The 105,051-nt window shown below is 44.7% G+C and overlaps 1 protein-coding gene across 1 annotated transcript; it reads left to right on the top strand.

Annotated features, from left to right (window-relative positions):
• The first annotated feature begins 8,746 nt into the window (after positions 1-8,746).
• Positions 8,747-79,500, top strand: LOC115140274 (NMDA receptor synaptonuclear signaling and neuronal migration factor-like). Its single transcript, XM_029678558.2, has 16 exons — positions 8,747-9,092; positions 31,293-31,354; positions 34,875-35,654; positions 40,102-40,174; positions 49,318-49,323; positions 52,120-52,197; positions 58,165-58,217; positions 60,179-60,268; positions 61,929-62,056; positions 63,101-63,184; positions 63,412-63,445; positions 63,594-63,664; positions 65,201-65,280; positions 65,414-65,516; positions 71,506-71,581; positions 73,483-79,500. The coding sequence occupies exons 1-16, from the start codon at positions 9,022-9,024 to the stop codon at positions 73,578-73,580; spliced, it is 1,887 nt and encodes a 628-aa protein (XP_029534418.1). The 5' UTR covers positions 8,747-9,021; the 3' UTR covers positions 73,581-79,500.
• The last annotated feature ends 25,551 nt before the right edge of the window (positions 79,501-105,051 follow it).

Genomic DNA, 105,051 nt, shown 5'->3' with positions numbered 1-105,051 from the left:
CAGGGGGGTGTTGAGGACAGCCAGTGATGGTCCGACCAGAAGAGAAGAAACAATCCACCAACTTGTGTTGCAGGTCTGCGAGCAGGGGGGTGTTGAGGACAGCCAGTGATGGTCCGACCAGAAGAGAAGAAACAATCCACCAGCTTGTGTTGCAGGTCTACGAGCAGGGGGGTGTTGAGGACAGCCAGTGATGGCCCGACCAGAAGAGAAAAAACAATCCACCAGCTTGTGTTGCAGGTCTGCGAGCAGGGGGGTGTTGAGGACAGCCAGTGTATGCCACAGGGAAGGTGCCACCAGGTGGTTGATTATCAGCACCCTACATGACACTTGGAACAGGAGCCACCTCCACCTGGCCAGTCTTCACATCACTGCCTGTGACAGCCCCTCCCAGTTCTTCCTGACCCACCTCTCCGAGCCCAGGCATACACCCAACATTTTAAGCCATTCACAACCCAACTGCAAACCCCCTGGAAGCAGAGGGACCCTATCCCCCCATAACAGAGCTTTGCTCTTGCCCCAGTTTACCTTAGCTGACGAAGCTCCCCCAAACGCCTTCAGACTAGTCTCTAGTGCCTGCATATCCTGACCATCCCTAACCATCACAGAAATGTCATCTGCATACGCTGACACTGCTATGCCTGCCCACACACCCCATGCCTGTCCAGCACACTCCTGCATAGCAGGCCCCCCAAAAAGTATCCATGGCTAGTATAACTGCCCCGATAGAAGGCATCCTTGTCTAATGCCCAGTCTCACCCAGACTGGCCTACTGAGCCCCCCTCCCACCTTGAGCATACATGACGCCCCAGCATACAACAGCTTCACACAGGTCAAAAACCTTTCCCCAAACCCAAAAACAGACATCACATTAAAAAAAAATACTCATAGTCCACTCTATCAAAAGCCTTCTCTTGATCTGAAGAGACCAAAGTTCACACTAGAACCTCTCGACAAGTCTAACATGTCCCTGATTAAGAACATGTCGTCCGTGATTGAGCATCCCGGTACACAATAGGTTTGGTTATTGTGTATTATAGAGTTCAGATGGGACTTCAGTCTGTTAGAGAGGACCTTGGCAAATATATTGTGGTCTGCACAGAGCAATTCCACAGGCATCCAGTTCTTAAGTTCACACAAGTCTCCTTTTTTGGGCAGGAGAGTCAGAGCCATCCGACGACAGCTCATCGGCAACTCACCTACCCCGATGCATTCACACAACATGCAAAAAAAGTCCAGTCCAATTATTCCCCCAATTTTTTTATACAACTCCACTGGGAGTCCGACCCCCGGTGCACGGCCATGGGACATCTGGGTTACAGCCACTGCCAGTTCATGGGACACGGATGAATGTCCATTTCATCCCTCTGTGCCAGAGAGAGCTTAGGGAGTTCTGCAAAAAAGACCTGAGCACACATAGGATCACACTGTTCTGCCCTATACAACTCAGTATAAAATTCCACAGTCCGCATCTCCCCTACCACAGAGGTCACCCGCCCATCAGACAGCCGTAGACAACGCATACCCTTGGCTTCACTGCTCTGTCTTTCCAAACCAAAGAAGAAGGAGCTGGGAGCATCCATCTCCTTGAGCATGGAGAACCTAGCTCTTACAAGTGCTCCCTTTGCTTTAACCTAGAGAAAAAACTGCCCAGGTCCCTACATAATTCAGCTAAATTAGCCTGGAGGCCTACATTGCCTTGCCCCACCATCTCTACCTCCATCTCACTAATACTACACTTGAGTACCTCCAATACTCTCCTAGCCTCTGAGGATGAGAGAGCTGTATACTGTTGACTGAAAATATGAATTTTGACTTTCCCCACATCCCACCATTGACTCATACTCCTCTTTGCTGCCCTCACCTTTCCCAAAAAAATCTAGAAATCTGAGCAAAAAGTAGCATACTGTAAGAGCTTTACATTAAACCTCCAATTGGATGCATGCCGAGGCCCTGGTGAAATAGACAGCCGAGCCACGGTTATGTGGTGATCCGAAAAACCCACAGGGAGAATGGTAGCGTCTAACAGACTATTGCTCCGATTCCTGGACATGTAAAAATGATGAAGTCGGGCTGCACTCACCCTAGTCCCAAAGACCTTCACCCATGTATACTGTCTTGTGTCAGGATGTTTAGTTCTTCAAACATCCACTATGTCAAACTGATTAATCATGTCCCTTAACACTCCCACTGACCCTGAATGAGGCTCTTCCCCATTTCTGTCTTTCGTGAAATCCATTGTGCAGTTCCAGTCCCCACCGACCACCAGCGTCTCCTCAGGCGCCTCCTGTTAGAGTTCCTGTCTAAGACACCCAGAAGGAACCCCCCCCCTCTCCCTGTGTTAGGCACATACACATTTATAAAGACAAAACCCCATGTTGTTAATTTCTGCTTTTACAACAAGCAGCCTAACCCTACACACCTCCTTTTAGGAGTGCATCTTTACAGATAGATCCCATACAAAAAGGACTGCCACCCCTGCACTAAAATTTGGCACAACACACTTGCCCCCCCTTCCACCAGAGCCCAATAGACTTCATTCACCACATCACTATGCGTCTCCTGCAGAAACAACACCTGTACTTTTTTTTGTTTTACACACTCCTCTTTCCCGGATCTCTGGCACCATGTATATTAAGCGAGCCTACCTAAAGAGTCTCCATAAGAGAAAGAGACCAATAGCAATGCTCAAAAAGCCCCAGTGCCAGAAAGAAACTATTCATCTGAACAGCGTCTGAAGGTAGAACTTTACACAATATTGTTACCCACTTCCTCAACCATTTCCTGGGTGAGAGAACACCATGTCCCTCGTTTTTCATAGGATGTTGTGCTGATCTTACAAACTTTCTCAGACAAGAAAAAAAACACTTTAATCCACTTTTCAGGAACCTTGTCAGTTCCCTCACCGTGTACTTCGACCCCTCTGCTTGACTGGCTGTCAGCTCTGGACCCATTGAGGAGTCTGGAAAAAAAGCCCCCCTCATCATCCTCAGACTCACTTTCCACCTCCTCATCTCTATCTCCCATCCTGACCACCTGCCCTTTCTCTCTAGTTGGGGCCTCCCCCCAGCACCAGGAAATGGTTCCTTGGTGCCTTTGACCACCCCAGCCTCTCCTTTCCAACCTCCTTTCTTCTCCGCCCTTTTTCCTTGACACCCTCCTCCTCCCCCCCAGTCTCTTATACTTCCCCACTATACTCTCCTCATCCACTAGCATAACCTGACTAGACCAGCCTCATCTACCCCACCATCTCTAGCCTGACTAAGCTCAGCCTCATCTGCACCACTGGTATGACTAGGCCCAGCCTCTGCTGCCTGCATCTCATTGCCCCCTGCACGTTGACCTCGATTTCCCCCACTGGCTCTTGTACCCTCACCTTGTCTACGGCCTATGTGGGCACGCAAAGCTCTTATGCCCCAAATCCCCACACTCAAACTGTAGACTATCTGTGCTGGCAAACCCTGCGTAGAGCCCCTCCCCATGCCTCACTTTAAAATGCACATTTAGCTGTTGCTCATTGTTATTCAGAAACATGAACACTTGCCTTCGCGACGAAACAGCATCTGCCTGAAAGCCTGCTGACAGTACACGAAAACCGCTAGCAAACTTACCAAAACAACTCCGCTCTTTCCTGATTTGATCATCCGTATTAAACAGAGGCACATTTGCAAATACCACCCTGGTCAAATGGGTAGAAAGAGGTGAAATTGGCACCAACACACCCAACACACCCACCCGACGGCGTCTCCTCCACGCTAGGCTGAGAAGCCACACCTTCCAAACCCCAGGAAACGAAAACTCTGTCCTCTTCCACCATAACACCACCATAAAAAAATGGATACCGCTAAAACAAAAATTGAAAGAAAAGACCAAGGACAGAATCAAGAAAAGTTAGGACAGAGCCCTCCACACCAAACACTCAACTCCCAGCATCTCACTGCGAGAGAGAGAGAGAACGTCAAGCTTCCCTGTACACAGGGGAGTGTACGTGAGGTGCTGTTGAACTGGATTCTCTGGGAGGGAAGACACACCCATGTTGGCGGTCATCTTAGTGACCATGTGATGGACATTTTTAGATACTCAATACTGGCTGACGCTCATGTAAACAAAAACCCTGGAGACCCAACAGGAAAAACTATTTGCACAAAAAGTACATTTAAATTGCCTGTAAATATAATTGTTAGTATAATATAATTATGAGACAGGCTTTGTTTGTATCCAGACACTCAAAGCCAAGCCTTTTAATCAGACTAGAATGTTATTTGGTGGTTGGGTGCGCATTACTACTGCTTGTCTGTGTGTGTATGCTGCCTGCACCTCATGCCTATTCATTTGGGTTTGTCCTAGTTAAATCCTATATTTCATCCACCTCTAAGACTGGGCAGGGCCAACCATAGGTCTGGCCAGGCAGACAAGTACCCACCATGCTTGCCAGAAGGCACCTTTAAGTAGAGAAATAGGCAGGTACTCTTCTGACTGTCTCGCAATCATTTTGATTATTTAACATGGTCCAAAAGCTCAACAAAAAAAACCACGAGACTTCTCTCCTAAAGCCAACCCCATCCCTCGCTAATGCTGTGGTCTGAATTTCTCTCCCACTATCTGCCCATTGTACTAATAAACACACCCCCAGGAAACTGTCTTAACTCTTCCTCTTTTGTCTGCAAATCTGAAGAGGACTCGCTAGTAAGTACATCTGCATGGTCAGATGTCCAAATGTGCTCTAGCATTAGTGTTCTCTATGATGTCCACATGGAACTCTGTTTCTAATCTATCAGGCTGTAATCTCTTCTACAAATATGAGAAAAACATTCACGCTACTTTCTTCCTCTACAATCTTTCAAAAACTGAAGGGTGGTTCGCACACAAAAATAGACAAAACAGAAATGAATCTCATTTTCACTAAATTAATTTCCTTCTTGCTTTTCAGCAGGCATGGGAAAAATTCACACTGATGTCCCAGTGTCAAGTGTGTGTAACTGAACCATACTTTCTCCACTTCTCTACCCATCCATTTAAGTCATTTAGCAGACGCTCTTATCCAGAGCGACTTACAAATTGGTGCGTTCACCTTAAGACATCCAGTCGAACAGCCACTTTACAATAGTGCATCTAAATCTTTTAAGGGGGGGGAGGGTGAGAAGGATTACTTTATCCTATCCTAGGTATTCCTGAAAGAGGTGGGGTTTCAGGTGTCTCCGGAAGGTGGTGATTGACTCCGCTGTCCTGGCGTCGTGAGGGAGTTTGTTCCACCATTGGGGGGCCAGAGCAGCGAACAGTTTTGACTGGGCTGCACGGGAACTGTACTTCCTCAGTGGTAGGGAGGCGAGCAGGCCAGAGGTGGATGAACGCAGTGCCCTTGTTTGGGTGTAGGGCCTGATCAGAGCCTGGAGGTACTGAGGTGCCGTTCCCCTCACAGCTCCGTAGGCAAGCACCATGGTCTTGTAGCGGATGCGAGCTTCAACTGGAAGCCAGTGGAGAGAGCGGAGGAGCGGGGTGACGTGAGAGAACTTGGGAAGGTTGAACACCAGACGGGCTGCGGCGTTCTGGATGAGTTGTAGGGGTTTTATGGCACAGGCAGGGAGCCCAGCCAACAGCGAGTTGCAGTAATCCAGACGGGAGATGACAAGTGCCTGGATTAGGACCTGCGCTGCTTCCTGTGTGAGGCAGGGTCGTACTCTGCGGATGTTGTAGAGCATGAACCTACAAGAACGGGCCACCGCCTTGATGTTAGTTGAGAACGACAGGGTGTTGTCCAGGATCACGCCAAGGTTCTTAGCGCTCTGGGAGGAGGACACAATGGAGTTGTCAACCGTGATGGCGAGATCATGGAACGGGCAGTCCTTCCCGGGAGGAAGAGCAGCTCCGTCTTGCCGAGGTTCAGCTTGAGGTGGTGATCCGTCATCCACACTGATATGTCTGCCAGACATGCAGAGATGCGATTCGCCACCTGGTCATCAGAAGGGGGAAAGGAGAAGATTAATTGTGTGTCGTCTGCATAGCAATGATAGGAGAGACCATGTGAGGTTATGACAGAGCCAAGTGACTTGGTGTATAGCGAGAATAGGAGAGGGCCTAGAACAGAGCCCTGGGGGACGCCAGTGGTGAGAGCGCGTGGTGAGGAGACAGATTCTCGCCACGCCACCTGGTAGGAGCGACCTGTCAGGTAGGACGCAATCCAAGCGTGGGCCGCGCCGGAGATGCCCAACTCGGAGAGGGTGGAGAGGAGGATCTGATGGTTCACAGTATCGAAGGCAGCCGATAGGTCTAGAAGGATGAGAGCAGAGGAGAGAGAGTTAGCTTTAGCAGTGCGGAGGGCCTCCGTGATACAGAGAAGAGCAGTCTCAGTTGAATGACTAGTCTTGAAACCTGACTGATTTGGATCAAGAAGGTCATTCTGAGAGAGATAGCGGGAGAGCTGGCCAAGGACGGCACGTTCAAGAGTTTTGGAGAGAAAAGAAAGAAGGGATACTGGTCTGTAGTTGTTGACATCGGAGGGATCGAGTGTAGGTTTTTTCAGAAGGGTGCAACTCTCGCTCTCTTGAAGACAGAAGGGACGTAGCCAGCGGTCAGGGATGAGTTGATGAGCGAGGTGAGGTAAGGGAGAAGGTCTCCGGAAATGGTCTGGAGAAGAGAGGAGGGAATAGGGTCAAGCGGGCAGGTTGTTGGGCGGCCGGCCGTCACAAGACGCGAGATTTCATCTGGAGAGAGAGGGGAGAAAGAGGTCAGAGCACAGGGTAGGGCAGTGTGAGCAGAACCAGCGGTGTCGTTTGACTTAGCAAACGAGGATCGGATGTCGTCGACCTTCTTTTCAAAATGGTTGACGAAGTCATCTGCAGAGAGGGAGGAGGGGGGGAGGAGGATTCAGGAGGGAGGAGAAGGTGGCAAAGAGCTTCCTAGGGTTAGAGGCAGATGCTTGGACTTTAGAGTGGTAGAAAGTGGCTTTAGCAGCAGAGACAGAAGAGGAAAATGTAGAGAGGAGGGAGTGAAAGGATGCCAGGTCCGCAGGGAGGCGAGTTTTCCTCCATTTCCGCTCGGCTGCCCGGAGCCCTGTTCTGTGAGCTCGCAATGAGTCGTCGAGCCACGGAGCAGGAGGGGAGGACCGAGCCGGCCTGGAGGATAGGGGACATAGAGAATCAAGGGATGCAGAAAGGGAGGAAAGGAGGGTTGAGGAGGCAGAATCAGGAGATAGGTTGGAGAAGGTTTGAGCAGAGGGAAGAGATGATAGGATGGAAGAGGAGAGAGTAGCGGGGGAGAGAGAGCGAAGATTGGGACGGCGCGATACCATCCGAGTAGGGGCAGTGTGGGAAGTGTTGGATGAGAGCAAGAGGGAAAAGGATACAAGGTAGTGGTCGGAGACTTGGAGGGGAGTTGCAAGTGAGGTTAGTGGAAGAACAGCATCTAGTAAAGATGAGGTCGAGCGTATTGCCTGCCTTGTGAGTAGAGGGGGAAGGTGAGAGGACCATCCCTTGGTCTCTGTCTGGAAGTCTCTGCTGTCCTCAGTAGCAACCCGTCAGTCGTGTGGATCCAAAGACACATGACACATCCCAAATGGCACATCCTCCTATATAGTGCATTACTTTTGACGGGCTCTGGTCAAAAGTAGTACACTATATTGGGAATAGGGTGCCATTTGGGATGCACTAACTTTAAAAAAAGCTTCTTTTTTTTTTTTTTTTTACATTGCTGTCACATGCTGCCTTTCCATCATAGATACTGTCCATGGTGCTGAAAGAGCTGTTGGTATGGTTGGTCGATGATGTCATCTCGGTATATAATGTGTTGATGTCAGTGACAAAGTTACCAAGATAGATGATGATTCAGGCTTTGCTTTGAGGCAAGGGCTGACTTACTTCCTCTTCATAAATAATAATTGTGCCATAGGATGCACAATTCAATGGGATATGAGTCATGCCTATTGAGTACCTCTTAGCAAAAGTGGAAATGAAAGTAGGCTACTCAATCTAGAGTATATAATGTGATAATGTTTTCTTCCAGTCAGTTGTTATTCTCACTGTCCTTGCAACTAGTTTCATAATAAATGAACAGTTCCTGGTAATCAGTTAGCTAACCAAAATGCCACTATTCCAAATCATATCAAATCAAAGTTGAGTTGTCACCTGCAACGAATACAACCTTACAGTGAAATGTTTACTTACAGGCTCTATCCAATAGTGCAAAAAAGATTAGGTGAACAATAGGTCAGTAAAGAAAAACAGCACAAAAACAGGTTATATACAGTAGCGAGGCTATAAAAGTAGCGAGGCCACATACATACCGGTTAGTCAGGCTGATTGAGGTAGTATGCACATGTAGATATGGTTAAATTGACTATGTATATATGATGAACATGGAGTAGCAGTAGCGTAAAAGAGGGGTTTGCGGGTGGTGGGTGGGACACAACTCAGATAGCCCGGTTAGCCCAGTACCGCTTGCCATGCGGTAGTAGAGAGAACAGTCTATGACTGGGGTGGCTGGGGTCTTTGACAATATTTAGAGCTGTTCTATTCAAACAGCACACTTATGTATGTTCCATAGAAGGCTCTGAATGACCCAGCCCTCACCTGCTACAGTCATATCATTATGTTACTTGACTGTGTGTGTGTGTGTGTGTGTGTGTTTTATTTATTTATTTTTTGGGGGGGTGGGTGTAGTCCTTTTATGGCTGTCGTTTCCTTCCTGTCCGCCCATTCCTCTCCGCTTCAGTTGAATCAATGAGGAATTGAGCGCAACAGAGGCAGGGAGTCAACCGCGCGCAACGAGCCACCAGTGCATCTGCTGTTGAAGCGCTCGCAGTCACACACTACAGGCTTTCCATGTTTAACGTGAGCTTTATAGATTGACATTTAATGAGTATGAAATAACTAAACTGGTTAAAATACTCAGGGGAAAAGGGGTGTTTTTCCTCCAGGTGCGATTGTCCGGCTTTTCCTCCGTTTTTTTCTACGGACGTTTCTTCCTTCATATCTGATCGCCCATCAGTGGAATGATCTGGCTTTTATCTTGTGTCGTTTCCACTTCAGCATGGGAACTGCCGGGTCCAAAAGGAAGACTTTAAGGACCGATGCAATATCTTCTGTGGCCGCAAAAGTTAGGTGAGTGCCCGGGGGCCGGAGCTGCTCGGTAGCTCTCTGGTATAATAACTGGAGGGATGCATGGTGCATGTCACGGTGCTGATGTAGACGCGTTTACCGGGCGAAGTAGCGACTCCGCTGAATTGTTCGAGCAGTAATCGCAAACTAACTGAAACTGAAGTTATAATTATAAACAAATGCTAGCCTATAATATATTTGTTTCCCAGTTTACTGCTGTGGCGTTGTGATCAAATATATGCTTTACAAAAGTATTTACATTGCAATTATTTATTTAAATGTAATTGATAGGCTACATCTGCTGTCATAGCTACCTTCCTGTAACTTATATATATATATATATATACTGTATTTTATTTGTATTAGGCAACAATGATAATGCATCTTTCCAAGTCCTTGGACAGCATTGGGAATTTGTAACAGCTTTTTTTGGCAACAGAACATGCTGTTATGGATTTTTTGGCATCATGGTTTGAGCAATAAGAGTTAGTAAAATAAGTGGTTTAATCGTACACTCCTTATGTACTGTAGACTACTGTATTTTTCTTCGAGCGTTACACTTCCTACTACCAAGCTTCTTGAAGTCCAGTAGCCTAAAGGGGGTTATTAGTATTTTATACTTTTTAGATAAGTTACTTAGGAGTGTTTGATCTGACATGAAAAGGCATATGAAATGCCACCAATCAACTGCACACAACATTGAATCCTAAACCCTTGATTGTAAATGGCATGTAGCATGGTTGGCAACACCACATTTTTTTTATGTTTCAACTTTCCAACGAACAGGCTCTGGGATCTACAGTGCCAGAAAATGTATTCTACACTATTATTTAAACACCAAAACAGCAAGAAATGTGCCTGAGTTTGGTCAAATTGTAGTTTTGAAATACATATAATTGGGCATGACACACCGTGGAGCTAGGAACACAAGCATTTTGCTACACCCGCAATAACATCTGCTAAATATGTGTATGTGACCAATAAACACCAAAACAGCATGAAGCGTGCCTGAATTAGGTCTATTTTTGTTGTTGTTGTAAGATCTATAATTAGGGATGACACACCGTTTATGACTCATCTCTAACACATCAGGTTTGGTGATTATATTCCTTGAAGAACCATGAGTCATGCCCTCACACCTGTCACACAGTGCCAGATGTGTCAGAGTGCTGTCACTTAATCCTGTGTGCTGAATATTGTAATATGTAACATTGCAAGATTGAGCTTTTCAGAAGAACTTTGCCGCACGTCATGTCACCCACAGACTGATCTCACTGTGCAGGCATTGAGCGCTCTCTTACACCTCAACCTCAGACAGACTAGATTTCTTTTTGTTTCTCATTCTCTCCTCTCCCCACTCTTTCCCTTTTCAGTCATATGGTCTCTTTAAACACACAGCATAAATCAAACTGATCAGTGTCAAGTACATATTATTGGACTGAGGCCCAAGAGCCATGTTTTCTACTCTATGACAGATGTCGAGACATTAATGGCTCTTCAGGAAGCAATCCCCCAGAGCTTTAGTGTACCGTTTTACCCGTAGATAGCCTAGACAACCCACTGATGTAATGGTGGTGTGGCATCACATCACTTTTGCCTCAGAATCACAATCACTGACTGATTGGTTGTCAGATGAGTTTGGACCTCGAGTGTAAAACCATTTCATCCCTCTGACTGACAAACAGCCCCAATCTCTTCTGCGTTGTGTATTTGTCTCTGAGTCTGAATGGCTGGCTTAACTGTTGAGTCCTACTTTTGACAACTGAATCTAGCCAATGAATGGACAAGTCACATCTGCTTAGAAGAATGGATTCCCTTAACGCTGCCCAAACTTTATTAAACTGATATTTCTTAATTTCTTTGTTTTTACTTTTGAGATTGTGTGTGTGTGTATTGTGTTGTATTACTAAGTATTATCACTGCACTGTTGGAGCTAGAAACACAAGCTTCTCGCTGCACCTGCAATAACATCTGCAAATGTGTGTAGCGACCAATAAACTTTGACTGGATTTGACTACCGTAAATTGACCCTGGTAAATCTTTCCTAATTGACCTGACTAGCCTACTGTATGTGCTTCTGGACAGGGATTAGACATTTGGAACATCTACATAAGTCACAAAGCTGACCAAGCAAAAGTAAATGACTGGTAACGCTGTTCTAATTTAGCCAAGTACTATATGTACTTTAGCCACCTATGGAGAGAAATGCCAGGGACCCTATTGCAGCTCTGAATATCTGCAGAGACTGAATGCTGAAGGTTACCGTTTCCCTGTAACATTTTGATTTTGTATTTTTTATTTCACCTTTATTTAACCAGGAAGGCTAGTTGAGAACAAGTTCTCATTTGCAACTGTGACCTGGCCAAGATAAAGCAAAGCAGTTCGACACAAAACAGAGTTACACATAGAATAAACAAACATACAGTCAATATTACAGTAGAAAAAGTATATATACAGCATGTGCAAATGAGGTAGGATAAGGGAGGTAAAGGCAATAAATAGGCCATGGTGGCGAAGTAATTACAATATAGCAATTAAACACTGGAATGGTAGATGTGCAGAAGATGAATGTGCAAGTAGAGATACTGGGATGCAAAAGGAGAAAGATAAATAAATACAATATGGGGATGAGGTAGTTGTAACGATCATCTATGGTGGAAGGTGAGGACCAAAGTGCAGCGTGGTAAATGTTCAGATTTTTTATAAAATAACTGAACAACACAATAAAGGACAAACGAACAGTCCCGTAAGGTGAATGAAAAAACACTAAACAGGAAATAATCACCCACAAAACCCAGGTGGGAAAAGGCTACTTAAGTAGGATTCTTAATCAGAGACAACGAACGACACCTGCCTCTGATTGAGAACCATACCAGGCCAAACACAAAACCACAACAGACTACCCACCCCAACTCACGCCCTGACCAAACTAAAACAAAGACATAATAAAAGGAACTAAGGTCGGAACGTGACAGTAGTTGGATGGGCTAGTTACAGATGGGCTATGTACAGGTGCAGTGATCTGTGAGCTGCTTTGACAAAGGTGCTTAAAGCTAGTGAGGGAAATATGAGTCTCCAGCTTCAGTGATTTTTAAAGTTCATTCCAGTCATTGGCAGCAGAGAACTGGAAGGAAACGGGCCCAAAGGAAGAATTGGTTTTGGGGGTGACCAGTGAGATATAACTGCTGGAGAGCGTGCTACAGGTGGGTGCTGCTATGGTGACCAGTAAGCTGAGATAAGGCGGGGCTTTACCTAGCAGAGACTTGTAGATGACCTGGAGCCAGTGGGTTTGGTGACGAGTATGAAGCGAGGGCCAGCCAACGAGAGTGTACAGGTCGCAGTGGTGGGTAACGGAGGGGACTGTGATAGACTGCATCCAATTGGTTGAGTAGAGTGTTGGAGGCTAATTTGTAAATGACATCGCCAAAGTCGAGGATCGGTAGGATGGTCAGTTTTGAGTGTGTTTGGCAGCATGAGTGAAGGATGCTTTGTTGTGAAATTGGAAGCCAATTCTAGATTTAATTTTGGATTGGAGATGCCTAATGAGAGTCTGGAAGGAGAGTTTACAGTAACCAGACACCTAGGTATGTGTAGTTGTCCACATATTCTAAGTCAGAACCGTCCAGAGTAGTGATGCTGGACGAGCGGGCAGTGATTGGTTGAAGAGCATGCATTTAGTTTTACTTGCATATATGAGCAGTTGGAGGCCACGGAAGGAGAGTTGTATGGCATCGAAGCTCATCTGGAGGTTAGTTATTACACTATCCAAAGAAGGGCCAGGGGTATACAGAATGGTGTCGTCTGAATAGAGGTGGATCAGAGACTCACCAGCAGCAAGAGCGACATCATTGATGTATACAGAGAAGTAGTTCTGACAACTAACCCATGTTACTCAGGACATATCTTACCACACATATTATGTACAGTGGGGAGAACAAGTATTTGATAACCTGCAAAATCGGCAGTGTTTCCTACTTACAAAGCATGTAGAGGTCTGTAATTTTTATCATAGGTACACTTCAACTGTGAGAGACGGAATCTAAAACAAAAATCCAGAAAATCACATTGTACGATTTGTTATGGAGCATGTGAATTTTCGCAGTCTTTAAAAAAAAATCGCGCAACATTTCAGCGCCCTGCTATTCATGCCAGGAATATAGTACGTTCATTTGGTTAGTGTGTGTGGCTAGGAAACAGTCAGACCTTTCCAAAACTGTTTAAATCACGCCTGTGCCATTTACAGAACGTGCGTTTCGGTCGAATAGTGCATGAAAATCTGTTCACTGAAAATGTAAAAATATATTCTTCCGCGCCTGCAGGCAATTGTTTACAGAGAACAGAATTAAATAGAGCCGAGTTCTCATTGGCTACAGCTTCCCCATGCTGTCTAGAGTTACGTCATTAGTTTCGCAATTGATTCTTGGTCTAACCCAAACAAGGGAACTACTTTCCTACTGGCACCGCCCAGATTTTGGGGCGACCGTTTCGAAACATATTTTTCTCCACGGACAAGGTAACGATTTCACACCGCCTCCTGAGGTATTTTATCGCTTATTAACGTGTACTAATACCTAAAGTTGCATTACAAAAGTATTTCGAAGTGTTTTGTGAAAGTTTATCGTCGACTTTTGGCATTTTAAAAAATGACGTTACGTTATGAAATGCTAATTTTTTCCTCCAATTCCAAGGTATTCCTAGCTCGATATCTAGGCTATATATGGACCGATTTAATCGAAAAAAGACCCTAAATGATGTTTATGGGACATCTAGGAGTGCCAAGAATGAAGCTCGTCAAAGGTAAGGAATGTTTTATATTTTATTTCAGCCTTTTCGTTTGCGAGCGCTAACGAAAAATCTGTCGTTTTTGTGACGTTGCAGTATGTGAGGCTGCATGGTACAGATAATAGCGTCTCATGCTTTCCCCGAAAAGCATTTTACAAATCTGACTTGGTGGATAGATTCACAACGAGTGTAGCTTTAATTTGGTATATTGGATGTCAATTGTTATGAAATTTAGATTTTTATCATAAACTATGCGTGGTGCACTTGAAATTTCAGAAAATTCGATTCCCACTGGGGAAGCGCTTCCATAACAAGTTAGTAATTAATTTGCTTTTTATTGCATGACATAAGTATTTGATCACCTACCAACCAGTAAGAATTCAGTCTCTCACAGACCTTTTACTTTTTCTTTTAAAAGCCCTCCAGTTCTCCACTCATTACCTGTATTAACTGCACCTGTTTCAACTCGTTACCTGTATAAAAGTCACCTGTCCACACACTCAGACTCCAACCTCTCCACAATGGCCAAGACCAGAGAGCTGTGTGAGGACAGTGTAAGGACATCAGGGATAAAATTGTAGACTTGGACAAGGCTGGGATGGGCTACAGGACAATAGGCAAGCAGCTTGTTGAGAAGGCAACAACTGTTGGCGCAATTATAATAAAATGGAAGAAGTTCAAGATGACGGTCAATCACCCTCCGTCTGGGGCTCCAGTCAAGTTCTCACCTCGTGGGGCATCAATGATCATGAGGAAGGTGAGGGATCAGCCCAGAACTACACGGCAGGACCTGGTCAATGACCTGAAGAGAGCTGGGACCACAGTCTCAAAGAAAACCATTAGTAACACACTACACCATCATGGATTAAAATCCTGCAGCGCACGCAAGGTCCCCCTGCTCAAGCCAGCGCATGTCCAGGCCCGTCTGAAGTTTGCCAATGACCATCTGGATGATCCAGAGGAGTAATGGGAGAAGGTCATGTGGTCTGATGAGACAAAAGAGCTTTTTGGTCTAAACTCCACTCGCCGTGTTTGGAGGAAGAAGAAGGATGAGTACAAACCAAAGAACACCATCCCAAACGTGACGCATGGAGGTGGAAACATCATTCTTTGGGGATGCTTTTCTGCAAAGGGGACAGGACGACTGCACCGTATTGAGGGGAGGATGGATGGGGCCATGTACCGCGAGATCTTGGCCAACAACTTCCTTCCCTCAGTAAGATTATTGAAGATGGGTCGTGGCTGGGTCTTCCAGCATGACAACGACCCAAAAACACACAGCCAGGGCAACTAAGGAGTGGCTAGCCAGTCTCCAGCCCTGAACCCAATAGAACATCTTTGGAGGGAGCTGAAAGTCCATATTGCCCAGCGACCGCCCCAAAAACTGAAGGATCTGGAGAAGGTCTGTATGGAGGAGTGGGCCAAAATCCCTGCTGCAGTGTGTGCAAACCTGGTCAAGAACTACAGGAAACGTATGAGCTCTGTAATTGCAAACAAAGGTTTCTGTACCAAATATTAGGTTCTGCTTTTCTGATGTATCAAATACTTATGTCATGCAATAAAATGCAAATTAATTACTTTTGAAAAATCACAATGTGATTTTCTGGATTTTTGTTTTAGATTCAGTCTCTCACAGTTGAAGTGTACCTATGATAAAAATGACAGACCTCTACATGCTTTGTACGTAGGAAAACCTGCAAAATTGGTAGTGTTTCAAATACTTGTTCACCCCACTGTATGTACTGCTAGAATGACGGTAAAACATTAAGGACACAGACAGGACACAGTCTCCTCTATTCTGTTATTTTCTATTGTTAATCTTCCTGGGCTAGACTAAGGCAGGTTTCATCAGTAAAATGGGTTCGACGGGAGTGTTGCAGCGCAGAGCAGACACAGGGTGGTTTCAGCCCAGAGGCCCATCCATACACCCAAGGTAATGGACTGATCTGTGCAACAAAATATTGATGCGTGCGGCCCGGTAACATTGGAATACGTGTACACTTGACTACACTAGGTCTTTTAGTAGAATTCGGAGGAATATTATTGCAAAAGGTGAATTGATTTATCTTTTCTCCCAAAATGTATTTAACCTGCTGTGTATTCTGAATCCTCCCGGCTTGTTTCTCATAAGACCCAATTTGTTTGTTTAATATCTCCCAGTGCAGTGTGAGTTTAGGGTACATAGGGTAGAGATGAGTTTTTCTGAATGCCCGCCTAAATCACTCCTTGATGGGACCACTGCTCTGCTGCCTCTTCATCAAGTTGACATCAGCAGCATCATTTCTTAAAAAATCAGTCTGTTTTGATTTGTGCACATACTTATTAAGCATTCATTCAAGTTTACATCCCATATTAAACATTAATTGTCATGACAAATGTTTAGAGATTTGATTTGTAAGGAAACTTTGACACCATCTGACATTCACTTTAATGTTTTCAGTGGCCTTCTACTTTTGGAATCCTGTGTCTTAAACAGTTGGGTATAGCACTCAATAGAATGCCTGAAGTGTTGACGTAACGGTTGAATCTGTGGTACAATGTCATTTCATGGCTTCATACCAGGCAGTGTGCAGTACTAACCACAGCAGGAACAGCACAGTGGAGTTCACGCCATCACAGTCACCATTAGCCCAGTTTGGTCGTTAATGCACTTCTAGGATTCTACATCCACATTGTAAGCCTGACATGCTTCTGCTGCCATGGTATAAATGAGGAATAGCTGGTTCAACACTCTATAGTTGTATTCCCATAGGATACAGTACATTGGTCTTCGGATGGGTGCGTCCGAACTTGCACCCTATATAGTGGAATAGGGTGCCATTTGGCCCGCCACATTGGTATTATTCAGTCACAGTGCCCTAGGGCTGAACCTACAACCACGTCTGACAGAGGGGTAATTGTCTGCCTGACACCTAGTGTTTATTGTCTGAATCTCAGGCCATCTCAGTACTAATGTTTCTTAATTAAGCCACCAGCCTTTTCACCAAAACCTCTCTCTCTCTGTATGGCAGGGATTACAGTGCAGAGGAGAGGTATCTGCGTTCTGGCTGCTGTAATTAGTCTGATTACAGCCTGTAGAGCGAGGCTGGACTGTAATAATACAGGGATGCAGTGATACAAGGGAGGCTGCCTGACCTCATAGATCTGAGTAATTACACCCATGTCACCGTTGATCCGACGGCAGGAAAAAGCTGGATGGAACGCAGGATACAGCGGGTCAGGAACTAACACTGAATACTCATTGTCTGGGCAGCTACGGCGCTCATGATTCTCATGTTATTAATTAAGCTTAGCTGGGCTGAGTCTGCGTCCCAATGGCACCCTTTTCCCTATACAGGCCTTGATCAAAAGTAGTACAGTATGTAGGGAGTCGGGAGCCATCTGGGATGCAGACTGACACTATCTGGACATGGTCAAAATACACATTAACTCTACTAGGCTTTAACTACCCAGTGATTTCCTACATCTGGTGTCTGTGGTTTAATCCAATTACAAAGCAATATTTCTTACGGACTCTGACAAACATTCATTTAATCACCTAACAACCACAGTGTAGAGAGTGAGACCTGGAAAGCAGCCAGCAGGGACTTGGGAGGCCTGCCAAATCTGAGATTTCCATTTGACTCAGAGACAGTGAACAAGCGAGGACAAGAAACTAAGGCGCTAAGTGGTCAACTTGATGTTTGTTGTTTCAACTTCATTTCACTCGATTTGGTGTACTTGTATTGGAGAGAGAACAGTTCAGAGGAGGAGACGAGAGAGAGGGACTGAGGAAGATGGAGAGAGGAAGGTAAGAGTGGGAATGAGGAAGATGGGCTGTCTCAGAAAGAGACAGTGAGGGAGATGGATACGGGAGATATTTGTGGTGTCTCAGAAATAGGTCATCCTCTCAGAGAGATGATCTGAGTGGTGAGATTCAGTGAGTGAGGAGGAATACACGGTGCCCCTCTTTTTCCAAATGACTCTAAGAGCCTCATTGGGTGTCCCTGAGACACTTGTTTTTCACTGAGACACCCAGGGCCAGAACACAGAAGGCTTGCTCCTTGACTCAGATAGGAGAGAGGCTTCATTACATTACATTTAAGTCATTTAGCAGACGCTCTTATCCAGAGCGACTTACAAATTGGTGCATTCACCTTATGACATCCAGTGGAGCAGCCACTTTACAATAGTGCATCTAAATCATTTAAGGGGGGGGGGGGGTGAGAAGGATTACTTTATCCTATCCTAGGTATTCCTTAAAAAGGTGGGGTTTCAGGTGTCTCCGGAAGGTGGTGATTGACTCCGCTGTCCTGGCGTCGTGAGGGAGTTTGTTCCACCATTGGGGGGCCAGAGCAGCGAACAGTTTTGACTGGGCTGAGCGGGAACTGTACTTCCTCAGTGGTAGGGAGGCGAGCAGGCCAGGGGTGGATGAACGCAGTGCCCTTGTTTGGGTGTAGGGCCTGATCAGAGCCTGGAGGTACTGAGGTGCCGTTCCCCTCACAGCTCCGTAGGCAAGCACCATGGTCTTGTAGCGGATGCGAGCTTCAACTGGAAGCCAGTGGAGAGAGCGGAGGAGCGGGGTGACGTGAGAGAACTTGGGAAGGTTGAACACCAGACGGGCTGCGGCGTTCTGGATGAGTTGTAGGGGTTTAATGGCACAGGCAGGGAGCCCAGCCAACAGCGAGTTGCAGTAATCCAGACGGGAGATGACAAGTGCCTGGATTAGGACCTGCGCCGCTTCCTGTGTGAGGCAGGGTCGTACTCTGCGGATGTTGTAGAGCATGAACCTACAGGAACGGGCCACCGCCTTGATGTTAGTTGAGAACGACAGGGTGTTGTCCAGGATCACGCCAAGGTTCTTAGCGCTCTGGGAGGAGGACACAGTGGAGTTGTCAACCGTGATGGCGAGATCATGGAACGGGCAGTCCTTCCCGGGAGGAAGAGCAGCTCCGTCTTGCCGAGGTTCAGCTTGAGGTGGTGATCCGTCATCCACACTGATATGTCTGCCAGACATGCAGAGATGCGATTCGCCACCTGGTCATCAGAAGGGGGAAAGGAGAAGATTAATTGTGTGTCGTCTGCATAGCAATGATAGGAGAGACCATGTGAGGTTATGACAGAGCCAAGTGACTTGGTGTATAGCGAGAATAGGAGAGGGCCTAGAACAGAGCCCTGGGGGACACCAGTGGTGAGAGCACGTGGTGAGGAGACGGATTCTCGCCACGCCACCTGGTAGGAGCGACCTGTCAGATAGGACGCAATCCAAGCGTGGGCCGCGCCGGAGATGCCCAACTCGGAGAGGGTGGAGAGGAGGATCTGATGGTTCACAGTATCGAAGGCAGCCGATAGGTCTAGAAGGATGAGAGCAGAGGAGAGAGAGTTAGCTTTAGCAGTGCGGAGCGCCTCCGTGATACAGGGAAGAGCAGTCTCAGTTGAATGACTAGTCTTGAAACCTGACTGATTTGGATCAAGAAGGTCATTCTGAGAGAGATAGCGGGAGAGCTGGCCAAGGACGGCACGTTCAAGAGTTTTGGAGAGAAAAGAAAGAAGGGATACTGGTCTGTAGTTGTTGACATCGGAGGGATCGAGTGTAGGTTTTTTTCAGAAGGGGTGCAACTCTCGCTCTCTTGAAGACGGAAGGGACGTAGCCAGCGGTCAGGGATGAGTTGATGAGCGAGGTGAGGTAAGGGAGAAGGTCTCCGGAAATGGTCTGGAGAAGAGAGGAGGGGATAGGGTCAGCGGGCAGGTTGTTGGGCGGCCGGCCGTCACAAGACGCGAGATTTCATCTGGAGAGAGAGGGGAGAAAGAGGTCAGAGCACAGGGTATGGCAGTGTGAGCAGAACCAGCGGTGTCGTTTGACTTAGCAAACGAGGATCGGATGTCGTCGACCTTCTTTTCAAAATGGTTGACGAAGTCATCTGCAGAGAGGGAGGAGGGGGGAGGGGGAGGAGGATTCAGGAGGGAGGAGAAGGTGGCAAAGAGCTTCCTAGGGTTAGAGGCAGATGCTTGGAATTTAGAGTGGTAGAAAGTGGCTTTAGCAGCAGCGACAGAAGAGGAAAATGTAGAGAGGAGGGAGTGAAAGGATGCCAGGTCCGCAGGGGAGGCGAGTTTTCCTCCATTTCCGCTCGGCTGCCCGGAGCCCTGTTCTGTGAGCTCGCAATGAGTCGTCGAGCCACGGAGCGGGAGGGGAGGACCGAGCCGGCCTGGAGGATAGGGGACATAGAGAGTCAAAGGATGCAGAAAGGGAGGAGAGGAGGGTTGAGGAGGCAGAATCAGGAGATAGGTTGGAGAAGGTTTGAGCAGAGGGAAGAGATGATAGGATGGAAGAGGAGAGAGTAGCGGGGGAGAGAGAGCGAAGGTTGGGACGGCGCGATACCATCCGAGTAGGGGGCAGTGTGGGAAGTGTTGGATGAGAGCGAGAGGGAAAAGGATACAAGGTAGTGGTCGGAGACTTGGAGGGGAGTTGCAATGAGGTTAGTGGAAGAACAGCATCTAGTAAAGATGAGGTTGAGCGTATTGCCTGCCTTGTGAGTAGGGGGGGAAGGTGAGAGGGAGAGGTCAAAAGAGGAGAGGAGTGGAAAGAAGGAGGCAGAGAGGAATGAGTCAAAGGTAGACGTGGGGAGGTTAAAGTCGCCCAGAACTGTGAGAGGTGAGCCGTCCTCAGGAAAGGAGCTTATCAAGGCATCAAGCTCATTGATGAACTCTCAGAGGGAACCTGGAGGGCGATACATGATAAGGATGTTAAGCTTGAAAGGGCTGGTAACTGTGACAGCATGGAATTCAAAGGAGGCGATAGACAGATGGGTAAGGGGAGAAAGAGAGAATGACCACTTGGGAGAGATGAGGATCCCGGTGCCACCACCCCGCTGACCAGAAGCTTTCGACAGACAGACACATCCAGGCACTATCTCATGGATCTGTTTATTCCCTTATACCCTACAGAACCAAAATGAAAAGCCAAGGTTGCTTTTGGATTGCAAAAGCATACACCCTCCTTGTAATTTTCCTGTTTTGTTGCCTTACAAATTAGAATTAAAATTGATTTCTTGGGGGGTTTGTATAATTTGATTTACACAACATGTCTACCACTTTGAAGATGCAAAACATGTTTTCTTGTGAAACAAACAAGAAACACACAAAAAAACAGAACTTGAGCGTGCATAACTATTCACCCCGCAAAGTCAATACTTTGTAGAGCCACCTTTTGCATTAATTACAGCTGCAAGTCTCTTGGACTATGTCTCTATAAGCTTGGCACATCTAGCTACTAGGATTTTTGCCCATTCTTCAAGGCAAAACTGCTCTAGCTCCTTCAGAGTTGGATGGGTTCTGCTGGTGTACAGCAATCTTTAAGTCATACCACAATTCTCAATTGGATTGAGGTCTGGGTTTTGACTAGACCATTCCAAGACATTTAAATGTTTCCCCTTAAACCACTTGAGTGTTGCTTTAGCAGTATGCTTAGGGTCATTGTCCTGCTGGAAGGTGAACCTCCGTCCGAGTCTAAAATCTTTGCAAGACTGAAACAGGATTCCCTACAAGAATGTCAATTTTAGTTGGGTGGGCTATTTACAGATGGGCTGTGTACAGGTGCAATGATCGGTAAGCTGCTCTGACAGTTGATGCTTAGAGTTGGTGAGGGAGATAAGTCTCCAGCTTTAGTGATTTTTGCAATTCATTCCAGCCATTGGCAGCAGAGAACAGGAAGGAAAGGCGGCCAAACGAGGTGTTGGCTTTGGGGATGACCAGTGAAATATACCTGCTGGAGCGTGTGCTATGGGTGGATGTTGCTATGGTGACCAGTGAGCTGAGATAAGGCGGGGCTTTACCTAGCAAAGACTTGTAGATGACCTGGAGCCAGTGGGTTTGGTGACAAATTTGAAGCGAGGGCCAGCCAACGAGAGCATACAGGTCGAGGTGGTGGGTAGAATATGGGGCTTTGGTGACAAAACGTATGGCACTGTGATAGACTACATCCAATTTGTTGAGTAGAGTGTTAGAGACTATTTTGTAAATGACATCGCCGAAGTCGAGGATCGGTAGGATGGTCAGTTTTACGAGGGTATGTATAGCAGCATAAGTGAAGGATGCTTTGTTGCAAAATAGGAAGCCGATTCTAGATTTAATTTGGATTCGAGATGCTTAATGTGAGGCTGGAAGGAGAGTTTACAGTCTAACCAGACACCTAGGTATTTGTAGTTGTCCACATATTCTAAGTCAGAACCGTCCAGAATAGTGATGCTAGTCGGGCGGGCAGGTGCAGGCAGCGATCGGTTGAAGAGCATGCGTTTAGTTTTACTTGCATATAAGAGCAGTTGGAGGCCATGGAAGGAGAGTTGTATGGCATCAAAGCTTATCTGGAGGTTTGTTAACAGTGTCCAAAGAAGGGCCAGAGGTATACAGAACGGTGTCGTCTGCGTAGAGGTGGATCAGAGAATCACCAGCAGCAAGAGCGACATCATTGATCTATACAGAGAAAAGAGTGGGCCTGAGAATTGAAGCCTGTGGCACCCCCATAGAGACTGTCAGAGGTCCGGACAACAGGCCCTCCGATTTGACACACTGAACTTAATCTGAGAAGTAGTTGGTGAACTTGGCGAGACAGTAATTTGAGAAACCAAGGCTGTTGAGTCTGCCGATAAGAATGCGGTGATTGACAGAGTCGAAAACCTTGGCCAGGTCAATGAAGACGGCTGCACAGTACTGTCTTATCAATGGAGGTTATGATATAATTTAGGACCTTGAGCGTGGCTGAGGTGCACCCATGACCAGCCCGGAAACCAGTTTGCATATCGGAGAAGGTACGGTGGGATTTGAAATGGTCGGTGATCTATTTGTTGACTTGGCTTTCGAAGACTTTAGATAGGCAGGGCAGGATAAGTCTGTAACAGTTTGGGTCTAGAGGGGGATGACGGCAGCAGCTTTCCAATCTATAGGGATCTCAGACGATACCAAAGAGAAGTTGAACAGGCTAGTAATAGGAGTTGCAACAATTGCAGCAGATGATTTTAGAAAGAGTTCCAGATTGGTCCAGATTGTCTAGCCCAGCTGATTTGTAGGGGTCCAGATTTTGCAGCTCTTTCAGAACATTAGCTATCTGGATTTGGGTGAAGGAGAAGCGGGGGGGGGGGGGGCTTGGGCACGTTGCTGTGGGGGGGGTGCAGAGCTGTTGGCCGAGGTAGGGGTAGCCAGGTGGAATGCATGGCCAGCCGTAGAAAAAATGCGTATTGAAATTATTATTGTAGATTTTTCAGTGGTGATAGAGTTTTCTAACCTCACTGCAGTGGGCAGCTGGGAGGAGGTTGGAGAGTTTGTGCTACAGGATGCAAATTTCTGTTTGAAAAAAACTAGCCTTTGCTTTCCTAACTGACTGTGTATGTTGGTTCCCTGAAAAGTTGCATATCGCGGGGGCTATTTTATGCTAATGCAGTACGGCACAGGATGTTTTTGTGCTGGTCAATGGCAGTCAAGTCTGGAGTGAACCAAGGGCTATATCTGTTCTTAGTTCTACATTTTTTGAATGGGGCATGCCTATTTAAGATGGTGAGGAAACCAGGCATCCTCTACTGACGGGATGAGGTCAATATCCTCCCAGGATACCCGGGCCAGGTCGATTAGAAAGGCCCACTTGCTGAATCATTTGACAGTGATGAAGGGTGATCGTTTGACCGTGGACCCATTACGGACGCAGGCAATGAGGCAGTGATTTCTGAGATCCTGGTTGAAGACAGCAGATGTGTATTTAGAGGGCAGGTTGGTAAGGATGATATCTGAGGGTGCCTGTGTTTACGGATTTAGGGTTGTACCTGGTAGGTTCCTTGCTAATTTGTGTGAGATTGAGGGCATCTAGTTTAGATTGCAGCACGGCCGGGGTGATAAGCATATCCCATCTTAGGTCACCTAACAGTACGAACTCTGAAGATCAATTCACATATGGTGTCCAGGGCACAGCTGGGGGCTTAAAGTGGTCCTATGGACAGACACAACAATCTCTGCTGTGGAGCTTTGCAGCTCTTTCAGAGTTATCTTTGTTCTCTTTGTTGCCTCTCTGATTAATGCCCTCCTTGCCTGGTCCATGAGTTTTGGTGGGCGGCCCTCTCCTGGCAGGTTTGTTGTGGTGCCATATTCTTTCCATTTTTTAATAATTGATTTAATGGTGCTCCGTGGGATGTTCAAAGTTTCAGATATTTTTTTATAACCCAACCCTGATATGTACTTTTCCACAACTTTGTCCCTGACCTGTTTGGAGAGCTCCTTGGTCTTCATGGCGCTGCTTGCTTGGGCGCTGCTTGCTTGGTGGTGCCCCTTTCTTAGTGATGTTGCAGACTCTGGGGCCTTTCGGAACAGGTGTATATATACTGAGATCATGTGACACTTAGATTGCACACAGGTGGACTTTATTTGACTAATTATGTGACTTCTGAAGGTAATTGGTTGCAACAGATCTTATTTAGGGGCTTCATAGCAAAGGGGGTGAATACATATTCACGTACCTTTCCGTAAAAAAAATTGAATTTTTTAAAATAAGTAATTTTTTAAATTTAACTTCACCAATTTGGAAAATTTTATGTATGTCCATGACATAAATTCCAAATAAAAATCCATTTAAATGACAGTTTGTAATGCAACAAAATAGGAACAACGCCAAGGGGGATGAATACTTTTGCAAGGCACTGTATTTGCCCTGCTTTTACAGAACATGCAGTTAGGGTTTACACAGTACAGTACATCTCCTTTCTTCAATTCCTTTCTCCACTTTCTCTTTCATAAACCTCCCATCCTTATCATTCCTGCTTTCTATTTATGCTGTTTAAACACATCTCCCCCCTGTCACAGTCTTCCTGTTTCCCCGGCCCACTCGTCTCCCCCCTCCCTTCGTCACATGGCTGAAAACATGCAAGGATTCAGGATTCTGCTCATAAAAGCACAATACAATCTGCCAGACAGTAGAGCAGACAACGTGAGGGCAGAGCAAGGCAAGGCACACAGACGTTACGTCCCAAATGACAACCTGTTCGATATATAGTGCACTGCTTTTGACCAAGTCACTGTAAGAGGACTAGGGTGCCATTTGGGATGGAGACAGAGATACATGGGGGTGGTACACTCCTCTCCTATCTAACTATGCCACTCTTCTCTCTAATGAATGTCTTAATACTTCCCCACTGAGTTCTATTTTATGGTTGTTAATCGATGTTCAAAGTGCTGGGGAAAAAAGTGATTCATTAATATGGTGGCTGTGTAATTGGCTTACGCTTCAATCCACATACTGTCTCTGGTTCTCTGTGGACTGTCCTTGAGAAGCAGAGACATTAACATTTACGGAGCACAAGGAAGGAAGCCACAGATGTGAGTTGAGCAATCAGTTGTTGTATTGGACCACATGTAACCGGTGTGAAATGGCTAGTTAGATAGCGGTGTGCGGTAGTAGCGTTTCAATCGCTGACATCACTTACTTGAAGTAGTTATTTCCCCTGCTCTGCAAGGGCTGCGGCTTTTGTGGAGCGATAGGTAATGATGCTTCAAAGGGTGACTGTTGTCGATGTGTTGAGAGGACCTGTAACGGTCGTCGGTGGAAGAAGGTGGCAGCGCAGCGTGGTACTTGTTCATGTTATTTATTTAAACTGAACACTATCAAACAAAAAACCACAACCAAGACAGCTCCGTCAGGTGCAACCCACACTAAACAGAAAATATAATCACCCACAACTCAAGGGTGAAAACAGGCTGCCTAAGTATGGTTCTCAATCAGGGACAACGATTGACAACTGCCTCTGATTGAGAACCATACCAGGCCAAACACAGAAATACCAAATCATAGAAAAAATAACATAGACTGCCCACCCAACTCACGCCATGACCATACTAAAACAAAGACATCACAAAGGAACTAAGGTCAGAACGTGACAGGGCCCCTTGTTCAAGCCCAGGTTGGGGCGAGGATAGGGATGGAAGGAACACTGTTACACATAGTAGTTCCACAATTGGCTCCATGACAGTAGCTAGTTTGTCCTCTGGAAGTGGTCGTCTTGGATGTGTGTGGTCCTCCCCATTACCTTTATACACAGCCCTTTAGAATGTTTATAGGAAGGAGTGGAGAGCCAGAGAGATAAGGGATGAAAGCATTCCTCTCCTCTCCCTCTCCCCCCCCCCTCTCCTCTCCCTCTATCTCCGCAAATCCCCCCACCCCCTCTCTCTCCTCTGCTGCTGCACTTGCTGCTTCATATTTAATTAGTTAGAGTGTGTTGTAGAAGGGAGGGCGGCATGGCATTTCAGAGCAGCATCCACACAGAGATGTGTACAGACTGCCCAACACCAGCCAGCACAACTCACTGAATGTGTAATGCTGTAGGTGTGTGTGTGCATGTGTGTGTGCGCATGCATGTGTGTTTGTGTGCATGCGTGTCTTTGTGTGTATATATACTGTATAACACACACACACGTGCATTGCTTGTTAGCCCATATCCTCTCTTGTCTCTAGCCTACATTATGTGCAGTATGCATAGCTATGTGGGAGTACTTGCTATAGAAATGTGTTTGTAGAAATGTGTTTGTGTGGGAGAGTTATTAAACAGCATAGTACAGCTGACCATGTTCTTTTCTGTTGCCAATTAAGAGAGTAAGAACAATAGAACAAACACAACATTTCCCTGATGATGTGTGTGGTACAGTACATGCTGGGCCATATTATGTAGGACGAAAGCTGGAGAAAGAATTGCACACATCTTTTGTTTCATATTGCAAATCCATACCCAGACCCACTTCAGTGAACCACAGGGGGAGATGGAATTTGTGACACATGAAAAAAGTGCTTTTTTGTTTGATGAAGGTATAGATTGAACTCATGTACATACTCAGCCTCCCATATCCCTCTTAACACTCTCCATGTGCAATTCTCCCCTCCCGCTGTCTGTGTGTGTGTGTGTGTGTAAATGTGAAAGGGTTTACTCCCCTACTGTACTATCGCCACTCATATGTGTGGCCCTAGAGCCGTGTACAAGAGCAAGGAATCATATCAAACCGGTCTGGAACACACTTGCATATTGGATTTCACACTCAAAATAATGGTTTTAGGCACATGTCATGAACATGTTCGGAATGTATAGATAGCACACCAGCGTCAAGAGACCTCGAGTAGTTTCGGTTTAAGAAGACAGTTCCATAGGGAACTAAAACCAAGAGTAAAACCAAGGTACTAACCAGGTTTCCATTCAACCTTTTTATGCGGGTAAAGTACAATGTAATGACAAGAAAAATGTAATGACAGGCCTAATTTCCAATTGTCGACAAAACTAAATACTCTAGACAAAATACGCTTTTTGTGACGCATTTATGCGTACCACTATGACTAATCGGGAAAGCATGCAGTTTATTAGGCTACAGATGAAATACATTATGATGAACTTCACAGAGTGGTGAAAGTGCAAGGTAATGAGCTTGATGCTCCTTTCCAATAAATATCGAGGGTCTTATTCTGGTGGCATGATAATCGATGCTTGGCTGCGGTTTGATAAATCATCTAGCTCTTTTGCCCATAATAGTAATCTCATCATGTAGGCTGGAGCGCACGAGCCAACAGCAGTGTTTTTTGTTAGAGTTGAAAATTGGATGGAAACCAATTTAAACTTATATTTTTTATCTGGTACATCAAATCAAATCAAATGTATTTATATAGCCCTTCTTTCATCAGCTGATATCTCAAAGTGCTGTACAGAAACCCAGCCTAAAACCCCAAACAGCAAGCAATGCAGGTGTAGAAGCACGGTGGCTAGGAAAAACTCCCTAGAAAGGCCTAAACCTAGGAAGAAACCTAGAGAGGAACCAGGCTATGATGGGTGGCCAGCCCTCTTCTGGCTGTGCCGGGTGGAGATTATAACAGAACATGGCCAAGATGTTCAAATGTTCTTACATGACCAGCATGGTCAAATAATAATAATCACAGTAGTTGTCGAGGGTGCAGCAAGTCAGAACTTCAGGAGTAAATGCCAGTTGGCTTTTCATAGCCAATCATTCAGAGTATCTCTACCGCTCCTGCTGTCTCAAGAGAGTTGAAAACAGCAGATCTGGGACAGGTAGCTCGTCCGGTGAACAGGTCAGGGTTCCATAGCCACAGGCAGAACAGTTGAAACTGGAGTAGCAGCACGGCCAGGTGAACTGTGGACAGCAAGGAGTCATCATGCCAGGAAGTCCTGAGGCATGGTCCTAGGGCTCAGGTCCTCCGAGAGAGCGAAAGAAAGAGAGAAAGAGAGAATTAGAGAGACCATACTTAAATTTACACAGGACACCGGATAAGACAGGAGAAGTACTCCAGATATAACAGACTGACCCTAGCCCCCCAACACATAAACTACTACAGCATAAATACTGGAGGCTGAGACAGGAGGGGTCAGGAGACACTGTGGCCCTATCCGATGATACCCCCGGACAGGGTGACACAGGCAGGATATAACCCCACCCACTTTGCCAAAGCACAGGGATATCTTCAACCACCAATTTACCATCCTGAGACAAGCCCGAGTATAGCCCACAAATAGCCCACAAGGCCGAGTATAGCCCACAAAGTAAAGCTCACGGCACAACCCAAGGTGGGCACCAACCCAGACAGGAAGATCACGTCAGTGACTCAAACCACTCAAGTGACGCACCCGTCCTAGGGACGGCATGGAAGAGCACCAGTAAGCCAGTGAATCTGTAATAGGATTAGAGGCAGAGAATCCCAGTGGAGACAGGGGAACCGGCCAGGCAGTCTTCAGTAAAGACTTAAAGGTTGAGACCGAGTCTGCGTCTCTCACATGGGTAGGCAGACCATTCCATAAAAATAGAGCTCTATAGGAGAAAGCCCTGCCTCCAGCTGTTTGCTTAGAAATTCTAGGGACAATTAGGAGGCCTGCGTCTTGTGACCGTAGCGTACGTGTAGGTATGTACGGCAGGACCAAATCGGAAAGATAGCTAGGAGCAAGCCCATGTAATGCTTTGTAGGTTAGCAGTAAAACCTTGAAATCAGCCCTTGCATTAACAGGAAGCCAGTGTAGGGAGGCTAGCACTGGAGTAATATGATACATTTTTTGGGTTCTAGTCAGGATTCTAGCAGCCGTATTTAGCACTAACTGAAGTTTATTTAGTGCTTTATCCGGGTAGCCGGAAAGTAGAGCATTGCAGTAGTCTAACCTAGAAGTAACAAAAGCATGGATACATTTTTCTGCATCATTTTTGGACAGAAAGTTTCAGATTTTCGCAATGTTACGTAGATGGAAAAAAGCTGTCCTTGAAACAGTCTTGATATGTTCGTCAAAAGAGAGATCAGGGTCCAGAGTAACACCGAGGTCCTTCAGTTTTAGTTGAGACGACTGTACAACCATCAAGATTAATTGTCAGATTCAACAGAAGATCTCTTGTTTCCTGGGACCTGGAACAAGCATCTCTGTTTTGTCAGAGGTTAAAAGTAGAACGTTTACAGCCATCCACTTCCTTATGTATGAAACACAGGCTTCTAGCACGGGCAATTTTGGGGCTTCACCATGTTTCATTAAAATGTACAGCTGTGTGTCATCTTCATAGCAGTGAAAGTTAACATTATGTTTTCGAATGACATCCCCAAGAGGTAAAATATATAGTGAAAACAATAGTGGTCCTAAAACGGAACCTTGAGGAACACCGAAATTTACAGTTGATTTGTCAGAGGACAAACCATTCACAGAGACAAACTGATATCTTTCCGACAGATAAGATCTAAACCAGGCCAGTCTGTGTTGACCAATTTGGGTTTCCAATCTCTCCAAAAGAATGTGGTGATCGATGGTATCAAAAGCAGCAGTAAGGTGTAGGAGCACGAGGACAGATGCAGAGCCTCGGTCTGACGCCATTAAAAGGTAATTTAAACCTTCACAAGTGCAGTCTCGTGCTATAATGTGGTCTTAAACCAGACTGAAGCATTTCGTATACATTGTTTGTCTTCAGGAAGGCAGTGAGTTGCTGCGCAACAGCTTTTTCAAAAGTTTTTGAGAGGAATGGGAGATTCGATATAGGCCGATAGTTTTTTATATTTTCTGGGACAAGGTTTGGCTTTTTCAAGAGAGGCTTTATTACTGCCACTTTTAGTGAGTTTGGTAAACATCCGGTGGATAGAGAGCCGTTTATTATGTTCAACATAGGAGGGCCAAGCACAGGAAGCAGCTCTTTCAGTAGTTTATTTGGAATAGGGTCCAGTATTCAGCTTGAAGGTTTAGAGGCCATGATTATTTTCATCACTGTGTCAAGAGATATAGTACTAAAACACTTGAGTGTCTCTCTTGATCCTAGGTCCTGGCAGAGTTGTGCAGACTTAGGACAACTGAGTTTTGGAGGAATACGCAGATTTAAAGAGGAGTCCGTAATTTGCTTTCTAATGATCATGATCTTTTCCTCAAAGAAGTTCATGAATTTATTACTGCTGAAGTGAAAGCCATCCTCTCTTGAGGAATGCTGCTTCTTAGTTAGCTTTGCGACAGTATCAAAAGACATTTTGGATTGTTCTTATTTTCCTCAATTAAGTTGAAAAAATAGCATGATCGAGCAGCTGTAAGGGCTCTTCGATACTGCACGGTACTGTCTTTCCAAGCTAGTCGGAAGACTTCCAGTTTGGTGTGGCGTCATTTCCATTCCAATTTTCTGGAAGCTTGCTTCAGAGCTCGGGTATTTTCTGTATATCAGGGAGCTAGTTTCTTATGACAAATGTTTTAAGTTTTTAGGGGTGCAACTGCATCTAGGGTATTGCGCAAGGTTAAATTGAGTTCCTTAGTTAGGTGGTTAACTGATTTTTGTCCTCTGAAGTCCCTTGGGTAGGCAGAGAGAGTCTGGAAGGGCATCAAAGAATCTTTGGGCTGTCTGAGAATTTATAGCACGAGAATTTATAGCACTACATGGGACTTGAATAGCAAAAGGTGTTTCGCCCTACATCATCAGCACCGTGTTTGAATAGCAACAAGTCAATTTGATTCAAACACGTCTCTGGGAAAACGTGAGTATTTTAGAATATTTGTATGAAAATTTGTCGCCAATTGGATGGAAAGCTAATGAGACAAATCAGGTTATTCAATTATTGGGTGGGACAATCATAACACACTGGTTACTTCCAAAATGGCACCTTATTGGTTAAAAGTAGTACACTATATAGGGAATAGAGTGCCATTTGGAAAGCTGTTATTGAGTAGGATATGTCTTGGTCTGGTGAGTGGTGAGTCACTCAGTTGGAGTCAGCAAGCTCCCTGTGAGAGACAGACAGGCAGGCAGCCTCACAGTGAGAGGCAGACAGACAGACAAACAGACAGGCAGGCAGGCTGGCAGACAGGCAGGCTCACAGTGAGTGGCAGACAGACAGGCAGCCAGTCAGGCTCACAGTGAGAGTCAGGCAGCCAGCTGTCCAGTGCTAATCAGAGTGTTGTGTTGTGCTTCTCTTTGCAGAGCAGCCAGAGCTTTCGGAGATTACCTGTCTCACACACACCCTGAGAACCGCAACGGATCAGGTACTCTCAGTGTCCAGCCTCATCTAGTACATCCCATAACATTCCTTCACATTTCCTATAACTTTCCTCTTCACATGGCTTAACATATCCTATAACTTTCATTTTCACATGGCTTCACATATCCTAGAAGTTTCCTCTTCACATTTCCTCTTCACATGGCTTCACATTTCCTAGAGCTTTCCTCTTCAAATGTAACCGACCGGCTCGATTCGGTCTTATGTGACAAAATTTGAAAATGTATTTTTTACATTGAATAAAAGTAGAGACTCAGAGATAGAAAATGTTATATCTGTAACGTCGTCTGCATGTATCTGGTGAGATAAGTCAGGCGCAGGACAGCAGATATGAGTAATAAAAACACTTTTTTTCAAAAATCAAAATGATATACATAATATACACGGCCACAATATACGGACCACAATACAACAAACAATCACTCACAAAAACCATGTGGGGAACAGAGGGTTAAATAATGAACAGGTGTTTGTGGGATTGAAAACAGGTGTGTGAAACAAAGACAAAACAAATGGAAAATGAAAAGTGGATCGGCGGTAGCTAGAAAGCCGGTGACGTCGACTGCCGAACGCCGCCCGAACAAGGAGAGGGACCGACTTCGGCGGAAGTCGTGACAATATCATACACTACAACCACAGTTGAGGAACAGTGGGAAAGTTATTATTATTGAATGTTGATAAACTTGTAACCTCACTTTTGAGAAAATTCCCCTTGAAAGTTTTGGTTAACCTACTTGAGAGCTCTTCTTTGTCTACACCCATTCAGCATCGTTCACACCCTCTTAAGCTTTAGTCCCACCCATCTCTTCAAGGATTCACATGTGAGGCCATGCTCTAAACAACCAAAGATTTCAAGACTAAAGGCTGGTTGATACTCGGCCTATCTACAGTTGTGGCTGTGTCTTCATTAACATTCTATTGTGGTCCGACATCAGCCTGGTGGTCCAAAATAGCATAACTAGTGTATTTTGTTTCAACATCAACAAATCCACCCATTTAAAAATTAATTTAGTATACAGTACCAGTCAAAGGTTTGGACACACCAACTCATTCCAGGGTTTTTCTTTATTTGTACTATTTTCTACATTGTAGAATAATAGTGAAATCTTCAAAACTATGAAATAACACACATGGAATCATGTATTAACCAAAAAAAAGTGTTAAACTAATCAAAATATATGTTCTATTTGAGATTCTTCAATGTAGCCACCCTTTGCCTTGATGACAGCTTTGCACACTCTCTGGTTAGCCAGTACAAATAATGACCATTTTCACTTTAGCTTATTTGAAATCAAATTGAAGTTCAATTTGTCACATGCACAGGATACAGAAGATGTAGTGAAATGGTTACTTGCATAGTAGAGGGGTTTGTTTAAGACATGTAGCTATCTAGCTAGCCAACTAAACAATTAACCATAATCCAAACTCATAACGTTACTACTTGCATGAATCTGCAGGCAACCAGGTTCAATGTTAGCTAGTTAGCTAACATTAGGCTATAACTAGCAATGCAAATGGCTCTGAGATACAAATAATATTACTACACAGATCATACACGTAACGTTAGCTAGCGAGCCAGATAACGTTAGCTAGCTAGCCAACAGTATGCTTTCACTTGAAAGGAAAAATACTTTCTGCCAAAAGTTGAAACGTATAACATCTGAAAATGTAGCTAGCTAGAATATGTAGCTAGCTAGAATATTTTACCTGTATACATGGATGGATGCCTCTCCTTCTCTGTCATGGATGCCATGGTTGCCATTAGTTTGAAGATGTTATCCGGAGACAGGTGTTTAATACAACAGTGTGTTCTCTTTTTCTCTTTTCGACTCCCTCTGAATATTTACAATCAAACACCAGAATTTTCACCATCTCCTTAGTTATCATTTTCTAATTCTACTGGGAATTCCACTGATTTCAAAACTCCATCCTCCAGAAAGTGGAGAACAACACCTTTGCAGTAATACTACGTGATATCTTTCAAAATAGCAGCGTTAGAAAGAATTACCGACACCTACTGACTAGGTCATGTTCTAGACAGAAGCGTGCTACATGGCAGACCAATCCGAACTTATCTCTCAGCATGTCCAGCCCATCCATTATCTCAGCCAGTCATGGCTAGCAGGAAAGTATTTTTCCATAGCTAAAACAACTAGGCTCATAATTTAACAATTTTATTCATCTTTTCAGATGGCATACACATTTTTTATTAAGGCACGTGAAAGTTCACATGTTCCAGAAGGCATTTCTGACAAAAAAGTTTACGTTCAAATGCCTCTGCTGTGAAGTAGTGACGCACAACATATGCCTCGTTTTCCGAAAACGAGTCACAAATGGCTTCACATGTCCTATAACCGTCCACTTCAAATGGCTTCACATTTCCTGTAACTTTCCTCATCACATGGCTTCCCATTTCCATCACATGGCTTCACATTTTCTATAACTTTCCTCATCACATGGCTTCACATTTCCTGTAACTTTCCCCATCACATGGCTTCACATTTCCTGTAACTTTCCTCATCACATGGCTTCCCATTTCCATCACATAGCTTCACATTTCCTGTAACTTTCCCCATCACATGGCTTCACATTTTCTATAACTTTCCTCATCACATGGCTTCACATTTTCTATAACTTTCCCCATCACATGGCTTCACATTTTCTATAACTTTCCCCATCACATGGCTTCACATTTTCTATAACTTTCCTCATCACATGGCTTCCCATTTCCATCACATGGCTTCACATTTTCTATAACTTTCCCCATCACATGGCTTCACATTTTCTATAACTTTCCCCATCACATGGCTTCACATGTCCTATAACCGTCCACTTCAAATGGCTTCACATTTCCTGTAACTTTCCTCATCACATGGCTTCCCATTTCCATCACATAGCTTCACATTTCCTATAACTTTCCCCATCACATGGCTTCACATTTCCTATAACTTTCCCCATCACATGGCTTCACATTTCCTATAACTTTCCCCATCACATGGCTTCACATTTTCTATAACTTTCCTCATCACATGGCTTCACATTTTCTATAACTTTCCTCATCACATGGCTTCACATTTCCATCACATGGCTTCCCATTTCCTATTCATTTTCCTTCTCACATGGCTTCACCTTTCCTATAACTTTCTTCATCACATGACTTTCCTCTCATCCCACTGTATAGCAGCACTAAATGCTCTAAAATCATTACCACACTATATCTGGCAAATTTCACTGTGAGAGGGTCTTCCCAAGGCAGAGGACCGGGTAAGTCTGCCAAACCCCTTCTATCATCCAACTCATCCTCTCAAAATACCTCCTAATTTCCTCCCATCTCTCATTTCCCTTCTCCATTATCCATCTCTTCACATTTCATTCCTCCTCTCATCTCTGAAAAGCTTTGTTTGCTCTCTGATGTTTGCTCAAATGTTGCCAAGGCCTTTAGAGCACAAGTTGAACAGCTCATCTCTTTGTCCTCTCTCTCTTGCTCTTGCGCTTGCTCTCTTCAGATCAGCTTCTATCTAATACCTTCATTGGCCAAGACAAAGACTCCCCTGACGTCAGTCATCTTCACAACAACAACCTACACCCTCAGAGCCACTGTGGGGCCAAGGCCAGCCAGGACCAGTCCCAGGCCCACAGTCTTCAGTCCCAGCTCAGCACACTGCATCCCCACCACAGCAGTATCCAGCCCAGTACCCTGCAGCCAAGCAGTCTGCAGCCCACAGGCCCCTCCAAGCACAGGCTCTCAGCAGGGCTCTCAGCGGAGCGGAGTTTCTCCTCCGAGGAGCAGCAGCCACCTCCCAGGTCCTCTGAGGGGAGCCTGACCAGCCTGAAACCAGCTGCCCAGCGGGTCTACACCATCACCAGGGAGGGAGGCATGCTAGGGGGGCGAGGCAGCGAGGAGAATCTGGAGCTGGAGGTGCTGAAGCAGCCCCTGTCCCCTCCTCCCTCCTCCAACCAGACCTCCTTTTCCAACCAACAACCACCAGGCAGCAAACATCACCGCGGCAACATTAGCCATGGCCCACAGGGCCACAGGCCCAAGTCCCAGCCCCTGCAGAGCTCAGGGAGTGCCCATAACATCCGGGACTGGGTGGTGAGGAGGGGGGGCTCGCGGGAGGACTGCACCCCAGACTGTGTCACCTGCATCAGGGCCCCATGTCCGAGCCAGCGCTCCCTGGATCTGGAGACGTCCCCGCGAGACGGAGGAAAACAGAGGAAGAAGCTAGAGAGGATGTACAGCCAAGACCAAGGCAGAGACAGACGAGGCTCTGCTGAGGAGAGAGGTGAGGAGGAGGATGGAGGAGGAGGAGGATGATGATGACCAAATCAAATACCACTTCATTTATATAGCACATTTCAGACATGAATGCAATGCAATGCGCTTCACAGAAAAAAATGAAGAAAAATAAATCTTTACTACACAAAAAACAAAAGAATAACAATAAAAACTGAATGACTAATAAGCACCCTAAGGAAAAGCAAAATTAAAAAGGTGCGTTTTAAGATCTCTTTTAAATATGTCCACAGTTTCGGCCCCCCCAGGTTCTCTGGCAGGCTATTCCAGAGGCTGGGGGCATAATTAATAATGGCTGCCTCTCCATGCCTCTTGGTCCTAGGCTTTGGGATAGTTAAAAGGCCAGTGCCAGAGGACCTGAGGGACGTACTGGGTGCAAAACACAAGTATGTCTGACATGTATTGGGGTGCACATTCATGGATTGATTTAAAAACCAATAGAAGAATAATCTAATTAATTTTAAAACTCACAGGCAGCCAGTGCAGAGACATCAAAACCGGTGCAATGTGTGCTCTTCATCTGGTCTTGGTCAGCACCCGTGCTACAGCATTCTGTATGTTTTGCAGTTGACCACTGGCTTTCTTGGGTAGATGTTAGAGGAATTCTAAATTCCTATATGTTTTGTAGCCAAAACCAAATTCACACTCTATCTATTTCATAATAAGTTGTAAATGTATCATTTGCATGAAATAGAAAGGGACCAGTCTTAAAAACAAGTTCAGCATTTATTCTTGATGAGTACTGACCCAAAATACAAAGAACAGTTCATTTTAAAGAGAAGATCAAAATGACGTCATCAGTTCTCACACTTTCTCCGATCCACACAATAGCGCAGTGTCTTCAGGTCTGGAGATTGTCTTCTACTCCCCTCATAAAACAAACATTCCAATCTGTCTAAAAGATATACTCTTCTCCACTAATGGAACATCAAAGAACATTTTTATCTGTCTAAAGAGATATACCCTCCTTCTCCCTTAAACCGGCAAGGTACAGACAATTCATTCGTTTTACCTACATTTTCAGTCCTAGTTTAACAAAAAAAACATACATTTCATACCACAACATAATAGTATTAAAATGAATGGTTCTAATTTAAATGTATACATAATTAATCATTTCAACTATAATTTCCTCCAACAGTAGACCAGACAGGAGAGCATTACAGTAGTCAAGCCTGCTTGTAAGAAAAGCATGGATGAGTCTCTGTATCAGCCTAATAGAAACGACTGCACCTTGGTAATGTTCATCAGGTGGTAAAAAAAAGCTAATTTGGTTACATTCCAAATGTGAGATTTGAAATTGAGTTCAGAATCTAAAATGACACCTAGGTTTTTTTACCTGGTGTTTTATCTTTATTGCTTTGGCTCCAATAATACAGTAAGAACCTCGGCCTGGTCTTGATTTAGCTGAAGGGAGTTGTTAGCCGTCCATATATTGCTCGTGTTTCTTGGCCCAAGCAAGTCTCTTCTTGTTATTGATGTTCTTTAGTCATGGTTTCTTTGCAGCAATTCTACCATGAAGGCCTGATTCACTCAGTCTCCTCTGAACAGTTGATGTTGAGATGTGTCTGTTACTTGAACTCTGTGAGGCATTTATTTGGGCTGCCATCTGAGGTGCAGTTAATTGCAATTTCTGAGGCTGGTAACTCTAATGAACTTATCCTCTGCAGCAGAGGTAACTCTAGGTCTTCCTTTCCTGTGGCGGTCCTAATGAGAGCCAGTTTCATCATAGCACTTGGTTTTTGCAACTGCACTTTTCCGTATTGACTGACCTTCATGTCTTAAAGTAAGGATGGACTGTCATTTCTCTTTTCATTTTGAGCTGCTCTTGCCATAATATGGACTTGGTCTTTTACCAAATAGGACTATCTTCTGTTTACCACCCATACCTTGTCACAACACAACTGATTGGCTCAAACGCAGTAAGAAGGAAATTAATTACACAAATTAACTTTTAACAGCTCACACCTTTTAATTGAAATGCATTCCAGGTGACTACCTCATGTTGCTGGTTGAGAGAATGCCAAGAGTGGGCAAAGCTGTCATCAAGGCAAAGGGTTGCTACTTTGAAGAATCTCACATTTATTTTGATTTGTTTAACACTTTTTTGGTTACTGCATGATTCCGTGTGTGTTTTTTCATAATTTTGATGTTTTCACTATAATTCTACAATGTAGAAAATAGTAAAAATAAATGCAAAAACATTGAATGAGTTGTTGTGTCCAAACTTTTGACTGGTACTGTACATAAAACCCAAAATCAAACCTTGTGGAACGCCATATGTGATATTTATTTTCTCTGAGTTATGTTTACCAAGGGTGACAAATACTGTAACTCTTGACCGCTTAAATAGATCCTAAACTAATTTAGAACAGGACCAGAGAGGCCAACCCAACTCTCCAGTCTGTCCAGAAGGACATCATTGTCAACAGTGTTGAATGCAGCATTTAAATCCAAACGTACAGAAAGCTGTAAGGCTGTCTCACAACATTTATCTAAAATTAACCCTATAAATAGCACTGTTGGGAGATTTAGAAAACCATAGTCTAGCAATCAACAATATAATATACTTTTATCTTTAAATCACAATCTGTAGATACCATGTGATTAGACAGGTTCAGAATGTATGTAAAACATCACAGCACAGATTAAAAATACATGGCACATGGAAATCATAAAATGGTGCTTTACGGAGATAGATGGGATGGACTGAGAGTAGCTAAGGGGTGGATTTAAAAGCTCATGTTCTAGAAAAGTTATGACTGAAAACACAAAGGAATATTGTACAGTATAAGTACTATCTATCCAGATGTGATGTAAACTCAGCAAAAAAAAAAAAATCCCTTTTTCAGGACCCTGTCTTTCAAAGAGAATTCATAAAATCCAAATAACTTCACAGTTCATTGTAAAGGGTTTAAACACTGTTTCCGATGCTTGTTCAATGAACCATGAACAATTAATGAACGTGCACCTGTGGAACGGTTGTTAACACACTAACAGCTTACAGACGGTAAGCAATTAAGATCACAGTTATTAAAACTTAGGACACTAAAGAGGCCTTTCTACTGACTGAAAAACACCAAAAGAAAGATGCCCATGGTCCCTGCTCATCTGCGGGAATGTGCCTTAGGCATGCTGCAAGGAGGCATGAGGACTGCAGATGTGGCCAGGGCAATAAATCGCAATACTGTGAGATGCCTAAGGCAGCGCTCCAGGGAGACAGGACGGACAGCTGGTCATCCTCGCAGTGGCAGACCACTTGTAATAACACTTGCACAGGATCGGTACATCCGAACATCACACCTGCAGGACAGGTACAGGATGGCAACAACAACTGCCTGAGCTACACCAGGAATGCACAATTCCTCCATCAGTACTCAGACTGTCCGCAATAGGCTGAGAGAGGCTGGACTGACGGCTTGTAGGCCTGTTGTAAGGCATGTCCTCACCAGACATCACCGGCAACAATGTCACCTATGGGCACAAACCCACCGTCACTGGACCAGACAGGACTGACAAAATGTGCTCTTCACTGACAAGTCTCAGTTTTGTCTCACCAGGGGTGATGGTAGGATCGTTGAAGGAATGAGCATTACACCGAGGCCTGTACTCTGGAGCGGGATCGGTTTGGAGGTGGAGGGTCCGTCATGGTCTGGGGCGATGTGTCACAGCATCAACGGACTGAGCTTGTTGTCATTGCAAGCAATCTCAACGCTGTGCGTTACAGGGAAAACATCCTCCTCCCTCATGTGGTACCCTTCCTGCACGCTCATCCTGACGTAACCCTCCAGCATGACAATGCCACCAGCCATACTGCTCGTTCTGTGCGTGATTTCCTGCAAGACAGGAATGTCAGTGTTCTGCCATGGCCAGCGAAGAGTCCGGATCTCAATCCCATTGAGCACATCTGGGACCTGTTGGATCGGAGGGTGAGGGCTAGGGCCATACCCCCCAGAAATGTTCAGGTCCTTGCAGGTGCCTTGGTGGAAGAGTGGGGTAACATCTTACAGCAAGAACGGGCAAATCTGGCACAGTCCATGAGGAGGAGATGCACTGCAGTACTTGTTAATGCAGCTGGTGGCCAGACCAGATACTGACTGTTACTTTTGATTTTGACCCCCCCTTTGTTCAGGGACACATTATTCCATTTCTGTTAGTCACATGTCTTTGGAACTTGTTCAGTTTGTCTCAGTTGTTGAATCTTGTTATGTTCATACAAATATTTACACGTTAAGTTTTCTGAAAATGAACGCAGTTGACAGTGAGAGGACGTTTTTTATTTTGCTGAATTTACAATAAAAAACACAATAAAAAGGCTGTCTCTGTGGGGGGGTGGAAACAAAACATTGTGTGGAGAAGGGTAACAGCTGACAGACAACAACTTTTGAAGTGTAATGTTGTGGGCTAAACTTCTGCTTTGTCTCCTTTGTTTGTAGAGGACAACCCTAATAGCTGGTTCCCCAAAGAGAACATGTTCAGCTTCCAGACGGCTACCACAACAATGCAGGCGTGAGTATAGGATACCAGATATAACCTCACCACTCTGCTCCACTCCTACTGAACACGACATGGCTGCCTCAAAGAGTTCCGTGTGCTAATGATGGATGAGTTCTAGAGTGCCTCCCAAATATGCACAATATTCCATATACACAGTAGTTCTCAATAAAGGGAATAGGGTGCTTTTTGGGATGTAAACTTAGACTCCTTCACATGGCTGTGCCCTGGACACAGTTGGAGGCCAGTGGTTTTAAAGGGGACAGTTGGAGGCCAGTGGTTTTATAGGACACAGTTGGAGGCCAGTGGTTTTATAGGACACAGTTGAAGGCCAGTGGTTTTAGAGGGGACAGTTGGAGACCAGTGGTTTTATAGGACACAGTTGGAGGCCAGTGGTTTTAAAGGGGACAGTTGGAGGCCAGTGGTTTTATAGGACACAGTTGGAGGCCGGTGGTTTTAAAGGGGACAGTTGGAGGCCAGTGGTTTTATAGGACACAGTTGGAGGCCAGTTGTTTTAAAGGGGACAGTTGGAGGCCAGTGGTTTAAGAGGGGACAGTTGGAGGCCAGTGGTTTTATAGGACACAGTTGGAGGCCAGTGGTTTTATAGGACACAGTTGGAGGCCAGTGGTGGTTTTAAAGGGGACAGTTGGAGGCCAGTGGTTTAAAGGACAGTTGGAGACCAGTGGTTTTATAGGGGACAGTTGGAGGCAGTTGGAGGCCAGTGGTTTTATAGGACACAGTTGGTTTTATAGGACACAGTTGGAGGCCAGTGGTTTTATAGGACACAGTTGGAGGCCAGTGGTTTTATAGGTTGGACAGTGGTTTTATAGGAGTGGTTTAAGAGGGGACAGTTGGAGGCCAGTGGTTTTATAGGACACAGTTGGAGGCCAGTGGTTTTAGAGGGTACAGTTGGAGGCCAGTGGTTTTATAGGACACAGTTGGAGGCCAGTGGTTGTATAGGACACAGTTGGAGGCCAGTGGTTGTATAGGACACAGTTGGAGACCAGTGGTTGTAAAGGGGACAGTTGGAGGCCAGTGGTTTTAAAGGACACAGTTGGAGGCCAGTGGTTTTATAGGACACAGTTGGAGGCCACACAGTTGGGTTTTATAGGCCAGTTGGAGGCCACTGGTTTTATAGGACACAGTTGGAAGCCAGTGGTTTTAAAGGGGACAGTTGGAGGCCAGTGGTTTTATAGGACACAGTTGGAGGCCAGTGGTTTTAAAGGGGACAGTTGGAGACCAGTGGTTTTATAGGGGACAGTTGGAGGCCAGTGGTTTTATAGGACACAGTTGGAGGCCAGTGATTTTATAGGACACAGTTGGAGGCCAGTGGTTTTATAGGACACAGTTGGAGGCCAGTGGTTTTAAAGGGGACAGTTGGAGGCCAGTGGTTTAAAGGGGACAGTTGGAGGCCAGTGGTTTTATAGGACACAGTTGGAGGCCAGTGGTTTTAAAGGGGACAGTTGGAGACCAGTGGTTTTATAGGACACAGTTGGAGGCCAGTGGTTTTATAGGACACAGTTGAGGCAGGTTGGAGTTGCCAGTGGTTTTATAGGACACAGTTGGAGGCCAGTGGTTTTAGAGGGGACAGTTGGAGGCCAGTGGTTTTATAGGACACAGTTGGAGGCCAGTGGTTTTAAAGGAACAGTTGGAGGCCAGTGGTTTTATAGGACACAGTTGGAGGCCAGTGGTTTTATAGGACACAGTTGGAGGCCAGTTTTAAAGGTTTGGTTGTAAAGGACAGTTGGAGGCCAGTGGTTTTAAAGGACACAGTTGGAGGCCAGTGGTTTTAAAGGGAGGCCAGTGGTTTTACAGTTGGAGGCCAGTGGTTTTATAGGAGTGGTTTTAAAGGAGGCCAGTGGTTTTATAGGGGACAGTTGGAGGCCAGTGGTTTTATAGGACACAGTTGGAGGCCAGTGGTTTTATAGGACAGTTGGAGGCCAGTGGTTTTATAGGACACAGTTGACCAGTGGTTTTAGTGGTGGAGGCCAGTGGTTTTATAGGGGACAGTTGGAGGCCAGTGGTTTTATAGGACACAGTTGGAGGCCAGTGGTTTTATTGGAGGCCAGTGGTTTTATAGGACACAGTTGGAGGCCAGTGTTTTAAAGGGTTTTATAGACACAGTTGGAGGCCAGTGGTTTTTTTATAGGACACAGTTGGAGGCCAGTGGTTTTATAGGACACAGTTGGAGGCCAGTGGTTTTAAAGGGAACAGGGACACAGTTGGAGGCCAGTGGTTTTGGAGGCCAGTGGTTTTAAAGGGGACAGTTGGAGGCCAGTGGTTTTTGGAGGCCAGTGGTTTTAGGGACACAGTTGGAGGCCAGTGGTTTTATATGACACAGTTGGAGGCCAGTGGTTTTAAAGGGGACAGTTGGAGGCCAGTGGTTTTAAAGGGGACAGTTGGAGGCCAGTGGTTTTATAGGACACAGTTGGAGGCCAGTGGTTTTAAAGGGAACAGTTGGAGGCCAGTGGTTTATAGGACACAGTTGGAGGCCAGTGGTTTTAAAGGGGACAGTTGGAGGCCAGTGGTTTTATAGGACACAGTTGGAGGCCAGTGGTTTTATAGGACACAGTTGGAGGCCAGTGGTTTTAGAGGGGACAGTTGGAGGCCAGTGGTTTTATAGGACACAGTTGGAGGCCAGTGGTTTTAAGGGTGGTTTTATAGGACACAGTTGGAGGCCAGTGGTTTTAAAGGGAACAGTTGGAGGCCAGTGGTTTTATAGGACACAGTTGGAGGCCAGTGGTTGTATAGGACACAGTTGGAGGCCAGTGGTTTTAAAAGGGACAGTTGGAGGCCAGTGGTTTTAAACACAGTTGGAGTTGGAGGCCAGTGGTTTTAAAGGACCAGTTGGAGGCCAGTGGTTTTATAGGACACAGTTGGAGGCCAGTGGTTTTAGAGGGTACAGTTGGAGGCCGGTGGTTTTATAGGACACAGTTGGAGGCCAGTGGTTTTAAAGAGGACAGTTGGAGACCAGTGGTTTTATAGGGGACAGTTGGAGGCCAGTGGTTTTATAGGACACAGTTGGAGGCCAGTGATTTTATAGGACACAGTTGGAGGCCAGTGGTTTTATAGGACACAGTTGGAGGCCGGTGGTTTTAGAGGGGTCAGTTGGAGGCCAGTGGTTTTATAGGACACAGTTGGAGGCCAGTGGTTTTATAGGACACAGTTGAAGGCCAGTGGTTTTAGAGGGGACAGTTGGAGACCAGTGGTTTTATAGGACACAGTTGGAGGCCAGTGGTTTTAAAGGGGACAGTTGGAGGCCAGTGGTTTTATAGGACACAGTTGGAGGCCGGTGGTTTTAAAGGGGACAGTTGGAGGCCAGTGGTTTTATAGGACACAGTTGGAGGCCAGTGGTTTTAAAGGGGACAGTTGGAGGCCAGTGGTTTAAGAGGGGACAGTTGGAGGCCAGTGGTTTTATAGGACACAGTTGGAGGCCAGTGGTTTTAAAGGGAACAGTTGGAGGCCAGTGGTTTTATAGGACACAGTTGGAGGCCGGTGGTTTTAAAGGGGACAGTTGGAGGCCAGTGGTTTTAAAGGGGACAGTTGGAGGCCAGTGGTTTTAAAGGGGACAGTTGGAGACCAGTGGTTTTATAACAGGGGACACAGTTGGAGGCCAGTGGTTTTATAGGGAGGCCAGTAGATTTATATGACACAGTTGGAGGCCAGTGGTTTTATAGGACACAGTTGGAGGCCAGTGGTTTTATAGGACACAGTTGGTTGGAGGCCAGTGGTTTTATAGGACACAGTTGGAGGCCGGTGGTTTTAAAGGGGGCAGTTGGAGGCCAGTGGTTTTAAAGGGGACAGTTGGAGGCCAGTGGTTTTAAAGGGGACAGTTGGAGGCCAGTGGTTTTAAAGGGGACAGTTGGAGACCAGTGGTTTTATAGGGGACAGTTGGAGGCCAGTGGTTTTATAGGACACAGTTGGAGGCCAGTGGTTTTATAGGACACAGTTGGAGGCCAGTGGTTTTATAGGACACAGTTGGAGGCCAGTGGTTGTAAAGGGGACAGTTGGAGGCCAGTGGTTTTAAAGGACACAGTTGGAGGCCAGTGGTTTTATAGGACACAGTTGGAGGCCAGTGGTTTTAGAGGGTACAGTTGGAGGCCGGTGGTTTTATAGGACACAGTTGGAGGCCACTGGTTTTATAGGACACAGTTGGAGGCCAGTGGTTTTAGAGGAGGCCAGTGGTTTTAAAGGACAGTTGGAGGCCAGTGGTTTTATAGGACACAGTTGGAGGCCAGTTTTTAAAGGTTGGAGGCCAGTGGTTTTATAGGACACAGTTGGAGGCCAGTGGTTTTAAAGGGGACAGTTGGAGACCAGTGGTTTTATAGGGGACAGTTGGAGGCCAGTGGTTTTATAGGACACAGTTGGAGGCCAGTGATTTTATAGGACACAGTTGGAGGCCAGTGGTTTTATAGGACACAGTTGGAGAGGGGACAGTTGGAGGCCAGTGGTTTTAAAGGGGACAGTTGGAGGCCAGTGGTTTTATAGGACACAGTTGGAGGCCAGTGGTTTTAAAGGGGACAGTTGGAGACCAGTGGTTTTATAGGGGACACAGTTGGAGGCCAGTGGTTTTATAGGACACAGTTGGAGGCCAGTGGTTTTATAGGACACAGTTGGAGGCCAGTGGTTTTAAAGGGTACAGTTGGAGGCCAGTGGTTTTATAGGACACAGTTGGAGGCCAGTGGTTTTAGGACACAGTTGGGTGGTTGTATAGGACAGTTGGAGGCCAGTGGTTTTAAAGGGGACAGTTGGAGGCCAGTGGTTTTAAGGGGACAGTTGGAGTTGCCAGTGGTTTTAGAGGGGACAGTTGGAGGCCAGTGGTTTTATAGGACACAGTTGGAGGCCAGTGGTTTTAGGACACAGTGGTGGTTTAAAGGTTGGAGGCCAGTGGTTTTATAGGACACAGTTGGAGGCCAGTGGTTTTAAAGGGGACAGTTGGAGACCAGTGGTTTTATAGGGGACAGTTGGAGGCCAGTGGTTTTATAGGACACAGTTGGAGGCCAGTGGTTTTATAGGACACAGTTGGTGGTTTTATAGGACACAGTTGGAGGCCGGGTTTTAAAGGTTTTAAAGGGGACAGTTGGAGGCCAGTGGTTTTAAAGGGGACAGTTGGAGGCCAGTGGTTTTATAGGACACAGTTGGAGGCCAGTCGTTTTAAAGGGGACAGTTGGAGACCAGTGGTTTTATAGAACACAGTTGGAGGCCAGTGGTTTTATAGGACACAGTTGGAGGCCAGTGGTTTTATAGGACACAGTTGGAGGCCAGTGGTTTTATAGGACACAGTTGGAGGCCAGTGGTTTTAGAGGGGACAGTTGGAGGCCAGTGGTTTTATAGGACACAGTTGGAGGCCAGTGGTTTTAAAGGGAACAGTTGGAGGCCAGTGGTTTTATAGGACACAGTTGGAGGCCAGTGGTTGTATAGGACACAGTTGGAGGCCAGTGGTTTTAAAAGGGACAGTTGGAGGCCAGTGGTTGTAAAGGGGACAGTTGGAGGCCAGTGGTTTTAAAGGACACAGTTGGAGGCCAGTGGTTTTATAGGACACAGTTGGAGGCCAGTGGTTTTAGAGGGTACAGTTGGAGGCCGGTGGTTTTATAGGACACAGTTGGAGGCCAGTGGTTTTAAAGAGGACAGTTGGAGACCAGTGGTTTTATAGGACACAGTTGGAGGCCAGTGATTTTATAGGACACAGTTGGAGGCCAGTGGTTTTATAGGACACAGTTGGAGGCCGGTGGTTTTAAAGGGGACAGTTGGAGGCCAGTGGTTTTAAAGGGGACAGTTGGAGGCCAGTGGTTTTATAGGACACAGTTGGAGGCCAGTCGTTTTAAAGGGGACAGTTGGAGACCAGTGGTTTTATAGAACACAGTTGGAGGCCAGTGGTTTTATAGGACACAGTTGGAGGCCAGTGGTTTTATAGGACACAGTTGGAGGCCAGTGGTTTTATAGGACACAGTTGGAGGCCAGTGGTTTTAGAGGGGACAGTTGGAGGCCAGTGGTTTTATAGGACACAGTTGGAGGCCAGTGGTTTTAAAGGGAACAGTTGGAGGCCAGTGGTTTTATAGGACACAGTTGGAGGCCAGTGGTTGTATAGGACACAGTTGGAGGCCAGTGGTTTTAAAAGGGACAGTTGGAGGCCAGTGGTTGTAAAGGGGACAGTTGGAGGCCAGTGGTTTTAAAGGACACAGTTGGAGGCCAGTGGTTTTATAGGACACAGTTGGAGGCCAGTGGTTTTAGAGGGTACAGTTGGAGGCCGGTGGTTTTATAGGACACAGTTGGAGGCCAGTGGTTTTAAAGAGGACAGTTGGAGACCAGTGGTTTTATAGGGGACAGTTGGAGGCCAGTGGTTTTATAGGACACAGTTGGAGGCCAGTGATTTTATAGGACACAGTTGGAGGCCGGTGGTTTTAGAGGGGTCAGTTGGAGGCCAGTGGTTTTATAGGACACAGTTGGAGGCCAGTGGTTTTATAGGACACAGTTGGAGGCCAGTGGTTTTAGAGGGGACAGTTGGAGGCCAGTTGTTTTAAAGGGGACAGTTGGAGGCCAGTGGTTTTAGAGGGGTCAGTTGGAGGCCAGTGGTTTTAGAACGCAGTTGGAGGCCAATGGTTTAATATGACACATTTGGAGGCCAGTGGTTTTATAGGACACAGTTGGAGGCCAGTGGTTTTATAGAACACAGTTGGAGGCCAGTGGTTTTAAAGGGGACAGTTGGAGGCCAGTGGTTTTATAGGACACAGTTGGAGGCCAGTGGTTTTAAAGGGGACAGTTGGAGCCCAGTGGTTTTAAAGGGGGCAGTTGGAGGCCAGTGGTTTTAAAGGGGACAGTTGGAGGCCAGTGGTTTTATAGGACACTGTTGGAGGCCAGTGGTTTTAGAGGGGACAGTTGGAGGCCAGTGGTTTTATAGGACACAGTTGGAGGCCAGTGGTTGTATAGGACACAGTTGGAGGCCAGTGGTTTTAAAGGGGACAGTTGGAGGCCAGTGGTTTTAAAGGGGACAGTTGGAGGCCAGTGGTTTTAAAGGACACAGTTGGAGGCCAGTGGTTTTATAGGACACAGTTGGAGGTCAGTGGTTTTAGAGGGTACAGTTGGAGGCCAGTGGTTTTATAGGACACAGTTGGAGGCCACTGGTTTTATAGGACACAGTTGGAGGCCAGTGGTTTTAAAGGGGACAGTTGGAGGCCAGTGGTTTTATAGGACACAGTTGGAGGCCAGTGGTTTTATAGGACACAGTTGGAGGCCAGTGGTTTTAGAGGGGACAGTTGGAGGCCAGTTGTTTTAAAGGGGACAGTTGGAGGCCAGTGGTTTTAAAGGGGTCAGTTGGAGGCCAGTGGTTTTAGAACGCAGTTGGAGGCCAATGGTTTAATAGGACACATTTTGGAGGCCAGTGGTTTTATAGGACACAGTTGGAGGCCAGTGGTTTTATAGAACACAGTTGGAGGCCAGTGGTTTTAAAGGGGACAGTTGGAGGCCAGTGGTTTTATAGGACACAGTTGGAGGCCAGTGGTTTTAAAGGGGACAGTTGGAGGTCAGTGGTTTTAAAGGGGACAGTTGGAGGCCAGTGGTTTTAGAGGGGGACACATTTTATGTAATACATTAGATGACAAAGCTGGAAAACATTATCCTAAATATTGACCGTCAACATAGTGAATACAATTGGTGTTCAATATTTTATTTAACTAGGCAAGTCAGTTAAGAAGAAATTCTAATTGACGGCCTAGTCCAGGGGTAGAACATAAGATTTTCACCTTGTCAGCTCTGGGTTTCGATCTTGGAACCTTTCGGTTACAAGTCCAACACTCTAACCACTAGGCTACCTGCTGCCCCATATGAGGGTAAGAGGGTTTCAGCATTAAATATCCTTTATATATTTTTTAACACTTATTTATTTTACTATGTCAATATGTTTTTCTTGAAAATGTTTTGGCACCAAACTGGTGGCAGTTGTGAAAAAAGTAAATAGTTGGAACAGTCGCAGAGTTAATTGTATATAATGCCATTTTTGATTACATACTTTTTTCATTAAATCAGCTATTTTCTCTTGAACCGTATGGTCTATCCACTAGAAACGCATGGACAATATGACACAGATATAAAACAAATGTACTATATATAAAAATATATTTTTTAAGTTAAGTTATTCAAGTATACATGACTAAAGTTAAAATAGATTACATGTTAATTAGTACTAAAGATTCGAGTAACTTTGGTAAGTTCAGGTAGCTTTGCAACCCCATTCTCCACGCACACACACACACACACACACACACACACACACACACACACACTTTCACCGCTGACTGCTTAATTATCACATGTCTGGTTGAAATAGTAATTATGGCCCACACACACATTCTGCCCTCCCAGCGCGCCTCTGTTGTTCTCCCTGCTTCCTCGCTCCACTCATCTATCTTCTCCTCTCCGGACGTCTCTCAGGATCCCACGCTCTCTCTCTCTCTCTGCTCCCTCGCTCCACTCATCTATCCTCTCCTCTCCGGACATCTCTCAGGATCCCACGCTCTCTCGCTCCCTCTTTGAGCACATCTGTCAATGTCTTTGTTTCCTTATCTCTCCATATGTCTCTGTCACTCCGTTCCTCTGCGTCACCTCTCCTCTTACTTAGTACTCACTCCTCTTGGATCCACATCTGGTGTCACAGGCCCTGTGTTATATTCCACATATAGTGTACTTTGTTGACCGGTAAAAAGTAGTGTACAATGTAGGGAATAGGGTGCCATTTGGGATGCGTGCAGTGTCCTTGACTGGAATATCATATGATTAACAGCTAACCCTCCCAAGTGTACAGTATATCTGTCTGTCAAGTTCAATATTTATTACTGAAGTGTCTAACTTTTTTGTCCTCTCTTCCCTTCCCTCTCCACACGGCCTGCACCAACTCCTGCCTGCACCAACTCCTGCCTGCACCAACTCCTGCCTGCACCAACTCCTGCCTGCATCAACTCCTGCCTGCACCAACTCCTGCCTGCACCAACTCCTGCCTGCACCAACTCCTGCCTGCACCAACTCCTGCCTGCACCAACTCCTGCCTGCACCAACTCCTGCCTGCATCAACTCCTGCCTGCACCAACTCCTGCCTGCACCAACTCCTGCCTGCACCAACTTCTGCCTGCACCAACTCCTGCCTGCATCAACTCCTGCGTCTACAGAATATCGTGAGTAACATTTTCTTTCTCCTTCCCTGTGCGCCTCAGACAATTGACTCTCCTTTTGACTCTTGGCTATCTATCTCTTCCTGTGCTACTACCTACTGTCTCCAGTGTCCTCATTAACCCCTATTAACCCCCTTGCCTGGCTGAGTGTTTGAAGTTATGGAAAAACATTACTGAGAATCCAAATCTCCAATGAATAAAACATTACTGAGTATCAAAATCTCCAATGAATAAACATATTCAACATAATGGGTCTAAATTGTAAATAAGCATAGATTGATTTATCACTAGATGGCTTTAAAAAACATCTTTATCGTCCATTAATAAAGATTTTCAATTGAACTGGTTTGTCTTACAGTATAGCTAGTATTATATTGTATTAATATATCGATCCAACAAGGCAGAATATATGACAGACAGAGTTATATAGAACAGTGAGTCAGATGAGATGGTAGCATAGTGTTCTGTTCCTCTGTACCAGACACAGCCAGGGTCATACCTCTATATATATATATATATATATATATATATATATATATATATATATATATATATATACTGTATACACGCACACACACACATCATTCTCTTCTATCTGAGTTCATTCAGTGCAACAAAAGGACGACCTTTCAGAAGGAACAGAGAATTGCCTACAGTAATGTACTAAAGTTACGTAATATTGTATTATACATACAGTAGGTGTAATGAAAAATCCACATTGTAGGTAGTTCCAAGATTAAGTAATTATACCACTAATCATTTTAGTGGTCCCTGTGTAGATAGAAGAAAAGGCTTCATCCCAAATGGCACCCTATTTCCTTTATAGTGCACTACCCTGGTCAAAGGTAGTGCAATACAAATGGAATAGAGTGTCATTTGGGATGCACAGAGAGTGAATAGATTATACATGGGAGTTGTTCAGTATTCATAGATCTAGTTTAGACCTGGTTGTAAAGAAATCTATTGTGTCGTCTTAATAGTGATTATTATTTTATACCACAGCATACAACAGTCTAGTTTATACACACGCACATCATCTGTCTGACTGATAATGTTTGAGCCTAGTGCATAGGACATGGATAGGACTCTGATAAATGCTGTCAGGCATGATGGTTACTTCTTTTGGCACCCTGTCACAGCATATATCCATTTCAGAGGGAAACACCCACACTCTCAATCACTCAATCACTCAAACACTCACATGCACACACACAATTGGTGCAATGGATAGTTTCCTGTGTACTTGACCTTTGTGGCCCTGTTTCTGTCTAAGTTCTGCTCCTCTTGGTGTCTGATTGGTGGCTTGATAGTATCCTTGTGTGTGTCAGTTTGCAGTGTGTGTCAGATGGCAGTGTGTGTCAGTTTGAAGTGTGTGTCAATTTACAGTGTGTCAGTTTGCAGTGTGTGTCAGTTTGCAGTGTGTGTATGTTTGCAGTGTGTGTCAGTTTGCAGTGTGTGTCAGTTTGCAGTGTGTGTATGTTTGCAGTGTGTGTCAGTTTGCAGTGTGTGTCAGTTTGCAGTGTGTATATGTTTGCAGTGTGTGTCAGTCTGCTGTGTGTGTCAGTCTGCAGTGTGTGTCAGTCTGCAGTGTGTGTCAGTTTGCAGTGTGTCTGTCTGCAGTGTGTGTCAGTCTGCAGTGTTTCAGTGTGCAGTGTGTGTCAGTTTGCAGCGTGTGTCAGTCTGCAGTGTGTCAGTTTGCAGTGTGTGTCAGTCTACAGTGTGTGTCAGTTTGCAGTGTGTGTCAGTTTGCAGTGTGTGTCAGTCTGCAGTGTGTGTCAGTCTGCAATGTGTGTCAGTTTGCAGTGTGTGTCAGTTTGCAGTGTGTGTCAGTCTGCAGTGTGTGTCAGTTTGCAGTGTGTATATGTTTTCAGTGTGTGTCAGTCTGCAGTGTGTGTCAGTCTGCTGTGTGCGTCAGTCTGCAGTGTGTGTCAGTCTGCAGTGTGTGTCAGTTTGCAGTGTGTCAGTTTGCAGTGTGTCCGTTTGCAGTGTGTCAGTCTGCAGTGTGTGTCAGTCTGCAGTGTGTGTCAGTCTGCAGTGTGTGTCAGTTTTCAGTGTGTATCAGTTTGCAGTGTGTGTCAGTCTGCAGTGTGTGTCAGTCTGCAATGTGTGTCAGTTTGCAGTGTGTGTCAGTTTGCAGTGTGTGTCAGTCTGCAGTGTGTGTCAGTTTGCAGTGTGTATATGTTTTCAGTGTGTGTCAGTCTGCAGTGTGTGTCAGTCTGCTGTGTGCGTCAGTCTGCAGTGTGTGTCAGTCTGCAGTGTGTGTCAGTTTGCAGTGTGTCCGTTTGCAGTGTGTCAGTCTGCAGTGTGTGTCAGTCTGCAGTGTGTGTCAGTCTGCAGTGTGTGTCAGTTTTCAGTGTGTATCAGTTTGCAGTGTGTGTCAGTCTGCAGTGTGTGTAAGTTTGCAGTGTGTCAGTTTGCAGTGTGTCAGTCTGCAGTGTGTGTCAGTCTGCAGTGTGTCAGTTTGCAGTGTGTGTCAGTTTGCAGTGTGTGTCAGTCTACAGTGTGTGTCAGTTTGCAGTGTGTGTCAGTTTGCAGTGTGTGTCAGTCTGCAGTGTGTGTCAGTCTGCAGTGTGTGTCAGTCTGCAGTGTGTGTCAGTCTGCAGTGTGCACCATGTTTGTGTGTGGTGTACAACACTTACCTGTTCTGCTGGCTCTAACCCACTAGCCGCTGACTTGTTGCAACATTGTACTGGCTAACCCTCTGTGACGTGGATCCCGTCTCACTAAAGCTCTATAACCCTGCACTCACACCCCCAGCCCCTCACCTCTGACCCCGTTAACACTGTGACATCCCAGCAGGGCATTCCGGGGCATTGCTGAGAGAAAGAGGAGGAAAAGGGAACAAGAGGCAACCGCTCCAGTAACCGAGACTGAGAGGTATGGTCCATGTCTGACCTGACTGTCCTGCACCTGTATGTAGTGCTGTAGTGTTGTCCCACCCCCCCCCCCCATGCCCCAACAACCCCTGCACTGAGACACAGACCTACGTAAACAGAGACAGACACACACACACACACACACACACACACACACACACACACACACACACACACACACACACACACACACACACACACACACACACACACACACAGCCCGTCAGACCAACTCTAATGACCAACCTTGTCTCAATAGCCTCTCACTGTTCTAAGGATCTTTATGATGCAACACTTTGTGAAAACTCCTGACTGAAATAGCTCGATCAAATGTAAAACGTGAAATGGAGTTCTGATTGCATTCTCAACAGTACAATGTCGGGCATGTGAGCTCAGAGACATGAAAATCATAAAATCATATAACTTTGAACTTTTTCAGATTATGGAATTTTCACAATAGCCTCAAATTACACATTTTCGAAGCGTTCCAAAGGAGCATGCTGACAGGCGGCCATGTTAAAGTCTACCCTGAACAAAATATTATTGGAGATCATTTCCTGATGTAGGTTTTGAAAAGTCAGGGAAACCTTTGCCTGTCACCAAAAAGTGCCAGACAATTGACTCCAGAAGTCAATAGTAATTTGTTGTGCGTGAGTGTCTGGTTTGCTGTGATTGCTGTCTGGACATGGATGGGCTGGTGAAAAAGGAGGAAGGCTATTGTAGCACAGTGTCAGTCTCGCTAACTCCAAACCAGCTCCTGGTCCCATCTACAGCGGTACAGCTGTCTCAAATGGCACCACATTCACTATGTAGTGTGCTACTTTTGATCAGGACCCATAAGTCTTTGGTCAAATGTAGCCATTTGCTAAATTGTTCTACTTTTCAGTCCGCAGTCCCGTTGGCTGTGCAACAATAGGAGATGAATCAACGTTTGCCATTTTTCATGGTGCAGGTGTTGGTGTGACCGTCTTAAACATTGAGCTGCTGCAGTGCACACTGACGTGTGACTGTGTTCATCCAGACTGGAGTGTAGCTCACTTTTCTCCTGGATAGTGTTGTTTGGCTGTGACTGTAGGCATCAATGTGTCACAGTGTAGCTCTGTCTTTACAGCATGAAGGGTACAGTATATTGTCAGTGTATTCAGTGCCCCAGGGTTCTCATGTGTATGGGATGGGGTCTTGATTGTATTGATTTGGTAAGATGTATTATATTTAGATGAAAGGAAAACATATGGATGGGTGGCGATAGGACGAAGAAGAGTAACACACACACACGCATGCACACCGGAACCTTCCTCATTAATCTAGGTCTAAAGGATAATATCAGCCAGCACCAACACACATTATCTGTTCTTTATAGCTCACAGAGAACTCTCTCTCTCTCTCTCTCTCTCTCTCTCTCTCTCTCTCTCTCTCTCTCTCTCTCTCTCTGAGTCATTCGGGAGTCATTCCAGGCAGAACATCGTGCCATCACAGGCATCCAGTTGATTTGTGTAAGAGACCTTGACAATATTTCATTTGAAACCCAGCTGTCTAGAAAACACAAATTACCTTTGGCTTGTTAATGCAAGCTGTTGCGCAACAGTCTCAGTGAAATAGTTTGGGAAATGAATAACCATTCTAAATTGGACACAGAATGCACAGCATGAGGTATGCTTTTTCCAACATGGTTAGCTAATTAGGATATTCACGCTGGGTCATTCTTCAATTACGGTGGCATTTGGGCATGACATTTTGGAAAAAATGAACTTTATTTTTCTCTATTTTTATTTGGGTACATCTCTCATTCTAAATCAATTTATAGTGAACAAAAAATATAAACGCAACATGCAAAAAATGTCTAAGATTTTACTGAGTTACAGTTCAAATAAGGAAATCAGTCAATTGAAATAAATTCACTAGGCCTTAATCTATGGATTTACATGACTATACAGATATGCATCTGTTGGTCACAGATAAGAAAACAAGTTAGTATCTGGTGTGACCATCTAAATCGCAGTTGATCAGGCTGTTGATTGTGGCCTGTGGAATGTTGTTCCACTCCTCTTCAATGTCTGTGTGAAGTTGCTGGATATTAGCGGGAATTGGAGTATGGAAAGTATGCAGGCCATGGAAGAACTGGAACATTTTCAGCTTCCAGGAATTGTGTAGCGATCCTTGCGACATGGGACCGTGCATTATCATGCTAAAATATGAGGTGATGGCGGCAGATGAATGGCATGACAATGGGCCTCAAGATCTCATCAAATTTCCATTGATAAAGTGCAATTGTGTTCCTTTTCCGTAGCTTATGCCTGCCCATACCATAACCCCACCACCACTCTGTTCACAATGTTGACATCAGCAAACCGCTCTCCCTCACGACGCCATACACGCTGTCTGCCACCTGCCCGGGAAGGTTGAAACTGGGATTCATCCGTGAAGAGCACACTTCTCCAGTGTTCCAATGGCAATCGATGGTGAGCTTTTTCCCACCAAAGTTGGTTACAGACTGTTCAAGACCCTGGTGAGGATGACGAGCACGCAGATGAGCTTCCCTGAGACAGTTTCTGACAGTTTGTGCAGAAATTCTTCGGTTGTGCAAACCCAAAATGTCATCAGCTGTCCGGGTGGCTATTCTCAGACAATACTGCAGGTGAAGAAGCCGGATGTGGAGGTCCTGGGCTGGCGTGGTTACACTTGGTCTGCGGTTGTGAGTCTGTTTGGACCTACTGCCAAATTCTGTAAAACGACACGGCTTATGGTAGACAAAAAAACATTAAATTCTCTGGCAATAGCTCTGGTGGACATTCCTGCACTCAGCATGCCAATTGCACACTCCCTCAAAACTACATGAGACATCTGTGGCATTGTGTTGTGTGACAAAACTGCAAATTTTAGAGTGGCCTTTTATTGTCCCCAGCACATGGTGCACCTGTGTAATGATCATGCTCTTTAATCAGCTTCTTGATATTCCACACCTGTCAGTGGATGGATTATCTTGGAAAAGGAGAAATGCTCACTAACAGGGATATAAACAAATTTGTGCACACAATTTGAGAGAAATAAGCTTTTCGTGCATAATTGATTATTTCTGTGATCTTTTATTTCAGCTCATGAAACATGGGACCAACACTTTATTTATATTTTGTTCAGTGTATATGATAGCTTAATGACTTTAAATAATGCACATGTACCATTTTGATAACATTGTGCCAGCAGTAGGAGTAGTAACCTAAAGTACACCTCAGATAAAAATGACAGGCCTGATGGAAACAGAAAATGTTCCTGTGAACTTTCCAAATGTCAACAAAACATAATACTCTAGACATGGTGGGATCTTTTTGTGTCGGTAAATTTAATTATGTGAGAAATGTCAGTGGAAACGCTTTTTTTGCGCAAATATTGACATAATATCCCTCATATCGAACTAAATTTAGAGTCACAGGATGACATGTTGTGCCTCCCACTACGACTCCTCCCACTACGACTCGTCTAGAAAACATGCAGTTTATTAGGCTACAGATGAAATAAATAATTATGAATTTATCAGGGTGGTGAAAGCGCAAGGTGATGAGGTTGATGCTCCTTTCCAATAAATATTGAGGGTCTTATTCTGATGACTTGATCATCAATGCGTGGTTGCCTTTTGACAACTAAAAATAATCTTGCTCTTTTGTCTATAACAATCTCATCATTGAGGCTATATGTGTGCTCTAGTCAACAGCATGCATATACAGTACTTGCATCTGTGTGCTGTTGGCTAGAGCGCACATGCCAATACCAGAGTGGCAACACTCGCTATATAAAGCAAACCCTTTTTGTGAGAAAACCATCAGTAGAATTGAAAATGCGATGGAAACCCATTTAACTTGTATTTTTTATTCGATACAGGGGAATATAACTGCAAAATGTATTTTTATGTGCACTACATATTTACGCACAAACTTTTATCTGCAACAAGTCAATTTGATGTAAACTATTCTCTGGTGGGGAAATGCACATATTGTTTTTATGCAGATTTATGAATATTCACATGGAACTCTGTCGCCAATTGGATGGAAACCTAGCTACTGATGGTATCACCAAAGATACATTTTTGTTACATTTTCTAAAATGGAGGCTTCAAATGCTAAAATCTAAGGTCATCAATCCTTTCATTTTGACACTTTGGATTTAGACACACCAGTGGAGGCTGCTGAGGGGAGGACGGCTCATAATAATGTCTAGTCAATGGAATGGTATCAAGCATATCAGACACGTGGTTTACATGTGGTTGATACCATTCCATTGACTCCATTCCAGCCAATATTTTGAGCTGTCCTCCCCTCAGCAGCCTCCACTGAGACACACCAAATTAGCAATGGAATCCTCAAATTTGTGACATAGAGTGTGATTAAGTAAATAACAGTTTGCTACTGGAAAGAATACTCAAGGTCCTTGTATATCAAAATGGTCACACCACTGACATAAAACTGAGGGATACACATACTAGTAAAAAAAAATATTTTAATAGCCTTCTTTGTTTTTATTGATCTACAAAATATATTACGTACTTTGTTGACTTTCTAGCATTCAAAATAATAAATGCACTATATATACAAAGTATGTGGACACCCTGTAAAATTAGCGGGTGTCCACATACTTTTGGTCATGTAGTGTAGATATCTAAAATACCCAATGTCACTACACCTCTGTAAGTCAAGGCACAGCATTTATCACTGCAATACAAGAATGACCCCACTACTACAGTAGAGAGGTTCAGTAATGCATGCTGGAAAACACGTGGTAACATAACTTTGAGATCGTCCACTTAAACAGGGACATGCGACAACGGCGCTAAAAGTGTCTCACAGAGGCATGAATGCACAGTAGCACCATGAGTCAGACAAGCCTTCGTGTATTATGATAAACACTGTCTTCGGCTTGTTTCAATTCTTCCACTGTGTTCCACTTCGGGCTGTTTCTTTCCTCTGTTTCCCCTTATCCTTTTCCCTCTCTACTTCCTGTCTTTCCCTCTTTTAATCCTTTAAGGCATGCAGTGTTTGTGGGTAAACTGAAGACAATAACTTGCACGTGCGCACACACACACACAAAGCATACATAATGACTCTGTTTGATCCACAACATGAATCGTAACCATGGATGCGTGATGCCAGACACCCAGCTTTGTAGAGCGAGAGACAAGGGAATAAGGGATGAGGTGGGTGGAAAAGAGGAGTAATGAGGGATAAGAGGGAGGGCAGTATTAAACTTCTAAGTCAAAGTCTAATTTTAACGTCTAAGTCAGAGAGAGAGGGATAGAAAGAGGGGAGGTTTAGCATACATGAGTTGTACATGAGCATCTTATCATCGAATGTGTTTCAGGAAAAGGGCCTTTGTTAATTGCCTCTCAAATAAAGAGATACAACGTTTGTTTTTCTCATAGTTATGATGAGTCAATGTACAAGGCTCAGGTAACAAGGTTATCTCTATTCATTACTAAATCTTCTCCACAGTGTCCTACATTGAGAACACTTTCTGTATGACTAACTTGACATGTTTATTATTTTTTTCAAGAGCTTGTCAGTGAATGACGGCAGAATCACAGACAGAAACATGTTTCACAAGCTTGGATAGTTTTCTCACAGTTCCACAATGTTTTAGATATTTTTTTTCTGAGGAGCTTATGGATGAGTCAGACCGACCAACCTTTGTGAAAGAGTTAATCTCTTTTGATGCAGTTGAATCAGGTCATGAGAGAGTTTGAACTGAATCAGATATGACTGAATAACTTCAAACACTTGATCCTGCAGTCCATTGCCAGGCATTGATTGAAAAGCTGTTTCACTTTCCTGTCCAGATAAGTTACTAAATTGTTCCTCTTCTTCTGCCTTTCACCCTCTGTGTCTGTGGCTTTCACTGTATACTGAAACCCTCTCCCCTCCTTCTCTCTTTTCCGTCTCTTCCCTCCCTCCCCGTTCCTCTCCTCTTTTATTTTCTACAACAGAAACTTCCGGAAGCACCTGAGAATGGTGGGCAGCCGCAGAATGAAGGCTCAGAGTGAGTTTCCCAGTGAGTGTGGCGTCGTAGCTTATTATTATGTGGACTCCATTAGTGTGCTTGTGCTAAATGCATGTAGCCTATACAGTACATGTGCTGGATAGAATGGACAGTATGGTAGGTTAAAGGTACATGTATGCATTTAGAAATAAGTTTGGCTCCATATTATCTAGTTGAAAGTGGTCTGGTGCAGGGGGCGTGGTGGAGCTTTAGTAGTGAAGTCTCCTAAACACATCGGATTCCACCTCACCCACCACTTTCCACATATTCTCCCCTCTAGATTCGGTGCCCTCTAAATTTAAAGAGGAATGGAAACACTTTAGGAAGTAAATCTAGTTTCCATTACCATTTAAACCTGTCTGGGAAATAATTAAATATGTGAGGAGATCAGAACTCTCGCTCTCCTCAAAGTGGTCCAAGAGTCAAGATAATTAACTGTATGGCATAAAAGCTTCCAAGTTGTGGTTTTACAGTAGGATGTCTTGTTAGCAGAAGCTGGTAGAGGAATGGATTATATTAGCAGGGGTTTACAGTAGGATGTCTTGTTAGCAGAAGCTGGTAGAGGAATGGATTATATTAGCAGGGGTTTTACAGTAGGATGTCTTGTTACCAGAAGCTGGTGGGAAAATGTATTATATTAGCAGGGGTTTTACTGTAGGATGTCTTGTTAGAAGAAGCTGGTAGAGGAATGGATTATATTAGCAGGGGTTTTACAGTAGGATGTTTTGTTAGAAGAAGCTGGTAGAGGAATGGATTATATTAGCAGGGGTTTTACAGTATGATGTCTTGTTAGAAGAAGCTGGTAGAGGAATGGATTATATTAGCAGGGGTTTACAGTAGGATGTCTTGTTAGCAGAAGCTGGTAGAGGAATGGATTATATTAGCAGGGGTTTACAGTAGGATGTCTTGTTTGCAGAAGCTGGTAGAGGAATGGATTATATTAGCAGGGGTTTTACAGTAGGATGTTTTGTTAGAAGAAGCTGGTAGAGGAATGGATTATATTAGCAGGGGTTTTACAGTAGGATGTTTTGTTAGAAGAAGCTGGTAGAGGAATGGATTATATTAGCAGGGGTTTTACAGTAGGATGTCTTGTTAGAAGAAGCTGGTAGAGGAATGGATTATATTAGCAGGGGTTTACAGTAGGATGTCTTGTTTGCAGAAGCTGGTAGAGGAATGGATTATATTAGCAGGGGTTTTACAGTAGGATGTTTTGTTAGAAGAAGCTGGTAGAGGAATGGATTATATTAGCAGGGGTTTTACAGTAGGATGTCTTGTTAGCAGAAGCTGGTGGGAAAATGTATTATATTAGCAGGGGTTTTACAGTAGGATGTCTTGTTAGAAGAAGCTGGTAGAGGAATGGATTATATTAGCAGGGGTTTTACAGTAGGATGTCTTGTTAGAAGAAGCTGGCAGAGGAATGGATTATATTAGCAGGGGTTTTACAGTAGGATATTTTGTTAGCAGAAGCTAGTAGAGGAATGGACCTCATTAGCAGGCATTAAGTGACTGGGTGGTTTGGATACGCCAGCCCCAGCTGTGAGCTGGAACACCAGATGTTCACCCACTCAGTGCCACTATATAGTTATGATGACACGGTAAGAGGAATACAACTAAACTGTTTTCATCCAAACAGGGGTGCTGATTTAAATGAAACGGCATGTGTTGTACATTTGGGAAGTGTGTTTTGGCGTCTGTGTTGAGTGGTTATGTCCCAATTATCCCTACTCCCCTTCATTCACTGATTTGAAAGTATGGTGAAAACTCCCTCTAGTCTCCACCAATCCAATGCTTTTAGATTTGAAATAGTGAACGAGTGTACACTTCAGGAGAATATGGATGTGTGTTTAGGGCTCGCGCGTGTGTGTGTGTGTGTGTGTGTGTGGGGTTGCTTAGGGAAAGTGTATGTGTGATCCCCCTCGTCATCCTCCACTCATTGTCATTATCCTCCACTCCTTCATCAGCATATGCTGACCGCCGAGCCAAGAGTTTCAACCGCTCCTGGAGTGACCCCATCCCCATGAAGCCTGACTCTTTCCATGGCTCTAGAGACAGTGAGTTCACACAAATACTATACACACACTCACTCATGCAAGCTGACATGCAATGACACATACGCAAACACACCTTCACTCAAGCATACTCGGCATAAGCATGTACATTATTTTTGTAACTATTATTTTCAGGCACAAACATGAAAAAGATTGTATCTACACTACATACCTGTGCACACACACACACACACACACACACACACACACACACACACACACACACACACACACACACACACACACACACACACACACACACACACACACACACACACACACACACACACACACACACGTTTCCTCTCTGTGATCATTGAAAGAAGCTCTCCTCTACAGACAGTTTGACCATGACTGTATTTGTCCTCATCCTCTTCACATCAGACTGTGACGCTCTACCGTTTCTGTCCGTTCTTTACGCCCATACTGTACGCCTCTGTCATCCTATGTATATGTCCTGGTTCTGTCTGAATATGTGCTTGTATGTTTCAAGCTCTGTGATTGTCTGTTCCATGCTGTGGTTTTCTGTTCCAAGCTCTGTGGTTGTCTGTTCCAAGTTCTATGATTGTCTGTTCCAAGCTCTGTGATTGTCTGTTCCAAGCTCTGTGATTGTCTGTTCCAAGCTCTATGATTGTCCGTTCCAAGCTCTGTGATTGTCTGTTCCAAGCTCTGTGGTTGTCTGTTCCAAGCTCTGTGATTGTCTGTTCCAAGCTCTTTGATTGTCTGTTCCAAGCTCTGTGATTGTCTGTTCCAAGCTCTGTGGTTGTCTGTTCCAAGCTCTGTGATTGTCTGTTCCAAGCTCTTTGATTGTCTGTTCCAAGCTCTGTGATTGTCTGTTCCATGCTGTGGTTTTCTGTTCCAAGCTCTATGATTGTCCGTTCCAAGCTCTGTGATTGTCTGTTCTAAGCTCTGTGGTTGTCTGTTCCAAGCTCTATGATTGTCTGTTCCAGGCTCTGTGGTTGTCTGTTCCAAGCTCTATGATTGTCTGTTCCAAGCTCTGTGGTTGTCTGTTCCAAGCTCTATGAGTGTCTGTTCCAGGCTCTGTGGTTGTCTGTTCCAAGCTCTATGATTGTCTGTTCCAAGCTCTGTGGTTGTCTGTTCCAAGCTCTATGATTGTCTGTTCCAAGCTCTATGATTGTCTGTTCCAAGCTCTGTGGTTGTCTGTTCCAAGCTCTTTCCTTTATTGATGTTGATGTCTAGGGAAGGGTTAATGTGTTCAGTTCCCTTATTGCTGGTGATGTCTAGAGAAGGGATAATGTGTTCTGTTCCCTTATTGCTGGTGATGTCTAGAGAAGGGATAATGTGTTCAGTTCCCTTATTGCTGGTGATGTCTAGAGAAGGGATAATGTGTTCTGTTCCCTTATTGCTGGTGATGTCTAGGGAAGGGATAATGTGTTCTGTTCCCTTATTGCTGGTGATGTCTAGGGAAGGGATAATGTGTTCTGTTCCCTTATTGCTGGTGATGTCTAGGGAAGGGATAATGTGTTCTGTTTCCTCTAGTTGTCTCTATAATGCCTGTTCTATGTTCAATCTACAAACAGCCAGCTGCCAGGTGCGCCGCTTTTGATTGCAAACTCTCCTTTAATAGTATGTTTGCTATCCTTTCATCTCTCCCCCACTATGTGTGTGTGTGTGTGTTTGTGTGTGTGTGTGTGTGTGTTAGGTGGGGACTTGCAGTCCTCCTCAGGGGCTCTAGATGAAGGATCACAGGAGGATGCAGACTGGGAGGAGGAGAGAGAGATGGAGAGAGCAGCCTGTGAGGGAGAGGACTTCATCCCACCCAAAATCATGGTGAGATGCTCAGGTCACCTAAGAGACCAGTTATTCAGCCTCTCATAGCCAAAATAAAAAATAAGAAAATAAAAATAGCAGTGCAAGGAGAGGAGTTATTGTTTTTAATAGTTATTAACATTGTGTTATTAATAGTTAATAACAGTGTGTGGTTAATAGTTAATAACGGTGTGTGGTTAATAGTTAATAACAGTGTGTTGTTATTCATAGTTATTAACAGTGTGTTGTTATTCATAGTTATTAACAGTGTGTTGTTATTAACAGTGTGTTGTTATTAACTGTTAATAACAGTGTGTTGTTATTCATAGTTATTAACAGTGTGTTGTTATTAACAGTGTGTTGTTATTAACTGTTATTAACAGTGTGTTGTTATTCATAGTTATTAACAGTGTGTTGTTATTAACTGTTAATAACAGTGTGTTACTAATAGTTAATGACAGTGTGTTATTAATAGTGTGTTGTTATTAATACTTATCAACAGTGTTATTAATAGTTATTAACAGTGTGTTATTAATAGTAAATAAGTGTGCTGTTATTAATATTTTTTAACAGTGTGTTAATAATAGTTATTAACAGTGTGTTATTAATAGTTGTTAACAGTGTGTTGTTATTAATACTTATTAACAGTGTTATTAATAGTTATGAACAGTGTGTTATTAATAGTAAATAAGTGTGCTGTTATTAATATTTTTTAACAGTGTGTTAATGATAGTTATTAACAGTGTGTTATTAACAGTGTGTTGCTATTAATAGTTAATAACAGCGTGTTGTTAATAGTTAATAAGTGTGTTGTTGTTAATTGTCATTAACAGTGTGTAGTTATGAATTAAAAGAGTAAACTGTAGTAAAATACATCTCTAGCTCTATGCAATACTGCCTTCAACTGATATCGTAGCACTAAGTAGATAGGTTTCTGAACATGTATTTGTACTACTTCCGTTCTTATTACGATATTTCTTACAGTTTAATATAATGTACCCATTGTAGACAGCTTTTCATTAACATTTGTATAGTTGTTGAGACTTTCTGTCTGTCTTCTTCCAGCTGATATCCTCCAAGGTCCCGAAGGCTGAATATGTTCCTAACATCATCCGTAGGGACGATCCGTCCGTCATCCCCATCCTTTATGTGAGTCCCTCTCATCTACTCATCCGTTATGCGACTCCTACTGTATGTTATGATAATACCTTAGACATTCAGATTACTGTAATATTGATTTTGGAGAGTCTCTTCTACACTTCATAATGAAAATGGTTCATGTGGAAAATATTGACTGCTAAACGTAAACCACCCCGGTAGTTAGAACTGTCTTATAGATGTCTTATTGGGTCCTCTTATTTGACATTTTTCTGTAGGATCATGAACATGCCACATTCGATGACATCATTGGTAAGTAGATTGTGTGATGTTTTCTTAGATGAATTGCGTGCACTGAATAAGGATCCTGTCCATAGTACCGTATGTGACCTCTCTCCCGTCATATGACAGCAGAAAGTAACATTTATTTCTCTTTCTCTTTCGTTCCCTCCAATCACAGAGGAGATAGAGAAGAAGCTGACGGCCTATAGGAAAGGCTGTAAGATCTGGAACATGCTCATCTTCTGTCAGGTGAGAGAGGAAAAAGAAGCTGGTTGAGAACCTTGGTTTTAATATCATACAACACATTATTCCACCACTACTCGACCACTACATATCTACAATACAACATGTATAATACCACAATACAACAGTATTACAACATTACAATGCGTGTGTGTATGCCTGTGTGTGTGTCTCTTCACAGTGTGCGTTGTTCCATAAGGTGTAGTTTTGTGTTTTTTTTTACCTTTTACTGCAGTGAGCTAAATCAGGGTCATACAGAGTGTTTATTGGTAGTCTTAAACAAATCTACATTGAAACAAAAGTGTACATCTCAAACACATGGTTATGTGCTTAAAAAATAATTTCCGTATTTTCTGCGTTAAAAAATAATCATGTTGATTAATACCGAATTTGATTAATAATTAATCAACATGATTCTTTTTTAACGCAGAAAATCCGGTGTTTCTATACCAAACAGTTCTGTGATGTAATATTAGGATGCAAACTCAAAATGTAATACAGTTCAACTCTATATCTGACATGGTACAATAATTATTATGAAATTATGAAAAAGATTAATAACGTTCCACCGATGAAGCCACTAGGTTATTTGACTGCAGGAAAGGGCTACATCTGTGTGAGTTACTTGATGTGGTACTGTATGTTTCCCAGAGTCTGTTCTGGACTTGGGGACTGTGAAGAGACCCCTGGTGGCATGTCTTGTGGGGTATGCATGGGTGTCTTAGCTGTGTGCTAGTTGTTCAACGTGTCAATACCTCTCACAAAGACAAGTCGTGATGCAGTTAATCTCTCCTCTACTTTGGGCCAGGAGAGATTGTTATTTACCTTAGCTCGCCATGTACATTTAAGGGCCAGCCATGTTGCTCTGTTCTGGGCCAACTGTAATTTGCCTATGTCTATGGCAGTAGTCCAGGTGTGTTAAGACTAGGGCCGGTAGGACTTGTTTTGTTGATAGCGATGTCAAGAAAAAGCAGAGGAGCGCTTTATTACGGACAGACCTCTCTCCATCTTAGCTACCGTTGCATCAATATGTTTTGACCATGACAATCCAGGGTTACACCAAGCAGTTTAGTCTCCTCAACTTGTTCAATTTCCACCTTATTCATTACAAGATTTAGTTAAGGTTTAGGTTTTAGTGAATGATTTGTCCCAAATACAATGCTTTTATTTTTTGAAATATTTAGGACAAGATTATTACTTGCTACCCATTCTAAAAGTGACTGCTACTCTATGTTAAGTGTTGCAGTGATTTAACTTTCTGTGTTAGCTGGGGTGTATAATGTTGAGTCATCAGCATACATAGACACACAGGCTTTACTCAGTGCCAGTGGCAGGTCATTAGTAAACACTTAAAAAAGTAGGGGGCCTAGACAGCTGCCCTGGGGTACGTCTCTACCTGGATTATGTTGGAAATCTTTCCATTAAAGAACACTCTGTGAGAATGTGGTCTTACTGTCTGAAAATCAGTGTTCAGGTCAGCTTATTGCTGCTGCCGTTAGTTCTACATGGACATACTGTAACTGAGATGAACCTGTTCTCCAGGGAGGTCCGGGGCATCTGTACCTGCTCAAGAACAAAGTGGCCACATTTGCCAAAGTGGAGAAGGAGGAGGATATGATCCAGTAAGACAACTCACTTCTGACAACAATATCACCTCGATAATTGTCACTGTATTTTAGATACATATAGTGCAGACTAAAGTCATACATTTCAGACATATAGAATCATTTCATCTCTCCCTCTCTTCTTTGACAGGTTTTGGAAGAAGTTGAGTCAGTTTATGAGCAAGCTGAATCCTGAGCCCAACCTCATTCATATAATGGGCTGCTATGTTCTGGGGAGCGCCAATGGAGAAAAGGTATGGATTTCTAGTTTCCCTGTACTAGGCTTTAAAAATGCTGGTAACGTTTTCCAAAATTCGCCATGTAGGTTTTCCAGAAATCCCAGTTGTAAAATTACTGGATTTCCTGCTGTTACCCTTCATGATTCCGGGAATCTTCCAACCGGGATCTCTGCAAAAAAATGCCTTTTTTTGATAAAGTTACTGAAATGTTGCTACCTTATCCAGTTAACTTACACTATTGAACAGCTGGCGCTGGAGACGAAGGCTGACGTTTTATGTGTTCCTATCCAATTGTGTTTTTTTGTTTGTTTCCTTGCATTGTTTGTAATTTATTGTTTAACTTATTTGTACATAATGTTGCTGCTACCATCACTTATGACCGCAAATAAATTCTGGACATCAGAATTGAGAACTCACCACAATCTGGCAGAAACCTTTTTTTCCTTTCACAAGCCCGACGTGAATGACGTACTGCTTTCCCGGGAACAGGCCCAGATCCCAGTCATTTGCATGAAGAGAAGGCAGAGAAAAAGAGTCATGATGGCGAATTTGTAGGCGATCGAATAAACCCCCACTGCCTTCTATTCTGCTAGAAAACATGCAATCTTTGGAAAACAAAATCTATGACCTATGCGGAAGATTAAACTACCAACGGGACATTCAAAACTGTAATATTTAATGCTTCACGGAGTCGTGTCTGAACGACGACATTATCAAAATACAGCTGGCTGGTTATACGCTATATTGGCAGGATAGAACAGCGGCGTCTGGTAAGTCAAGGGGTGGCGGACTATGTATTTTTGTAAATAACAGCTGGTGGCACAATATCTAAGGAAGTCTCAAGGTTTTGCTCGCCTGAGGTAGAGTATCCCATGATTAGCTGTTGACCACACCGCAAATCTTACCATAATTCTATCCTCCTGATTCCTGCTTACATGCAAAAATTAAAGCAGGAAGCACTAGTGACTCGATCAATAAAAAGGGAAGACTGTGTGATCACGCTCTCCACAGCCGATGTGAGTAAGACCTTTTAACAGGTCAGCATTCACAAGGCCGCAGGGCCAGACGGATTACCAGGACGTGTACTGTGAGCACGCGCTGACCAACTGGCGAGTGTCTTCACTGACATTTTCAACCTCTCCCTGTCCGAGTCTGTAATGCCAACGTGTTTTAAGCAGATCACTATAGTCCCTGTGCCCAAGAACACTAAGGTAACCTGCCTAAATGACTACTGACCCATATCACTCACGTCTGTAGCCATGAAGTGCTTTGAAAGGCTGGTCATGGCTCACATCAACACCATTATCCCAGAAACCCTGGACCCAATCAATCAATTAATCAATCAAATGTATTTATAAAGCTCTTTTTACATCAGCCGATGTCACAAAGTGCTATATAGAAACCCAGCCTAAAACCCCAAACAGCAAGCAATGTTGAAGCACTCCAATTAGCATAGCTCCCTAACAGATCCACAGATGATGCTATCTCTATTGCACTCCACACTGCCCTTTCCCACCTGGACAAAAGGAACACCTAGGTGTTGGGGTCGTGCCTGGCAGTGCAGTCATGAGTGAACAGGGAATACAGGAGGGGACAGAGCACACACCCCTGAGGGGCACCTATGTTGAGGATCGTCGTGGCAGATGTGGTTGTTACCTACCCTTACCACCTGGAGGCGGCCCATCAGGAAGTCCAGGATCCAGTTGCAGAGGGAGGTGTTTAGTCCCAGGGTCCTTAGCTTATTGATGAGCTTTGAGGGCACTATGGTGTTGAAGGTGAGAATTATATTCATTGACTACAGCTCATCATCATTAAGTTTGCCGATGACACAACAGTGGTAGGCCTGATCAGCGACACGACGAGACAGCCTATAGGGAGGAGGACAGCGACCTGGCTGTGTGGTGCCAGGACAACAACTTCTTAACGTGATTAAGACAAAGGAGATGATTGTGGACAACAGGAAAAGAGGACTGAGCACGCCCCTATTCTCATCGAGTAGTGGAGAGCTTCAAGTTCCTTGGTGTCCACATCACCAACAAACTATCATGGTCCAAGCACACCAAGACAGTCGTAAAAGAGGGCACGACAAAACCTATTCCCCATCACGAGACAGAAAAGATTTGCCATGGGTTCTCAGATCCTCAAAAGGTTCTACAGCTGCACCATCGAGAGTATCCTGTCTGGTTGCATCAATGTCGGGTATGGCAACTGCTCGGACTCCAACCGCAAGGCACTACAGAGGGTAGTGCATACATGCCAGTACATCACTGGGGCAAAGCTTCCTGCCATCCAGGACCTCTATACCAGGCGTTGTCAGAGGAAGGCCCTAAAAATTGTCAAAGACTCCAGCCACCCTAATCATAGACTGTTCTCTCTGCTGCCACATGGCAAGTGGTACCGGAGCGCCAAGTCTAGGTCCAAGAGGCTTCTAAACAGCTTCTACCCCCAAGCTACCCTATTTGCACCCCCCCCCTTTACACCGCTGCTGCTCTCTGTTGTTATCATCTATGCATCACTTTAATAACTCTACCTATATGTACATATTACCTCATTTACCTCGACTATCCGGTGCCCCCATACCTTGACCCTGTACCAATACCCCCCTGTATATATATATCACTATTGTTATTTTACAGCTGCTCTTTTAATTACTTGTTACTTTTATGTATTATTCTTATTTGTAATGCATTGTTGGTTAGGGGCTCGTATGTAAGCATTTCACTGTAAAGTCTGCATCTGTTGTATTCGGTGCATTTGACTGCGATTTGATTTGAGCTCTTTTTTATTACCACTTCTTTTACTGCTTCTTTATAGAGTAAATGCACTGTATTTCTCCCTCTCTTTTTATTCATGGTTCACTTTAGTCAGTATTGAGCCACGTGCCTCCCACCACCCACACACCAGTGGTACACAATTTACACACTGTGAATGTACAGTATGCATCAGTATGATGTGACCAGTTCCATAAGCCCTGAGCTGCCTAGCTGGCTCCTAAACTGACACTGTCATCATGCTGTCATGTTGACAGATAGAGTGCTGGAGGCAGGTAGAGGAGCTATGATGAGGATCACACACACGCACGCACACGCACGCACACACACACTCCCCCTGACCCTGGCTCCCAATCCCCACAGATACAAAGCCACACTGACAGACACTGCGGGGAACAAGCGGCTCTGCACAAAAACATGTTTCATGTAAACACATGCATGTACGCACACGCCCATGCAGGCACTTAGTGCAGATGGTCTTGCACTCACACAGAGAAACAACACTCCGTACACATGCCACAGTATGTGTGTTTACTCATTCAAATAATGAAATTTAGGCAGTCAAACATGGTTACAGGAACACTTCAGCACACTGGGTAGTGTGGTAGTGTGTTGGCGTGGTAGCATGATAGCATGGCAGCATGGTAGTGTGTGGTTGTGCCCATAGGGTGACACAGACAGCAGTGTTGTTCCAGTCTATCTGACCCTTTTACAGTGTGTGTGTGTCTGTGGATGTGCGGCTGTCTGTGTCTTTGTGTACAAGTCACAGTAGGGAAAAATAAATAGTAAAGTATTTTTTGGAGCTTTTAACAATGTTCTCCTCTGCTACCTCAGCTGTGATGCAAACAGAACGATTTAGTCATCTGTCTGCTAGTTTCAGAGACCTATGTACCTGGACACAGCCAGCCTACCTTCAGTACCTGGGTTGTTGAACATCTAATAGTCAAATCATAGTGTAAAAGCAGGTGAACTGGTTCTACACTTTTTGGCCATTTTCTGGTGTTTTGTTGTGGAAAACTGTGCTGGTTGAGCATCAACACTTCAACCTTTCTCCAGAGTCTGTGTGTGTGTATGTTTGTGTGTGTGTGTGTTTGTGTGTCTGTGTGTGTGAGAGCACACATGAGTGTCAGAGGGGGGTGATTGGGTGTGTCAGTCTTGGTGTCCCCAGCCCCACAGTGTGTGTATGTGTGTGTGACAGTTCCGCCTCATGATCCCTCTACCTGCCTCTAGCACTCTGTCTTGCTATCTATAGACAGACAGGATAGAAGTGTTTTAGCAATTTCTTTTTTTTAAGCTTCCATGTCACAAGGGGATTTATGTCTGATTTAAGATTAAATCTTCAACCCTGTTATGACCAACTCTGTTACAATCAAACCTGTTATGGTCAACCCTGTTATGGTCAACCCTGTTACGGTCAACATTGCTACTTTATTTGGCACTCCTGATAGGCACTTACACTTCTTTTTCTTTTCTTTTTTTGTTAAATATTTTATTTAAAATTGGAAAACATGTTTTTATGAAGTTGAACATGTACTCTTTATGACAGAATGTTAAAATTATGTAAAATCTAACGTTTTTTTTTTTTATCAAGTTGGTGGAACGACCTCCCTGCAACTCAACTCTAACATCTCCTTGAATTTGGGTATCGCCCAAATGGCAGCCTTTCCCTCTATAGTACACTAGCCTACTTTTGACCAGGGCCCATAGGGAATATGGTGCCATTTGGGACGCAGACCTTTACTTTGTTGTACCGCTTCTTTTAATTTAACAGCCCATTCCGCTCTTTTAATTTGATTTAATCACTGTCTTCTTTTGGCGAGTAATCATTACTCTAGTCTACAAAGGGCAAAACGAAAACAAATAGTTCCTCCTCTGGATTCTGTTAATCATTGGGTCTGCTGATGTCTGCTGACCAAATCCTCCTGTTGTACAGTATTCCAGTCTGCAATTAAAACAGTGACCAGGTTGTAAGGGTTCAAACAAATTATGAGCTGGATTGTCGTTTATCTTTGTCAACCTAGTCAGGGGAGCTGAGGTTAATATAACCCTGCAGAACATTACATTAGCAGCTTCAGAGTCTCACTAGGGGCCGTGAACCATGACCTCATCCATAGACATACACACACAGACTCCCCAGAGGTTCTGTAGATTGATTTAGTGCCTCAGCATGCTGCTGCTGCTGCTGTGTGAATGGCGTCAGCAAAGAGGAAACTGGCTCCTGGAAAAACATGTTAATTGGTTGCGAGGCACCATGGGGTGGTGGCACTCGCTGGTCCAGACCCCAGGGCGCGAGAGGAGGTGAGAAGAGGGGAAGAGAGGTGCAGGGAGAGGGGAGGAAAAGAGATGGAAGGGAGGAGAGCTGCTCGGAGAGAGGAGTTGCAGAGGAGCGGCGAGACGGGAAGGTGCAGGTAGCAGGTAGAGAAGTGGGCAGGAGAAAAGAGGAAGAGGGGAGGTGTAGGGAGATGGGAGATGCAGAGAGAGGCCAGAGTAGTGGGCAGGAGAGGGGGAGGAGAGGGGAGGTGTAGGGAGATGGGAGATCCAGAGAGAGGCCAGAGTAGTGGGCAGGAGAGGGAGAGGAGAGGGGGAGGTGTAGGGAGATGGGAGATGCAGAGAGAGGCCAGAGTAGTGGGCAGGAGAGGGAGAGGAGAGGGGAGGTGTAGGGAGATGGGAGATGCAGAGAGAGGCCAGAGTAGTGGGCAGGAGAGGGAGAGGAGAGGGGAGGTGTAGGGAGATGGGAGATGCAGAGAGAGGCCAGAGTAGTGGGCAGGAGAGGGAGAGGAGAGGGGAGGTGTAGGGAGATGGGAGATGCAGAGAGAGGCCAGAGTAGTGGGCAGGAGAGGGACTGGAGAGATTGATGTAAGGTAATGTGCTCTGACAGGCTCTCTCCAGCAATAAGCACTCTCCTCGTACACAACAGACCCGCTACAGCTCACCCAACAGCAGATCGTGAGACAAACACAGGTCACTACCCATTCTGCTGTATGCACAAGACTCACTCCTTGTTGTTCCTGTTATTGTTCCTGTTATTTTAATCTGATGTTATGACATTTTGACCTTTTCAGTTGTATTGCTCTTGGAAGTACAACTGACAGTTATTTTCCTCTGTAAAGAGAATGGGTGGCAATATGTCTGCATTTGTTCTAATTGTAAACAGAACACTTTTCTCTCCTCTCAAGAGGTTTGTCTGTTTTGCCAGATGGGTGTTTTGATATGTAAAATCTTCTCCTCCACAGCTAATCCACAATCTAAAGAGGCTAATGAGGCCTCATGCCATAGAATTCAAATCACCGCTAGAGCTGTCTGCACAGGGTGAGTGTATGACACACACAGACATAAACACACACATACACACATGCATTTTCCATTGTCTTATTTTTGCCCTACATTGTTCCCTGGATGTAAATAGTGAACATTAATCAAACCTAGCAAGGCAGACTGAGATGAACAGGACATTAGTGAACACGCTGACAGACATGTCTGTACTTCCTGAGCTCTGAACGCACCCCTCATCAAACATTTCACCCTGAGACTTATTGATGTAATGCTAATTACTTCTCAACAACACAAAAAATATATATAAAGGCAACACGCAACGATTTCAAAGATTCATATAAGGAAATCAGTTTATTGAAATAATAATAATAATAAATTAGGCCCTAATCTATGGATCAGAAAACCAGTCAGTATCTGGTGTGACCACCATTTTCCTTGTGCAGCGTGACACATCTCCTTCACATGTTGCCTGTGGAATGTTGTCCCACTCCTCTTTAATGGCTGTGCAAAGTTGCTGGATATTGGCGGGAACTGGAACAAGCTGGCATACACGTCGTTCCAGAGCATCCCAAACATGCTCAATTGGTGACATGTCTGGTGAGTATGCAGGCCATGGAAGAAATGGGACAGAACCTTGCAACATGGGGCAGTGCATTATCATGCTGAATATGAAGTGATGGCGGTGGATGAATGGCACGACAATGGGCCTCAGGATCTCATCACCGTATCTCTGTGCATTCAAATTGCCATCGATAAAATGCAATTGTGTTTATTGTCCGAAGCTTATGCCTGCCCATACCCTAACCCCACTGCCACCATGGGGCACTCTGTTCACAACGTTGACATCAGCAAACCGCTCAACCACACGATGCCATACACGCTGTCTGCCATCTGCCCGGTACAGTTGAAACAGGAATTCCTCCATGAGGAGCACACTTCTCCAGCGTGCCAGTGACCATTGAAGGTCAGCATTTTCCCAATGAAGTCAGTTACGATGCCAAACTGCAGTCAGGTCAAGACCCTTGTGAGGACGACGAGCACACAGAAGAGCTTCCCTGAGACGGTTTCTGACAGTTTTATGCAGAAATGAATTGGTTGTGCAAACCCACAGTTTCATCAGCTGTCCGTGTGGCTGGTCTCAGACAATCCCACAGGGAAAGAATCCAGATGTGGAGGTCCTGGGCTAGCGTGGTTACACGTGGTCTGTGGTTGTGAGGACGGTTAGACTTTTATTTAAAACGACGTTGGAGGCGGCTTATGGTAGAGACATTACCATTCAATTCTCTGGCAACAGCTCTGGTGAACATTCCTCCAGTCAGCAAGCCATTTGCACTCTCCCTTAAAACCTGAGACATCTGTGGCATTGTGTTGTGTGACAAATCTCCACATTTTAGAGTGGCCTTTTAATGTCCACAGTACAAGGGGCACCTGTGTAATGATCATGCTGTTTAATCAGCTTCATGATATGACCCACCTGTCAGGTGGATGGATTATCTTGGCAAAGGAGAAATACTCACTAACAGGGATGTAAACAAATTTGTGCACAAAATTTGAGAGAAATTAACTTTTTGTGCTTATGGAACATTTCTGTGATCTTTTATTGCAGCTCATGAAACATGGGACCAACACTTTACATAATGCATTCATATTTTTGTTCAGTATAATTATTTCCACTGAGTGTTTTCCTCTCTTCTATCGACCCACGAGGTCCCTCTATCTCTCCACCGCTCTCTCTCTCTTTCTTGTCTCTCATCCATTCTTTCATTAACCCCAACAGTACATAAACACTTGTATTTCAATCAACACTATATTTCAATCAACGTTTGAGAGTAGCTATTTGGGTAGAGAAAAACGTTGATTATTCTCCTTTACGAAAAAGAATTAGCTAGTGGAGGGGTGAAGATAAATTAATCTGTACTTATCCATTCATCCCCCAGGCAAGGAGATGATCGAGATGTACTTTGACTTCCGTCTATTCCGCCTGTGGAAAACCCGCCAGCACTCCAAGATGCTCGAATATGATGACCTTTTGTGACACTGCTCACCTCTGACCTTTGTCAGCCTATTGGCTGTGTATCTCATCACCGATAGCCTATGACGGCTTTCCTTGAGAGGTCCTGGACGGGAGCGCTCTGTTGAAGAGGTGGACGACAGGCTTCAGGTAGTTTTGCTCACTGAAGAGGCTTCAATCCTCTGCTCTCAGACCAAGTGCAGTAGCAATTACTGTCAGGAGGTGAACTGTATATTTCCCCCCATCCATTTTCACTGTCTCAACCAAATGCCTCTACTGACAGAGAACCGTGAGGGAGAGAAGGTAAAAGAGAGAAGTGGAGAGATCATCCTTTAGCCTCTGTGTCAAGAGACACAAAATAGAGCTAGATTTGGATCTCGGGAGCCAAGCAAGTCTTCTTTAAAATAGTCATAGAGAGAGATGCAGCTGCAGGGAAGAGAGAGGCTGTGAAAAGGGAGAAGAGATGGTGAAAGATTTTCTCCCTTACCTACATGTCTGTTGTGTGAACTAGGAGGTACATGGATGAAAGCTTTTTTTCTTCAGAAAAGTACGTAGATCTCCCTTAGGATGGAAATGTATTTATAAAGTGTGTTGGTTGTTTTCAGAGCTTTAGAGAATAGATTACCATGATCTATACATCTACCACAAATAGAAGAGAGAGTATACCAATAATTCAAAGTATCTATACATAACACAGCTTTTATTTTTAACTACCTGTATTGGTATTTCTTACGGACTGTTTGAATTGAATAACTCAGGGTTACTGCTACCCCTCGTTTATTACTGGCAACGGAGATGTCTGTCGGCTACTTCCGATCCTCTCCACCCAGTCTCTATGTCAACACATAGAATCTGAGATTTTACAGTAGTTGTCAGGGAAACCATTTATGTCTGACTGTGCACATGTTTGTGCGTGAACGAGGGAGGTTGTTTTATAGATACGATTTTTCATAGACTAGGTCAATTGTAGCTTAAGGGCTCAATTGAATCCGTATCGCGCTACAGCGTGATTTAAATTTAAAGGCAATGTTCCCGGGTTCGCAGAGACTGCATTCACGGCACACGCTGCATATGTCAGCTCAATCGGAAATTACATTTACTATAGCGTTGAACTTCAGCGATACGGATTGAATCGGGCCATAATACTCATTACACATTCATTAGTGACACTCTGAACTACAGACACAGGCTTTTCTTTCTTGTAGTTCACACCCAGGGACTGATACCCTTATGCTGTGGCCCTTCTGTCTTACTCTGCATTACATTGTTAACTAGACATAACTGTTATCATGAGGTTTATGGAAAGTGGACAAGACCTAGCCTAGATGACTTGTGTCACAGTGATTTTGGTAAAAGGTATTATCATTATATGTACAGTAGACTTACTCATATTTAACTTGTATTGCTGCTTCATTTACTCTCTGTCCTGCATGGGTTTTATTTCATGCTTGTATGATGTATTCCCCAGGCGCAATAGCACAAACCAAAATGACTGGAATCATATCTACAGATGTAGTATCTTAATTTGATCACCCTGTTACAGGAAATTAAAAACCTGTAGTGTATTTGAGGTTTAAAAAGACTTCCTAAATCTGTCATTTCCATATTGAAAATTCAGACTTTATTTTCCTTACAAAAAAATCTATCAACTCCTACAAAAAATGTCCATTAATTATAATCCACATAATATTTAAAATGTCCTGTTGCTCTAGGATGTATTTCCTGCTGTAGCAAACTGGTTTAAAGGAATCCTACATCTGTAATACACTGCTCCCTTCCTGTGAAAACACCACGTTTGTTCTGATCAGATACACAAATTGGATGGTGATAACTCCTTCTCCTTCCTACCTGAAAACTTTGTATGTGTCCCAAATGGCACCCTATTCTGATATCAAACCAACCTCTCAGTATTATTGTCATCCACTTCCTGTGTATTGTGCTATTGAGTCTTAACTAATGGGCTTCCTGTCCAGCCTATGATACAAATCAGCAGTGATACAGTACATGTCATGTACACACGCAGGCCAGTTCTGTGGAGCCTGTAATGATTACTTTCCAACCTTTGCTTGTGCTCAGGTGGCAGAATAACACAATTTAAGGAAGATTTTCAAATTTCCTCGTTAAACTGTTCCACCAGAGCAAATAAGCTAAATGTGTTTGCTGCTCCTCGTGTGTGTGTGTGTGTGTGTGTGTGTGTGTGTGTGTGTGTGTGTGTGTGTGTGTGTGTGTGTGTGTGTGTGTGTGTGTGTGTGTGTGTGTGTGTGTGTGTGTGTGTGTGTGTGTGTGTGTGTGTGTGTGTGTGTGTGTGTGTGTGTGTGTGTGCGTGCATGCTAACGTGTGAGTGTGTGTTTCTCAGAAACATAGCGGGTTGTGGCACTGAGCTGTGGATCCGTGTGGACATGCTGAATACGGAGAGAAAGAAAAGAGAGAGGCACTTTTCTTCATATTCCTTAACCACTTTTGCTTGTATTCATTAATGATGGTACATAGTGTACACTTCTAATAACTCTCTGTTCACCTTCCTAGAATGAGGGATGCACACCATGTGTTTTACTCACTGGTGAAGTCGTTTTAACATGGGGTATTGTATATCTACTCACTTCTCTGTTTGATGTGTACCTTTACAAAACTGTTCATTTGTGTTGTGTGACACACCAAGGATACAACCCCTATATCCTGTAGCAATAGACTTTTTAATATTTCCTATACTGTTATTAGAAAATGTGTTTTTGCATTGTTTTGGTCCCAACTGGACACTGTCCCTACGGTACAGCAATCTCCAACATTACTCACTTTGATATTGAAGTAGAGAGAGTTGCAGAGAGAGAGAGTGAGGCAGTGACATATACAGCGTAGCTTTACCTTAAACACATTTGATATGTGCGGTACAGTGCTATAGTAGATGAGCATGTGTGTATCTTGCTCAGCTGGCCTTCCCCTTCCTCCTCTCCTCAGTCTTCACTGGTACCTGTCTTTAAGGCAGACCCAGGGACAGATTAGGTTTAAGAATTACCAATATATTAATTGTAACTGTATCAAAAGACATCCAATGGGAAATATTTGATGCCTCTGTTTTAACACAAATAGGATTGTAATGGGAAATGGAAATACAGTTAATTGAGTACAATGAATGAATTGAGAACAGTGAAACACAGTAAATGAAATCCGTTTGAATGAATCATTGATGTATGGTTATGCTTTAAGATATGGTTTATATATAATATGTGGGATGTGTCCCAAATGGTATATGGACTCCAGGAAAGCTAAGAAGAGTACTTTACTGTATGAAGGCTATCGCAATCTCTTTTGTGAGTTGGCACACTAGAAGTGATTTGTGATGGTAGTTAAGATGTCAGGCATGGATAGATATTAGAACGTTACAATTGCAACAAAAGAGACATGAAGGAGAAGTTTTGTCTTTTTCAGATGAGAGCTAGTGTCTGTGTCCCAAATGGCAACCTATTCCCTATTTAGTGCACTACTTTTGACCAGTAGGGAATGCAGTCAGTGTAATGTATTATACTGGAGCCAGACCCAGCAGCGCGTGCACTGACTGCTCATCGTGGTTTGACTTCTCATCCTGGCCAATGAAACAGCCATTTCCATTTCTCTAGGGAGCAATATAATTACACAAATCAAGACATCCGTCTTCAATGCCTCACAAGTTCTATTAATACAGAATGAAACCTTCTGTCATCACCAATAATAAAGTAAAACATATCCATGAACTTACATCCTATTTTTAATTGATGAGTTTATCCCACATTGATTCTGCTGCCACTATATCCAGAGAGATTATATGCATCCCAAATAGCACAACATTCCCTATATAGTGCATGACTTTTGACCAGTGCCCTATGGGGAAAAGGGTGTGATTTGGGACTCAGCCGTTGCTTGGTTCTCTGCTCTCTGCACTCTGCTCTGTGTTGGGGAAGCTGATTTGAGTTTTGATGATTGATTGATGGAGCTCTGATTGCTCTGACGCCTCATGTTGGGAAGTGATTGTATTTTGGGATGAGGGGGGGGGGGGGGGGGGGCGCTCAACGATCTCATATTGTCTGTCTTATTGAACTTCCTTCAAAGTCATGCATTTTCAGTAGATCTGTGTAGCATCCTACAATTCAAAGATCTTAGCAGGATCTTAGCAGTGATAACTATTACTACTGTAAATCTTTAGTCAGGTTGAATCTCCAAATGTCTTGATAAAAGTATTGTTTAATATGATAATTATCATAGTGATAATGATTGATGTCTCTGGGGATTTTGATACTAGGATACTAAAGGAAATACACTGGGTAGTGTACTTTTAGCCGTACAGTGCATTCGGAAAATATTCAGACCTCTTGACTTTTTCCACATGTTGTACAGCTTTATTCTAATTTATATATATATATATAAAAATAATTTAGCAGTCTAATCACAATACCCCATAATGACAAATCAAAAGTAGGTTTTTATAATACAGAAATACCTTATTTACATAAGTATTCAGAACCTTTGCTATGAGAGTCGAAATTAAGCTCAGGTGCATCCTGTTTCCATTGATCATCCCTGAGATGTTTCTACAACTTGATTGGAGTCCACCTGTCTAAGGTCCCACAGTTGACAGTGCATGTCAAAGCAAAACCCATGCCACGAGGTCGAAGGGATTGTCTGTAGAGCTCCAAGACAGGACTTTGTCGAGGCACAGATCTGGCGAAGGGTACCAAAAATATCTGCAGCATTGAAGGTACCCAAGAACACAGTGGCCTCCATGATTCTTAAATGGAAGATGTTTGGAACCACCAAGACTCTTCCTAGAGCTGACCACCCAACCAAACTGAGCATTCGGGGGAGAAGGGCCTTGGTCAGGGAGGTGACCAAGAACCCGATGGTCACTCTGACAGAGCTCTAGAGTTCCCCTGTGGAGATGGTTGTCCTTCTAGAAGGTTCTCCCATCTCTGCAGCACTCCACCAATTAGGCCTTTATGGTAGAATGGCCAGATGGAAGCCACTCCTCAGTAAAAGGCACATGATAGCCTGCTTGGAGTTTGCGAAAAGGCACCTAAAGAATCTCAGACCAGGAGAAACAAGATTCACTGGTCTGATGAAACAAAGATTGAACTCTTTGGTCTGAATGCCAAGCGTCACGTCTGGAGGACGGACACCTGGCACCATCCCTACGGTGAAGCATGGTAGTGGCAGCTTAATGTTTTTCAGCGACAGGGACTGGGAGACTAGTCAGGATCAAGGCAAAGATGAGATCCTTGATGAAAACCTGCTCCAGAGCGCTCAGGATCTCCGACTGGGGCGACAGTTCACCTTCCAACAGGACAATGACCCTAAGCACACAGTCAAGACAATGCAGGAGTGGCTTCAGAAGAGCCCGGACTTGAACCCGATTGAGCATCTCTGGAGAGACCTGAAAATAGTTGTGCAGCAACGCTCCCCATCCAACCTGACAGAGCTTCAGAGGATCTGCAGAGAAGAATGGAGAAACTCCCCAAATACAGGTGTGCCAAGCCTGTAGCATCACACCCAAGAAGACTCGATGCTGTAACCGCTGCCAAAGGTGCTTCAACAAAGTACTGAGTAAAGGGTCTAAAACATATGTAAATATGATATTTCAGTTTTTTATTTCTAATTAATTAGAAAATGTCAAACTGTTTTTTCTTTGTCATTATGGGGTTTTGTGTGTACGTTGATTAGAAAAACAACAACAATTTAATCAATTTTAGAATTAAGGCTGTAATGTAACAAAATGTGGAAAAAGTCAAGGGGTCTGACTACTTTTCCTGAAGGCACTGTATATCATGAGAATTTAGTAGAATTTTTTTCCCTTGCTGTAACTGAACTAACATTACAAGCAGTACAGTATGTTTCACATTGTACAACAATGGTACTAACCAGTATAAATGTTTTCAAAGTGTTTTTTTCCCCCAGTAAAAAAAATCTCTAATTATAATCAAGTTGTGTCTTCATTATTTCTATATTGCCATGAAACACGTGAAAAATAGGTCTGAAGAGGGAGGGAGAGGTCTGGAGAGGGAGGGAGGTAAGGAGAGGTGTGGAGAGGTCTGGAGAGGGAGAGGTCTGGAGAGGGAGAGGGAGGGAGGTAAGGATAGGTGTGGAGAGGGAGGGAGGTAAGGAGAGGTCTGGAGAGGGAGGGAGGGAGGGAAGGAGAGGGAGATGGAGATGGAGAGGGAGGGAGAGGTCTGAAGAGGGAGGGAGGTAAGGAGAGGTGTGGAGAGGGAGGGAGGAAGGGAGAGGTCTGGAGAGGGAGAGGGAGGGAGGGAGGAAGGAGAGGTCTGGGGAGGGAGAGGTCTGGAGAGGGAGGGAGGGAAGGAGAGGTCTGGAGAGGGAGGGAGGGAGGGAAGGAGAGGGAGGGAGAGGTCTGAAGAAGGAGGGAGGGAAGGAGAGGTCTGGAGAGGGAGGGAGGGAGGGAGGGAAGGAGAGGTCTGGAGAGGGAGGGAGGTAAGGAGAGGTCTGGAGAGGGAGGGAGGGAAGGAGGAAGGAGAGGTCTGGGGAGGGAGAGGTCTGGAGAGGGAGGGAGGGAAGGAGAGGTCTGGAGAGAGAGGGAGGGAGGGAAGGAGAGGGAGATGGAGAGGGAGGGAGAGGTCTGAAGAGGGAGGGAGGGAAGGAGAGGTCTGGAGAGGGAGGGAGGGAAGGAGAGGTCTGAAGAGGGAGGGAGGGAAGGAGAGGGAGATGGAGAGGGAGGGAGGAAGGAGAGGTCTGGGGAGGGAGAGGTCTGGAGAGGGAGAGGTCTGGAGAGGGAGGGAGGGAAGGAGAGGTCTGGAGAGGGAGGGAGGGAGGGAAGGAGAGGGAGGGAGAGGTCTGAAGAGGGATGGAGGGAAGGAAAGGTCTGGAGAGGGAGGGAGGGAGGGAAGGAGAGGTCTGGAGAGGGAGGGAGGTAAGGAGAGGTCTGGAGAGGGAGGGAGGGAAGGAGGAAGGAGAGGTCTGGGGAGGGAGAGGGAGGGAGAGGGAGGGAGGGAAGGAGAGGTCTGGAGAGAGAGGGAGGGAGGGAAGGAGAGGTCTGGAGAGGAGGGAGAGGTCTGAAGAGGGAGGGAGGGAAGGAGAGGTCTGGAGAGGTCTGGAGAAGGAGAGGTCTGAAGAGGGAGGGAGGGAAGGAGAGGGAGATGGAGAGGGAGGAGAGGTCTGAAGAGGGAGGGAGGGAGGGAAGGAGAGGTCTGGAGAGGGAGGGAGGGAGGGAAGGAGAGGGAGATGGAGAGGGAGGGAGAGGTCTGAAGAGGGAGGGAGGGAAGGAGAGGTCTGGAGAGGGAGGGAGAGAAAAGGAGGAGAAAGATCACAAACCTGCACAAATTGCCGAGAATGTGTATTTTCTAAGCTTTTTCTGGTTTAGAGATGGGGGAGTAAGTGGTACAATGATCGGTAACCATAGCAGTTACTCCACTATTTGCCTCCCTGTACAACCCTATGGTTGATAAACTATCTTTACTCTGACACACACAGAGACACACATACAATTCCAACCTCTTACACACATCTCACTCTCTGGCTGGTCTTCAGCTGGTGCTTATAGGTTGTCAGCTCATAGGGGATGTGCTAAAGTGTGTATTTTCACGGAGCGGTGGTTGTTACAGCAGGCCGTGAATAATTGAAGGGACCAATACTGCAAAACAACAATGAAGTGGTGCTGAGGACTCACAGGATTGGCTTGCTGGCTGAGAGAGAAAGAGAGCGAGAGAAAGAGCGCTCTTGAAAATGCGTGTGTATGTGCCTGCGTGTGTGTATGTGCCTGTGTACGTGCATGCATGTCTCAGAGTGGAGTGAAGAATGGCTTTTACAAGCATTTTACAGCTGGACTTTTACAGCAGGTGTGTCTCCCAAGTAGTAGGTTTCACTGGGCATTAACAGGCTGTATAAATGAGGGCCAGTAAGAACTGTGATCTAGCTACACACTACCCTATGACAGGCTGACACACCACCCTACAACAGGCTGACACACCACCCTATGACAGGCTGACACACCACCCTATAACAGGCTGACACACCACCCTATGACAGGCAGACACACCACCCTATGACAGGCTGACACACCACCCTATGACAGGCTGACACACCACCCTATGACAGGCTGACACACCACCCTATGACAGGCTGACACACCACCCTATGACAGGCTGACACACCACCCTATGACAGGATGACACACCACCCTATGACAGGATGACACACCACCCTATGACAGGATGACACACCACCCTATGACAGGCTGACACACCACCCTATGACAGGATGACACACCACCCTATGACAGGCTGACACACCACCCTATGACAGGATGACACACCACCCTATGACAGGCTGACACACCACCCTATGACAGGATGACACACCACCCTATGACAGGATGACACACCACCCTATGACAGGCTGACACACTCGGAGGAGCCAGACTGCGTCCCTTTCAACCCTTCCCCTACCGCTGTCTTCACTGATGAAGGGTTCTATACTCCACACTACACAGCATACTGCCTCTCCCCCCTGGCCCCTGCTCTGCCAAAGGCACAGCTTCATTGCACTTCCCTCATAGGATCCGCCCCACATGGCACCCTATTCCCAACAGTATATAGTGCACTACTTTTGACCAGGGCACATAGAGCTCTAATTAAGTAATGTACAATAAAGGGGAAAGATTGCCATTTGGAACACACACTGGGGAGCAGACCCTCCTGGTTCACTTCACTACGCTTCACACCTCAGGCTTTACTGTTCCTGTTAAACCCTTAAATCTTAGAAAGGAACTATAAATCATAGTCCTCCTCCTACACAGTGATTTTAATTGTTTTTTTCAGCGCAGGACTTCTTTGCCATTTCCGCATAACCAATTTATCACCACCATCTTAAAAACATTATCCAACAGTGGTGGTCAGTGCTGTTTAAGATGAGGGAGGATTATAACAACAGCAAACATAAGGAGCGTGGCCTTATTTCTATTACAGCATTTTGGATGTCATTCATATTCCATTCACTGAGTTCAATGTAACATTTATAGGTTTGGGCTACTACTGTACATGATGTTGCTACAACCTAGACGACAAATGAAGGTGCGCAGGTGTGCAGGTCGAGAGAAATGAGCGTAATCAAGGTGACAGACAGTGACACATTCAATACCACCTTGCACACTCTTGCCTGCATCTAGCTGATCTAAGTTGTAATTGTCCAACATTTGCAAACGAGAGATTCTATTGGACAAATTCAGGTATGTTTATCCCCGTTTTTTTTTCAACAGAATCTGTGAAATGAATACATGCAATCACAGAACTCAGCAGCATATAAACTGCATGATGACTTTGCTCGTTGTGTATATAATTCCTTCTTGTTTCTACCCTCTTTCCTCCTCTCACCTTTTTCCTTCACTTGTGGACTTCAGTGCACAATACAACAGCTGTCTGTGACCAGGCGGAAAAAACCTTCCAAGCCAAACATTCATAACATAACTGCTAACGCTACACACAGCATACATCATTTCTCCATATTAACGTCATAGTCAATATACTAGAAGTAATGCGTTAGTAAACCTGCTAAAATCATGCAGTACAGTGTACAACAAGCAGTTTATCAGTTACACCTGCGGGCCTCTGTGGCAATAAATAAAAAAATAAAAAAGCTTAGTTTGACTTGGAAGAGTTCCAGTGTTAGATAGCCACAGCCAGCTAAACATAGCATCCCTCTCTTTGAGCCAGGTGTTTAAGTAGGCTAAATTACCTAGCTGCATTCGCTAGCTAAGTAAGTGAAAGTAAAAAAATATATACAATACATTCGGAAAGTATTCAGACCCCTTGACTTTTTCCACATTTTGTTACATTACAGCCTTATTCTAAAATTGATTTAAAAAAAATTCCAATCTACATAAAATACCCCATAATGACAAAGCAAAAAGGGTTTTTAGAAATGTTTGCAAATTTATTACAAATTAAAAACTGAAATGTCACATTTACGTAAGTATTCAGACCCTTTACTTAGTACTTTGTTGAAGCACCTTTGGCAGCGATTACAGCCTCAATTCTTCTTGGGTATGACGCTACGAGCTTGGCACACCTGTATTTTGGGAGTTTCTCCCATTCATCTCTGCAGATCGTCTCAAGCTCTGTCAGGTTGAACAACTAGCGTCGCTGCACAGCTATTTTCAGGTCTCCACAGAGATGTTGGATCTGGTTCAAGTCCGGACTTTTGCTGGACCACTCAAGGACATTCAGAAACTTGTTCCGAAGCCACTCCTGCATTGTCTTGGCTGTGTGCTTACGGTTGTTATTTGGTGACGTGAATATATTTAGTACGGTTTAATCTAAAAATGATAGTTTTTTAATGTTTCACTGTTTTTTAAAATTAAATTCACTGAGGAGGATGGTCCTCCCCTCCATCCTCTGAGGAGCCTCCACTGTTATCAAATATTCTAAAGATTAGATTAAGAATCTCATTGGTTTGTTTCCTTGGTTAGCATTGAAGATTATTACAATCAGAACTAATTAAATTGTAACCATTATTTTTGTTACACGAGTAGTTACAAAAATGACAGAATTTGCCGTATCTGAAGGAGTACTTATTATGAGTGTGTTTTCTGCACATTAATAGCATTAGACAAGTTGATATAACGGAAGACGGTTTTGAAAAAAATATTTCAACTTTTCACCAGATTAAAATATTTTGTTTTGGAGCTCAACATCGATTTGAGAGATGTACATGAAGGCTGAAATTCCTAAAATATAAATGTACTCTATAGTGCCTACTATCAATGCCGAGCTCAATAACCATCCTTCAGCCGTATCGAGTATGTATGATGAATGCCTGATGCACCCCAGCAAGCTTAGGTATGTGTCCCAAATGGCACCCTATTCCCTTTATAATGCACTTCTTTTCACCATAGTGGTCTGGTCATAAGTAGTGCACTACTGTATACATTTGGGACACACTCCATGTTCCACAATCTAGTTACTACCTCTCAGTGGCCTTCCACCCAAATGAGATCCATACCAGCCCTCATTAGTCCTAACCAGTTCTAACCATTCCTAACCAGCCTTCACTAGTTCTAACCAGCCCTCATTAGTCCTAAAGAGTTCTAACCATTCCTAACCAGCCCTCACTAGTCCTAACCAGCCCTCATTTACCTCCTCACATGATTTAGAGGCACACCATCCTGCACTGGCTGGGATATTATGAGCATCAAGAGATTGTCCAGTATACAATACAAGACCTCCATATTTCCCGATGCGTCATCACAGTTCACACACATAGGCTGAATGTCTTATGTGATATACCCTGCCAGGTATAATGACATAATACACCCGCCAGCACTGAGCACACAGACCAAATCCTGCTAATAAAAGTGGGCAGAAATAGAGCAGTGTGTAAGCGGATAGCACCGTGCACGACTTTGTCCCAAATGGCACCCTATTCCCAATATCGGCTCTATGGGTCCTGGTCAAAAGTAGTACACTATAATAGGGAATACGGTACCATTTGGGACAAGGTCATGGTTCTGCCCGCTTACACAGCAGGGCTGGCTGACAGTCAGGGACCATGGAGCAGGGAGCACTCAGCTGTGTCTGCCTGCCCAGCGCTGCCCGGCATCCGTCTTCATTACCTGGGACAGGGGAGTCCACTCTGCTGCAGCTTCATCCCACAGCTGAGTCCCATATGACACCCTATTCCCAATAGGGTTCCCTACTTTTGAGTCCTGGTCAAAGGTACCGCACTATATAGGTAATAGGGTGCCATTTGGGATGTAGTCCACCTCTATTTATTTAACCTTCATTTTGAGAAGGAGTCATGCTGAGACCAAGGTCTCTTTTACAGATGAGCCCTGTATACACGTCAATATACACTATACCAGGGCTCTCCAACCCTGTTCCTGGAGAGCTACTGTCCTTTAGGTTTTTGCTCCAACCCCAATCTAGTGCACCTGATTTTAATAATTAGGTGATTGATAAGGTGAATCAGGTTAGCTACAACTGGGATTGGAGTGAAAACCTACAGAAACAGGGGTGGAGTATACAATATACACAGCAATATACAGTCAATATTCACATCAATACATGAAACAAAACACAATCATTAAGAAACAAAAATGCTCCTCAGTTAAAAGGTCCTCCATCAGCCTTTTGAATTGCCCTAGAGCAGAGGTCACCAACCTTTTCTCAGTCAACATCACGTTCTGAGTCAAAATGCAAGCCGAGATCTACCGCTCAGATTTTCTTTTAACAAAACTTAAAAAACATAAGCCTACGCAACATTAACCAATTAAAAACACTTCTGTAGCAATGAGGTTTGTGCAGTAGGCTATTGGCCAAAACATTATCACCACATATATAGAGTATATTTCAACATTTGACATAGGCTATAGGATCACACTGGTTATAGACCAGCAGTTGTATTATATGTTAGGCACAGCTGAGTGAGCATACATTTAAATAATTCGCTTTTTATTGACATTTTACTGGGCTGATGGTGCCTGCATCCGAAGGTCAGTCTCACAAATTAATATTGTTACTCCTATGACCAGAGAAAGTGAAATATTCCTCGATATTAAAAAAAGTCCTAAGTCGCTAATAATAACAACATTGCAAGAAAAAAACATTATAAATACACTATCCTACTCATTCATTACAGCTGCAGTGCTGGTTGTAGTGGAGGTAGGAAGAAAGTGCATTTTATGGCTTATAACATTTTTGAATACAAAGTGTTGACAGTGCTGAGTAAGAACTTAAACATGAACTCACTCATAAAAACAGCATCTCTTTGCTGTAGTCGTTGACAGTCTCTCTAGTAATGGTTTTGAAATCTCATAGTATAAACTTTGCTGTAGCTTTCTTTTATGCCTGCTACGTTACTGTCATCTGAGACATCCGATTAGCCAGCAGGAGACCTATAGTGCACTTGATTTGCTCTCTCCGGGCCCACCAGGAAGGAAGAGTTTGTACCTTCAGACACATGAAATGGTTAAAAATGGGAACACTTCGCCTACTCAGCACTCAGGGCAGCTGAATCGGGTGTACCTTCCGCCAACAGTGTGAGAGGAATAAAAGAAAATAGGAAAGGAAGGCTTTATATATATATTTTACATAAATATTTGTTGTCCTCTTGGTGACCAGGGCCCTAGAGGCACCAATTCATTCAATTTTAGAGAGCCTTGGAGATTATTCCACAAGTAAGGTGCAAAAAAACAAAAAGCAGATTCACCTAACTCAGCGGAGATTGAAGGGATATCCAGCGTTAGCCATCCCTGAGAACGGTTCTGGAATCTCGTATGTCTGTAACAATAAAGTAAGGTCAGGTGGAAGAATATGCAGGAGGGCTTTATAAATCAAAAGAGTTTGATTAATGCATCGATCATGAGACTTCAAAGAGGGCCAGCCTACTTTCACGTTATGATAAAATTGTGTCAAATAGATTCAAGACAGTGGTAGCTGCATTCATATTATAAACAATATCACCATAACTGGTATTAATGTCTACTGAATGATTTGCTTTCTGCTATTTAATGACAGAATATTCCCTCATACCATTAGGATGGTAATCAGTGGTAGTTTGTGATTGGCTGAATAACCTTGGCTGGGCAGGGTCATATTGTCAACAAAGCACATGACAGCAATATTATGCCAAGTTTTCAAATGAGTGGATGTTTCTTTGGGATAATGTATAAAGTGATCTGTGCATTTCAACAACAGCAGCACCTCTTTCACTTTTGCATGTAAGCAGAAGCACCACTGCTTTCCATGCAGCCAATGTGTGTTCTATTTTAAGAACTACGCACAAACATTGCAGCCAGTAGTGATGGACATTCCTCTTTTCAGTGAGCCGGCTTGTTCGTCTCAGCTCACCAAAAAGAACAGGCTCTTTGACTCTCAAACGGCTCTTCAAAAAAAATAATAATTAAAGTCAAACAGTTTGCGATAGTTTGACTATGATTGGTATTAAAACAATTCTAATTAAATTATTACATGAAATCATACTCTACCTTAACCACAATGTATTTCAAAATGCATTGGTTTGTTATGAAAAAGAATGCCATTAAACATTTGCATTTAAAGTATAACTTTTTAATGTATACTGTATAAACAAAGCACATATAAATCTGACCATTCAAAACGAATGCAATCTGAACAGCATAATAGAATATTGCACCATAAATAAATAACAGAGCTCCTCCTAATAGGATCGGACTTCCATTATGGCATCTGCTGAGGGATTCCTTTGTGCTGCATCCCCAGTTGCTCTCTCATCAAACAGCATTCAAACCGCAAAGGGTTCCAGGACTCTGCACACCTCCTCCACCACCTCCCATTCCTCTTGGGTCAGAGCATCAACAGGTGAATGGACAATGGCCAGGGGAGAGATGATGGCATCCTTTGACTCAAGAAACCGCTTCAACATATAAAATGTTGAATTCCACCTTGTAGTGCAGTCTTGTTTAGGCCTCAGCTCAGGCATCCCCATCTGGCGTTGTGTAGACTTTAGTTTTTCAGCACCTACTGTGCTCCTGTGGAAGTATTCTACAGCTGCTTTCACTTTGTCCACAATGGGCTCCATCACCTTCAGAGCATCTCTTACAATCAGGTTGATTGTGTGGGCAAGACATGGATGATGGGTCCATTTTAAAATGTTCATGGCTTTGGTTATGTTCGCTGCATTGTCGCTAACACAACAGCCCACTTTTCCATCTACTTGCCATTCTCTGTCCACTCTTAACAGTTCCTTTGTCATGTTCTCTGAGGTGTGTCTGTCGCTGAACTCAAAGCAGTCCAGAAAACAGCTAGACATCGAAAGATCTTCAATGAAGTGACATGTAACCGACATGTAAGAAGTGGTTACCCTTGATGTCCAGAAGTCAGTGGTAAGGCAAACTGCAGGAGCTTTTTGACCTCTTTCCTGCACTGAAGCCTGTGTGTTCCCATACAGTTGTGGAATAAGTGATTTTGAAAGGGTTTTCCTGCTTGGAATTGTGTACATATGTTTCACCGAATCATAGCTGAATGACGACATGGAAAACATTCAGCTGGCGGGATATATGCTGCACCGGCTGGATAGAGCAGCACACTCTGGTAAGACGACAACGGGGAGGTCTGTGTATATTTGTAAACAACAGCTGGTGCACGAGATCTAAGGAAGTCTCTAGATTTTGCTCACCTGAAGTAGAGTATCTCATGATAAGCTGTAGACCACACTATTTGCCAAGAGAGTTTTCATCTATTTTTTTTCGTGGCTGTTTATTTACAACCACAGATGGACGCTGTGCACTAACACCGCACTGAGTCAGCTTTTGAGGAAATAAACAAACAGGAAACTCATCCGGAGGTGGCTCTCCTAGTGCCCAGGGACTTTAATGCAGGGAAACTTAAATCAGTTTTACCTCATTTCTATCAGCATGTCAAATGCACAACCAGAGGGGAAAAAAATCGAGATCACCTCTACTCCACACACAGAGATGAGTACAAAGCTCTCCCTCGCCCTCCATTTGCAAATCTGACCATAATTCTATCCACCTGGTTCCTGCTTACAAGCAAAAATTAAAGCAGGAAGCACCTGTGACTCGGTCTATAAAAGAAGTAGTCAGATGAAGCAGATGCTAAACTACAGGACTGTTATGCTAGCACAGACTGGAATATGTTCTGGGATTCTTCCGATGGCATTAAGGACTACACCACATCAGTCACTGGCTTAATCAATAAGTGCATCAAGGACGTCGTGCCCACAGTGACTGTACGTACATACCCCAACCAGAAGCCATGGATTACAGGCAACATTCGCACTGAGGTAAAGGGTAGAGCTGCAGCTTTCAAGGTGCGGGACTCTAACCCGGAAAATTATAAGAAATCCTGCTATGCCCTCAGACCGAAACATCAAACGGGTAAAGCAGCAATACAGGACTAAGATTGACTCGTACTACACCGGCTCTGGCGCTCGTTGAATGTGGCAGGGCCTGCAAACTATTACAGACTACAAAGGGAAGCAGAAGCCGCGAGCTGCCCAGTGACACGAGCATACCAGACGAGCTAAATCACTTCTATGCTCTCTTCACAAGCAACTTGAATAAGACCTTAAAACAGGTCAACATTCAGAAGGCCGCTGGGCCAGATGGATTACCAGAACGTGTGGTCAGGGCAAGTGCTGACCAAATGGCAGGTGTCTTTACTGACATTGTCAACATGTCCCTGATTGAGTCTGTAATACCAATATGCTTCAAGCATACCACCATAGTCCCAGTGCCCAGGAGCACTAAGGTAACCTGCCAAAAGTACTACAGACCCGTAGCTCTCACGTCCGTATCCATGAAGTGCTTTGAAAAGCTGGTAATGGCTCACATCAACACCATTATCCCAGAAACCTTAGACCCATTTCAGTCTGCATACCGCTCAAACAGATCCACAGATGATGCAATCTCTATTGCACTCCACACTGCCATTTCCCACCTGGACAAAAGGAAGACCTTCGTGAGATTGCTGTTCATTGACTACAGCTCAGCGTTCAACATCATAGTGCCCTCAAAGCTCATCACTAAGCTAAGGATCCTGGGCTTAAACACCTCCCTCTGCAACTGGATCCTGGACATCCTGATGGGCAGCCCCCGGGTGGTGAGGGTATGTAGCAAAACATCTGCCACGCTGATCCTCAGCACTGGAGTCCCTCAGGGGTGCGTGCTCTGTCCCCTCCTGTACTCCCTGTTTACCCACAACTGCATGGCCAAGAACAACTCCAAAACCATCATTATTGTTTGCCGTTGACACAACAGTGGTAGGCCTGATCACCGACAATGACGAGACAGCCTATAGGGAAGAGGTCAGAGACCTGGCCGGGTGGTGCCAGAATAACAACCTATCCCTCAATGTCATCAAGACAAAGGTTTGCTCTCTCTAATTCTCTAATTCTCTCTTTCTTTTCTCTTTCTTTCTTTCTTTCTTTCTTTCTTTCTTTCTTTCTTTCTTTCTTTCTTTCTTTCTTTCTTTCTTTCTTTCTCGGAGGACCTGAGACCTAGGACCATGCCTCAGGACTACCTGGCCAGATGACTTCTTTCTGTCCCCAGTCCACCTGGTTGTGCTGCTGCTCCAGTTTCAACTGTTCTGCCTACGGCTATGGATCCCTGACCTGTTCACCGGACGTGCTACCTGTCCCAGACCTGCTGTTTTCAACTCTCTACAGCAGGAGGAGTAGAGATACTCTGAATGATCGGCTATGAAAAGCCAACTGACATTTACTCCTGAGGTGCTGACCTGTTGCACCCTCTACAACCACTGTGATTATTATTATTTGACCCTGCTGGTCATGTAAGAACATTTGAAAATCTTGGCCATGTTCTGTTATAATCTCCACCCGACACAGCCAGAAGAAGAATGGCCACCCCTCATAGCCTGGTTCCTCTCTAGGTTTCTTCCTTGGTTCCTGCCTTTCTAGGGAGTGTTTCCTAGCCACCTTGCTTCTACACCTGCATTGCTTGCTGTTTGGGGTTTTAGGCTGGGTTTCTGTACAGCACTTTGTGACATCAGCTTATTTAAAAAGGGCTTTATAAATACATTTGATTGATTGATTGAAAGGAGATGATTGTGGACTACAGGAAAAGGAGGACTGAGCACGCCCTCATTCTCATCGACGGGGCTGTAGTGGAGCAGGTTGAGAGCTTCACGTTCCTTGGTGTCCACGTCACCAACAAACTAGAATGGTCCAAACACACAAAGACAGTCATGAAGAGGGCATGACAAAACCTATTCTCTGGGTCTTCAGATCCTCAAAAGGTTCTACAGCTGCAACATCGAGAGCATTCTGACTGGTTGCATCACTGCCTGGTACGGAAACTGCTCGGCCTCCGACCGCAAGGCACTACAGAGGGTAGTGCGTACAGCCCAGTACATCTCGGGGGCTAAGCTGCCTGCCATCCAGGACCTCTACACCAGGCGGTGTCAGAGGAAGGCCCTAAAATCTTTCAAAGACCCCAGCCACCCCAGTCATAGACTGTTTTCTCTGCTACCGTATGGCAAGCGGTACCGGAGTGCCAAATTTAGGACCAAAAGGCTTCTCAACAGCATCCACCCCCCCTCTTTTACGCTGCTGCTACTCTGTTTATCATCTATTCATAGTAACTTTAACTATACATTAGTGTACATATTACCTCAATAAGCCCAACTAACCGGTGCCCCCGCACATTGGCTACCCTGACTATTTGCATTGTGTCCCCCCACCCCAACCCTTTGATTTGATTTGATTACTCTCTCTGTAAATGTAACTACATTGCTAGTCTCTCTCTGTTTATGTAACTACGTTACTTCTCTCTTTGTAAATCAAATCAAATCAAATCAAATGTATTTATATAGCCCTTCGTACATCAGCTGATATCTCAAAGTGCTGTACAGAAACCCAGCCTAAAACCCCAAACAGCAAGCAATGCAGGTGTAGAAGCACGGTGGCTAGGAAAAACTCCCTAGAAAGGCCAAAACCTAGGAAGAAACCTAGAGAGGAACCAGGCTATGTGGGGTGGCCAGTCCTCTTCTGGCTGTGCCGGGTGGAGATTATAACAGAACATGGCCAAGATGTTCAAATGTTCATAAATGACCAGCATGGTCGTATAATAATAAGGCAGAACAGTTGAAACTGGAGCAGCAGCACGGTCAGGTGGACTGGGGACAGCAAGGAGTCATCATGTCAGGTAGTCCTGGGGCATGGTCCTAGGGCTCAGGTCCTCCGAGAGAGAGAAAGAAAGAGAGAATTAGAGAGAGCATATGTGGTGTGGCCAGTCCTCTTCTGGCTGTGCCGGGTGTATATTATAACAGAACATGGCCAAAATGTAACTACGCTACTTCTCTCTGTAAATGTAACTACGCTACTTCTCTCTGTAAATGTAACTACGCTACTTCTCTCTGTAAATGTAACTATGCTACTTCTCTCTGTAAATGTAACTACGCTACTTGTCTCTGTAAATGTAACTATGCTACTTCTCTCTGTAAATGTAACTACGCTACTTGTCTCTGTAAATGTAACTACGTTACTACTCTCTGTGTAAATGAAAGTACATTACTGCTCTCTGTAAATGTAATGTAGCTGCTACTGTAGATTCACTACACCTCAACAAACTGCTGATGACTAGAAAGCTAAACCTACAGTAGCTCATCAGCAGTCAAAGGGATATCACATGGATATTGGTGAGGAGACTGATGCAGAGCAATGACCCTAATGTACACTAATTTGAAACAAATAATAGTTTTGTTTTTCTGACTATCAAATACCTTTTCTCTCCACTTGGTAATTTGTCAAAACAACTTAATTAACCCGGAAGCCAGCCGCACCAATGTGTCGGAGGAAACACTGACACATTGTGTCAGTGTGGATTGCGACCGGCCCGCCACAGGAGTCACTAGAGCGCGATGGGACAAGAAGATCTCAATCTAACCCCGATGACTTTTGTTTAAATATTGAATGTGTGAACTTGACATGAATGAGTAACATTCATAACACACCTTCATATATCACACAATCATAATTGATTTCAGACATCGCAGAGACACAGTTTATGTAAGAATGTATCCATTCGAAGGGAGCGTTCAAGGACACTGTCTCCTATCTCAGTCGTTCCAACTGAGCTCATTCACTGATTAAGCTCTTCACTTACCTAATCAGGGTGTTTTAATTGCGCCGGAGTGGAGTGGCGGGGTGAGACAGTGAGAGAGCGAGAGAGAGAGAGAGAGAGCGAGAGAGAGAGAGAGAGAGAGAGAGAGACCTTGGGAAGAGTCCCCTAAGCAAGCTGGTCCTGGGGGTCTGTTTGTGAGGACAGCAACACAATTAGACCCAACCAAATCACGAGAAAACAAAAGAAGACAGGCTATGTGCACACTACCCACAAAATGAGGTGGAAACTGAGCTGCACTTCCTGACCTCCTGCCAAATTTATGAACATATTAGAGACTCTGCTCAAAACCTTTAAACCAGAGGCGAGAGGCGTCTGTACTCCAATAGAATTCATCACCTGCCTTCTATAATTAAATAAAACTGAATCAAAATTGTGCTTTTGGAACGACAGGCAACCCTTTAAATGATTTAACTCCAATGATATCCCATTTGATATCTCTCTGTTAGGCCTGGCCACTTGGTTAAGCCAAAAGCAGCAGGTAAAGGTGTAATACTCCCTACTATGGAGACAGTCAGAGCCTGAAGCAAGCTAACATGAGTCACGGATCCAAATGGGCCACTGGATTTGTCTGAGAAATGACTCACCTCTCCTCTAGCAGAAAGGTTAGTTTAAAGTGACTAGTTACATAAGGCTTGATTGGCTGAAATACCACATGGTGGCTGATGGTGAGTGTTGCATGTGGCCCTCTCACTGTGACTGGACTGGTTCAATCCAGACTCCTGAGGAGAGGTGAGTGGCTCACCATGTATCCTTGTTTAGATGCTCTGTCTCCAATCAATCTCTCCCCATCTCTTTCTCTCTCTCTCTTCTCTCTCTCTCTCTCTCTCTCTCTCTCTCTCTGTCACGCCCTGGCCATTGTTTACTTTGTATGTTTCTATGTTTTGTTTGGTCAGGGTGTGATCTGAGTGGGTATTCTATGTTGGATGTCTAGTTTGTCTGTTTCTGTGTTTGGCCTGATATGGTTCTCAATCAGAGGCAGGTGTTAGTCGTTGTCTCTGATTGGGAACCATATTTAGGTAGCCTGGATTTCACTGTTGGTTTGTGGGTGTTTGTTGCCGTGTCTGTGTTTGTCAACACACGGTACTGTTTCGGTTTTGTTATTTCACGTATTCGTTTATTGTTTTAGTATTTCATAGTGTTCAGTGCTTTTGTTATTAAAATCGTCATGAAAACTTACCACGCCGCATCTTGGTCCGATCCTTACTCCCTCTTCAGGCGAAGAGGAGGAAATCTTCCGTTACACTCTCTCTCTCTCTATCTCAATTTCGCTACACTCGCAATAACAACTGCTAACCATGTGTATGTGACCAATACATTTTAATTTTAATTTCAATTAAATTAAAAGGCATTATTGGCATGGGAAACATAAACAATACAAATTAACAGTAAACATTTCTCTCTCTCAAATCAATTCAAGGGGCTTTATTGGCATGGGAAACATGTGTTAACATTGCCAAAGCAAGTGAGGTAGATCATATACAAAAGTGAAATAAACAATAAAAATTTAAAGTAAACATACAGAAGTTTCAAAACAATAAAGACATTACAAATGTCATGTGTATTGACAGTGTTGTAAAATGTACAAATGGTTAAAATACACAAGGGAAAATAAATAAGCATAAATATGGGTTGTATTTGCAATGGTGTTTGATCACTGGTTGCCCTTTTCGTGTGGCAACAGGTCACAAATCTTGCTGCTGTGATGGCACACTGTGGAATTTCACCCAGTAGATACGAGAGTTTATCAAAATTGGGTATGTTTTCGAATTCTTTGTGGATCTGTGTAATCTGAGGGAAATATGTGTCTCTAATATGGTCATACATTGCGCCGGAGGTTAGGAAGTGCAGCTCAGTTTCCACCTCATTATGTGGGAAGTGTGCACATAGCCTATCTTCTCTTGAGAGCCATGTCTGCCTACGGCGGCCTTTCTCAATAGCAAGGCTATGCTCACTGAGTCTGTACATAGTCAAAGCTTTCCTTAAATTTGGGTCAGTCACCGTGGTCAGGTATTCTGCCACTGTGTACTCTCTGTTCAGGGCCAATTAACAATCTAGTTTGCTCTGTTTTCTTTGTTAATTCTTTCCAATGTGTCAAGTAATTATCTTTTTGTTTTCTCATGATTCTCTTGGGTCTAATTTTGCTGCTGTCCTGGGGCTCTGTGGGGTGTGTTTGTGTTTGTGAACAGAGCCCCAGGACCAGCTTGCTTAGGGGACCCTTCTCCAGGTTCATCTCTCTGTAGGTGATGGCTTTGTTATGGTAGGTTTGGGAATCGCTTCCTTTTAGGTGGTTGTAGAATTTAACGGCTCTTTTCTGGATTTTGATAATTAGTGGGTATCGGCCAAATTCTGCTCTACATGCATTATTTGGTGTTCTACGTTGTACACGGGGGATATTTTTGCAGAATTCTGCATGCAGAGTCTAAATTTGGTGTTTGTCCCATTTTGTGAAATCTTGGTTGGTGAGCGGACCCCATACCTCACAACCATAAAGGGCAATGGGTTCAATGACTGATTCCAGTATTTTTAGCCAGATCCTAATTGGTATGTTGAATTGTATGTTCCTTTTGATGGCATAGAATGCCCTTCTTGCCTTGTCTCTCAGAACGTTCACAGCTTTGTGGAAGTTACCTTTGGCGCTGATGTTTAGGCCAAGGCATGTATAGTTTTTTGTGTGCTCTAGGTCAATGGTGTCTAGATGGAATTTGTATTTGTGGTCCTGGCGACTGGACCTTTTTTGGAACACCATTACTTTGGTCTTACTGAGATATACTGTCAGGGCCCAGGTCTGGCAGAATCTGTGCAGAATATCTAGGTGCTGCTCTCTCTCTCTCTCTCTCTCTCTCTCTCTCTCTCTCTCTCTCTGTCTCTCTCTCTCTGTCTCTCTCTCTCTCTCTCTCTCATTGCTGGTCACACAGGATGTGTCAGAGCTGGTCTAAATTCTAGCAATGGTGTTGCCTGGACACTGGGATGACACATCAGTTTTCAGGTTTACTTTCATTGCTCTGCGTCTCCCTGTCTGTCTCTGTGGGTGTTCTCTGTCTCCACATCTGGACTCAGGGAGTGTTGAGCTGTCGGGGAACAGGGTGACACATTTTAAGCAAATTGAGCTTGGGTACATCCAACAAGCTGTTTTTACAAAGTCCTGGATCTTTGGAGTCTTTTTTTCCTGACAGTCTGTTGGACAGGCATGAATTGTTAAAGGTAAACACAAACATAATTTCAGACAGACCATATGAGTGAAAGAATATATAGACACACGCACGTAGACACACACACACACACACACACACACACACACACACACACACACACACACACACACACACACACACACACACACACACACACACACACACACACACACACCTCAGTGATCAATAACGGTTGTGAACTCACTCTTCACTCTGTCTGCGAGTCAGCCAAGTGTGTGTCTGTGTGTGTGTATGTATTTGTGCGTGTGTGTGTGTGTTTGATTCCTCCTGGCTGTCATTTTGCAGTTGTCAGGTTGAGGGATCCCTTGGAGAGCTTGTAAAATGGAGCGAGGACACCGCCAGTGATGGGATTAGGTCAGAGAGGCCAGTGGGTCTGTCAATAGCAATCACCCTAACAGCACAGCCACTCTACCCAAAATAACACACAGGTCGCATTCCAAATGCCACCCTTTTCCCTTTATAGTGCACTGTTTTTGATGAGGGCATATAAGTAGGGAAGGTCATTTGGGACGCAGAACATTCCTCACACTGTGCCCTCTGGGAGACTGGAGTCCCTTATATCCCTATTCTGCTTCAGCACCTTGTCGCGCTGCACTACAATCAAGTTTGATCCATAGTGTACATCAGTGGAGGCTGCTGAGGGGAGCACGGCTCATAATAATGGCCGGACTGAGCAATGGAACTGCATCAAACACCTGGAAACCAATGTGTTTGATTTATTTGATACCATTCCACTTACAATTACACCACTCCAGTCATTATCACGAGCCCGTTCTCCCCAGGTAAGGTGCCATCGACCTCCTGTAGTCTACATACTGTGTTATTGTCTGCCTGTGTATTGTGGCATCATGAAGGTTTGCTACTTCTCACATCAGTTCCCATAGGCCATGAGAGCTGTAGCTCCCAATGAAGACTACCACTCCCATACCTGCACTACTAGGTTTGCAGATGCAGAGAGCGTCAAAATACTTGTGATTTCTTCAAATGAGGGGACTAGATACAGTTGAAGTCAAATCAAATCAAATCAAATTTATTTATATAGCCCTTCGTACATCAGCTGATATCTCAAAGTGCTGTACAGAAACCCAGCCTAAAACCCCAAACAGCAAACAATGCAGGTGTAAAAGCACGTCGGAAGTATACATACACTTAGGTTGGAGTCATTAAAACTCGTTTTTCAACCACTCCACAAATTTCTTGTTAACCTCTCTGGGATATGTGGGACGCTACCTGATTACCTTCCCTATATAACCTTCCCTATATATGTCGCTCCCTCTGGGTCCTTCCCCAGGCGTTATTATTTCTGTCATGTCTGTGCGTTGTTCGTGTTTCTTATTTTGTATTATGTTGTGTTTATTTATTGAAACACTCACTACCTGAACTTCCCGACTCTCAGCGCACATCGTTACAGAATAACTAAGGGAAGCATCAGGGAGTGTTTTTATTTTATTCCGTGGGAATGACGTCGGGTCCGGGAGCCACTACAGGCTCTCATGCCTCAGCCAGATCTCCAGGCTCCCCTGCCTCCGCTGGCTCGTCAGGCTCTCATGCCTCAGCCAGATCGTCAAGTTCCCCTGCCTCAACCGGTGTGACAAGTTCTCGAGCTCCAGCCGACGGCAGGTTCCCGAGCATCAGCAGGGGTGACCGGTCCGCCGAACGCTCTAGGTCGCCATGCTCCTGCGTCTCAGCTGGATTGACAGGTTTCCCACACCTCAGCAGAGGTGCCCACTCCTGATCCCCGGGATCGTCATTTTGGTGGGGAGATTGTCACGTCTGCTCCCTCTCCGGCCACTAGGTCACCAGGATGCTCGTTATGGTGCACACCTGTCCCCATTGTTACGCGCACCTGCGCGTCATCAGACTTACCTGGACTCCATCACTTCCCTGATGACCTTCCCTATATATGTCACTCCCTTTAGGTCCTTCCCTAGGCATTTTTCTTTCTGTTCCTGTGTCATGTCTGTGCATTCTTGTTTCTTATTTTGTTTTATGTTGTTTATTTATTAAAACTCACTCCCTGAACTTGCTTCCTGACTCTCAGCGCACATCTTTACAGAGAAGACAATCGTATCAAAAGAAACGTGAACATTGCATTGTCAAAGGCGATTACTATATACTGTATGAACATGTGCTGCAATGTGAAACATGTAACGGCCCTTTTTCAGAGGCCTTTTTTCAAGGATAAATCGTAAAAAAAACAAATAACAACACAGATCTTCATTGTAAAGGGTTTAAACACTGTTTCACATGCTTGTTCAATGAACCATGAACAATTAATGAACATGCACCTGTGGAACGGTCGTTAACCTTTCTGGGATATGTGGGATGCTAGCGTCCCACCTGGCCAAAAGCCAGGGAAAATGCAGAGCGCCAAATTCAAATAAATTACTATAAAAATCTAACTTTAATTAAATCGCACATGCAAGATAGCAAATTAAAGCTACACTTGTTGTGGATCCAGCCAACATGTCAGATTTCAAAAAGGCTTCTCGGCGAAAGCAAACAATGCTATTATCTGAGGATAGCATCATAGTAAACAAAGAGAGAAACCATATTCCAACCCTGCAGGCGCTCGACACAAAATGCAGAAATAAAAAGATAATTAATGCCTTACCTTTGACCAGCTTCTTTTGTTGGCACTCCAATATGTCCCATAAACATCACAAATTGTCTATTTGTTCGATTAATTCCGTCGATATATATCCAAAATGTCCATTTATTTGGCCCGTTTGATCCAGAAAAACACTGGTTCCAACTTGCTCAACGTGACTACAAAATATCTCAAAAGTTACCTGTAAACTTTGCCAAAACATTTCAAACTACTTTTGTAATACAACTTTAGGTATTTTTTTAACGTAAATAATCAATAAAATTGAAGACGGGATGATCTGTGTTCAATACAGGAAGAAAACACACTGAAGCATGCTTTCTGGTCACACGCCTCTATCTAACAGTACACTTCAAGTGACCCGTACTTCTTCATTACACAAAGGAATAACCTCAACCAATTTCTAAAGACTGTTGACTTCCAGTGGAAGCGATAGGAACTGCAAGAAGGTCCTTTAGAAAATTGGATTCCAATGAAACCCATTGAAAAGAGTGACCTAAAAAAAAAAAATTCTGAATGGTTTTGCCTGCTAAATAAGTTCTGTTATACTCACAGACATGATTCAAACAGTTTTTGAAACTGCAGAGTGTTTTCTATTTCTATTATGCATATCTTATCTTCTGGCGATGAGTAGCAGGCAGTTGAATTTGGGCATTTCATCTGGACGTGAAAATACTGCCCCTTGTCACCAAGAAGTAATTTTTCCAAAAATTGTTTACAGACAGATTATTTCACTTATAATTCACTGTATCACAATTCCAGTGGGTCAAGAAGTCTACATACACTAAGTTGACTGTGCCTTTAACCTCTTCAACCTATGGGGGCGCTATGTCATTATTGGATAAAAAAACGTGCCCGTTTTAAGCGCAATATTTTGTCACGACTATGCATATAATTGGCAGCTTTGGAAAGAAAACATTCTGACGTTTCCAAAACTGCAAAGATATTATCTGTGAGTGCCCCAGAACTGATGCAACAGGCGAAACCAAGATGAAACTTCAAACAGGAAATGAGCAGGATTTTTGACGCTCTGTTTTTCATTGTCTCCTTATATGGCTGTGAAAGCGCCACGAATTAGCCTGCCCTTTCTATCGTTTCTCCAAGTTGTCTGCAGCATTGTGACGTATTTGTAGGGATATCATTGGAAGATTGGCCATAAGAGACTACATTTACCAGGGGTCCGCCCGGTGTCCTTTGTTGAAATTGTTGCGTAATCTCCAAGCTGCTCGCATTCATCCATGTGATTGAGACAGAGAGGAGACTTCCAGGAATGATATATCATGAAGAGATATGTGAAAAACACCTTGAGGATTGATTCTAAACAACATTTACCATGTTTCAGTCGATATTATGGAGTTAATGTGGAAGAAAGTTTGGTGTTTGGATGAATGAATTTTCGTTTTTTTTTGGTAGCCAAACATGACGCAGAAAACGGACAGATTTCTCCTGCACAAATAATCTTTCAGGAAAACTGAACATTTGCTATCTAACTGAGAGTCTCCTCATTGAAAACATCCGAAGTTCTTCAAAGGTAAATGATTTATTGAATGTTTTTGCTGGTTTTTGTGAAAATGTTGCCTGCTAATGCTAACGCTAAATGCTAATGCTAAATGCTAACGCTAAATGCTAAATGCTAGTTTGCTATGGTTGAGAAGCATATTTTTGAAAATCTGAGATGACAGTGTTGTTAACAAAAGGCTAAGCTTGAGAGCTAGCATATTGATTTCATTTCATTTGCGATTTTCATGAATAGTTAACGTTGCGTTATGGTAATGGTCTTGAGGCTGTAGTCATGATCCCGGATCCGGGTTGGCTCGACCAAAGAAGTTAAACAGCTTGGAAGATTCCAGAAATTGATGTTATGGCATTAAAAGCATCTGATAGGCTAAATGACAACATTTGAGTCAATTGGAGGTGTACCTGTGGATGTATTTTAAGGCCTACATTCAAACTCAGTGCCTCTTTGCTTGACATCATGGGAAAATTGAAAGAAATCAGCCAAGACCTCAGAAAAAAAATTGTCCACCTCCACAAGTCTGCTTCTTCCTTGGGAGCAAATTCCAAATGCCTGAAGGTACCACGTTAATCTGTACAAACAATAGTACACAAGTATAAACACCATGGGACCACGCAGCCGTCATACCGCTCAGGGAGGAGACATGTTCTGTCTCCTAAAGATGAACGTACTGTCATAATCGCCTGGAGCGGACTCAATTGCAGAGCGCAGAGGATACTGGGGAAAACCACACGAACGCCCAAAACCATAGGCGATAAACAGACAGAAAAATAGTGCGACCCAACACAGGGCACAAACGGACAGGAACACAAACACGCACACCCAGACAAACAGAAAATAATCTTGCACGAAGGTGGGCCTAACAGGCGTAAATAGACATAAATCAAGAAATCAAGCTGCGCGCTGCTACTGGCCTCGAGGGTGACCCTGCAATGGGGGCAGTGGAAGTCCCTCAGTAGTGAAGGGTCCAAAATGTCCCCCACCGGTACCCAGCACCTCTCCTCCGGACCGTACCCCTCCCAGTCCACGTGGTACTGCAGGCCCCTCGCCTGGCGTCTAGAGTCCAGAATAGCGCATACAGGGCCGGGGACCCCTTGATGTCCAGAGGCGGTGGAGGGACCTCCGGCACCTCACCTTCCTGCAGGGGACCAGCCACCACCGGCCTGAGGAGAGACACATGAAACGAGGGGTTAATACGATAGAAATGAGGAAGCTGTAACCTATAACACACCTTGTTTATCCTCCTCAGGACATTAAATTGCCCCACACACTGGGGCCCCAGCTTCCGGCAGGGCAGGCGGAGGGGCAGGTTTCGGGCCGAGAGCCAGACCCGGTCCCCCGGTTTGAACACGGGGGCCTCACTGCGGTGCTGGTCAGCGCTCCTCTTCTACAGTCCACTAGCTTGTTTAATGATTCCTGGACGGCTCTCCAGGTGTCCTTTGAGCGCTGCACCCATTCCTCCACCGCAGGAGCTTCGGTCTGGCTCTGATGCCATGGAGCCAGGACTGGCTGGTAGCCCAACACGCACTGGTACAGTGACATGTTAGTAGAGGAGGGAATTCTGAGCCAGCTCCGCCCATGGGACGTATCTCGCCCATTCACCAGGCCGGTCCCGGCAATACGACCGCAGAAAACTACCCACATCCTGGTTCACTCTCTCCACCTGCCCATTACTCTCGGTGTGAAATCAGGCTGACCGAGACCCCCCAGCCATTCCATGAATGCCCTCCAAACTCTGGACGTGAACTGGGGACCCCGATCAGAAACGATGTCCTCAGGCACCCGTAGTGCCGGAAGACATGGGTAAACAGAGCCTCCGCAGTCTTTAGGGCCGTAGGGAGACCGGGCAACGGGATGAGACGGCAGGACTTAGAAAACCAATCCACAACGACCAGGATCGTGGTGTTTCCCTGAGACGGGGAAGGTCGGTGAGAAAATCCACCGACAAATGCAACCACGGCCATTGTGGAACGGGGAGGGGCTGTAACTTCCCTCTAGGCAGGTGTCGAGGAGCCTTGCTCTGAGCGCACACCAAGCAGGAGGAGACATAAAACCTCACGTCCTTAAAAAAGTGGACCACCAGTACCTCCCTCTACGACGCCGATGACCCGAAGAGGGTAGTGTATGGGCCCATCAAATCAACCGATCACGGACACCAAGCGACATGTATTGAACAACTGCTGGACACTGGGGGGGTGTAGGTTCCAACCGTAACGCCTGCTCAATCTCTGCGTCAACCTCCCATACCATCGGTGCTACCAGACATGAAGCTGGAAGGAAGGGAGTCGGATCGATGGGCCGCTCCTCGGTGTCATATAGGCAGGACAGCGCGCCGGCCTGCGTATTAAGGGAGCCTGGCCTTCAGGAGATCGTAAAACGAAATTGGGTAAAAAAAACATGGCCCACCTGGGCTGACGCAGATTCAATCTCCTCGCTGCCCGGATATACTCGAGATTACGATGGTCAGTCCAGATGAGGAAAGGGTGCTTGGCACCCTCAAATCAATGTCTCCACACCTTCAGAGCCTTGACTACAGCTAACAACTCCCGGTCCCCCACGTCTGCAAGGTCGGAGCTTTGGTGGCGTGACTGAGCGCTGTGATAGCACGGCTCCCACCCCAGCCTCGGACGCGTCCACCTCCACTATGAACGCCAAAGAGGGGTCCGGATGAGCCAGCACGGTAGCGTTGGTGAACAGCTCCCTCAGGCGACTGAAGGCTCTGCCCGCCTCTGCTGACCAGTGCAAGCGCGCCGGGCCCCCCTTCAGCAGTGAGGTAATGGGAGCAGCCACCTGACCAAAACCCCGGATAAACCTCCAGCAGTAATTGGCAAACCCTAAAAACCGCTACACCTCCTTTACCGTGGTCGGAGTCGGCCAATTACGCACGGCTCGCGGTCACACTCCATCACCACCCCAGAGGTAGAAATGCGATAACCCAGGAAGGAAACGGCTTGTTTGGAGAACACACATTTCTCAGCCTTGGCGTACAGTCGCCCAAGTGTCCTACGCACCAGAGACACTTGCGCGGCACGTGTGGAAGAATAGATCAGTATATCATCGATATACAATACCACACCCTGCCCGTGCAGGTCTCTGAGAATCTCGTCTACGAAGGATTGGAAAACGGCTGGAGCATTCTTCAACCCATACGGCATGACGAGTTACTCATAATGGCCAGTTGTGGTACTAAACGCGGTCTTCCACTCATCTCCCTCCCAGATACGCACCAAATTATACGCACTCCTAAGGTATAGTTTTGTGAAGAAACGCGCCCCGTGAAATGATTCCATCATAGTGGCGATGAGAGGTAGCGGGTAACTAAACCCCACTGTGATGGAATTTAGACCTCTTTAATCAATGCACGGACGCAGACCTCCCTCCTTTTTCTTCACAAAAAAGAAGCTTGAGGATACGGGTGACGTGGAGGGCCGAATGTACCCCTGTCCCAGAGATTCAGTGACATATGTCTCCATAGCCACCGTCTCCTCCTGGGACAACGGGTACACATGACTCCTGGGAAGTGCAGCGTTCACCAGGAGGTTTATCGCGCAATCCCCTCGTCGATGAGGTGGTAATTGGGTCGCCCTCTTCTTACAGAAGGCGATAGCCAAATCGGCATATTCAGAGGGAATGCACACAGTGGAAACCTGGTCTGGACTCTCCACCGTCGTCGCACCGATGGAAACTCCTAGGCACCTAACTGAACACTCATCTGACCACACTCGGGGAGCCCCATGTCTCCATGAAATCTCAGGATTGTGATTAGCCAGCCTGGGAATCCCCAGCACCACTGGAAACGCAGGTGAATCAATAAGGAAGAGACTAATCAGCTCCTTATGATCCCCCTGCATTACCATGTCCAGTGGAACCGTGGCCTCCCCGACCAGCCCTGACCCTAATGGTCGGCTTTCTAAGGAGTGCACGGGGAAAGGTTGGTCTAACGACACCAAGGGAATCCCTAGCCAACGATCCATAAAGTTCCCAGCTGCGCCTGAATCGACTAGCGCCTTATGCTGTAGAGAGGGAGAAAACTCCGAAAAATAAATTAGTAGGAACATATGACCAACAAGGAGCTCTGGGTGAGTCTGGTGCTCACTCACCTGGTGTGAACGAGGAGTGCTCTGCCTACATTCCCGACTCCCAGACGAGATCCTCCAGCACCGATCGGCAGTGTGTCCTCTCCGACCACAGTGTGTCCTCTCCTCCTCCGGTCCCCCTCGATGCGGCCCCCCCTAACTCCATGGGGATTGGAGCGGGAGGGTGTGGAGGTGGAACCAACAGGGCCCGTTCTGGATGCCCGCAGGCAGCCAGCAGGTTGTCTAGTCGGATGGACATGTAAATAAGTTTGTTGAGGGAGAGGGTGGTGTCCCGACAAGCTAGCTCCCTGCGGACGTCCTCCCGGAGGCTACAGCGATAGTGGTCCATCAGGGCCTTGTCGTTCCACCCCGCCCCAGCGGCCAAGGTCTGGAAATCCAGCGCAAAGTCCTGTGCGCTCCTCGTCTCCTGTCGCAGGTGAAACAGCCGTTCACCCGCCACTCGGCCCTCCG

Source organism: Oncorhynchus nerka, linkage group LG13 (genome assembly GCF_034236695.1).
Source record: "Oncorhynchus nerka isolate Pitt River linkage group LG13, Oner_Uvic_2.0, whole genome shotgun sequence".
In the NCBI taxonomy this organism is placed as follows: domain Eukaryota; kingdom Metazoa; phylum Chordata; class Actinopteri; order Salmoniformes; family Salmonidae; genus Oncorhynchus; species Oncorhynchus nerka.
Note: the sequence above shows the minus strand (reverse complement) of the source record. Positions and strands in the feature narration are given on the sequence as shown.

Bases quoted from the DNA above. Each gene is read 5' to 3' on its own strand.
- LOC115140274 (XM_029678558.2), top strand. From the start codon at position 9,022: ATGGGAACTGCCGGGTCCAAAAGGAAGACTTTAAGGACCGATGCAATA. The intron at 60,269-61,928 runs GTGAGTTCACAC...TGTGTGTGTTAG, and splicing joins TTTCCATGGCTCTAGAGACA to GTGGGGACTTGCAGTCCTCC. The intron at 63,446-63,593 runs GTAAGTAGATTG...CTCCAATCACAG, and splicing joins CACATTCGATGACATCATTG to AGGAGATAGAGAAGAAGCTG.